The following is a 137154-nucleotide window of genomic DNA, read 5'->3' as shown; positions in this document are numbered from 1 at the left end:
CCTGCGGAGGGAAAAAAACGGCAGACCTCTCCACCCACCTACCCCCACCAGGCAGGCCGCAGGCAGACGCGGGGGGCCAAGGTCACACGACCCAGTCTAGACTAGCCAGGCCATGTTTGCTTTCCTCCTTTTACCTTGACCTTGGGACTCCGGAGGCAGAGAAGGCAGTTTCCTAGCCAAGAGCCGGCTCCCAGCAAGACCCACCTTCCCCTCCACTCCTCTCTCCTCCTTCCACCATCATCGCCCTCAACACACACTCAAGCTAGCCTGCTCATGTTCCAAGCTTCCTGATATATTTTTCCTCCTACTGCCAGCCCAGCCCAAAGCCTGCTTTCTGGAACTCTGAGGTGACCCTTCCGAATGAAGAGCACTCTGATAAAGATTGGGTCTCTTATCCTAAGTCACCCACGCCAGGGCGCTCTCCATCGTCCAACACCACTTTGCCCCTACCGGTAGAAGGGAGGCAGCCCGTGGGCCAGATCTCAGTACAGACCTGGCCATTTGCTCTCAAGTTGAAGGGATCCAGCGGGTTCGGCTTAGCCCGAGGCTATTTCCTGGTCGTGGTCTGGACAGGAGCACCCAGCATTTAAAATCTTAGGCAGAGGCAGGAAAGAGGGAGATGCTGTAGCCCCTCTCCCCTTTTTTCTCTCTCTCTTTATTACCTCTTCTCCTCAGGAAGGCCCTGTGCTGAATGGGAACTTGGCTCAATCCCACGGAGATGCTCTCTGGAAAGGGGTGCCTCTACTGAGGCACCAAACTGAGCACAGGAAGCCCGACAAGTCTGGAGACTGGGAAGAGAGAAGAGGGGGGCTTTTTTAGAAAATTAGTAAGTTGGTGTTAATTTTTTCTTTGAAAAGATTGGGTAGTTTCAAAGCATCGAAACACTTCACGTTAAAAGGAGGGGATGCTATGGGAGCTAAAGTTGGGGTTATCCAGCTGGGAACTGCGTTGATCCCGGCTCTGCCTTGCCCCTCAGCCTATGGCCGGCTCAACCCAGGCGGCCGAGGGCGGAGGCGGATCCGCCGGGCTCGGATCGGGCCTCCTGGGGTCTCCCAGAGTAGCGCCTGGGAAATGTCCCTCCAAAGGGGCAGCGCTGCCGACTCTCCCTCGTCCCACGTTTCCTTTTGTACATGGATCTGAGAGCGCGTGCTCTTCTTGTTCGCATGAAGAGCTTTTCAGCTTTCCTAGACCGAACCCCTGCTCCTCCTCCCCCTTTTCTTTGAAAAATCTCACTCCGAGTCTTTTAATTTCTATTGTATGTTGAAATACCCCTCTATTCTATTGCCCCCATTTCTCTTCTTTATTCTATCTCAATTTTTCGTTGAGAGCATCCCGCCCTTCGTGTGATGATGTTTGTGTTTGGGGGCTATTACATCCTCCTAGCCTTCTCTGCTCCGCTGGAGGAAGACCTGCGGGCAACGAGCCTAGAGAGGGTCCCTCTTAGACAACTGGGGCTTTGGGGAAAGTGGCTGAAAGTCGGAAATGGAAACACAATCCCGGCATCAAAGTCTTGCTGCTCGGTGTCGGGTTCTTTCCAGCCGGAGCTCCCAGGGAGTCAGCCAAGGCCAGACCCAGGGCTCCCCACGCCCTGCCGCTGCGCTTCCGCCTGCTTTCCAGTTTTTTTATTTATTAAGAAAAAAAAAATACGGTGTCTCCCTGACCCTTAGCTCCAAGCCCCAATCCAGTCAGCAATCTTTTGGGGTAGGAATCAGTCTCCCCCACACGTCTCCTAAGCCTAGTGGGAGGCTCCCAGGAAAAGTCCTGGTCTTGCCAGACCCCTTTGCGTCGGCCAAATTCAGCCTCCCCCTCCTCATTCTCCCTCCCCGAGGCCGGCCAGGGGGCGTTGCCCTGTCCCTTTAAATCTCCCAGCTCCCTCCTCTTTTCCCCTCCTGAGAGCCAATCAGCAGAGACCTCTTCCCTTTCGCCCCGCCCCACCTCTAGGGGTGGGAACCCCAGAAGACCCGGCCAAGGCATCACGTGCACGGGTGGCGTCACGTGGGCGCGGGAGGGTTGCAGAGTGGAGGCTGGCGGGAGCGGGTGATTTCTTAATGAAATGTCCCCGCATGCGTAGAGGACATGTAGGGAGGGAGGTGGAAGCCCCAGGACGAGGAGGGGAGGGGTAGAGAGAGAAGGGAGGAGGGATGGGGGAGGGGAAAAGGGAGCGAGGTGTCTCCCCAGCTCGCAGCCTCTGGCAAGTGGAGTTTTTAAAAAGCTCGAGCAGATCATGTCATGACGACTTCGCTGCTCCTGCATCCTCGCTGGCCGGAGAGCCTTATGTACGTCTATGAGGACAGCGCGGCGGAGAGCGGCAGCGGCGGCGGCGGCGGCGGGGGAGGCGGCGGCGCGGGCGGCGCGGGGGGTGGCTGCAGCGGAGCGAGCCCCGGCAAAGCCCCGAGCATGGACGGGCTGGGCAGCAGCTGCCCGGCCAGCCACTGCCGCGACCTGCTTCCGCACCCCGTGCTGGGCCGCCCGCCGGCTCCCCTGGGCGCCCCTCAGGGCGCCGTCTACACGGACATCCCGGCCCCGGAGGCGGCGCGCCAATGCGCCCCGCCGCCGGCGCCCCCCACCTCGTCCAGCGCCACCCTGGGCTATGGCTATCCTTTCGGTGGCAGCTACTACGGCTGCCGCCTGTCGCACAACGTGAACCTGCAGCAAAAGCCTTGCGCCTACCACCCGGGCGATAAGTACCCCGAGCCGTCGGGCGCCCTGCCGGGTGACGACCTGTCCTCCAGGGCCAAGGAGTTCGCCTTCTATCCCAGCTTCGCCAGCTCCTACCAGGCGATGCCCGGCTACCTGGACGTGTCTGTGGTGCCTGGGATCAGCGGGCACCCGGAGCCGCGTCACGACGCGCTCATCCCTGTCGAAGGCTACCAGCACTGGGCTCTCTCCAACGGCTGGGACAGTCAGGTGTACTGCTCCAAGGAGCAGTCTCAGTCCGCCCACCTCTGGAAGTCTCCCTTTCCAGGTAAGGAAGGGGCCCGAATGCCGCCGCCGCCGCCGCCAGGGACCCGTCCCAGCCCCTCCTGCCCCGGGGCTCCGCGCCCCAGCCACCCCCGCCGTCTGGCCCCGGCGCGCCGGCTCTGCTGGGCTGCCGATGGAGCCGGCCGGGCGAGCTGCGCTGAGGAATGCGCCAGGGAAGAAATCTGCTCCGACACGTTCCCCGGAGCTGCCGGGCGGAGAGTGAAGCAATCACAGGCGCCCGAGCGCCCGGCCGCCGGCTCCGCTCCAGTCGGGAGCTTGTCTCCTCCTCCCCCAGCGGGCTCCAGTCTCACGCGCGGCTCTTGGCCTCCTAAGCCCGCTTCCGGCCAGGAATGAGGGGTGGGGTGGGCCTTGGGTGCCTTGGAATCCAAAACCACTAGGACAAAACGCTCAACCCACCGATTAATTGGGGAAAAAAATTAGAACCCCCAAACATTTTGTTTGCCTGAATGTCCAAGATCATTCAGGCACTGCAGGCACTGGACAGTTTTTGTTGTTGTTTTTAAACAGGGGTCTAATTTGCCGGGATCTACAGAAATGTAGGATGTTTTCTTTTTTCTTTTCTTGATTTATTTTAAGAATTTGGCCACGAATTTCCTGATTGTTAAAGGAACAAGAGAGCTAAAATCTCTGGAGAGGGTGTGGAGAAAAGGGAATTCACATCCCTCTCCTGGATTATAAAATTCTTTGCCTCTCTGGTGTACTGAGCTCAAATCCTGTGGGTGTTCGCACTACCAACTCCCCCAAATGCGGGGGAGAAAGAGAGTTACCCATGCCTTAGACACAGGGGAGTGTCTCTTTCTCTTAGAGGGGAGTGAGGATGAGGGTGGGGGGGAGACCTGCTTTGGAAGGATCTGAGGTCCAGGCCCAGGCGGGGGACCCCTCTGTATTGTCTGGCTCCATATGCGGTGGGGGATTGGAATTTACTGGTGTTCTGTTCCCTTTCCAATTGAGGCTATCTCTGAACAGGAAGGGATCCTGCAAACCACCCCCCCCCCCCCCGCCCCATACTCCACAGGGGAAAAGACCAGTTCCAGGTTTCTCAAAACCACATCAGGAGCTTCGTATTCAGCTTTGTGCTGAGAAATCAGGATTCAGGGTCTAGTGAATCCAGAGCTTGAGTCTGCTCTTGCTATATATGAGCAGAGCTCAGTGGGAGAGGGCTGACTGGCTCCGTTCTGATGCCTACAGGGGTCCTGGGGGCCCCGAACAGCCATATATGGCTCCCCACACTGCCCAGAGCCCCCCCCTCCCCAACTCTACATGTGGACCCAGGGACATTTTCATTGGGAAGTGTAGACCTGAAGACCTCCTAAGGGTGGGCCTGAAATTCCTCTGCATCCGGGATTGGGGCAAGGACAGATGGTTTAAAAAAAATTACTGAATGATATTAAAAAGTGTAGCAAATAACATTCTTATAAATATTATAAGATGACTTAGTATAACACAACTGACCAAGGTGGGACCCACACTAGACACCCAATTTCTGGCTGCCAGAAGATTTAGGTTGATAGAATTTTAGTACATGGTGTCATGCGTTACCTACTCTGCATTGACTATATTTTTATATAATATGATTTCTGTTATTAACCACCTAATATGAAACACATAATAACACTTTTCTAGAAGATAGGCAACTCACATGTAGGTGTACAATAATGTGTTGTGGAGATATGGCCCTTTAATTTCCCATCCCACCCAGATTGGAAGCTGCTTAGGAGATGGGGGTTTAGCAGGAATTCCTGGAGCATCAGTAGCCAACAGGCCATGCTAAGGGGCTGAAGAGCAGAGGGGCAGATGCCCACCAAGCCCGCTGTGGGCAGAGGCACAAGTCTAGAGCAGTGGGCGGTGGGTTTAGTGTGAAGAGGGGATGAGAGGGAGCTGCTCTGGCATTGCTGTGTATGCATGTGGAGCAAGGTGGGAGTGAGAGATTGGAGAGATGCTCAGAAATATCTTTGAGCAAAATAAACATCTTAAAGATTCCCAGAAAAAAAAAAAACTAAAAGTAAGCACTTTTTTATCACAGCCTCCTAGAGAAAAATATCTTTGACATAAAAAAATATATAGCCCAACTGAGATTTAATACACTTGCAAATTATGGCGTGGAAGTGGATATAAAAACCCAGTGTATCTCAACAGCTATGTGCTCACACACTCCCGGTGTGGAAATAGAATCGGGCTGGTGTGTCTCAGTGAGTGCAGAGGTCCAGGCAAAAGGCAGATAGATGAATAAGAAATTATGCTCAGACACCCTCCATCTTTCTACCCACACAGAGCTCCTTTAAAGTAGTGAGATTTCCAGATAACTCTGTCTATGCAATTATGGTTTGTTCGCCAGCATCTAGGTATAAACACTACTGTCTCTTTTCAGTGCCTCTGGCTCTGAGAGACCACATCTATGGCAGTCTGGGCTGGTGTGGGAGATGAAGGCAATTGTTCAGAAAGATCCAGATAATTAGGGCCCAGATGAGTTGTGGCTTCTTCCTTCACCCAATTATCTAGACCCTTGCTTCTTTGCTTTTTTTTTTTTTCTTCCTATAGTGCGTGTAGACAGTTTTTAATTTTGACAGAGAGAGGCAGAAATTCCAAGAGAGAATCAGCAGGAATTCCAAGAGAGAAGCAGAGAGGAGGGGGGCGGGGTGGGGGAGACAGGGAGAGACAGAGACAGATAGGATAGGAGGAGACAGTAAGAGAGAGAAGGAGATAATGGGCTCTTTGGGCCATACTGGAAGTCTCTACTGACAAGTCTTTGGAATTTGCTTGAGGAGAGTGGCTAGGATTTCTAGCTGAACAAGGTCCTCTTCGGAGGACCAGAGCCCTGTTTTGGGAGTGGGTGGGTCAAGAGCCAGTGGGCAGTAGGAACATGTACACAGGACCCCAAGAGAGAGCTATGGCTGAGCATTGATCTGATTTTTATCTGCTCCTCAAAAGTGTCTATTAGGTTCCCAGGTATGAAGTGCTGTGTGTGTGTGTGTGTGTGTGTGTGTGTGTGTGTGTGTGTGTGCACGCCCACACGCTCTGAAGGGAGATTAGGGAAAGGTTCATTGTAAAATTAATCACCAAGTCCTCTACTTACTTTAGGCAACATAGACACAACTCGAGGCCTAAGCTTCCAGATGTTTCCACATCTGCAGATCCCACTTCCTTTCCAGACAAGACAGCAGACAATGAAAGGGGGCTTCTTTCAGAAGGCAAGACTGAAGGTATTTCCCCAGTTGGCCAAAACAACCAGCCGTTAGGTCTGATCCATGAAAAACTTGGCCAAATCAACTCTTGGCATTCTGTAGAGAAAAATAACCAATTTAGACCAGTTATCTGCTTTTTTTAAACTGCTTTTTTAGGGTTTGTTGATTCAGCCCCATTGGAAATTTATAGTTGGGGTTTAGGAGACCCAAAATTGGGTAGATAATTGTGAGCGTTTCCAGAAAGTGAAGTTTAAAAAAATCAGGGACAATTATCTGGTTAATTCAGGAACCCAAACCCACTTTTATCCCATTTGCTCTCCAGGAAAAATGAGGTATTTTAAAGCTAAATTGTACCAAGTGGTCTGTTTCCATTTTAGAACTTACTGTGTCATATGTTGAGTCCTAAAATCTGGCTCTTTTACCTACTCTGAGCCTCAGATTCCTTATCTTGTAAAATAGGTTTAATAAAATAAGGCTGGAAAAAATGTTCCGAGGATTAAAAAAAAAAAGCCTCACGGTATCATTACTGACCCTCTCTGTTTTACTCCTATTCCAGAATCATCAGTTTCTCAAATCATAGTTACATCTGTAAGAGTAAGACACATTTAAGAGCTGTGAGACTTTTAAAATTTATCTTGTGCAAAAAAAAAAAATCCTTTTTAACATAAAGGATCTGCTCTGCTAAAGTGAAGTTGTTTTGTTTTGCAGATTAAAAAAAAAAAACTTGGCCTATTCCTATATAGGCAGAGAAAAGTGACAAGTCCAACAATTTTCCTGAAAAATTGTCATCGTGAAGACAGCCAAACCAGGCCATTGGAACCCCCTCTCTCCCATATTCTTTCTGCGTACTTTATTCCCCCCCTGCATTTGATGGTGACCTCTTCTCTCCCCATCCTGTGTAGACAAGGGTCCCTGAGAGAGAGCAGACCCAATGAGAATGGGTATAAGGAAGGTGTTTCATGAGGGCGGGGTGGGGGGGCAGTGAGAACAAGCATTTCAGAAAGAGCTTTGTGTCCTTATTCTAGACTGTGTCTACACTTCCAAAGGGCAGTAAGAATGAAGGGGAAATCTCAAATATTCAGTCCTACTCATTAAATCCTGCATGAAGAAGTCTGCCAATTACGTTTTTAAAAATTGAAGGGTGAGTTACTCAGATAATTTCCCTAGTTCCCCACTTCCCCTTGAAAGTGTTGCTACGATCTTTTTATTGACAGAGGTGAGGGTGGGGTGGAAGGGGGGATATAAGTGACACGTAGTGCCTGTGACATTCTCAGAGCATGAAGAAATTGAACTAGTGGTGGGATGACAAGGTATTTAGGATTAGGGTTCCCGCATGGGGTGGGGACAGTCTCCTTCAGCCTCAGAGGAATGACAGGGATAGCACATGGGAGCAGGATTTGCTGTTTTGCTGAGTGGACATTTATGGGAGGGCACTGATTTCTTTTTATAGAAGACTTACGTGAACAGCCGGTTTCAACCGAAGAAGGGCTCTCTTGGTGTCTCCTCTGGTGGGCACACACCTGGGTGTGAACCCTCCACTTCTAGGGACCTGATTCCCTACATCTCAGTGCTAGGACTTCCCACCTTGGATGTTACTAAGTGGCTCACAACACCGGACACCTAGAGATTGGCTCCCAGGCAGTCTGGCTTCACCTGGCCACTTTTCTTCTCTCTAGCTGTCGGTGCTGGCCTCAGATTCCTAGTGCAGAGCCAGTGACCAAAGGCAAGAGGCCCCACTTGGGGGTCTGTGCCCACTGAAACTGTCTCCCTGCCCACCATGCCCTCCCTCAAACATACAAAAGAACACCTTCCTCTGATAATGGGGCAGAGTATAAACTGACCCACGCCCAAATGACCTACCTGCAGGAAAGAGGGATTTTCCTGAATACGTGCGATCCTGCAGGCTAGCAGACCAGGGTGCAATTTGGAGGGACCCCTCTAAGGGAACAAGGATTCTAATAAGGAGTGCTGTGTAGAGCCATACTGGAAGCTGAGGCAAAAGGAAAAATCAGTAATACTGGTCCCGTATTTATTTAAAATTTTCATATTTTGTTCATCATGGATTCCTGGGCATTCATTTATATATTTTAAAACATTGCATTAAAATATCATTCATCTTGGTTACTGAGTTTTGGGCGCCCCCTCCTTTAAAGTTTGCGCCAGAGGCAATACCCCAGGGTCTCACCTAAGTCGAGGCCTTGCTAATAACAGAGGTGCAAAAGATTTGGGGACAATCCGTCAGCTCCCTTCGAGTCCCTGCCGGAACCTGCGCCTCCGCAGCCGCGCGGACTTGAGGCCCCTCGCAGGGTCCTGGGTCCAACCGTGCGACTCACTTCCTGCCGCCCGCCTTCTCTCTCCCCCCCAGACGTGGTCCCCCTACAGCCCGAGGTCAACAGCTACCGCCGCGGGCGCAAGAAACGCGTGCCCTACACCAAGGTGCAGCTGAAGGAGCTAGAGAAGGAGTACGCAGCCAGCAAGTTCATCACCAAAGAGAAGCGCCGGCGCATCTCGGCTACCACGAACCTCTCGGAGCGCCAGGTCACCATCTGGTTCCAGAACCGGCGGGTCAAAGAGAAGAAGGTGGTCAGCAAATCAAAAGCGCCTCATCTTCACTCTACCTGACCGCCCACCCAGCTGCCCGCCCCGTCTATTTATGTCGCGATTTGTACCATATCCGAACACACCGAAGGACGCTTTTCGGGTACAGACAAATATTTAATGTTAGCCAGAAAGAGGAACCACTCCGCTGGGAGGCAGAGGGTATCAAAGGGTGTGCTCTGCCACCCTCTACTCCCCACCCCATCCTCAACCCTCACCCCTATGCAGATGGCACCTACCCCGCCTCAGTGGCTTTGGAGGTGGGTCCGGGCGGGCGTGGGAGGAAGGCAGCCTGCCTCCACTCCCTCTGGCCGTTGCCCCTCGCCTTGCCAGAGCGCCGAGTGGCAGCCAAGAGCCCAATCATTCCAGCCAAAGCAGAGTTGGGGAACCCCGAATGACCCCATTTTTGCCTCATCCTTTGCCCGGGCAGGTAGATGACCCCCCCTGACAGTGCGACCCCGAGCAGGACCTGGCGAGCTCCTACTTTCCGTCCAGTCCTTCCTCCCGTTCCCTGTCCCTCTGGCACTCTTCAGTTAGGCAAGGTTTCCCAGTTAAGATTTTTCTGTGCATATTTCAAAAGTCACATTAATATTAATGATAAGTGTTAGGGACCTGGCATCGTGATTGGAGTACAGACAGCGCTTAGGTTTTTTCTTTCCTGTTTCAACAAAAGCTGGAATTGGATGAGGAGACACCTACCCTTCTCCCCCACCTGGACCAAGGAACTGAGTTTCTGAGGAGCCACCTTTGCCCCCATGGCCTCCTCTGTTCTGCTTCTCAACCAACATGCAGAAATCCAGGGAAGACAGAAACTCCCACCATGCTGCTAAATCTGTCTTCTCTCCTTCTCTCTCTGTGGCGAGACTGAGGGTCAGACCATTAACAGAAGCAGAACTTTTTTCTAGGGAACGGACAAGCTTCTCTTCCAAGGGGATGGAGAGCGGGTCCCCCAGCAGATTCCCTCTCCAGTTGCTTCTCCATCAAGGCAGTAGCTGAGAAGGCCTCACATTTTCACTTTTACTCATTGTCCTGAGGACAGCAGTTTTTCTTCCAGGAGGCCAAGATAGCTGGCTCCCAATTAGCCAGCTAACGTAGACGCTGCCTGACATTTCCCTCCTCAAAGGCCAACTTGGTGCTGGGGGATGGGGGCTCACCTTCTCCCTTCCCACTGGTGCATTACAAAAGCGTGTTCTTTTGAAGTGTTCATCCAAAACAGGCTTTTTAAAAATGTTGTGTATCTGTATATAGTATTGTGATGTCTGAATGACAGTGTACTGAATGCAAAAAGGAAAAAAATACCACAAACCTGTTTTTAAAATAAAATCTTTTTTTTTTTTTGCCTTGATTTTATCGCTCAGATTCCTTCTGAAACTCCTTCTATCCACTGGCTCTTGGGGTAGGCTCTGTTGCCCTGACTCAGCCAGAATGGGCAGGGGGAAGAGTAGAGAGAACACCCCCAGCTGGATAGATCCCAAATTTATATTCTGCTCCACGTAAGTTTTTTACGTGAGGTTTTCAGATTGTTGATACGATCTAGACAGAAGAAAACTCTTTCCCATCCTGATGCCCCAAATAGATGAGTACGCTTGGGAGAGAAGGATGTGATCAGCGACTGAAAAGTCCTGGGAGCAAGTGAGTGGGTTCACTTCCGTTAATAGTCAGAGCTCAGAGCTGGATCTCTGTGCTGAGAAAGCGGTGTCCCAGCTGGCGACTGGATGCCGTGGTGGTGGCAGCGTGGCGGCAGTGGGGCGCTAATCTTAGGCCCCTGAGGCTCTACTGCCCCCAGAGGGTCCCAAATCCCTCCAGACAGTTCAGAGCTGGAGCTGGGAAGGGGTCCCCTCAGTCTGCCCTGCTGGGAGGCCGCTGCAAGCTCCGCATTCCCAAGCTGCTCCCTTTTCCTCTCCACCAACCTATGCAAGAGGTCGGGCTGCTAGGACCCCATGGGCCCCCAGTCCTCTAAGCCAATCTCACTTGTATTCTCCAGCATTCTCGGGAACCCCAGTCTTCCAGGCAATCAGGAGCCCTGTAGACTCTGCCACTAATTTGTTTTCCCTGCCGCGTCCGTCTGTGCCTATCTCCCTATCTGGCTGAGTTAATGAGATCGTTAAGTTGTCAGGTTAAGAGACTTTTAAAAAGCGATATAGCCTAAAACAATGTTATCTCAGATTAAATCTTTACTGCAGCAATTTTTATTTATATATAATATTTTTTCCACTCCTGAGACACAGAAAGACTGGAGGCATCGGGTTGGAAATCAGAGTTCTCTGATCTCACTTTGCCTGATGGCTGAAGTTCTTAAAATTTTATTTAGGGCTTCCCTGGTGGCGCAGTGGTTGGGAGTCCGCCTGCCGATGCAGGGGACGCGGGTTCGTGCCCCAGTCCGGGAAGATCCCACGTGCCGCAGAGCGGCTGGGCCCGTGAACCATGGCTGCTGAGCCTGTGCTCCACAACGGGAGAGGCCACAACAGTGAGAGGCCCACGTACCACAAAAAAAAAAAAAAAAAATTTTATTTAAATAAATGTTTCAGGGGTGTGTGTGTGTGCCACACACACACACACACACACACACACACACACACACACACCCCGAATCTGAGAGACAAAGAGCCTGAGGAATTCACCCTCTGTGGAGGCTCCGCTACTGACGCTGCTGCCAGTCCTTTTCTACTCCATTTCAACTCTGGGTTAACCACCAAAGAATCCCACGCTGGGCAGTACAGATCTAGGAGGGAATAGATGACTCTCCCAGGAATAGTGTTCATTCTTAGTTCCATCTCTCCTTTCTCTCCCCACTCACCACCTTAACCTCTCTCCAAAACCCCTGAGTCTCTCCTGAGATGGGAAGAATTGAAAATTAAATGTGTGTGTTTGGTCAGAAAAAGGAACTGAGTAGACAAGAGACCTGGGGCTCCCTTGATACCCCCACCCCTCTTGACTTGGGGGTACATTGGGTAGTCCCATGACACAGCTGTAGAGCCAGTGGAAGCTGGAGACTCAGTGGGGAAAGAGAATTCTATAGTTCTCCGAGGCATCCTTCCACTTCTGCACACAAATCCACACGAGGGCAAATGAGCGAGTCTTCCCACATGGAGGGATACGCCCTAAGGCCCCAGAAGGGGGCGATGGAAAAGAGAAGAAAGCTTGCGCGGGCTCACTGGGGTTGCACTGGGACACCAGTGACCCAAGCAAGCACTGCGGTCCCTCTGAGTCCCTGTGAGCCCCAGTGTGCCACAGGGTGTTTAAGGTGCCTCCCGTGCACTGGATCAAATATTCCTGGGTCAGTTTTGGAGATGCCTCTTCCATAAAAGTAAGCCTGAGAATGGAAACTCCTAGGTGAGACAGGTATTGTGTGAGTATGTGTTCTGGGGAGACACACACTTCCCAGAGTTGGGAAAAAGTATGATTCTTTCCCTGATTGTGTTGGTTCCTTACCTTTCCTTCCTCCGAGAGTCGGCATTCTCATTGGGGAACTCTGTGAGCCATTCCTGTGAAGGTGTGTGTATACGTGTGTTTGTGTGTATGTGTGTGTGTAGAGCCTCTGACCAGTGCAGAATCTCCTCAGCCTTTTCTGCCTGTGTGTGTGCACGTGTAGCAACGTTGTCAGCCGGCACTGATCTCAGGGCGTAGAGTGTGTTTTCTTTTCTTTATGCAAATCTGTAGAAAGCCTTTCTTTCCAAGGCCAGTCCTCTAGTGTCTGTGTGAGAGTGAGGATGCAATAAATATACGGGCGCAAGGGGATAGAAAATGTCTGAAGGATTGTGGGTATAGAGGCATCCCCGGGAAATGGACAGCTCTTCTCTGGGACTGAGGTTCCTGCTATCTTTCTCACAATCCGATGACATCCCCGGCTCCTTGTGGCTCCCCGTGGCAAGGGCTGGGGGGACCCGGGTGAGCTGGAGCCTCACAGGACTCTCGGTCTGGAGGGCTCTATACCAGGCTGCCAGGGAGGGCTCAGTTAGATCTTTTCCTGAGCTTGGGGAGAAAACCCCTTCCCCACCCACATCTTAGTCCTCAGACCTAGGGCCAGCAGAATGGGCCTTTTGGCCGGTAGTCAGTCCCACAGCCAGGAACCCACCTGAGGGAGCAAGGCCAGCAGTTCTCGGGAGATCCCTCCAGGACTGTCTCCAGACCATCTGCTCCTGAGGCTTTTCGACAGGCGGCTCGGTCAGCAGGCCCCGTGTGGGTATAAGGCGGGGGCAGCCCCTGGGACACTCTCCATCTCTCAGAGGATTGAAGCTGGGGACCCTGCAGCAGCCCCCTCTGTTCAGAAGAGAACTCCCCACCCTGGGATCCACCTGGGTCTGACTTGGATGGTGTCAGGAGCCCACTCCTCAAAAAACTCCAAGTGCCGGATCAGGCAGATGTGTATATAGACCCGCGCTGGTGGAGGATTGAGGGGCCCTGGGGAGCCAGGGGCTTCTGGGAGGAGGAGGGGGCCAGAGCCTTTTCGCAACCAACCAGGCTCTTCCTCTTTTAGCCTTGACCGTGACTAGGTCTTTCTGACCTTGACATCACAGGGAGCACAGGGAAGGGGGGAGGGTGGAAAAGGCCTTGATCTTCCGGTGGCCAGAGAAGGGGAGGGCCACTCGCCCCCTTGACGCGCCATCCCCCTTCCCGCCAGAGCCCGCCGCCTCTGTTTACACACAGAGGTGTCGTCTCCAGTCTAGACAGGGGCGCTAATAACGCCCATAAAAGGCGGCCTCTCCAGAGATGCTCTGCAACTCGGCTCCCGCGCGCCTACCGCTGGCCGCAGCCTCCGCCTCCTCCGCCCCGCCCTCCTCAGATACCTCGGCTGGGCTTGCGGGCCGCCTTGGGAGGGGGCACCCAGAGGGTTTCTAGAGGCTGAGAACCCCCGCCCCGCACCCTTCCGAACCTCTTCCGTCTCCAAAGGTAAGTGGACCCCCGCTCTTCCAGCCCAGACAGCCTCGGGGATAGCGCATCCTCCCACCCCCACCAGCCTCCCGGGCCCGTTGCCCTTACCCCAATCCGCCCCTGCCCAGCGCCACACCCGTCCCCGCCCCGAACTGGAGGCTTGGATTTGGGTAGCAGTTGGGTAGCTGGGCAGATCAGACCCCAGGCAGAACTCAGCCACTCCCCAGAGCTAGGCCTGGTCAGAGGCCATGGTCACAGGGAGCAGCTGGCTGTGGGGCAGAGGGCACTCTGGGTAGTCCTCACCCCATACTGAGCTTCGAGGTCCACGGAGACCAGGCCCTGGGCTCCCCATACTTTGCTGGCGACTGTAGGTGTGGTGTTTGTGGAGAAGGTGCTTTTTTTTTTTTTTTTTTTTTTTATAACTTGGTCCCCACACCTTTCCTGATACTCAGTAATTCACTAGGTGGAAGAGATCCTCTGCTGGCGAGGGGGAAAATTTCAGAACCCCGAAATTATTTAACTATTAGTGCGCCGAAAGGACAGTGAAAACGGGGGAAGATGGCTCACTTAGGGATGCTCAGGTGAGGGGTGGAGGGATGGTCTCCCAGATGTTCCTGCCTAGGACCACCCCTATCCCTTCCCCATTTCCTGAGTAGCAACCGGGCTGGGATCTTGTGGTGGGAGGGGGACAAGTGGAGCCACTGAATGCTTGGAGGAGGTTAGGACGCTGCGGACCCCAGGCTGCTTGTGTGAGCCTGAGAGCCTGACTAGGCCCCCTCACCCAAGGTCCCTCTCACACCCCGCTCCTCCAGGCTGCAGAGCCCTGGAAGGTAGCACGGGGGAAGGGGCATCCTCATCTTCTCCTTAAGTCCTAGGCACCCGTAAGGAGGCCGGGGAGCCAGGTGAGCTCGGACCCCTGGATGAGCTGGTGAAGCGAAGAACGAGGAGTCTGAGCCCCCTACCTCCACCCGTCAGCCTTGGCTGAACCCGACAAAATCCTGCCCCAAGCCTAAGATGCCCTAAAGGGGCGACATAGAGAGAGCCGAGGGGTCGGGCTGGGGCCCAGACCTTCCCCACCCGCCGCTTTTCGTCTCGCCTCTCCCGCCCAGCCCAGCTCCTGCTCACCTCCCTTCAGAGACCCAGGCCCTGCCTCCTGTGCATAGGCGGCAGAACCGTTTTGTTCAAACTAGGCAGTGACCTTGAACTGGGCCGCCTTGGCCTCTCGACTGTTGCGGGAGAAGGCAGCACCGCGCGGTATAATTTCGACCTCGGTTTGCCTGGGGAGCCCGAACACTGCGGCTCACAGCCACCCCGCGGTGGCCTAAGCCTCCCGCAGCTGCTCTGCCCCTGCCACCAGAGCCGGCGTAGATTTTATAATAACTCCTTTCGCCTGGCTCGGCGGTGGTGGGGACTCGAGGACCAGCGCAGAGCCCGTGAAGATGCAGGAGGGACGGAGGCTTAGACAGAGTCGGTGCGGGAGAGGCGGCGGCGCATCCAGCTGGTGGATGAGAGGAAGCAAGAGGGCTGCCGCGGGTCTTCAAGGAAAGTCTTGGACCACATCCTGGCCTTCAGTTTTAGTTAACCCCTGAGTTAGTGAGCGGGCCATGGTTGAGCCAGGCCAGCTGCATCAGGAACCTGTGGTCCAGGGTCCAGCAGGCAGTCCATCTCTTCTAATCTCGTGATTTGATGAATGTGCGGAAGAGCGGGCGCAGAGATTGCTCCGCGGGTCCAGAGCCTTGCCAGGCCAGTACAGTTTTCCATGTGAGCTGCGAAGTGCCGGCGGATTAAACCCAACTAGAAGCCGCTGCCCAGCGCCTTCGGCTGCTGCGAGTCCTAAGCATTCTCCTCACCAAGTCCCCCGTCGGCTCCTGGAGAGCAGCTCTCGCCGAGGCTGGATTTAGATCTGAAGCTTTGCACCCGAGCCTCCCGCCGGTCCCGGGGACCCAGGCTGGGAGCGGAGCTCTGCAGCCAGTTAGTCCGAGTAGGGTTAAGAAAGGGGCGCCTGAGCTGCGTGTGCGGCGGCGGGGAGCCTTAAAGGCGCACAGAACCGCGGTGGTACACGAGGAGGCTGGGCGCCTAGATTGCCTGGGTCCTCGCCGGGGTCCTGATAACCCCCAGGTTCCTAGTGATCCTCGAGTGGCAGGGCACTGGGGATGTGAATTTTGCTGATGGGCCTCGGCAGCTCTTCCCTAGACGAATCAGGTCGGCTGCACGGAAGGAAGAGGGGGAAGGAAGAGGGGTTCGTGCGTGTGCCAGTGCCCAGGGTCCGAAACGTGGGGAAACTGGTCTTTTTTGTTGGGGCCAAATCGGACCGGGAGAAACTGCGTGTCTGGAAGAAGGAAGTCCTCACTCCATCCTCATTTCCCCGGCATTGCATCTGCCGCCCTGTGGCCGCCTCTCTGCGTGCTCAGCGGCCTGGCCGGGAGGGCAGCGAGCACAGCTCCGGGCCTGAGATTTTTGAGCTGGCGAGGGATGAGAAAAGGCTAAGACCTTCCTCCTGGCGTCTCCCTTCTAGGAGATTGGAGTCATCTGGGAGGGGAAAAAGAGAATGGGGAGAAACCTCCACCGCACAAGGACTAGCGATTATCTCGCTAAGCTCACCTCGGCCTCCCCCACACTAACAATAGCGGCTGAGCGCGAGGCCTGGAGGCCTGGAGACCTCGCCGCCGGTGCAACGTTCTGATTGAAAACAGCAACGATATTAAAGTCACACCCTGTTTAGCTTTATGACCAAAAATAACCCCCAAATAAATTTTTTAAATTAAATATTCAGTAACGCTCATTAATGCATCTTGAAAAGAGGCATAAATAAGATGTTGGAGATGCTGTGACGTGGATTTTGCAGCCGAGGGATGTTCTGTGCAGCCGCGCAGCCCCTTAATCAATTAGGCACGAAAAGGCCAATTCAGGCTCTCTCCTGCCCGCTCCTCGGCGCCCCGGCTCTCGTGGTTCTGACTGAAGGTGACTGCGCCGGGGCTGGCATCCCACCGCTTGGCTTCGGTTCTGGCAAGTGGGCCCGGCGCGGGGCGGGCTCCTGGGGGGGTGGGAGGGAACTTGGCCGGCCAGGGCAGGGAAGGGGAAGAGGGGCGAGGGGCGGGTGCCGAGCTGCGAGCTGTGCCGGGCAGGGCGAAGCTCGCGCGGACACATTTCTGTCCCAGCTATGGTTTGGGATATGAAATCGCCCAGGGAGCTGTGGAATTCGAAGAATCTGCGTTTCTCTCTGCCATGTCCTGCAGAAGAGAGAAAAAGAGGGAGATGAGAATCTTCTGCTTCGTTCTGCTTTTGTAGCTTCCGCTCGTTCTCAGATATTTAACTTTCACCCACATGGATTTCTTTCTCCCAGATTCTCTCAGACTCACATCTCTCTCATTTTCTCCAAATCTTCTGGTGTTCTGTCATATTTAGACTTTTGCTGAACTATTGATCTCACCTGGTATTACTTAAAGCCATGCTTTTGCTGGAGCCCGAAGTAATCGCATAGAAATCTGAGTATTGTGTCTACTGGACTCCAATAGAATACACCTAGTTTTGAGGGTTTGTTTCCTTTTTCATTTTAATCTGTTTGGCTGTGTCTGTGGACTTGGTTGAGACTGGATTGTGGTTTCCAGATGTCGATTAATTTCGCCTATGGCCAGCGTTGGGTTCTCAGCCTTCTGTGGAAGGAGCTACTGAGGTTAGCACTATAAAAATAATTTTAAACCCCTAACAAGATAATTCTCTGGCATTCTTTCCCTTACTCCCAGCACACCTATTGGGCTTGGCACAGTTATCTGATGGTCCCAGTGGTATGCTAGGCTGGTTCTGGGGTGTGAGTGTCTCCTCCACAGTGGGAATCAGGAGCCTCTTGGGCCAGCCAAGCCCTGCTGGGAGCCGAGAGCCTCTTGCTGCAAAGTCTCCAAGAGACGCCCCCAGAAGCCCCCCTGACCCACAGAAGTCATGGGGAAGAGTAGTTCAGCCCCCAGATTTTCAGGAGCAGGCAGGCAAGTCCTCATGGAGCTGGGCGCTTCCTTTTTCTGCTGCTTCTGCCTCTCTTCTGCATCCCTCCTCTGACGGTGAGTGAAAGTGTGAGGCTGGGTGGTTCCCAGCTGGAGAATGGGGAAGACCCAGCATTAGTAATCCTCCCTGAGCCCTTCCTGGAGGAGAGGACCCCAGGTGTCTCCCTAAATTCCTGGGGAGAAAGAGCTGAGGAAAAGGAGCACAGCAGCGGCAGGGCTGGGAGAGACAGTGGCAGGGAAACCTGTCTTTACCCCCACTTCTCCCCTACTGTAAATAAACCCCGAGCCAAAGGGCTCATCCATCTCCTTAAACAGCCAGTAAACTTTATATGACACAATATCTAATAGTAATTTATTGGGGAGATATTGTAAATTCCAACGGTTTTAGTTAATAAAGGAGCTAATTAAAGAGGGACGGGCTGGGCTCGGCCAGCTGTTGGTGAGAAGATAATACATCTGGGGGGGGGGTAGTGCAGGGTGCAGAAGCGTGTATGTGCGAGTATTTTTGGTGTGGCTTTTTTCCTCTTGGCCCGTGTCGGGCGATTGCCTCGATCTCTGCGTTAGGTTTTATATGATTTTTTAAAAACCAGAAGCCAGAGAATAAATCTGCCCCCGCGGTTCGTTCCCTCCCCCCCCCAATTGGGGAAGGGGGAAGTTGGAGTTGGTGCGGGGTGGGGGGATTCTCTGTCCCCACCCATCCCCCTGGCGGCAGCACCCACGTGAGCTGGACGGCCAATGGGTGGCCGGTGCAGGTTTAACTATGTTTAATGTCAGATAGCAATAAAGTAGAAGCTGCCGGTCAGGCCCCGCGGAAATGGGCGAGCATAATCTCCTGAATCCCGGGTTTGTGGGGCCGCTGGTGAACATCCACACGGGAGACACCTTCTACTTCCCCAACTTCCGTGCGTCCGGGGCGCAGCTGCCCGGACTGCCTTCGCTGTCCTACCCGCGCCGCGACAACGTGTGCTCGCTGCCCTGGCCGTCGGCGGAGCCGTGCAATGGCTATCCGCAGCCCTATCTCGGCAGCCCGGTGTCGCTCAACCCGCCCTTCGGCCGCACGTGCGAGCTGGCGCGCGTGGAGGACAGCAAGGGTTATTACCGCGAACCGTGCGCCGAGGGCGGCGGCGGGGGCCTGAAACGTGAGGAGCGCGGGCGCGACCCCGGCCCAGGAGTCGGGCCCGGGGCAGCGCTGCTGCAGCTGGAGCCGTCGGGGCCGCCTGCGCTCGGTTTCAAGTACGACTACGCGGCAGGCGGCGAGGGTGGCGCGGGACCCCCGCACGACCCGCCCTCGTGCCAGTCGCTGGAATCCGACTCCAGTTCGTCCCTGCTTAACGAGGGCAACAAGGGCGCCGGCGCGGGCGACCCCGGCAGCTTGGTATCGCCTTTAAACCCCGGCGGCGGCCTCGCGGCCAGCGGTAAGGACCCCGGCCCATTCGCGAGGCTACTCCGGACGGGACGTCTGACCCGGGGCGGGGCGGTGGGGGGGGGCAATGTGGGACTGAGCTAGGGCCTCCTGGGGTGACAGACTGTGTGGTGAGAAAGCGCTTCTTTTAAAAAAGGGAGTTGGGGGGGAAAGCCCTATAAACATGTAAATATCCCCGTAAAAGAACTAGATTCCCTTTTTCCTCGGCCTGCAGCTGGAGGGGGCAGGGAGCTCCGGAGAAAGGGGATTCTGACAGACTTCTCCAGGCCTTGGCGGGTGGGGACCCAGAGGCTGGTCCCTGCCCTCCCAGGGCCTCTCTTTCCACCTTCCCACAGGCCCCCATTACCTACTTTTTTTTTTTTTTTTTTTTAAAGAAAGACCAGTTGTCTCTTGTCACTCGCTCATGTCTGTTCTAACTAATCAGGACCCCATCCTGGAGGATGTGAGAGGAAGGGGCCAGGATATCCTGGAGAAGAAGAGGTTTGGGGAGAAGTGAGAGGATAGGAATTTGGAAGGTTCTGGGATACTGCAGTGAGAAGTAGGGGAGGCAAGGAGAAAGAGTGAAAGGGGAAAAAGAGATTGATGGAGGCAGAGGAATTGGTGGGGATGGGAGTCTTCCTAAGAGAGGAGAGGAAGAGCCTGGGGTCGGGTGTTAGGCCAAGGTGAAAGGGGCTGGGGAAGGACCGACGGTACTGGGCTTGTCACCTCTTGGTCCCCTGGCCAACCCTGCTGGTTCGTCTCCACCCAGGCGCACCCTGGTACCCGATCCACAGCCGCTCACGGAAGAAGCGCAAACCCTATTCGAAGTTGCAGCTGGCGGAGCTGGAGGGCGAGTTTCTGGTGAACGAGTTCATCACAAGGCAGCGCCGGAGGGAACTCTCAGACCGCTTGAATCTTAGTGACCAGCAGGTCAAGATCTGGTTTCAGAACCGCAGAATGAAAAAGAAAAGACTTCTGTTGAGGGAGCAAGCTCTCTCCTTCTTTTAGGGGGCAAGACACGGGCGCCAGCCCCAGACTGAGCCTGTCTCTGGCAGAGAGCAAAGAGGGGGCACTGCCTGGGACACAGTCCCCGCTTAGAACGCCAGGCGTCTCTGGCAGGTCCTCCTGGGACGTCCTCTTGTCTGTTTTGTTCGTGGTTCCCTCCCACACACCCCCAGCAGACCCTGCCAGGTCCCAGAGAGAAGGGAAGAACCCAGCCAGGGAGAGAGGAAGCCCACAGCTGCAGGCAGGGGGTAGGGGCAGGGAAGGCTGAGGCGCTGGGGAGGGGCTAGTTTGACGTGGGACCGGGGCGTTGGGCCTCCGTCTGAAGACCTGGAGGAGAGGTGACTCAGGCGTCCCCTCCCACCACTTTCCTTCCGTGGTCTTAGGTCTGTCTGCCTGCAGGAGTAGGCGAGGGTGGGGACAGTGGGACCAAGGCTCTCAGAACTTGCAGTTATTGGGGTTAGGAGAGGCTGCGAGGAGGGAGCAAGAGTGGAGGATGGGCAGAGAGCAGGGAAGGGGTCAGGGTAGCTCTGGGAGGGCAGAAGGAAGTGGGGGGACCTAGGAGGAAGTGTGGTTTGGGAGAACAGAATGAGCAGCAATGTCCAAGTCCGCTGGGGTCTGGGTCCTCCAGGCCTGGACACAGAGCAGGCCCAGGCATAAGCATTTGGCAGACCCGGCTGTGGACAAGGTGACGATCAGGCTTTCGTCCCCTCTAGGGCAGGCCACCCGAACCGTCTCCTGGTCCCCAGCCCTCTCCCGAGCCCCCTGCGCCCATTCGCTCACAGGTGTGCTGCCATCCACTCCTCCTGCCGCTCAGGCGGCTGCGGACCGGAAGCCGCAAGCGGGGAATTGCGAGCTGAGCGGACGCAGCCTCAGGTTCAGTAGCCACCCCAGGGACCCCCACCTGGCCCTCCGGGAAGCCCAGGAAGCTGTAAAAGGAGCTGCGAAGCGCGGCACTGATTGGCCGAGAGAGTTTCTGGCAGCCGCTGCAGATTCTCCCTTCGCCGCTGGCGTTCACGGTCACGGCCGGCCGGAGGCTGGACCGGCGTAATTTACGAGGCGGGAAAAGAATCCGCCCCTAAAAGGGGCTACCGGCCGCGGAGGCCCCCGCTCGGCCCGGGTTTCCCAGGCTGGTAACAATGAAGGAGGGGGCACTGCAGCCCCCCACCCAACTCCTTTCTCTCTTTTACCCACCCCTACTCCACCTGCTCCCCAACGGCGCCCTTTGTCTCAGGATCCGCTGTCTCCGCCCCCAGGCCAGGGAGCCGCAGATTAGGAGGACCAGAGCAGAGGGAAGGGCACATCCCCAAAACCCACTGGAGGCCAGAAAGTGGCTTCTCCAGCCGGGGGCCTGTTATTCATAGCCCCCTTCAGGCCCCAGCCCCAGCCCAGTAGATCCCAGGCTGGCTTCCGTAAGAGAAGCTGTGAAGGAGCCCCCCCCCCTTCTTGCACTCTGTTCTGATTCCCCTTGGTGAGAGTCCCCCAACCTCCCACCTGCTGACCCACCCTTGCCGGGATCAAGAGGGCGAGAAGCAGGGGAATGATGGGAGTTAAGCCCAGCCTGGCCCGCCAGCTTGGAGTTCTTCCCACCTGGGGAAAGGCTCTCCTTCCACACCCTGGAAAGGCAATCCACTCTCCCACCAGATTCAAGTCCCTGTGAAAGACTGTGCAGAGGCATGGGCAAACATAGGCACAGCTGCCCAGTGCAGCACTTGGCCCACACCACTCTCCTGACTGTACTTGCAAAGAGGCAGCCTCGTATCCCCAGATACAGCCCTGCAGAATAGCTGTACAATCACATACCCTCATCCCACACTGGGCACCTGACACACTTCCCCACCCACATTAACCTATGTACACGTTTGCAGAAACCACCACCGTTCCAGCTGTCTGCACACTCCCCTGTGGGCTGGCGCTGGGTATGAGGCACTCCCCTCTTTGCCTGGTCACCCATGTACCCCTTCATACAGCCCCTCCTGTGACCTCTTGGTCTCTGGGGTGCTGGATTTGAGTTTCACCACTCCAGCCTGACTCTCCCAGCTTAATAAAGGAGACCAAAACACTCCAAAAGGGGTGGGGGGACAAAGATATGCAATATTCTCTTCCTGTCGCTTTAAACTTGATTTCTGTGAGCTTCTCTGTCAATCTGTGTCCTGTTCTCTGTGTCTGTTGCTGGTACCCAGTGTGATCCCTGTGGGTAGATGCCCTCCTTTCCTCCCTCCCCGGTTCTCTGTAGTGTGCCCTCCTATGCAAACGTCTGTCTCTAGCACGTTTTCCCTTTATATAGTCCTTGTACAGAGTTGCTTCATCATATTAATATTAATATTAATAATAATAATTAAAACATGATGGTATGATGATGTGATTTTTTTGAGAGAAAAATTTTAAACTGGCTCCATACACATGGTCTCCTATGCCCAGAAAGAATGGGATCCCCAACCTCCTAGCTGTTCCCCCACTTTACTTTTTCCAGCCCAGGTGAATAATAAAAATAATAAATGTATAATAATAAAGGAAGAGTGGTTGCAGGGGCAACAAAAATATACAAGCAACCAAGATCTGTTGATGAGCTGCCATCTCCAGTCCCAAGCAATTACTAGCAGAGAGAAAATTGGGGGATGGTAGATTAGCGGGGAGGAGAGGGATATCTGAGGAGTCGTGGGGTTGTAAAAATAATGTGGACAGCCCAGAGGAGGCTGAAACTACCTTCAGGACCACAAAAAGGAAGTCTGAGCTGCAAGATCTCCAAGAAGTGAGGCCAGGGTAGGGGCAAGAGCTGGTTTGAGCTGGGATGGTGAGAGTGCCATGGGGTAGGGGCAGGGGTTGGTGGGTCCACACTTCACCCTGATGGTTCTAACCCTGTGGCTTCACTCTGAGAGCACATTTTGTGCACTGCAAGATGACTGGACAGGGTACTAAAGACCCCTTGAAGCTGGTGACATAGGCTCCGCCTCTGTCAGCTGCGGCCCCTCCAGGCCATGACAGAGAGAGGCCCAGGTCCAGGCCAGAGTCTAGTCTCAGCTGAGCCCATGAGTCCTCTGCACCTCCACTTCACTCCTTCCTTATGGATGGGATGCCCTCCCTCTGCCTCCACCCGTGAGCCTCTGATCCCCGAGTTTCCCTTTCTCACAGCCAGGCTCCAATCACGGAGTCTCCTCCAAATTCCCCCTCCACCCTCCTGGGCCTGCTCCAGAATAACAAGAGCCCCCCTCTGAGCCCAGCCTCCCGAGCCACGCCTCCTGCCCTGAAATCTTTCTTTCTCTTTCTCCCCTCCTTTCTTTACTCCTGCAACTAGGAAAAGTAGCAGATTTAGACCAAATCCCATCCTCCCTTTGCCCCAACCCCCTGCTGAGTGTGTATCTGAAGGATTCAGGCAGGAAGCAGATCCCAAGCTTTGGGGTACTCCTATAAAGGGCCCACAGAGTTCAGGGCAGGCTGGGGACTGGATAGCTTCTGGCAGCCTTGAGCTGGTGGTATAGGGGAGGGACTGAGTGGCTGCCCTTGAGTCTGAATAAAGGTGGGGGGAGGTCTGAATCCCAGTGAATCCAGGCAAGAGACTACCCTCTTCTTAAGCCACATCTATACAGGAAGAGTTAACAGTGAAGGCATTTCTGGCTAAATAGGAAAGAGGGAATTTAGAGAGGTCAGGAATAACTGGCCTTTAATTTATTCCCTTGATTTATTCCCAGAGACACTGCAGATCTGAGAGAGAAGGTTCCTTGTTGGGTTTTGTCTATGCAGGCCCTGAGACTCAATAACTGGGGAAGCTGTCAGAGAAGGAAAAACGCTATAACCTCCTCCCAACGGCTGAATAACAAGTCCTTGGGTCTCCTGGCCAAAGAGAAGGTCATGGCTGGAGCCACAACCCAAATACCCAGGACTTGGCTGAGCTCTGGATCTGGGCAAAGATTGCATCTATTTTGCAAGTATTTGTCTGGCTTAAGCCCTGAAACTACAATTTACTCCACTGATTTAAGACAAAGCACCCTGTGTCTCTAACTGGGTCTTGAGGAACAAGAAAAGGAGAGAGTTATCTGGATAATCCAGGTAGAAAAATAATTTCACTGTTGTGTATGTGTAAGCTTATGCCATTCAAATGAGTTTTGTATTTGGCCCTGGTTATCACCCAGTTCTACTCCACTCTGAGCTGCGTACACGCAGCTAGGGTATTTAAAGCCACTATCGAGCGGGCGGGAGATGGGCCCGGCAGCCCGGGCTCTGTGGATGCTAATGCAGCCGGAAACCCGGCGCGATCGATGGCTCAGACCCAGAGCGGTGCAGGGACCGCCGGCCCCGATCTTCGAAAAATCAAACCCCCGGGACCTTGGGTTCCGGACCGGCCGGAGCTCCCGCCCATCCTCCCCACCATTACCAGGAAAGTAGGAGCGGTTTTTAGGCCCCCGACCCGTGGGGGAAACGCAGCCCGGAGCCCCCAACCCTCTCTGCGCGGCGGGCACAGGGAGGCGCCGAAGGTCCCGGTGTAATTTAGCGCGAGGTGGGCTGCAGGCCTGGGATCCCGCAGCCGCGTATAAGCCGAGCGTTAGGCTCGAGCGGCCGCCCTTCGGTATCCGCCTCCGTCGAGACGGAGCTGCCGGTTTTCCGCGGAGAAGCGTGCGTCCCGGGCCCTCCGCCACCGGACGCGCAGCACCGCGGCAGCTGGGGTCCGAGCTCGCGATCGCCGCTCAGGGGAGGCCCCGAGACAAAGGCCCGCCGGCCGCTGGTGGCCGACGCGGGCGCCTGGCCGCTCGCTCCCCTCCCCGCGCCCGGAGCGCTCCGTGCCCCGGCCCGGCGGACAGGGTTCCGGGGCCTCAGCCCAGTTCCCCGCCCGCCTGGCCCGGCCCCGGCTCCGGTGTGCCCGAGGTCCCGGGGAGAGGAAACCCGGCGCGCCTCCCAGCCCCGGCCCCGCCGCCCGAACAGAGCCGGCAGCTCCGGTCGCCGCGCGAGGGCCGCCGGCTCCCGCGAAGGACCGGATGACCCCTGCTGGCCAGATCCGCGGAGACCGCGAAGACCCGGACCCGCCCAGCCGCTCGGCCCTGAGCCACAGCCCGGGGGCGGGGGGACGCTCCTTGGGTTTGTGGGTGACCTCAAAGAACAGCCCGAGTCCGAGGCGCTGCCGGGCTGCGGGAACCAGGCCTTTCTCCCAAGTGCCCTCCCTCTGCTGGGCACGCGGCGTCCCCACAGCGGCGGCCCGCCCTCCCGCCGGGTTCGTCACCGCCGGCGGCTCTGCCCCAGGCTCCGAAAGGCTGTGCCGCCCGAGGGAGCCTGGCACCGGAGCCGAGGAACTGGGCTTGGATGAGACCAAACGCAGCGGACCTTTAGCCATTGTGACCCAGCCGGTTGCCTGGGGGTGAGTTCTCCTCTCCGAGCCGGAGCCGCTTCCTGGGGACTCCGAGATAAGCCTTCCGTTTGTCAGTTTCCCTGAACCGGAGTGGAGAACTTCCTTCAACGACCGATCTGTGCGGAACTCACCGGCAGTTGTTGCTAGAAAAGCTCCCTGTGAAAGACGCATAGTCCACATTCGGAGCATGGAAAAGCTGTTCCACAAAATGCACGCTTGGCCATGCTGCCGACATAACCGATATACTGAAACAGTCTAAAATGCACAGCGATCTATATTACATGTACATTCTGGGCATGGAAAATATATTTCTCTAGAAAATATACATATGGAGGCACTCTTATCTATTGTATGGGAAAACAACCTCCTGGGAAAAGATTACATATAGCATGTATACCCATCACATGTAAAAATTCATTTACATAGATTAAACAGTACACTTGCACACATCCTGCGCAGGGAAGGTACAGTCCTACATCTATTTAGCTACATGGATGTATACACTCCAAAGGGCATATAAAATCAGTACATGGACAATGCATCCAGATATTAATATATCCACATTAAAAAACGGCATGAAAAATATACATCATGTTATTACATATACACAAAGTGCCTATCAACCCAGTGTATGAAAAATATATTCTGTGAATTATGTTTGTATACATGGTGTATGTGTACCAAATACATTGAAGTACATACTTTGACTTCACATATTACTGTATTTATAATACACATTTCTCTTAAAAACAGTAGCAGGAGGAGGCTCAGGCATTGGCAATGACATTCTCTATCAGCTGAACCTCTTTTCTGTCCTGTATTTCTATTATTTCTGTCTTTTACAAACCCCCTTCTGTGTCTACGTGGATTATTTATATGAGTGGTCTTCTATCTCTATTTAACTGTTGCTTCTCTTGTCTGAGGTCAGGGTCTATATTTAGAGCCCTAGGTCCTGTTTGCGGCAGGGTCTGACTGCATAACCACTCCTGTGTGGAATTAGCATTGTATAATTACGTTACCCCTTCTGTCTCAGGATGTGTTCTTCTAGATATAATATAAATATAGTTACTCTGAGCTGCCAGTTAGGAAAGGGGGAAAGAAGGAAGCGCAGCAACCAGGTGAGGTGTGTAACAGGTAGGTTCCGGCTGTGTGCTGGGCATGCAAGGGCTTCTTGAAAGCTAAGGTTTGTTTAACTTTTTAAAAATTTACTTTGAAAGCTCAAGTCCAGGGAAGTATGAAGTAAAGGCTGGACCTTGTCTTCTATGCTCCTCTCAAATCCGAGAGCAGCCCCACTCCATCCCAGACGACCAGGAAGAGGACTCCGGCCTGCTCAACTCCTCGACTCCAGTTCCCATCCTTAACCTTAACCAAGCAACTGGGAAAGGTTATCCAATAACCCAAGTTTTTCTCAACAAAACCCATTCCCAACGCTTTTTCAGAGGCAGTCATAAAGTATTTTCTGGAGCTGAGCTAACTCCGATCTGGCCCCCTAAAAATGAAACCCACTTGGGTCTTTCTTTAGCAGCTAAAAATCCTGGACTACATGACACACGCCTATGGAAAAATTCTTTGAGAGACAATACACTCACACCCAACAGAGATATTGTTTATGAGTCGATAGGTTCCATGTAGATGCGGCCATACTTTACTGTCCAAAGAAATCAATTAATTAGTGCCTCTCCAGTCCCCTCCCCACCCCGCCCCCGCCGGCCGCTGCTTGGCTGAGCTCGAGCGGCAGAGATAGATGTGCGTGGCCAGCTCGCTGGTCTTGTTAACAAGCCTCGTCATAAAGATGGAATGATAAGGAGAGCGAGGAAGCCCTGGTGGCCGCGAGGGGGGGCTTCGATAGCCCAGCCCAACGGGCTGTGGGACGGCGGCAAGTCGGAACCAGAGCGAGCGCAGTGCAGCTCCTGCTCCAGCACCAGCACCGGGGATCACCGAGGATCTGGTGTATCCAGTGTTCTCCCCTTCTGGGGTGGTCACGCTGTAACTCGAATAATTCCCTCTCCCCTCCCCTTTCCTGAGTTGTCCCTTCTCTTCACTGAGCCCCAAATTTAAAAAAAAATTAATAAAAATACGTAAACCTCTGTCCTTGAGTGCCTGTCTTGCCCTCTGCCACGTTTGTTCCGGGACCTGCCGCCTCCTTCTTTCCCTGCATTTCTCCGCGTGGTTCCTTTTCATCTCCATCTGGCGCTCTCTTCCCTCCTTTGGCTCTCTCTCTGGCTTCATGGTTGCTTTTTCTACCAGGTTGGTACTGGCTCAGGCCCCAATGAGCTTGTAAAAATAATACAAATACCCCCTGGTTATCTCTCGGCAGAGTAAGCACCCCCAGATAAGCCCAACGGAAAACAAAAAAACAAATAACAACGAAACACTCCCCCCCCAAAAAACCCTTGGATATAATTGCTGGTTTGGGTTGCAGCACTTAATTCTGTTTATTCTCACCAATGTGCGTACTTAACAGAGAGATACTGATATTAAAAGGCAGGGGGGAATTAATTTTACTTTTATAGTCATCTATTAAGAGCAGAGGATGATCTGGGTCTCCTTTAAAGGGACCGGAAAAAGGGAGGAGGGAGAGAGAGAGAAAGGGAGGGGGAAGGGAGAAATATGACTGAAAGCGAACAAAGATCTTTGCCTGAAGAAACAATGTAACACTAGACAGAACTATAAAGTATGGGAATGTAAGAACACAGGACTCTCTCAGCTTCCCCCATTTGGAATCCTGTCCCTTGCACTTCCTGCTGAAATCTCAACCCCTACTACACAGCAATATTCAAGGAAGAATTCATGCAATTATCTGGATAATTGTAGGGGGAGAGAGAAAGAATTTCCCTTTGATTGTCTGATCCTCTCTGGTGTCTGTGCAAAGGAGGAGGAGAAGTGGGATGTAGGGGGGGGGGAAAGGAAGTGGTAGGGTCTCCCAATATGACGCTATCCCCTACAGGATGGCTACTCCTAAATCAAGGAGGTCTTAGGCAGGCTTACAGATTCTGGAACATACTCAAGAATGGACACAGATTCACTTTCATTTTCCAGGATATTTGCTTGGCTTTACATTGTCTGCATAGATCTGCCTCATCCAGTATTTTAATTATCGCAAGTAAGTGAATAATAGATAATTATAGGGGTGTCCATAATATCATTTATTTTATAGCCACACAAGATATGATTAGAGTTAATGTCCGAGGCTTTGTTGGAGCCTGGGAGGCAACAAGAGGCAAAGCAGAGAGGCCTGGATAATCTATCTCTTTCCTATTTTCATGTGTGTGGGAATCTCCAGAAATCCCTAATTCTCTAAATTCCCTCCCCAAAGGTCTTAAGTGAAATCTCCAGGATTTTAGGGGCTGGAAGCTGAGAGAAGGGCAAACAACAATTTGGTCCTTAAGTCTCCCCCTTAGTCTCAAGAGCAGTGATCTCTGCTCTCCCCAAACTGCCACAAACAAGGGCTTCGTCCTCCATTCAAGACGACTAGGGTCACAGAGACTTGGCGGGTGAGGCCAGTGAGAGGAAGACAGAGTCTTACCAAAACCAAATTCACTGCCATCCTCAAGTGGGCACTGGGCCCAGAGTGAAGCCCCTATAATCCTAAATCGGCCTTCTTTCCTGGACCCTCTTCCCCAAGGATACCTGGATGGGGGCAGAGGCCAGGCTGGGGCTGTGGAAGTCAGCTGGGGTGGGGATGGGAGAGTACTGAAAATATTTATTCTTGTTTCCGGGATTCAAAAGATCAGGAAAGAGAGAGAGAGAGAGAGAGAGATTGCAATAGAGAGCTGGGCAAGAGAGAATCAAGGGAAACCATGAAACCAGTGGGCAAGAATAAAAGGAATGAGTGAAAGGAAAGGGGCAGGAAGAAGAAAAGCAGGGGAAAAAGAGAAGGAAGGGAATAGAAAAGAAAAGGTAGGAAAAAGTGAAGAAAAGGACAAAAGAGAAAAAGAGGAAGTGAAAAAAAAGGAAAGGAGAGATTTGACGGAGAAAAAGAAGCAGGGAGGCAGAGGCCAGGGTCGCCTGGGCTCTGCCTGGCCGCCTGCAGCGGTCTGGGTGGGCGGGGGGCGCCCTGACAAAGTGAAGGTCAAGTTAGCATCGTACCTTATAAGGAAGGCGTCAGTCCTCCATTTCAGCCTTTCTTTCTGCCAGGATGTGGCCGTGGCATTTCTGGTCTTGTAAACACTGGACTCTTTGGGGCCTTAAAAAAAAAAAATAAAGACACCCCCCCCTCCTTCCCTTATTGGAGGTGAGCACGGCCGGCTGGGGGAAGCAGTGGACAGAGAAGTCAACTAATGAAGACTCCGGGAAACTTTTCTCTCCTTTTCTCTCTCTCTGGCTCCGCTCCCGCCAGCTGGGGCCCCCTCCCTCCCGCCCTCCCTCCATCCATCCCTCCCTCTCCCTCCCTCCTCTCCCCACCCCAATGCCTCTTTTTCTCTCCGTATCTCTCCGTCTTCCGTATCTCTCGCCACCGCCTGTAACTCTGGGCTCCATCTCTCCACTCCCCCCCATCCCATACGCAGACTTCTAAATCCATTCCATTCCACCGCGAAGCGGAGCAAGACGTAAGAATTGGAGAGAAAATTAGCCGTCACAAAGAAAAAAAATGTTCATTTACAGCTTAGATGTCTGACTATTAAGATTTTCTTCGAAAACAAGGCGGTACACTCGGTAAGGAGGAGGGGGAGTGAGGCAGCAGGAGTGGGGAGGACTGATGCGGCATGAGCCGTGGATTTATTTATTTCTCATATCCAGAGGCGGAAAGAAAGGGGGAAGAAGAGGCAAAGCGAGAGAGAAGCTGTTGAACCCGGCAACTAGCAAAGTAGGAGGCTGCAGCTGAGGGACGGGGAGCGAAGCGCGCCGCGCTAGGACCCTGTAACGCGGCTGCGATCCCCGAGCGTTGAGCCGGCTCAGCCTAGACAAGTATATTAGATATCTGTTGGTCTGAGACGTGGGGGAAAGGCAGGGATGGAGGGAGGCAGGGAGAGAGGCGGAGTAAGGCGACGCCGCAGCCTGCCCGCTGGAGGGAAAGCGAGTTCCGGAGTGGAGGCGGCGGCGGGCTGGGCTGCGGGAAGCCGGCAGCGGGCAGCGGGCAGCGGGCAGCCGGCGGACTCGGGCGAAAGAAGGCGGCCGAAGAAAGGAGCCTGAAGTAGAATCATTGGCCCTCTCCCTCCAGGGTACCAGGGTAGCAGCACTAGGGCGGGGAGAGAGAGAGAGAGAGAGAGAGAGAGAGAGAGAGAGAGAGAGAGAGAGAGGGAGAGAGAGAGAGAGAGAGAGAGAGAGGGAGAGAGAGAGAGAGAGAGAGAAGAGAATGAATATGACATGGAGGTGTCTGTGAAGGGCTCACCTCTTTCCAGGACCTCACAGCTTGTTTTCGCCAGCTCTGCGCCCACTCAGCCCTTTTTAGGCTTAATCATTGCTTTTGAAATGGGAATTCTAATGGCAAGGGAAGGGAGGGATGCACTGATGGGGGGCTTCTGGTTAAATCTGATGCCCCACAAACCCCTGCTGGTTGTCACCTACACCCTTCTCCACTGGAAAACCGGACGGAGTCTGGGATCAGTCCCGTCCCACTTGACCTACCTGGTTGAGGGTGCCCAAGAACTACCTGGGACCTGAAGTGGGGTCTGGGGCCCAGGTGGGAGCTGCCAGGAACGGTGGGGGCAGGCGGGGAGCTCCCAGGCCTGTATGCCTGGAGCCCTGCCACCCTGTGTTCTGATCATGAGAAACAAAGGGGGAGGATTTGATTATCTCTGCTGGTGTTAAAGGAGCCTGGCTTTCAAAAACAGCCTCTGACCCTGAGATCTAAGGTGATAAGTGTCTCTCCCACTGACGTTTAATCTGGGCAAACGTCCTACTGCCTGGGCTCAAGGGGCGGAGGGGGTGGCCAGGGTGAGGACAGTTGCTGCCGGGAAGCACCAGGGAGGGAGTGGCAGGCCCTCTCTGTCATTATCTGGAGTTGTCTGGAGAGTATCTTTAAAGGTCAGAGTGGACTGGGGAAGCCCTTTCTGATGTCCCCCTCAGCCCAGAGAAGGGGAGCCCCAAGAAGGGAGGGAGTTTACTACGAGCTGCGACATTTCCCCCTAGTGTGGGAAAGGCAAAGATAGCCAGACCTCATCCTGCAAAAATGTATTTTGGGTCTGTGACAGAAAATTGGTAGTCACTTGGGAGAGGTAGGGACTTGCAGTGAGCGAAGCAAGGCAAGACATTGTGGTGAAGGCAGGGGCTGAGGTGTGATTTAGGCTGAGGTGGTGCAGGAAGCTGAGGGAGAGACTGGAAAGGTATCACCCAAACCCATTTTCTCAGAGAAGCCAAACACACACACACAATGGACCCAATACTGAAAAACACCAGATGATCTGCTTCCAAGGGACATAACAGGCCAAGTGGATACAGGTTAATAAAACCCACAAAAGCCCAGACAGGAACACTTAAAATGCCCGAGAAACAAAGCATACCGTGACAAATTCTGACCCAACACACAAGTACATGCACCAGAACGTTCCCAGGCACAGACAGACCTTCCCCATTTCGAGCCCTCACCCTTGGACACTCAGGTATACCTGCCCAGCTCCAAGGGCACACACACACTTGCGTCCCCTCCTAAACCTACCCACAGAAACCCCTGGGGGCGAGGGGGCAAGCACTCAGCTGCACGCACACCCCACAGAGCAAGGCCCGTGTCTCCTGAGCCTCAATAATGCACGATCCATACCCGGAGATAAAAGTCTAGACAATAGACGGTTGTTTATGACGAGGCTCTCCAAGTTTGGGGCCAGGCGATAAATCTCTGGCGAATCTTCTTGTAACTCAACTTCTGGCTGTAGTGACCGGAGGACCACGGAGACCTCAGAGAGGAGAGCAGCAAAATGGGAGAGACTTTTGAATCGTGAGCAGAAGGCAACTTCCCCGCTGGGGCAAGGGAGTGCAGGCGGCCACATTCTGCCCCACGTGGCAGGTCCACACTGTGGAAGCTTTCGTATCAGGCTTCAGAACCCAGGCGAGTCAGGTTTCCTGGCTCCCAAAACTGGGGAGAAATGGCAGGGCCTGGAGGCTGGGACTGACCCACAAACAGTTCTTGCTGCAGGCAAAGGGTCTTTTTTGTGGGTGACTGGAATCTTCTTGCTATGTGTCACCTGAATTTTTTCACCCCGTGCCTGTGCCTTCTCTCTCTCTCTCTCCTTTTCCTTTTTGGGTTGATGGGCTGTTCCCTTTTGCATTTTCAACCCAGGCATCTGATCACAAGTAAAGAGCCACCGAAGTTGATCTCATAAAAATGCCGCCAGCTCACTTTGATCTGCGAGGACTGGGTCCGAGCCTAAGCAGGCGCTGAAGCCGGGGAATGGCGGCTCCGGCCGACCCGGCCTGCACTGGGCCAAGAGTTCGGAGACCTGGGTGGCTCGGCACTGCAGTTCTGCCCAGAAAAGGCATCTTGTGTGTGTGTGAGCTGTTGCAGCTGAGTTTGGAGACCAAGGTCCAATGGTAGTGGCTCCATTTCCAGACTGCTTTTAAGACATTTCCTTGATTTTAGAGCATTTGGTGAGGAGCCAGTGAAACTGGCTCGTAAAATGGGACTTTTATTGGGAGAAAGGGGGTCGCGTTGCTAGCCTCCCAGGACAATCCCTCCTCCGAAGAGGAAAGGGGGTGGGGCTGTGGGGGCAGAGGGGCTGCCCTTCTCCCTCCTCCTTTCCTGTCCAGGGGCCGGAGGAACCTTGGAGCAGCGTCCTCTTAGGTGACCTGACTTGGGGCCTTGGGCTTGGGGCAATGGCCAGGGCTGAGGAGAGATGGGAGTCTGAGAACTGGCGGTCCCTTTCCCTTCTAGTTCCCTGGCTGGGGGTGGGAGGTGTCACGGGGTGCAGGATAAACCGCTGGCCTGAAAATCCCCAAGCACATTAAAGGGATTATTAAACTCAGTGGCATTGCAAGGGAGAGAGATTTGTGCAAAAGGATGCAATCCTTGCTGGCCCAGCCTCGGATCCACTGAGGGTGTCCATGCGCTGATTGCCTATCTCTTTATTGACCCCACACAAACTGAACTTACAGACCAGAGAGCTCTAAGGGCCCCCTTTCTCCAAACTGGGGTTTCCTCCCAGTTCTTGGTCTGTGGGGTGGGCCCCTTTCCCTACCACAGTCTGCTCTCTCCAGAGCAGCGCAGGAGGTGGGCAAGCTCTGAGGGGGCCCAGTACTGTGTGTGGGGTGCTGGGCTAGGACCTAGAGATACTGCCCCCTTCTGAAGCCACCTCTGGTGTCTGTGTGTGAAAGGGAAGAGTCTGTCGTGGCCCTGGCCAGAGTACCCAGGCGGCTGCCCAGACCGCAGCTGCCTGCTAGCCGCCTGAATGAGGCCACCCAGAGTCAGAGTCAGTGGGGCGGGCAGGATGGCCCTGCTAAGGAGGATTTCAGGTGAAAGCTGGGACTCCAGTAGGTGGAGAGGCCACAGGCACCCATGAGATGAGGGGGGAAAGCAACCTCCTCTCCACAGCGTGGGGCTTGCCAGGGCTCCTGGGAATCAATTTGGGGACCGATTTTTGATTTTGGGTCTCACGTCGGGGGAGGCATGGATGCTCAGGGATGCCGGCTGGGGCAGGCAGCTCAGCCTATGCTTCAGGGTGGCCTGGACCTAGGACTGGGCAGGGAGGCCACTCGCCCACACCGTGGGTACTTTTGCCAATCAATGTCTCCCCGACTTCAGCAGCCAAGGCCTTCTCTCCTTGACCCCAGCAGCAGCCTCCAGTTGTTGGGATTTTTTTAAGTTGTTAAAAAATTAAAAGTCAGATCGAAACTAGAAAAAAAAATTTTTTGAACTTTGTGCCTTAATTTTAGGGGGAAAAATATTGATGTTCACAAGCCTCTATTGGGAGACCCCAGGATTTCCTGAACATCCACTCCGTTGACATTCTTTCTTGCCTTTCTTTTTTGTTTCAAGGAAATAGAGCCGCCAGCAGCTCCTTGTAGCAGCCTGGCTCACTTTTATGGTGGCCCTGGAATAAACTTTGGTGGTCAAATTCAAGTGCTCAGGCCCACAGCTGTCTCCTCACAGGAAGCGAACCCCCTCCCCACTGTCGGCCCTGGCGGTGCAGAATTTGCCTTGGGGGCTTGGGCCCCACAAGGCCCAGGAGGCCAGGATTGAGGGGGAACCAGGGCCCTGGGGGGAAGTGGGGAAAGTCAGAGTGGAGACTTTGAATGCTCATCCACACCTCTGCAAGGGGTACCTCTCAGCTCCCTCTTACCAGTTCCCATCACTGTTTGGGGAGCATTTTGCCTCCAATAAACTCGAGTTTAATGAGGAGAGCACAAACCCCATAAAAGCCATAGTCCACAGTTCCCCATCATTATAATTAAAAATGCCAGCCCCAGTACACCCTATAAAAAGAGGTAGGGGAAAGAGGAAAAGCAACAGATTTTTTTTTTTCTTGCAGCCTTCTCGTTAGCAAAGTCCTAATCTAGTTCCTTTTTGCCCTTAGTTAAGTTCCGGCCCTTAGTTAAGATCCGGCCAGGACTAAAGGAGGGCTCAGGAAGCAGTGCCCAGCAATGAATGGGTAGAGGGATGCCAGAGACCTATCCGTGGGTATGCCAGAGCCTCCCTGAGAATGGGACCCATGGCCAAGGCTGTTCCAACCCAGGTGTTGCTCTGGAGCAAATATGAGGAGACAGGAGGGTTGGGAAAGAATGATTTGGGGAGGGGTTGTGTTTGGGCTCAAGGTACCATTTTTTGTGTCTTCCCCATCTACTATCGGGGCCTCAGTACCTTGTCAAGTTCAACAAGGAAAATCAAATACAAATAATATTTTTACAGTGGAAACCAATTTTAAACAAGAGTTAGGAGTTAAAAGAGGGTTTGGGCCATTTCTGGCTTTCCCTAAGGGTGCGGTAGACTGCGTCCCCGGGGGCTTCAGTTCCTCCTGCTGATCTGAACAGAACAGATCATGCCCTAGTGGCTCCTCCTTGGATGCAAGGTTGCTTTCTGCTTGTGGGCAGTTGCTCTGGTACCCAGTCTAGAACCTTTCAATAAACTGATTTTCAGCTGCTCAAACGCGTCCTGTGCGAAGAAAGGCAAGGGAGTTCAGAACCGCTGAGTCCACCTCTGGGGTCACAGCCACCCAGGAGGCTGGCAGGGAAGGGCAGGACTGAGAAACAGGAAAGTGGCACCCACCAGGGCCTGGCTGCAGCCCCCCGGGGAGCAGGGAGAGGGGCTGGGGTTTTCCACTAGAGAGTGACCCCTGGCCCTGCCCAGCCCACCCAGGGTCCTCAGTTCCCTTCCACTGCCCTGCTGGTCTATTCCAGAGACCTGTACCTGGCCCCACCATCCACCTCACAGCCCCCAAATCGTCCAAGGATAGGAGCCCCAAACCCAGTCCCTCCACCATATCCTTCCTAGAGCCGACACTGGGCTTCTTTTCAGTGAAGAAGCTGAGACTGAACCACCAACCCAAAGGGCCCCTGACAGAGAAGACACAGGACTCTCATTCCAACCTCTTTCTTGCGGGTTTGAGACTTAAAAATCCACAGTGGATGTAGCTTTCTGTGCATTGATTGACAATAAAGTCAGGCATGAAATATTCACCCAGGGCCACTCTCTCATACTAAATATTTAACACAACATTAGAGAAGGTTTTTCCCAGACTTCGCCAGGCACCGGCTGGGCGGCTGGCTCACTGCTTACCACTGTTTATGACTAATCTAAGTCCCTAGCCGCCAGCAGCACAGCAAGCCAGACAAAGTTGGGACACTGGCTTGCTGCTGGGCCGCCTCACCTTTGGGAAACTTCAGATACACTTCCAGGGAGTCTCTCCAAAGGGGAAAGGGAGCCTTGATAGCCAGCCCTGGCCAGGAAAAGAGTCGACTTCTTCAAACTCTTGTAAACAGGCGCTGTGACCCTCTTCAGGTTGGTGGGGTAAGAGTCCCTGAGAGTTGGGGGAAGAGATTCACATCTCTGGCAGAATCAGGCAGTGGGGAAAGAGGTCCTCATCCCTAGCCCTGTCTTGGGCTGATCACCGGGAGGAGGCAAGACCCCCCCCCCCATACGTGAGAACCCTCCTCCTTCTCCCAATCCTGGGGTGGGGGGGAAGAGCAGCAGCTAGAAAAAAATACAATTACCCCCTCCTAGCCCCCGCCCCCGCCCATCCCACCGCCCACCCCACCCCAACCCTCTCTCTCTCCTCCTTTGCTCGCTCTGTGGAATGGAGAGGAGGGGAGTGTCAAGAGAAAAACGAATACAAATCTGCAATTGATTTTCATAATGTTTCTGCGGTGTTTGCAAACCAATCGCCTGAACGTCCCCATCTTACCTAAGAGAGAACCCCTCCTACGACTGCGAAGTGCTCCGAACTGATATATGACAATATCTACTTTGGATCACGTGCTCGGGGAGAGAGACTAAGACGGATAACGCGTCATCTCGCCTTCCCAAATTTTCCCCCCTCGCTAGATCAGGTCCAAAACCTCCATCTGGAGCCGGCAGGAGAAGAGAACGATGTTTAACTCGGTCAACCTGGGCAACTTCTGCTCGCCGTCGCGCAAGGAGAGGGGCGCTGATTTCGGCGAGCGAGGGAGCTGCGCCTCCAACCTCTATCTGCCCAGTTGCACTTACTACGTGCCCGAGTTCTCCACGGTCTCCTCCTTCCTGCCCCAGGCCCCCTCTCGTCAGATCTCCTATCCCTACCCGGCCCAAGTGCCCCCGGTCCGGGAGGTCTCCTACGGCCTGGAGCCCTCCGGCAAGTGGCACCACCGGAACAGCTATTCCTCCTGCTATGCGGCGGCCGACGAGCTCATGCACCGGGAGTGCCTGCCTCCTTCCACCGTCACCGAGATCCTCATGAAAAACGAAGGCTCCTACGGCGGCCACCACCACCCCAGCGCCCCGCACGCCGCCCCCGCCGGCTTCTACTCCTCAGTCAACAAGAACAGCGTCCTGCCCCAAGCCTTCGACCGTTTCTTCGACAACGCCTACTGCGGTGGCGGCGACGCGCCCGCCGAGCCCCCCTGCCCGGGCAAGGGTGAGGCCAAGGGGGAGCCCGAGGCGTCCCCGGCCTCGGGACTGGCGTCCCGGGCTGAGGCGGGGCCCGAGGCGGCCGAGGCCGAGGAGGAAAACACGAATCCCAGCTCGTCCGGTTCAGCCCACTCGGCGGCCAAGGAGCCGGCCAAGGGAGCCGCCCCCAGTAGGTAGCAGCGGCCGTGAAACAGGCGGGCAGGAGGGAGGGAGCCAGAGAGGGAGGGCGAGAGTAGGGGGGAGGCTAGGGGAGCGGGGACGGCCTCGTGTTTTGGGTCAGTCCGATTTTATGTGGAGTTTTATAAGCATTCAAAGGATTTTATTATAACCTACAAAGCCCTCTCTCCCAACGACTCGACTTTTTACGATGGAGAAGGGGTGGGGACGGAGGGAAAAGGGCTCTTTGGAAAAGCTGGGTGAACCCCCTCCCCGTTATCTCCCTCGGTCTGTGAAATTTTTAAAAGCGCCACCATCGCGGGCTATATTAACTTTGATCGTGAACTTAGAGGAGCATTTAAGGAAGGATGGGGAGCCCGGCTGCCGGGGGGCGGGAGGGAGGGGAGGGGTGGAGGGGGAGAAAGGGGAGGGCAAGGGAAAGACAGGGAGAAACTCAGAGAGGGGGAGTGGTGGGGGAGAGAGGCAATGGAGCAGAACCTGAGGCCGGGGAGGCCAGCGAGGGCCGCTCTGCTTCTTTCAAAAACTATTTTCCAAATGTTCAAACTGTGTTCGCGTGTCCCTGAGCAGAACCCGGAGCAAGCCGGGGGTCAGCGGCGACAGGGGGTGGGGACGAGGCGGCTCAGGGCGCCACTCTGCTCCAGGCCTGGGGCTCAGCGTTTCTCTGCGGCCCGCGGCCGCTGCGCCGGCCTAGCCTGGCCGCGGGGAAGGCGCGGCCCGCCGGGCGTCCCGGGGCGCCAGGGCCCCCGGAAGCAGCTCTCGGGTGTCTTTGGTGCCTGCTCGCTCGCTTCCTCCCTGCCTCCCCACGACTCTCGCCCGGTCTCACTTCTTCGCGCCTGTTCTCCGCGGTTCCCCCAGATTTCTGGGCGGGGGGGGGCGGTGGGTTTTCAGAGTCACTAGGAGGGCAGCGCAGGAAGGGGCAGAGGAGCCCGGCTGAGCAGAAGTCGTGGGGGGGGGGGGGCGTTGTCCGCGGGGACGCACTTGGCCCCGGCTGGCTTCCTTCTCCCCCAGACTCCGCCAGCCCCGTCCCTCGTCCGAGGGGAGGGGGCGCGGGTCCCACGGTGGCCCGGGATGGGGGACGAGCTCGCCCTGCCAGGGGGTCGTGGCTCGGCCCAGCGCTGCGCCCGCGGGAGGGCTGCCCGGCAGTGGGGCTGGGGTCGCCGGGGTCTCACGTGTCTCTCTTCCCCTCTCCTCGCACTTGCCCCCTCCCTCCCCTCCCCTCCAGACGCCCCCCGCACCCGCAAGAAGCGCTGCCCTTATTCGAAATTCCAGATCCGGGAACTGGAGCGAGAGTTTTTCTTCAACGTGTATATCAACAAAGAAAAGCGGCTGCAGCTGTCGCGGATGCTGAACCTGACGGACCGACAAGTGAAAATTTGGTTTCAGAACAGAAGGATGAAAGAAAAAAAACTAAGCAGAGACCGGCTGCAGTATTTCTCGGGAAATCCTCTGCTGTAACCGCAGACCGGGCCCTTTGGGGGGAGGGGGGAAAGGGGGAGATTATTTTATTTTATTTTTATTTTTTATTTTCTAACTCGCCTTCTTTCCGCGGGTGGAAAACTGGACTGTGGCCAGGGCTGGCCCCCACTGCCGTTGCCCGCACTTCTTTCCGGAACCTCCTTCACCTTGGTCTGACTCAGTGTGGGACAGGGACCGGGCCTGGAAAGGGGGGTGAAGGAAAGTGTCTGATCCACGGCGAGTGGACACCGTTGGCGCCGAGGCCAAGAATCTTTATTTAAAAGAAAACACACCTCGCGACAATGTCTTGCTGCTCGGATTGGGTGGGGGGAGGGGCGTGAGTAGTGAGCGCCTGAGCCTTACAATCCTCGAACTGCAAGCCTTCCCTTGCCCATGTGAGAAGATCTGCTAGGACACCGTCTCTGCGAGGGGAGACTTCCCGGGCTCCCCATCCCTACCCCACCACTCCCCACTGCTGGGGAGCAGCTAAATGTGATCCCGTCTTGCTGTGAAATTTCTGTTCCTTTGACCTGGTGTTAGGTGTGCAAAGTCGTCTCCTACCTCTGTCTGTGCCCAGGCCCTGCCCAAGCCTAGTTGTTCTCCCCCTTGAACGTGTAGAGCCCTCCTTTGAAATTTCTTAACTGGTGCGTTGAGGTTTCCTAACCTTTTTCCAAGCTGTGCCCCACTCCGCGAATTTCTAGCTATAGTCTATGCATTTGTTACCTTCTTTTTTTAAAAAAAAAAGATTGGGGTGGAAGAGGCAGTAGGGAGATGGGATTGGACGCCTCCCCCATGCTGAGGCCTGAAGTTTTGTAAATAAATTTCACAAGCATTTCTTTCTACCCGGAGGGGATATGGGGAGGACTCGCCTGGAATGAGATTTGTATCACCCATCTCCTTGTGCGTGAGTGCGTGTGTACGTGTGCAATCCCCACCCGGCTCCTGTCCCAGAGGGATTGCTGTGAATTTTTTTTTTTTGGTGGCAAATAAAGATATTTCATTCTGTTCAATATTATATTATGATTTTATTTGACCCTTTTATTAGCCCCTCTCCTCTTAAAACCCTCAATGCTCCCAAGGCGGAGGAGGTGGAAGCAGGCAGGCAGAGCCCAACAGAGGAGGACAGGCGTGTGAAGGTGAGGTAGGCCGGAGCTGGCGGGCCTGCACCCGTCTCTCCACGGGCAGGGGCAAGAGTGTGGCGGTAGCTTCCTCCCGCTCTCAAGTTGAAGACTTTCCACTGCGACTCTTAAAGCTCTCATTTCTCACGTGCAGCTCGAGCTGCGTCCAAACGCCCAGCAACGCTTTCCGTTTAAGCACACGTTTGTTGTGGAGTTAATTGTAACCATCATCGAATTTAAATTTATAGGAATTTTCTTGGCTCCACCGCCCTCCCACCAGATGTCTCCGTCTGTGGCAGTTAAATGTGTAGGGTTGAGGGTAGGGCTTTCGTTTTTTCTTTTCTTCTTTTTCCCTCTATGAGAAGACTGTATTGGAATTTTTATATACAGTTTTGAGGGAGGGAAGGGAGAGGGGGAGAAACCAGCCCCCTCCCTTTCCTCACCGCGGCAGCCCCTGAGGGTGGGAGGGTAGGGCTGGGCCCCTTCCCCTCACGCACAAATGGCCGGGCTCCTCCAGACACAACAAGACCCTAGGCTGGGGCCACCCTGATGTTTGTACATTGGTCTCCCAGCGTGGAAAGCCCCAGAGATCTGTTTTGTAAGAGGTTGGCTTGGGGTGGGGCGCTGGGGAAGGAGGTGACCCGTGAGGATGGTCACCACACCCATACATATATTTGCTGCATGTTTCTTCCGGATGAAGATAACTATAGTCCTTTCAGCACATTCGTTGAGGGCACTCTGGCGATCTCTGTTCCAAATTCGTTATTTGGGGGCAGAGGTTTAGGACCAATTCTCTCATCTTTCCCTTTTCTTTGGAACTGTTCTTCTGTAATTCGAAGAAAATGTTTTCGTCAATATAATTCTGTTGAGTGAAAGAAAAAAGCACCACGACTATGGACTATTGCATCTAGGTTCCGTCGTTTTTGATGACGGGGTATCTGAATCTCTCATTTGTAAATGTAGGTCTTGAGACAAAATTTGCAAACTGGGGTGTATATACAACCCCACAATTGCCTCATGTGCCCACACACAAATATTTGTCGGATGCCTATGGGTGCACATGAAAAGGAATATTATGTGTACTCTTTTGCTTATAGTATGGAGTAAAACTGACCACATGCACATCTGGGGCTTGTGTCCTCTGAGGTGTGTAACCACTGTCAGTGTGGAGTGAGTGTCAGAAGGAATGCAGCTGAGGATCGTCTCTGTGTGCGCATGCACGTTTGCATGCGCGTGCACTTGTGCATGAGAGATATCTCTAGGTATGATGTTTATCCACTAGTCATAACAAGGGCTATTGGCCTGCCAGCCGTGCTTCCAATAAAATAGGATGGAGATAACTATATAGAACCTGTCTATAAAGCAAAATACTGATCTCTAAATGGCTCTTGATTTTGGAGAAGAATATTTAAAATCCAAAGCTACCACTTTCCCTGCAATGTGCAGCCCAGAAAAGATCCCCAGCTCTAGAAGGGATTTCTGAAGGAAGGCGGGGTGTCATGGTGAAAGAAAAACAAAAGCTTTCTATGATCCCAGCCCAGGAAGCTGCCAGTCTTCGGTGACCTTCTAAAAATTAGAAAAAAGAGGTCTCTGTCCCCCCAACAAACCCACCTTCGGGCCCCCGGGATGTCCGACCCCCCTTGGCGGTCAGGGGCACTCTGGGCTCAACCTCTTCGGGTAATCCCCTCCAGCCGTGGCGCTGCCCGGGAACAAAAGAGCCTCGTCTAGACGCCGCCATAAAGTGCCCCCACCCCACCCCGCGTCTCTAAACCCAGTTTCATTTCGCCCTTAACGACCCAATCTGGCCTGTGTTAGAAAACGCTTCCGCCTTAACTAGCAAACAAATCCGCAGTGGACAGTCTTGGCTCCCCCAACACACCCCATACCCCCACTCCATTACCCCCTTGCCCGCAACCTCCTTCCCCCCCTCTTCTACTCCAGCCTTTCTCAGCTCCCAGTCCCCCAATCCCACCCCCCACCAGTAAATAAACCCGAGGCCGAGTTCAAAGTTTCCCGGAGCTAAGGAGGAATGTTGGTTGTAAAAATCCAAGTTTATAGCGCACGTGGGAGTTTACAAGGGTATTAAGTGGTGTGGGCTGAGAGAGCACTCTGGGCCCCTCCCCCTCCCACTATGGGCTTTGGGGGTGCAGGGGGAACCTGGGGGACTTGAAAGGAGAAGTGGGTTTGATGTTTCTTTGTCACGCAGACCCCCAGGTTGCTGGGGGATGGTGATGCGAGGGCGCCTTGGAAGACGGTTCACAGATCCCAGCCAAGCGCCTCTGAGAGAAAGCCCGCGGGTTCTAGGTGTCCCAGATGGGGAAAAAGGGGAGCTCCGCTTTAGGCAAGGAAGAAAGTTACAGACTAGGTGTCTGAAAGGTGAATGGAGTTGGGGATACCTGGAGCCGTTTCTCAATCGGAGGAGGAGAAACTACCTGGGGAATAATTTCTCGAGTGGATTGAAGGCAGAGAGGGTTTTTCTCACCAGGACAAAGAACTTTGAACTTCAAGGGAGTCAAGGGCGCCACCCCTTCCCTCTCCCCGCCCCTCTCCGGAATCTGTAGGGCAATTCGTTTCTGGGCCAATATTCCCTCAAGGGGCCAGCCCCTGGGGTTTCCTGTTGCCCCAGGGCTGGGTAATGCTGTTTGTTGAACCCTCCCAGCTCGGAGCCCGCCAGAACTGTGTGCACGCGACCGCACTCTTTATTATTCATATAAACCTTCGGGAAAGGCAACGCCCGGGAAGTTTTTATAACTTTGTTTGGCATAAAAGTTTTACAAGATTCCTCCTCTCTTTTTCAAAAACTTAAAGTTTTGGTCTTGCCATGGAACCAAGTCTCAGGGTCTCTGGGAGGTTGGGGAGAGAGAGGTTCTGAGGTCCTTGTGGGGGGGGCGTGTCTGGAGCTGTATCTCTGACTAAGGCAAAACAAGGCTTAAAGGTTGGGATTAATCCTTCCTGAGGTCCACCTTGGATCCAGCTTTGGGGGCTGCTAGGAAAGTCCCAGCTGAGACACACCCTTACAGAACCGCAAAGTTTGGACAATGTCAATTAGACCAGATCTTCCCCATCACAACCTCTTGTTCTCCTGTAGGCATCTCTCTTTCTCTCTCTCTCTCTCTCTCTCTCTCTCACACACACACACACACACACACACACACACACACACACACACACAGCCCTGCACACACCCTCGACCCACTGCACAAAGTGGAGACCCATAACCTTGACTCAGACCGTTAAGTTGGGAAGAGTCTCTGCACACACAGCCCTGCAACCCTGCCTCCTGCAAAGTCCACAAAGGGTTTGATGAAAGACAAAATTCAAGACGACAAGAAATGCCTGCCCAGAGGTTGCAGTGATTGTAGGACCGAGAGAGAAGGAAGGCCAGCGGGCTGCAATCCAGGAGCTCGAAGAACAAAGGTGCCTGTATAGGGACGTGGCCTTGGACTGCTAAGCCTGCGAGTGACCCCTTGGATCTGCCCCTCACCTGGGACGGACAGAACCCCACTCCTTCATTTCCCCTAGCTCCAGCCTTGGGGTATCAAGTGGGCTCAAACAGGGACTATTTTAATGTTCATCTCTGGAAGTCAGGACAAAGATGGAGCAAATTCTCCAAAGACAGACCTGGTGGATGAGGCTTCTTCGGGGTGATGGACTTGAGGATACCTAAGCCCTGGACCTGGGCACTTCAGGGAGCCAGCGGAGTTGGTCAGGATGTGCCCCAGTGCCTGCTTTTCCTTCCCTCTGATAGTGACTGCTGAGCCCTGGCCACCAGCGGCTGACAGCCCTACACTTCGCCTTGTGAGGAGTGGAGTTAAGGCTGAAGGCGGGCGAAGGTCAACTCCAAGCTTGAGCAGTGGGGCTGGGAAGGGATGCTACTGAGCCTTGTGCTCTCCCCCTCAGGGTGCCCAGCACAACAGAGAAAAACAAGAAGAGCTAGGGGAGAAGGTCAAGGGGAAGGAAAGCATTTAGGAGGAAAGAAAAGAGTAGAGAATAAATTGTATAACAAAGAAAGAAAGAAGAGAGAACTAAGGAACACAAGAAAGAGAAAGAATCAGAAAAAGAGAAGGAAACAAATGAATTGCAGAGAAAAAGAGAAAGAAACAAATAAAGAGGAAGGAGGAAGATGGAAAAAGAAAGAAAGAGGGGGGAAACAAAGATGGAAAACAAAGATCTTCGAAAAGGAAGTTAGCCAGTAAAGGAGGAGTGGGATTTTCTCCGAAGTAAGCCGGCAGACCGCAGCCCTGACTCCGGCTGGAAACACGACCCACTGGGCAACTTGGGCGCAAACCATAATATGGGGAGCAAGGCTTCCCCCACCCCGTCCCGCCCGCCAAAGACATCATCCCACCCGTCCTCCTCCCAAAGCTTCTACTGGATGTGTTTACTGTCTGGTTTCAATTCAGGAGGCAAAGTTAAATAACTGGTTGGCTTCGGCAGGGCAAGAAAGCGGTTATGCTGGCTATCAGACTTCTTCGGGATGCGGGGATCCTAGGGAGTACATTTTTGGGTAAAAGTGAATATCTGTGGCCGTGTACATACAATCAAGCTCCAAGTCAGACACGGGTCTAGGCGGTAACCTCCATAGCATCTGGGTGCAAACGTGTACAACGTCCAGATGTGAGAGCGACTCTGATGGCCAGGCTGCCGCCAGGGTGGCAGTGAGATCCGGGGTAGACCAGAGGCCCCTCCAAGCGTCCTCAGCCTCCCACTTTCCTCTTGTACCTGTTTGAAAATCAGTTTGGGGGGCTTCGGTGCACTCTGTCTCTTGCCTGGGATTTTTCTGCTCCCAATTCAGCCGAAGCAGAGCCCGGTGTTAGCGAAGAAAAAGAAAGCAAATCTTTCCTTCAAGTTTTGAGAAGAGAATGATTTATTTGGGCCTCCAAAACAAGAGGGGAAAACCTTGCAATTTTAACCACTGGTGGTGTGATTTTGTTTTCCATTTCACTTGAGATTTCAAAACACACACACACACACACACACACACACACACACACACACAGTATAATTATTTTATTTTATCCCAAAGGGAAAGACACTCTTCCTTCTTTTCACCTCACCTTTAGAATTTCCTAGATGATGTCCTTAGCCTTGTGGGGAAGCTCCACTAATTTTCCTTAGAGAAATCAGGGTGCCTCTGGGGTGCTTTGAGGGCTAGAGCCTGGAAAGCAGCCGAGGTTCCTTTCTGTTCATTGAGCACTAGATTTTCCTTCTTCTGTTTTCACATGGGGACCCCTAGCGCCCCAGTCCTCAGCCTGCCGTCTGGAACCCGCTGACCACCCTGAAGTCTGTGAGGAACACCCTTCGCCTCTCCCTTGGTCACAGTCCCACGGGCGGCAGGAGGCCCAGCTGCTCATCCCTGCTGCACTTCCAGGGTGTAGGTACGGGGAAGAAGGGCACGGGGACCAGAGCTCTCGGGGTAGAGGGGTTGGTCAAAAGGTAGGTGCAGCCTGAGACGATCTGGCCTGAAGCCCCTGGATTTTCACATCCCCCAAGTTGAGGCAAGAAGAGGGAGCCCCAGGGAGCCAGGCATAGATGCAGCACTCCTGGAAAGTTGGGGAAATGGCTTAACAGGGTGATTTTAGCAACACAGACTTCTTCTGGACCCCAATCCGGTTCCCTTGGGGTGCAGGCCTGAGGGTCTTGGCCCGGTGGGGCTTAGCCGGTAGGCGCCCGGCAGTGGCGGCAGGCGGCAAGTGGGATGGCTGTGGCAGCCTGAGTGCCTTTGAACACCAGGCCCGGACAATAGGACAGAAACAGCCTTTGCTCGTGGCCTCGGGAAAGACGGAGCCCAAGGGGGCAGGGCTGGGACCCACACCTGACTGTACTTTCCCAAATCCGCATGAATGCTCCCCTCTCTCCGTCCTCACCCTCACGTCTTCCTTCCTTTCGTCTCCACTGGTGCAGAATCCCAAGTTTGCAAAAACCCAACAAGTTATTCAAGTCGGCGTCTTCCGGTTCTTGTTTAACAGCTCCGGGTTTGCGTTTTTCCTGCGTAATTAAAGGCAAACATTTGTCCCACCGGGGGTCCCACTTAGGCTGATGAATTTGATTTCTTTTTTCATTAATGGGCCATGTTTATCATACTTCTAATTATTTCAACTTTAAACACTATTCGTTCTTGTGAGGAGATGGGAGTAGAGGCGCGAGGCTCCTTCTCCCAGGGGGATTATTTCCATTAATAATGGCAAGGATTCTAAAAGCGACTCCATCCCCACCCAGGGCTGAGGTAAGGAGTGAGTTCGGGATGGGGGTCAGGCTGGTAGCGGAGACAGGTCTCAAAGCCGAGTGACTCTGCTTCTCTACCGCTGGTTCCCCAGGTTAAGCCGTGGGGCTTGACGTTTTTGAGAGGTTATCTGGAGTTTGTCTCCTTCACTCTGCCGCCTCCCTCACCCCCTCCCAGGCTGGGCCCAGACCCTTCCACTTCGAGGCTCTTGGAAACCTTCCGCAGCCCCACCCGATCCCAGCCTGGCCTGGGCAGAGAGGCTCAGGGAGTGCTGTCCCGGCCCCCCAGCTACTAACACAGAGAGAAAGACCAGGAGAAGCTGAGGTGGTCGAGCGGCACCTGGGTCTGGGGGAGAGGGCCCAGCAGACCCCAAGATGGGGGGCAAGGGCAGGAGACTGGGATGCCAAACTCCAGGGACAGGGACACCAGGCAGGAAAATAAAGGAGATGTGAAAGAGGGGGGAGGGAACACCCCCAAAGCCATATAATTCTCAATTGCTTTGGTCTTTAATTTCATCGCCCCGTAAATGAGGAAATATCAGTTCCCATACTAAATTTTTATCCTCGGCTGATAAATATGACGGGGAATTTTCGTTGGGTCCTCGTAAAAGCGAACAGTTTCGATCAAACTGGTGGGGAAAGACTTACGCAGATAATACAAACAGAGTGGCCATAAAGTGTCTGCGTTTCCCGCGGGGTGGGACAAATGGCTCCCTGGATTGACTGCCACCGGGGCCGTCCCAAGTCTCATCTGGGGCCTAAACGGGCTAACCTTGCCGGGGCCAACCCCTTGTGCCGAGCCCATGGCGACCTCTGTAAATGAAAACACGAAAGCATTTCAAATCTCCCCTGGCTGGCCTGCCAGCAAGTCACACATTAAACATTCTCTTCCAGTTTTCCCGGGGTTCGGGGACCCCTGCGCCTTTTCTCTCGCCCTCTGGATGACAGATTTCGGAGGATTTCTTTCCGAAGTCGTCTTCTAGCAGCCGCGGGCTTGGGCCTCCCTAGAAGCGATCCAGCCTTCTCACTCCTCCGCGCCAGGGCGTCTTGGAGCTCTGGTCTTTTCCCGGCCAGGCTCCAGCCCTTCGGAAAGTCGAAACCCATGGCTCGGTCCAGGGGAAAATGTGGGGCGACCGGAAAGACAAGTTATACTCCAGATTCCGTTTCCTGAGGAAAGGGTGGAGAGTTAAGCTCGCTTTGTGAGAAAGGCGATGAAGAAACGGAAAGAACTATTTGAAACATACCTTGTCCCTTATTTCTCGCTTCCCTTTCTTAAAAAAATCGCTCTGTTGAAGGACACTTCTCTGGGTCGCCTTTTGTCGCGTCCGTTGCCCTGGTTTCCCGGTTGATACGTGACTCCCCCAAACCGCCCGAGGCCCCGAGGGTTCCCTCTTTCTCTCTGGGAATGCTCCCTGTTTTCGTGGGGGCAAGGTCAACTGGAAAGCCAGGGCCGCCAGGGCCGCCAGGGCCGCCAGGGCCTGGAGCAAAGCAGCCGAACCGGCTCCAAGGCCAAAGCCTTCCTGCCCCTGAGTTGATAACCCAGGGGCCGCCCACCCAGCCAGGTCCAGGCCGCACTCCCTGGTCGGGGAGCCGGTGCCTTTGGTTGCCGGCTTCCTCCTCCCGCGACCCCTCAGTCCCCTCGGAATCCCCCTCTCCCAAGCAGCCCTGAAGTCATCTTGACCTCCTCCCTGGCCTGCCCCAGACACTGGAGATTCCCCGTCAATCCCCACGGGGAACTTGCAACTCAACCAACTTCCGTGACGGGAGGTCCCGAGCTGAGCTCCCAGCCCCAAGGGCCGAGACCGACGAAAGAGGACGCAGGAGAGGAGAAACTTTAGTTCCGTTTGGGATTCCTTAACTTTTTCCTCTCCCTTTCTCTGCCCGCAGGATCCCTCCCCTAAACCTCACCCCACTCCCATCCCAGGGGAAGAAGTGGGGGCGGGGGCCAAGGCGAGGAAAAGAGGAGGTGAGGAGGGGAAGAAGTACCTGAATCGTGTCTTGACCTTTTAGTTTGAATGTGACTGTTTTGAGCCCCGAGTTGCCTCGCTCTCTCACTCTGTCCCGCATTTTCCCCCCTCTCCGCTCCCCTCTCCCCAAGAGTTACAGGCTGCTTCCCGGGTAAACAAACCCCATCCTCCCTAGAACCCCCTCATCCCCCTCCACCCCGCTCCTGCCCCAGTCGCCGCGGGGGCCCTTCCTTTGTTCGCGGGGAAGGGCTCCGGCGCCCCTACCTCGAGGCGGCTGCTAGGTGGCGCTGTTACTCCACGCTGCGCGCTCCGCCTGCAGACAACTTGACCCCGCTGACGTCACGGCCGTCTGAATCATCAAGGCCATTTTCAAATCCCATTGGTCTAGCCGTCACATGGTGAGGGCCGAATGCGCGGATAATTATGGAGCTGATATTTCCCCCCCACCCCTTCTTTTCCCTCCCGCCCCTCCAACCGCCCCCCCTCCCGGATGGGGAAAAAAAAAGATGTCAGCTCCTCCGCAGTAGTATTGCTCCTTAAAAACCCCTCTCTCTGAAAATGACATGCCCTCGCAATGTAACTCCGAACTCGTACGCGGAGCCCTTGGTTGCGCCTGGCGGAGGAGAGCGCTATAGCCGGAGCGCAGGCATGTATATGCAATCTGGGAGTGACTTCAACTGCGGGGTGATGAGGGGCTGCGGGCTCGCGCCCTCGCTCTCCAAGAGGGACGAGGGCAGCAGCCCCAACCTCGCCCTCAACACCTACCCGTCCTACCTCTCGCAGCTGGACTCCTGGGGCGACCCCAAAGCCGCCTACCGCCTGGAACAACCTGTTGGCAGGCCGCTATCCTCCTGCTCCTACCCACCTAGTGTCAAGGAGGAGAATGTCTGCTGCATGTACAGCGCAGAGAAGCGGGCGAAAAGTGGCCCCGAGGCAGCTCTCTACTCCCACCCCCTGCAGGAGTCCTGCCTCGGGGAGCACGAGGTGCCGGTGCCCAGCTACTACCGCGCCAGCCCGAGCTACTCCGCGCTGGACAAGCCGCCCCACTGTGCCGGGGCCAACGACTTCGAAGCCCCTTTCGAGCAGCGGGCCAGTCTCAACCCGCGCGCCGAACATCTGGAGTCTCCCCAGCTCCGGGGTAAAGTGAGTTTCCCTGAGACACCCAAGTCCGACAGCCAGACCCCCAGCCCCAATGAGATCAAGACCGAGCAGAGCCTGGCGGGCCCAAAAGGCAGCCCCTTGGAGAGCGAAAAGGATCGGGCCAAAACCGCCGACTCCAGCCCAGACACCTCGGATAACGAAGCGAAAGGTAAGGCCTCCTGGGCCGTGGCCCGGGTGGGACGCTCGGGCACTTGGTCTTCGTGGCCGGGGCGGGGGCAGGGAGAGGGTTGGGCCGAGGAGGGCCTGGACGGTCTTGGGAATGCGACCCCGGCTTGGGACTCGTGCCTGCTGAGCGCCAGGCTGGTGGCGCCTCATTTGGCTGGGGAAGGTAAGCGGCGAAGTGGAGGTGCCGGCGGCAGCGGCTGTGGGCGCCGAGGCCGGGGTGGTGCGCACGACGGGCAGCCTGCAGCGTCTTGTGTTGCTCAGGGCGGGGGACCGATCCCGGGCGCGTGCTGGCTTTGGTTTGCTTGCTCTGCGTTTGTGTCCTGGGAAGCTGATGCCCCCCCCACACTCCCCCACCCCCCCACCCCCACCCCCGCTCAGGTCAGAAGCATGCAAAAAGCTTAAAATGGCGATCTTGGGCTAGGGACTAGGAAAGACTTGGGAGAAGGGGGATTTCGCTTTACTGCGTTTTCCCAGTTGAAAATTGTTTCCTGCGAGGCGCGATTTGTTGTTTGTGGGTCTGATTTGTGCGTGTGGCTTGGGCTCCTGCGGTTTTTGGCTCGGCCGGGGGCCTCTGGCAGCGGTGCTGGGGCCGGAAGAGGTGGAGGTGAAGGGCTGCCCTCCACGTCCCTCCCTCCCCCAGACGCCCGGGCTGCGTATGGCGTTGGAACAGGGCATTTGGAATGTTGTAAGTTTTTTGTCTCCCCTTTGAAATTTTGTTTCCTTTTTTTTATAGTTAACGTTTAAAATTTTTTTCCCGTTGGTTTCCAAAAGCAGCTTACAAATGAGTGGTTGGGAAATTTCTGTGTGCATGGTAAGCGGTTTTCTCCTGAAAGGGAGTGAGGCTTTAGTTGGATTTTATTGTAATTTTGGTGGCGAGGGAAAGCCTAGCCAGAGTTCAAGCTCGGGGTTCAAGATTCATTTCTGCTGCAGGTACTGGGGGCCCTCAGGACCCTTCTCTGACACCTGGAGAAAATGTGGAGGAAACGGGAGCAGTGGAGGGAGGCTGAGGGGACTTACCCTGAAAAGTTGGAGCAAAAAGCATCAGAAAAGGCCCAACTGGTGGGGCGGGGGGGACGGGCAGGGGATAAACCTGCTCCCCACAGCACTGGCTACTGGAGACTGTGCGTAAGAAGGGCTCTTTGGGTGCAGAGACAGATGAAACAGTGAAAACTGAGCAGACTGGGGGCGGCCTGGGTCTTATGGCGCTTTGTATATGGATGCGGTCCACACGTATGCCCGGAGGCGACCTGTGTCACACTCACACACACTCATGCATGCCCTCTCATACATGCACACGCACTCTTTTGGCGGGTGAGGACAGACCCTCGTCCTCTTGGGTTTCCTCTGCAAATCAAAGGTGGCCTTGGCAAATCAGCCCATGGAGACCCTAGCCAGAAGGTGGGCACGGGTGTGTTCATGAGGGGGAGGGGGAGAGAGGCACGCATACCCACGAAGCCTTGCTGGTGGCACGTGTGCAGCCCAAAAGTTTAATTTTATACCATCTCCCCATACCCCGAGCTCGGTTGGGGTGCAGATCTAGGGTAGGAAAAGCTGCGTTCTAGCCCCACCAAAAGCAAAGTCAAGTTTAACAAGCCTACCTCCTAGCTCAAACTGCCCCCATTCTCATAGGCTCCCCTTTCTCCCCTGCCATCCCCATACCATCTAAACCCTCCCACCCCAACTAATCCCTCTGACTCTGCCTGCTCCCTTCTTGCCTGCCCCCCTCATTTTGGTGCCTCCACCAGGCCAGAGGCAAGAGGGCTTTGGGCCAGACTCCCCATTTGTAATTTCTCCCCTTCCCCCAGACCCCAACAACCTCAATAAAAAATAAATGGCACAGAGTTAGATGTGGAGAGCCTTTAAACAATTTGGCAGAAGGCTGCAGGTGCAGAGGTGGGCACAGAATTAAGGACATTAAAGTGTTTTAAACTGCAGCCTCAAGTTTGCATTTTCTGATGCCTCCTGGTTCCCCTAGGGCCCCCACCCCACCCCCCATCAAGCTAAGATCCAGGAACCTGGCAGTTTCATTTGGCATAGAAGGGGAGATAGAGCACAGAGCCATCAGCAGAGTCCTTTGCTGGGTGTCCCTCTCGGGTCTCTGGACTCTGGGTTTTTCCCTAGAAAAGATGGCCAAGGTCTCTTCTGCTGCTTGAGGAGCAAGGCTGGTTCATTTCAGCAAGAATTTGTGCCGGGGGCGGCAGGGAGAAGCTGTAGATAAGGGAAAGGGAAATACACACCACACTTATAGCATCTCCTGATATAAATAGACACATGTGTACATATCCCTGTGTGTGTACATATGTGTAGGAGTGTGTATCTCTGCAGAAATACACGTGAACATACATGCATACATACCTACATAGACTAGGCAGGAGATTTCCAGGAGGCTGCATTTCCTCAGGATCTCTCTCCCTTGACCTTAGGTCTCTGGCCAGGGCAGTTGACTGAGGACTCCTCAGCATGCCCCATAGCTGTTGCCCCTGACCTCCGCTGCCTGCACAAGCTCCCTGCCTCGGTTACTCCTGGGGGAAATGGCCGGGATAGGAAGAGCTGGCAATGGGAGATCCAATGGGGTAGAGTCACTCCGTGACACTTCAGGTGGGAGCCAGGGCTGGGGATCTGGTGCAGAGACGGCTGCAATGGCCTCTGGCTGCAGAGTCTGGGGCGACATCCCTCCACTGCGTTGAATGGGGTCAAAGCTCTCTGGAAATTGCTCTGGGGTCTGAGGCCTGGAAAACACTTTTTCCTTCTGGTTGGATTTTTACAGAGCTGGAAAGGAACAGAGAGGAGGCGGGGTCTGGTGAGGCTTAGAGGGCACACCAGGGTCAGCTAGCTGAGGGAGAGCAGGAGTTCTCAGAACATGCTAGGTCAAGGTGGATTGGGTGATTAAATTTAATAGACGCGTTGGAGGCAAGTACTTTCTGTCTTTCTCCCCTGTAAGTCTAGACCCCAAAGAAATTCTAAGAGCCTTGAGGCCAGGAGGACCCCACCAGCCAGGCCTGTGGGGCGAGAACAGCTCCCCTGTGCTCCCTCAGCTGCCCCCACTGCAAGCTGGCCAAGGCCGCAGTGCTGCGAGGGTTGCCTCTTCGAGGGATACTTATGTAAATAATGTTATTTTTAACAGAGGAGATAAAGGCAGAAAACACCACAGGAAATTGGCTGACAGCAAAGAGCGGAAGGAAGAAGAGGTGTCCCTATACTAAACACCAGACGCTGGAATTGGAGAAAGAATTTCTGTTCAATATGTATTTGACACGAGAGCGCCGCCTGGAGATTAGCAAGACCATTAACCTTACAGACAGACAAGTCAAAATCTGGTTTCAAAATCGCAGAATGAAACTCAAGAAAATGAACCGAGAGAATCGAATCCGGGAACTGTCCTCCAATTTTAATTTCACCTGAGCGAGGGGCCTCCCCTCCCACTCACCCTCTTCCCCCCCGTTCCCTCCTTTCCCCGCCCCTCCTCCCTTTGTGCCTGGTGGTATATATTTTTTTTCCTCCCTGAGTATAAATGCAACACGCCTGCAAAAAAGGCAAAGACCTCAGACACTCCTTTCAAGGGACCTATGGTTCTTGCTGGGAAGATGTGTCCACCTAAAGCATGAGAAATGGGGTGCTGGGTTGTGGGGTGTGGTGTGCCCGCATAGACGAGGGTGGGAGTGTGGCTGGTGTGTGTGTCAACCCCTAACTCACCCACGCACTCACACATAGCATCCCGTTCTCCAGGCAAAGTTAAGGTCGAATCCACCCGATTATAGGGGGAAAAAAGAGGGAAAAAAATCAACCAGAGAAGGTCTGTAATCTTGAAGAGCACAGTCAGAATCGCTCCTTCCTTGCTGCATTTCCTCCTTAGAATAATAGACGTTTTTGGAAAGTTCGGCTAGTGTTTGTGTGTTTGTCGTAGCGTCCAGCGCCGGTACCAAACCCTCTCTGTGTCTTCACCTCCCAATCGTTCTGAGAATCTGCTTGAAGTCTCGTATTTGTACTGCGTTCTGCTTTTCTCCCATTCTCCCAGCACCCCCACATCCCCCATGCACTGCCATCTCAGAAAATCCATCCAGAGGAGCAAAAAAAATTTTTTTTAATTTAAAATAGAACATAGTGAAGCAAAGGCAGAGTGCCCCTCCCCCAAATATCACCCTGTCCCTGTCTGGGAGTTGTGTTATTTAAAGATATTCTGTACGTTGTATCTTTTGCATGTAGCTTCCTTAATGGAGAAAAAAATCCTAATAAATTTCCAGAATCATGATCCTCACATGGGTGGTTTTTTGTTTTTAGTGTTTTTTTTTTTTAGCGACACCCTCCCCCCAAAGAGGCTGAGTGTGTGGATGTGTGTGTTTTGTGTTTGACTCATCTCCTAGAGCCTTTCTAGAACGTCTCTTGGCGGGTTTAATGTAAGTGAGAGACCATAACGTTGATTTAAATATTATCCAGGTGACCACAATAAGTCAAGGTCATAAAACAGTAATGTCAGGACGGTCTTGGTGCGCGCGAGAGGTGGATTTTATGATCTGCAAATATAATGTGGTGCTGCAGTAAAAGATGCATTTAAAGGTGACTGGAGGAGGGAAAGAGGCAGAGAGCAAACTGCAATCTCGAGGAGCAGACGGATCTGATTGCCTGGGGTGCCGGGCCAGGCGCACCCCACCGCTGCTCGGGGGAACCCCAAGAGCCCCCCACCTATCCGAGGAAAGGAATAAACTTAACCGCCGGAGGGGGGCAAGGAGCTCAGCCACCCCCCCCCCCCTCGACAGCAGCAGCAGAAGCACGGGCAGCGGCAAGAGGAGGAGGACGACGACGAGGCAGCGACAAGGTAAGAGAAGCGGTTTCTTGTTCTTCTCTTGGCGCTGGAGTGGGGAACAGCGGCGTCCCCAGGTGCCCAGCGCGCAGTGGGCAGAGCAGGGTGGAAGGTGTTTCATGCATCCGCGCTTGCTGAGAGCCCAGGCTTGCCTTGTGGCGGCTCGCGGTGGAGGGCAGTGGCCGTGAGCTCCCCGTCCCCAGCCCTGTTGCCGTGGGGTTTGGCGGTCAAAGGAGTAAATTGGTGGTTTTGGGCTTCTTTCTTTACTCGGTCACTTAGGGTCTCCTTGAGTGCGACACATGGGTCTAGACGTCTCTCATTCTGGCCGTCTGCTGGGGGAAGCTGAGGGAGGATGGGCTAGAGAGTGTTGGAGCTTGAAGCTTAGGTCTTCCTGCTTTCTGCTGGTTTGGATGTGAGCCTTAGCCAGGCTCTCGGTCCCCACTCTGCCCGGCCGTGGGGCTTTGCCAGGCAAGTGGCCTGATCGGAAGAGGCTCTGGAGTGGTTCGGCCACACATAGACGAAGGGAAGCCGGAGTCCAGCTGAGAGACGGAGAAGATCAGAGGGAATCTAGGAGGAGAGCACAGGAGAGCCAGAAGGGCAAGACAGGGGACCCAGCTGGAGAGTGGAAGGACACTCCAGCTTCCCCCAGGGCCAGGGCCAGAGGCAGGGGGGTAGCTCCGCTGCGGTGCTAGGGGCGGGGCGGGGGTTTGGCAGCTGGAGGTCCCATTTCACCAGAGTCTCTCTGAGCGATTTGTTTAGACTAGCAGCTGATGGGGCAGGCAGGTCCCCTACCCACCCAGCCACCCAAAGTCTACTCTCTCGTCCTTAGGGAGGTCGTGAGGGCGGAAAGGGGGATGGGGCTGAATTTCTTCCTTCCCCAACCCCCTTCCCTTCTCCTGATAGATGCAAAGCTGAATCTCCCGCCCTGTTCGCTCAGCTGATCTGTGGCTTAGGTAGTTTCATGTTGTTGGGATTGAGTTTTGAACTCGGCAACAAGAAACTGTCTGAGTTACATCAGTCGGTTATCGTCGAGGGCCCCAACCCACCTACCCCGCTCCTACCCTCCCCGGTGGGACTGCCCCCAGCGCCCCTCCTAGATAAGGCAAAGTGGGTACAGGCTGAGGCGGGCTAGCTGTGAGTGGGGCTACACCACAAGTCTGGAGAACCCCGCTTTATCCTTTCCACTCCTCAGCCTGTCCCCATCCCCGTGATTGAGGGAGAGGAGTTTTTCCTGCAGCTATTGTTTCCTGGGCCCAGCTGATGGAGACAGACAAAGAAGGTCTAACCAATTCCAAGGAAATTCAGGAATTTGAGTAAGAGGTGGCCTGGCGGGCCAGCTCAGTTGGGTAGCAGGGTGGGGCAGGATGATTAAGAGAGAAAAGACCGCAGAAAGAGAAAGGGGTCTCTGGAAGAGTTAGCTTCTCCTACCTTCCACCTCCAAGGAAAAAAATCTGCCTCCAGTCGGCTGGGGCTGGAGCTTCTCCTTAGGAAAGTGGGGTGCCTGGGGTCCTGAGAGTTGGGGAACTCTGACCAGCAGCTCAGCCACCTCGCCTTCCCCTTCTGTATCTCCGTCGCCAGGAGAAGGGCACATTTAGGGTGTTAGTAGGCTGGAGGAAAGCCATCCAGTCCAAGTAGAACCCCCCCCCACACCTACCCTACTGGGAAACATCAGGGCAGGAATCTGGCTCTGGTCTCTTTCTAGCTGTCTGTTACCCGTAGGCCTTGGTGTGTTGTGTCTGTGCCTGTCTGGCAGCTGCTTGTCTTTGCGCTGTGTGGAAATGTCTGGGTGAAGGGAGGCTGCCAGCGCCCACCATTACCATATTGCTGGGGAGGTTGTCGGCTGATGCCAGGGGGAGGAGGGGAGGGTCTGGGTTAGGGAGAATCCAAGCAGTGTGCAACTTTGCAAAGCTTCTTCCCCTCCTTGGCCCCTCTGGTTGCTCAATTCTGGTCCTGGTTACTAGAGAGAGGGCTCTCCAGCAAGGTTTCGCTGACTGCAGAGAAAACTGGGGAGGACCAGGGAGAATGGGGAGATACACCCCCGTTCTCAGAGAGACTGGGAAAGAGAAAGCCAGGTTCTTGGTTCTCTTACTTTGGAATTATTATGATTATTAAAACATTATAGACTTTCAGACAAGGGAACAAAATCATGTCCCTGGAACACAATATATACATGGAGTTCTGTATTCACGCAGTTGTCTGCTGGGGGCTTATGTGTAACCTTGGATGAGTGTGGTTCTCTGGTTCTATACCTCTGTCTCCTCCAGGCTCTCTCAGATCCCCTGTATATATTTTTGTGCACACTCGTGTATCTTTCTCTCTCTCGTGTACGAAGAGACCCAATGGAGACTAGAGGAGAAAATGGGAATAGGGCCTTCCTTCTCCCCAGCTGAAATTGTCAGTCTGTCTTTCTGTCTGTCCCCCAGCCCTTGGTAGGGGAAAAAAATCTCTTCCCTTGGAAGGAAGTGCTCAAATCGCCCTATGGCTCCAGGGGAAATGGGGAGGTTTTCAGAGAGGAAGGCCACCTGGTACAAGGCAGGCAAGGGCTTCCCCAGTTTGGGAGCCCCTAGCAGTCTCTGAGTTTTCAGGCTGTCAGAAGCCCGGGGCCAGCTGGAGTGAAGGGAGTCCCAGGCAGGGGCTGGGTGCTCAGGAGTGCCTGGCTTGGAGACGGCATCCCTGATGGGCCGAAATTCACCAATGAACGACTTCTGTGCTTTGGGTCTCTCTGCCCCAATATCTGTTTCAGAGCTGGTGGGCTTATGGGGTGGGTGGCCCCCCATATCCTGGGGAATGGGGTACATTCTCACAGGGCCAAGGTGAGGGCCAGTCTGGTGGCCAGAGTCCACCAAGGGGCCCTGGGGCCGTGGATCATGGCTAAGGCAATGGTGATTATTTATTCTCTTCGCTGGAAGGGAGTCTTCAAAAGAAACAGCATGAAGAGGAGGGAAAAAATTATCTCTCGTCTGCGGATATTAAGATGGATTTTTATTTCTTAAAGGACCCTCCCCGCCGAGAGTGCGTGAGCGTAAACTTAATATATGCTCCGCAGCCCAACTCCAGAAATCGCAATAAAAGTTAAAACCTCCCCTACTGTTTTTTTTTAATTATGATATGGGAAAGAGGAGCAGGATTTATAGAGCTGAACTCTCGGCGTGTGAGTGTTTAAGACTTGCAGGAGAAGGAGGAAAAGGCAAGAGCTCGCCAAGGAGAGCCTTGGTCTCTGAGATCTCTCGCCTGTCTGCGGGGGCTCCGGCTTAGCCGGCCGAGCCTCTGTGGCCTCCCTGGGACCTCGGCTCCCCAGCACCCTCCGCCCGGGCCCACCGGCCTGCCTCGGCTCGCTCGGAGATGCAGCCCTTCTCGGGAACAGGTGAAGGGCAGCGGGGCCAGGGACAGGGGGCTGCAGGTGGGAGCGTCAGGACACTGGGCTTTGTGTGGGTCCCGTGCAGGGGAGGAGGTTTGCAGCCCCGGGCAAGGCCGCGGCCCGAGGGTGGCCAGTGGGCGCCTTGGCTAGGAAGGGTGTCCGGCCGGGCGCGAGAGCACGAACAGGGTGGATTGTGTCTGGACTTTGGCCGCAGACGGAGCGGAGCGGGCTCCTGGGCAGAGGCCAGCGGCGAGGCGGGCAACCGGAGATTGAGTCTGTAGTAAGGACCTTGAGGTCTGTTTGGTGTTTGGGCTGCGGGGGCGGCGGCCCAGAGTGTGCAGCGCACAGCGCGCGGGGCGCGGCGGCCAGCGTGGGCGAGGCGGCAGGCCCCGCACACCTCTGCAGCTGCAGGGCCGGGCCCAGGACGTCTGAACTGAGGCCCACCAAGGGTCAGAGCGTGAAAAATAAATGCAGTTAAAGGTCTTTCTTTCTTTCTTTTCCACGTAAGAGGTCCTTTCTTTCTTGTCTCTTTCGGAGCTACCTGGATTTGGTCCAGAACAGGTTGCCCGCGGGAGGGCCCCGCGAGCGGCAGAGCGCGAGGGAGGGAGAGAGGGAGGGAGGGCGAGGAAGAGGGAGGGAGGGAAGAAGGGCGGGCAGCGGCGGCTGCGGTGGCCGGGGCTTCCCTCCCCCGGCGGAGGCTGCTTCCCTGCATCTGTGGCCGTGGGGAGCCGAGGAGCAGGTAACGAAGGCGCTTCCCGAGGCGGGATTGGACCAAGCCAGAGGGACCGAGGCTTCCGGGTCTCTGCCCAACGCCCTGGAGGGGAGAGAAGGTAGGGAGATCGGCGCTCACCCGGCCTGGCACAGAGGCCTGGGGAATGTTGAACCTGTATTCGATTTCAGGCTCACACTCATGTTGTGAGTCTGTCTGCCTCCGGAGATGCGGTTTGCCTGGCTGCCTGTCTGTCCGTCTGTCTGAGACGTCCCAAACCCTAGGCTGTCCTTCCAAAGGCTGGAAAAAATCGGGCAAATTCGTCGGAATGTACACTTTCATTCACTGGATTCTCTGCAACTCAGCGGAGCTGCTTGGTGCGCGCCCAAGTTGGAGGGAGCGTTCCTCCTGCTTTCTGGCTGCCGGATCCTCTGGTTCCCTCCACCATGGGCTGAGTTTCCGGCTCCAGGTTCGCGGCTTGCCCTGAGGTTTGAGGCCAGACAGCTCCTAGCCTGGCAGGGAAGGCGGGGGAGAGACTAGCGGCTCTGGCCCCTTAATTGTACTTCGGACCCTTATTGTCTCTCCTTTCGCCACCTCGGCTTCCTCAGTCTGGGCTCCAAAGTCACTGCAAATTTCCTTGCGACACACACATCCCACAAAGATCGGGTAACCAGGCGCCCAAGGCCACGGGGGCTCCAAGCGCAGAGCACCCCTAGCTCTGGGGCCGCTGCCCCTCCAGCCACTCCCCAGGCGGGGAAACCGGACCGGGCTGGGGGAGGTGGAAATAGCCCCGTTTGCTGTGGGGCGGCTGGGCAGGGGGCTGGTGGGAATGTAGGCCGTGGCGTTGAGAGGGCCACGTTCACAGCCCCTGGGGGTTTCACTCCTGCTGGGTTTAGCGGCTGGACTCCTAGTGTGTAGGGATCCCGGGTACCCACCTGGGGTGGGTGCAGGACGCTGGTCTCCTCGCCGCAGGCCAGGAGAATTCAGTTTCTGCTTCCAGCGCAGGCCTGAGCTAGGAGGAGTTGTGTGTGTGGGTGTGTTTTTCCCAACAAAGAGGGATCAGGAGAGAAAAGGGGGGAAAGTAGAGGGGAACCAAGGAGGGGGCGGGGAGGAGGAGAGGGCAGCGGAGAGGTGAACTGAGCCCATTTCAGGGGAAGAAGGAAAATGAAAGCAAATGGAGTACACACAGCCTCCTCCGCGCTGACGAGCCGGGAGCGGGCGCCCTGCCTTCGGGCTCGGGGATGACCCACTGGGGGACCGGGGAAAGCCTGTTTTAAATTTAATCCGAACTTGGCGGTGTGGATTGAACCGGAGGGAATTTAAATCACTAAAAGGGAGGTGCAGGGCAAGGGGAGGGGATGAGGCTAACCTGCCTGTCTTTCTGTCTGTCTGTCCTTCCCACGGTGGTGCTAGCTTGATTGTGGTCCCAGCTGTCCAGGTCTGAGGTGATGCAGTAAGGGTGCTCCGCCCCCTGAGGGGCCTCTCCTGTGCCCAGTGCCGTCTTTTGGGGTCAGAAGAGAGCTCTAAGAACTAGAGTGGATGCACAGCTGCTAGCTAAAGTTGGGGTCCCCCCGCCCATCCCCAACAGGGACTCCCAGTGGCCTCCAGTCCCTTGGGTTCCCAATCGGTGATGAGGAAAATTGAAGGGAGTGGTGTGGGTGAGAGGGAGGCTGGGAACCAGGCAGGAGATTCAGCAGGCGTAACTGAACCTGGGAAGACAAACCCCTCCTGCTTGGTGATCCCACATCCTTTGTGCCCTGACACATCCAAGCGTGGATTTGGGGGGAGCCTGAAGGTCTGCTTCGGAGCCCTGACCTGCCACCCCATCTCCAAATGCAGAGAAGGGGGGCATTACCCACATGCAGTTGTGGAAGCCGAGGGACCTCGGCCTGGTGGCCCGGTGAACTCAGGGACTCCCAGGCTCTTCCAGCCCCCCTCCTCCTGGCTGCCTCTCTCAGCAAGGCCTAGGCAAAATGGGGCATTGGTGGGGAGGGGGCTGTGGGCGAGGCCTGCTTCCTGATCCACAGCTGTGTCTGTGCCTGAGTGAGGAGGGTCTGAGTTCACGCTCCGAAATGAAGGCGACAATCTCCCCTCGGTTTGACAGGGAATTTGACGGCTGCAGAGTACGTGGGCCTGCTGATCCAGGCTGCCCCACTGCTGCTGCCTCTGCTGGGTGGGCAGGCTGCTCAGGAGGTGAAAAGAAGGCGGTGACCGAAGTGGGCAGCAGAGAAAGGGGCGTCTGTTTACAGCCAGTACGTCTGGGGTCTCTCCCAAATAGTAGAGGCCCACAGGAGAGGGGCTGTAGGGGCATCTTTCTTCTAAGAAGACTGAGGTTGGGACAGATGGGCTCTGTTCCCTGGCGAAGACGCAGAGAAGGAGCGGGTGTGAAACCTTCTCCTTCCTCATGTCTTCTTTGCTCCTTGACGAGTCCGTGGCTCAGCTCCCAGCTGCCTGGGCGGCTGCCTAGGCCGAGATAGGGTTCTATATCCCAGAGGCCTGGTGTACCCACCTCAGCAGGTCGCCGGGAGAGGCAGGAGAGAAGGCCTCTTCCTCCTTTGTGTCCAGACAGAAGTGGCCGCCGCGCCCGGAGCCGGTCCCGCGGCAAAGGCCCGGCCAGCCAGCGGGCTGCACAATGCCATGGCTGCTCGGCCAGCCCGCGCCCTACCCCGTCCTGCCTTCCTGTCACTGCCCTTCCTCCGGCTCGCTCTCTACACGCCTTCCTTTCCCTGCTCTCCCCCTCTTTTCATCCTGCCTCCCCTCTTTTCTGTAATTCTCCCCTCTTTCTTTCTTTTATCCTAATCCGTTTTCTTTTTTCCTTCCCTCCTTCCTTCCTCCCTTCCTCTCTATGGGCCTGGCGCCGGGCTTCAATCTTGTTGTCTCAGGCTGTCTCGGGCTCTGTCCTCTGATGTCCCCTTGGTCGCAGTCTGGCCCCAGGCCCTCTGACGGCTACACAGCTCTGCTCAGCATTGCCAGCAGTCACCCCAGAGACAGGCAGGGTCCCCAGCCGCCTGGGCTGGGGGAGGTGCTGATGGCGCTGGGGATCTGGAGGAAGCCTCGGCAGGGGAACAGGAATCTCCTGTCTTTTCCTCGAAATAGTGAGGGAGAATTTTTGATTGACAGCTAACCCGACTCCATCAAGGCCAAAGAGGTATGCTGTTTCTTGGTGTAATTTGGATTTCCCAGACCAGTCCAGGCCGGGGCAGGAGAACATAATCAGAGCCGAGGGTAAAGAGGCTGAGGTCCCGGGTCGTCTCTCCCCAGCCGGGTACTTCTCACGTCACGCGCCCCCCCCATGCGTCGAAATCCCAGCCCTGCTAGACCGAAAAGGACATAACCGGGGTGGTGGTGGTGGGATAAGTAGGGACTGGGGAGGGGGCCTGGCAGGCTGGGGTCAGTGCTTCGAGCTGCAGATCTATCCTTCCCCCTCAACTTCCCCCCACCCCAAACACACATATTACACTCTCTGGGACACCTCTCTCTAGCCCTTCTCCTCCCCAGAGGAGACAGGTCGACAGAGATGTGCGGTGGGGGGGAAGCAGCCTCTGCCCCCCACCCCTGGCATTTGGTCCCTTCCTGGGGACAAGAGGGGAAAGAAGGGCAGGCGTCTCGGATCTGGGAAAACTCATCCTTCACTGCTGCCTCAGAGCCTGTGTCTTAGCCTCAGCTCCTGCCTATTTCCCCTAGCGCAAACTGGACTCTTCCCTGCTGACCCTGAAATTGTACCCCTCCTTCAAACTCACTCTGCCCTGCCTAGGGTACATCTGTCTCTGGGGACATCACCTGCTCTTCTCCCCCGCCCCCAGCCAACTTCCCTGCCCCCTCTCTTGCACCCACACTGAGAATTTCCTGCTTGCCTAAAGCGCACTTTTGCTAAATCACCATGGGACAGTGTGATGGAAAGCAGAGGGCTGGGCAATGAACCCCAGATTCAAGGAGGAGGGTAGCGACCAACTTATTGGAGGGAGGAATCCAAGTTGTGTGATCTTCCCTACAATCACACTACCCCTCCAGAATTCCTGTGTCTGACTCCAAAGAAATTGCTTTCTCCCATTCCTCTGTAGCTTTTTTCCCGTTCCAAAAACAGCCTACAATTTTATTTAATGAAAGACACATTTATGAACAATCAAATGATCCTCATAAAATTTTTATTGAAGGACGTAAAAACAAGCTACTTGCCCACGACCGAGGTCGCTCTCTCGCCTTGCCCGCTCTCACCCTGGCTCTCTGCAGACAGAGCCCTGGAGTGACTTCTTTTTGGGGGGCGGGGGAGGGCAGGAGGTCTCAGAGGTGGAGTTGGGGGCAAAGGAGGGCGAGCAGGAAGACGGGATGGGGACACCCCACTGAAGTTGTGTAGGTCTCTCCTCCACTTCTTCAGGCTGGCAAAGAAAGATAAATAGATACAGACAATAAATTTAAAATAAAGGCGTTTGCATATCTGTGCCAAAGCCATGCGAGGACTTCTGGTGACAAAGGTGTACGAGGTCCCGAGGTCCTACCCCTCCCACCCGCGGACCACCTTCCCCAAGCTTCCTCTGCCCCAAATTTGGGGGGCTGAGTTGGCCAGTGGCAGAAGGACGCTCCCCTTCCCCTCCTTCCCTCCCTCCACCCCAGCTTCCCCAGTCCCCTCCCACTCTCCCTCCCTCGCTGCTGCTGCTCCTGAAAGAAATACATACATACACACGGTTTAAAAACGTATTTTTAAAAGCCACGTTCGGAACTGACAATCGCTGATCTCGGCTTGCGCAGAGACTGCGGGAGCGTCGGAGCCGACAGAGACGGATTACGTCAAGAAATAGTTCCTCCACCTACCTCGGCCGGCCTCTCCGCCCCTGCGGGGCTCCCGCACCCAGCTCGGCCCCGGGGGTCCGGAAACCCTGGCTTCGGGGAGTGGCACTTGCACCCCATCAAGAAATCCTCCCGGGGGTGGGGGCGGAGGCCATCTGCTTAGGGGTGGACACGAGCCAGGGGCTTCTCTGCTGACATGCGAGTTGTCCTGAGGGGGTGGCCGGGTCCTTGGGTCCAGAGTTGCGAACCCCCAGGAAAACGCAGGTCGCGGGGATCAGCAGAGAGAAGAGGGTGGGAGAAGGTTAAAAAAAAAAAAAAAAAAGCCAGGAAAAAAAGCCCCTGCGCATTGATCCGCGCCGTATTTTTGGGTAAATACGATCACGTGGGGGCCGGGGAGCCAATGAGCTGCGGGGAAAAGGCTGGAAAAATAATTACCTGCCTTGATTGTTCTGTGAGCAGATAAAAAGTACATATACAGTTCATACAATAATCTTATGTATGTAAAACCCTGTTACGATGTCGGCGACGGGGCCCATCAGTAACTATTACGTGGACTCGCTCATCTCTCACGACAATGAAGACCTCCTAGCGTCCAGGTTTCCGGCCACGGGGGCTCACCCCGCCGCCGCCAGACCCAGCGGTTTGGTGCCGGACTGTAGCGATTTTCCGTCCTGTAGCTTCGCGCCCAAGCCGGCCGTGTTCAGCACGTCGTGGGCGCCCGTGCCCTCGCAGTCGTCCGTGGTCTACCACCCGTACGGCCCCCAGCCCCACCTCGGCGCCGACACGCGCTACATGCGGACTTGGCTCGAGCCGCTGTCCGGCGCCGTCTCCTTCCCCAGCTTCCCGGCCGGGGGTCGTCACTACGCCCTCAAGCCGGACGCCTACCCCGGGCGCCGCGCCGACTGCGGCCCGGGCGACGGCCGCAGCTACCCGGACTACATGTACGGCTCGCCCGGGGAACTGCGCGACCGCGCCCCGCAGACCCTGCCCTCGCCCGAGGCGGACGCCCTCGCCGGCAGCAAGCACAAAGAGGAGAAGGCCGACCTGGACCCCAGTAAGTTGGGAGCAATTTTCCTTTACAACCCGCGCGGGAGGGGAGGGGAGGCCGGGCGGGGGGGATCCGGATTACAGCCCCTCCGAGCGGCGCAGGGAGCGCGGGAGAGGGGCGAAGGCGAGGGGGTGAGGACTCAATAAAAGCGAATTACCTTGGGGAGCTTTCAGGGGCAGGAAGGTCTGAGAAGGGCGCCCAGGGAGCCAGGTTGGGAGAAGGCTGAAGGGGGCTCCTCTCCCAGGAGCTGGCTTTGATGAGACCCCCGCCCACACACCCCCGGCCCAGGCTTTTTGGCTCAGTCGCAACTTTCGAAGAAATGCAGACAGGGCCAGGGGATGGGGTGGGGGCAAGGTTCATTTTATGGTTTGGGGTGGGATGGGAGAGAGATGGGGAGGACACTGGGGGCAGAGAGGAAATAACCCCAAGGAGAAAAGCCACCCCCTACCTCCCAGGCAGTGTAGGGGTCCTCACTCCACTAGAGATTCATAAAACAGAGGGTGTTCTCCCCCAGGAAGCCTGGGTGAGGGGTCTGGGGGCTTTCCCAGCCTAGGAACTTGGAGAGATCAGGACTTCCAGAGTTGGGGGAGAGAAGTGGGGTCCCAGTCTCCTTAAACTTGAGAGCCCTCTTCTGAGTGTCTGCAGGAGAGAGGGGTGGGAATGGGGGTCAGAGAGGAGGAGTGGGGAGCGGGAAGCGGTATCTCCCCAGATTAGAGAATTGTACACACACACACCACACACACACACACACACACACACACACACACACACACACACACGCCAATCAGGGAAACAGGAGCCTTCTGAGTATTGCAAAGAAAGGCAGGGGTAGGTGAGGTGAGGTGGGGTGGGGGGACAGGTGAGAGCTGCAGGTCCAGAGAAAGAGGAAAGAAAGGGAAACAGCAGGGGAAGGGGTGCAGCCCCTGGGTGTGAGGAAGTGTCTGGGGGAGTCCCAGGAGGGGGTTGCAGGAAATCCTTTCCTGCAGCCCCATCAGGGGCCAGGGCCTAATTATACCCCTCTGAAGGCTTCCCTCCTTGCCCTCAGCTACTCCCATAAACCTGAAATTGGAGGCTTGGCTCCTGCAGAGCCTGTCCTGGGGCTGGCAGGAGGAGGGGGCACTGGAAGCCAAACAGGGAAGCTAAGATACAGGGGAGCCTGTCCCCAAGGCCAGCAGCTCCCTGGGGAGAGGAGAAAGGCTTTTCCCATCCCAGCATCACTCTGAGAATTCGCCTCAGCAGGGTTGAATTCTGAGAGAGCGGAGATGGGGCGCTGGAGAGGGTAGTGAGGGGCTTGGGGACTCTCAGGGTCAGGAAGCAGAACTGCTGAAATTTCAGGACTTGGTCGTGGGCTGGGAAGATGGGAGGGGGCAGAGGAGGAGGGAAGTGGGGAGGAGAGAGACCTCGCTATAAAAATAAAAAACAAGAGAGAGAAGCGTTTATGGGCCTATGAAACGGTTGGGAATTTGGACTTTTTATAGGGATATTCTCGAATTACTACTCTTGAAGCTGAGGACCAGACTGTAGAGGCTTTGATAGCTTCGATTTCCTATCGTTTTAGGTGCTGGAAACCGAGGAGGGGGAAGATGAGGAGGGGGGAGAACGCAAAGGAGTAAGGGGGGAAATTCCTCAAGCAAAACGTGCCCAAATTCAGGTTCAATTATTGGGTTTGGGGAGCCTGGCTGAGGCTGGGGGGGTGGTGCCAGGCGTCCTGGACTGGAAAGGGGCTCCACTGACCCCTGCCTGTGTTTGGCCCTCCAGGCAACCCCGTGGCCAACTGGATTCACGCCCGCTCCACAAGGAAGAAGCGCTGCCCCTATACCAAGTATCAGACGCTGGAACTGGAGAAGGAGTTTCTCTTCAATATGTATTTAACCAGGGACCGTCGGTACGAGGTGGCCCGGGTTCTCAACCTCACCGAGCGGCAGGTCAAAATCTGGTTTCAGAACCGGAGGATGAAGATGAAAAAGATGAATAAAGAAAAAACCGACAAGGAGCAATCCTAAACCCTGCCGCAGCCTGCTGCCTCTGCACAGCCAAGGGAAAAACAAAAAACCCACAAAAATACCCCGACGCAGGCGGGAGACAGCACGAAAAAGAAAAGGAATGAGCAAGATAGAGAAAAGCCAATCGGCTTAAAAAGGAAAAAAAGGGAAAGGGAGAAGGAAAACTCTTGCGAGATTTGGGAGGGTTCAGTGTTGAGAAATTGGTGTTTTAGTTAGTTCTACCCAGCAAGGAGGAGGAGGCCGGGAGAGAAACAGCGTTCTCTTCTCCCAGCGCAATTGAAATAAATGACACACACAAATGTGATTTTTTCCCTCCTTTCTTCAGAGAAGCCAGTACTTGAATCGCTATATTTCTATTTTTTTTTCTCCTGTGTTGTATTTGGTCCGGGCCATCCTTCCCCAGGCCTGGGGTGCTCTGCGTGCAGATTTTGTACAAAAAAAAAAGACACACACGTATACACAAGAACGCTTCCCAGCCCAGGAGCTGAGGGGCGAGGGCCGGGGACCATGCCGCAGGCTGGGTCCGGCGGCTCAGGCCAGCGCCTCTGGCGTGTACATAGCAGTGTCAACTCATCCCCAGAGTCCGTCCTGTAACGTGCTTCTGTTTGTTGTGGTAGAACAGCTCTGTGTTAATATATCGAAGTCACTTAAAAAACCAGAAACCCAACCGTATCCAGTTCTCGTTATTTCTCCTCCCTGTGGCTCTCAGGCTTCTGGCGTGGAGGAAGCAAGTGCTTAGATCCTTTCGGGGAGGCGGGAGCCAGGCAAGGGGCTCCCTCTGCTTTGGAAGGGCAAGTCCCCAGCCGCTTCTCCAGGCAGGGTGCGATGGGGCTGAGGGCTCCCAGGGTGCAGTGGAGGCTGCCGAGGCCCGGGTCCAGTTGTGCCTGCCCAGGCTGGCTGCCTGTGAGTCTCCTGGTAGCTCGATGGAGTCCCTGGGGGTGGGGGCACAGCATGAATGGTTTTCCCAGGCTGTAATTAATTGTAATAATTTATGAGTACATGAGATTGGAGAGAAGAGATAGGTAAAGATGAAAGTTGGGTGCTGGGTGAGGGCCCGGGCTGGATTCTTGCCCGGCTGCATCGGTGCTTCGAGGGATGGCTTGTGGGGTGGGGGGGGGCAGTGCTAGGGAGGGTGTGTGGTGAATGGTGAGGAGGAAGAAGGCCCAGCAGGCCTCAGGGAGCCGGACAGGCACTGGGCATTGAGAGTGAAAGAAGGAAGATGCAGAGAGAGAGTAGGGAGGGAAGAAAAGGAGGAAGGAAGGAAAGAAGGAAGAGGGGCAAGGGAGGGAGGAAGGGAGGGAGGAAAGAGAAAGAAAAAGGGAAAGAAAGAAAAGGAAGGAAGAGAGGGAGGAAGGAGAAAGATGGCAAAACCAGAATCAGAATGAGATTTAGTTTCTACTTCTCAATGTATTCTCAGCTCTCTCTCTCTCTCTCTCTCTCTCTCTCTCTCTCTCTCTCCACCTCCTGGTTCTCTCTTTTCTAATCAATCTCTCTCTCTGGTGCTTAGTTTGAATGTTGATCTGGGGGTGACGGGGTTATGCTGAGCGGCTGCAGCATTTCTGGGAGATGGCACAGCTAGGGCCCAAGGAAGCTGGTCAGGGATTAGCCAGGAGTGGGGTGTTCTCTGGTGGCTGTGGGACCCAAGGGGCAAGGATGTGGGGATGTGTGTGTAACAGCCCAATGGGCTGGCTGGCTGCATAGCACCCCAGAGCGCCTTCCCCAGAACCGGCAGTTTTCATCTGCTAATCGGAAGCAGACTCAAGCTGCCGGGTATGACTCGGCCCAGCGCCCCCATTCTCGGAAATCCCCCAATCTGGAAACTATTAAACTCAGACTGCTTGAAATATAGCCCTTTAATATCTCGGGCTGCCCATTCTGGCGAGGGTGCAGGGTGTTGCTCTGAATACTTGGGGAATACCACCGTAGAAGAAAATAATTGGGGACCCCAGTCCCTGTGCAGCTCCCTCCATGGCATCACCTTACAGGACTGGCGAGGCACTTGTAGGGACCAGCCCCTTCCCCATCATTTGAATCTCCTACCCCCTCCTTCTACTAAATACTCCAATTTCGGGGCTGGAGGAAGGTGGGAAGAGGTGAACATTTTGTTTTGATAATATTTCCTCTCGTCTTCCCCGCTTAAGAAGAGACCTCCCCAATTCCAGAAGCGATTGTTTTCTCGGTCCTTTTGGAAGGTGCTTTGCCTGTAGTTTTCTCTCTTTTCTTGCTTCCTCGCTCCTCCCCTGGGCCGTTTTACTGTTCTGGGACCCTGGCCGCAGTTCCGCACCGGGCGGAGGACGAGGCACTCGTCTCCCTCGGTCCTGACCGCCGGGACTCAGGCTTCTCTCCGGCCCGAGCTCGGCGGCGTTTCCGGGCCTCCACCCGGCCCCTGTTCCAAGGCCCTGTCGCCTCCCCTCGTCGGTCCGTCAGCGCGGCCTGCTTCCTGCGGCCCGCCTGAGCCGGCCTTGCTCCGGGCAGGAAGGAGGGCCCTGAGCGGAGCGTGGGATCCAGAGCAGGCCCACCCGGTCCAGCCCACTGTTCGGTACCAGCTCGGCCTCCAGCCTGCAGGTCAGGATTGGATTCTAGTTTTATTTATTGTCATTTGTGAACTCAAAGCACAACAACACAACACACATCTGGGGAAAGAAACGAAAGCTGGGGAGGAAAGAGGGGCTTGCAAACGCCCCCTGCCCTAACCTTCTCCTCCCACCTCTCCTCTGCTCCTTTGTCAGAATCACAAAACCCTAAAGGTTGTTCCACTTGGGAAGGCAGAGGATAGGTACATTTCCGCGGCCCCGAAATGCCTCTTTTATGGCGCTGTTTGTCTCCCTGCGCTGGATTCTGAATGGGGCCGAACAAAACAGCAGCGCGGAGCTGGCTAGACGTCTGGGCTTAATTGTTTTATGGTTTAAATAAGGTGGACACTCTTTCCTTTGAAATCGGATTATAGGAATGTTTTGTCTATGGTCCACGGAGAACAGGACCTCACTGGCTGGGAGGCAGAGGTGGAGAGAGCGCGCGCATGAGAGAGAGGGATGGGCTACAAACCAGGGAGCAAAGAGCCAGGAGAAGTCAGAATCCCACCCCAAAGTCCTGCAGGCGGCAGCGGAATAGGCGGTGCGGAGCCAGCGGCAGGGTAAGAGGAGCGAGGAGTTTAGGGTGCGCGCCGCGGGCAGGCGGTCGCGGGAGCTTCGGGGCGTGCATCTGCGTGCGCGGAGGTGTTCCGAGGCCAGAAATGCGCCTGAACGCGGGGGAAATCGCGGCAGTTCCTTTGCACAGTGTCTCTTAATGCGGGAAGGGAGGGTGACAGAAAGAGAAAATAGTGTGAAACCTCTGACAAGGTTTATTTCGAGAATTTAGAAAACAAAAGAGCAGCGGTCCAGAGGGAAATCCCTTCCGGGGACCCCTCTCACGCGCACCCATTTGGAAACTCCTTCCTCCCACCTCCCACCTTTGGGTCAAGCCTGGGGACCTGCTTGCTCTAAGCAGTTGGCTTTTTCCCGGCCGGACTGCATTGGAGTAAGTGGACGCGAGGTGGCGCTGTTGCTCAATGTTAGAGGCGGCGGCGGTGCCCCCGGCCGGCCTGGCCGCACTGACGTTTGAGGCCCGGCCCCGAGGAGCAGCGACGAGAAGGCCCGGCGCCCCGGCCCAGCCCGGCCCCTCTGGCTCTGAGCAAATCAATCCTCTCACCTGCGAGGTGTAAATAAATCGAGAGTGGCGGCGGGAGGTGGGCCCTCGCTCTGGCAGCAGACTCGGGAATCTCAGGAGGGCGGGCGCCGAAAATAATCGCTTTGCGGAGGAGATAAGCACGAAGCAGGCAGCGCGTAATTAACACGAAAAGGCAGAATGACCCGGACAAACGAACATAAATCCGTGGTACCTAGGAGGGCGGTGCAGGCCTCGGGGCGAGGGACAGAGACGCCCCAGCAAGGATGGGGGTCGAGGGACAGAGACGCCCCAGCAAGGATGGCTGCTTGCGGTTCCTTTATTTCCAGGCTCCCGGAGCGAAATCAACCAGATACGTGTAAAAGAAAAAAAACAATCAAATGAACGAAAGAAAGAAAAGGCGAGGGACGCCCCCCGCTCCATCCCGAAAGGGGAAACCAAGTCCAACCAGGGATTTCGGGACTGGTGGGCTCTCGGAGCAGACGGTGCTGGCAGCACACTCGGGACAGTCGCATTCCAGGACACAAAGGCCCGGAAGACTAGCTCTGTGGCAGGGTTTCCGCTGGACCATAAAGTGTGGAGATATCCCCCCAGCCCCTAAAAGATAAGGCGCAGGCCCCAGAGCGGATCCGGCCTGCCCAGCCTCCTCTTTCCAGGAGGGGAGGAGAAAGTATTTATGAGAGTCCCCAGTGACCTAGAAGCTGGGAGCCCAGAGTCTGTCTCGTTCAGCTCAATAGCCACAGAACAGGCTCAGAAAAGGCAGGGCCAGAACCAAGGCTGCGGCGTGCTCTGGTAGTGGAGGAGACCTCTGCCATGCCCTCTACTGCCCTGGACCCTGGGGAGGCCTGCAGCCCTGGCACGGCCCTCCGCTGACCCTCCCCTCCTGCTGCTCCAGGGCCAGAGTTCTGGGTGTCACAGAGTTTGGGCGGTCCCTAAGTCAGACGGGGGGTAGGTTCTTCCAAATTCAGGGGATCCTGGAAGCGTCTCTTGCTGGGCCACCAGTGACTGTCCTTTGGGAATTTGGCCGAGAGTGGCCATTTCCTCAGCAATTATTTAGATACAAAAGGGGGAAGCTCATTCTCTCTACACCATCCTCCCCTGCACTTTCATTTCTTCCTCCATCCCCAGAGCTGGGCTCTGGATGGGGAAGAAAAAGATCTGGTTTTCTAACCGCCTCCTACCTCATCCAACCCTGAAACCCCAGGATGTGGAAGGAAAATAGGTAGCAATTTTTTTTTTCATGATGCAAAAGGCTAAAGATGCATGTGTGTTTATCAGGTCTTATTTTCATATGTGCCCGGATGTGCGTGTGTGTGCACAGTGCCTGTGAGGTGACGGGGCGCTTCCCGGCATGTGTGATAGCTGATTGAGCATGCATTTGATGAAGGTAGCACATACAGTACGTGTGGATCCCGAGTATGGCCCCGCATTGCCCTGTGTACGACAACCTCACACACTGTGGAGGGGGGAGGACCGGAAAAATCATTCTTGTTGCTCTTCTTCCTTCACCTGCACACAGCACACATATCCACAGCTCTCAGACTTTCTCCCTTTTCTCTCTGTCTGGGTGAAGTCCACATAATTGTACATGTTTATGGCCAGGAAAGGGTGCTGATGGAATAAGGTTCCTTTATCCATTAGAATTAACTTGAATTTACCCAGTCTTGGGGATGGGGGAAGCCCCCCAGAGAAAGTGTGGGTAAATAAAGAGTGTCTGTTGACAGTTCCCATCCACATCCTGGCCTGGGCAGCCTGCCTGGGGAAGTGTAGGGGTGTGTGTGTGGTGAAGCCAGGGAGCCCCTCCTAGCCGAACTGGCATTTCCTATGGGGTTAGGGTATGTGGGGACAGCTAAGAGGCCTGCTCTAGTCTCCTCCAACCCAGATACAAGGGGTCTCCTAAGAAGAAACCTCCTGGATCAGCCCAGCCAGAAGCCAGGGACCCACCAGCTGCCCTCTCCTTCTCTGTCCCCACCAGCAGCTTTGCTCTCCAGCAAGCTCATGGCTATTGCCTGGGCTTCCTGCCTCAGGCAGGAGCTGGTGTCTGAAGGGTCAGTGCAGCCCTGACTGGGTATATGGAGTGCCCCCTGCCTCTGGCCCTCTCCACTACCCACAGCACGCAGGCAGGCAAGAGAAAAGGATCTAGGGAAGACAGGGCAGCTTCCCACGCTGGGGAGGAGCAAGAGTCATGGAGGGTTCTGATGCCTGAAGTGTTTGGGGATATGATGTGCTTGTTCTTCCTCAGAGTCCCCAGACTTAAGGACACCCCTGGGGAGCCCATCTCTGGGGGTTAGGGGAGCAACTTTCTTGTTGGCATTCAACCCCTCGGGGGGGGGGTCTTATACCTGTTGAGGTAACCTGAGTTGGCCTGCTGGCTCAGGTATCTCTCTCTCTCTGAGAGGAAGGAAAAGAGAAGGGGGGAGAGGCACCTTCAAATCTGAATGCGCGCACCTTGGAAAAGCTGGCCCTAGTCATTAGCTAGAGCTGGCTCACCACCCCCCGACATACCACACCCCCATCCCTCCCCCTTCCTCCCCTGCCCTTCTTCCAGGTCCCCCCCAGCCCTGAACCCCTCTACCACCCGCCCGCCATCCCTCCCTTTCTTCTCTCTCTCTCTCTCTCTCTCTCCCTCTCCCTCTCCCTCTCTCTCCCTCTCCCTCTCTCTCTCTCTCTCTCTCTCTCTCTCCCTCTCTCCTCTCTCTCCCTCTCTCCCTCTCTCCCTCTCTCCCTCTCTCCCTCTCTCCCTCTCTCCCTCTCTCCCTCTCGCCTGTCTTCATGTCGTGGATTGATGAACGCGAATCGCGTGTAAGCGCCGCCACCGCCGGGAGTCTGAGGAATTGAGGAATTCGCCCGGGCTGTTAAAGGAAAGAGCTAAGTGCGAGAGCGCGAGCTCTACCTACCGACAGTGAAGAGAGCCGCCGCCGCTGCTGCCGCCGCCACCGCCGCCGCCGCCGCCGCCCGCGCCCAGCCCGGGAGCTGCGCCGCCCCGCCGGCACCCAGGCGCCCCCCACCTGCCCAGCCCGGCCCGCCGCCCCGGGGAGCCGGCCGGCCTAGGGATCGCTCCCGGGGGGAGGGCAGTTTCGGGGTCCCGGGCGGGGGAGTCGGGAGCCAGAGGGGAGAGGGCGGCGGGTTTTCATGTGCCCAGCATGAGCTCCTACTTCGTCAACCCCCTGTTCTCCAAGTACAAAGGCGGCGAGTCCCTGGAGCCGGCCTATTACGACTGCCGCTTCCCGCAGAGCGTGGGCCGGAGCCATGCGCTGGTGTACGGGCCCGGCGGCTCGGCGCCCGGCTTCCAGCACGCCTCGCACCACGTCCAAGACTTCTTCCACCACGGCACCTCGGGCATCTCCAACTCGGGCTACCAGCAGAACCCGTGCTCGCTGAGCTGCCACGGAGACGCCTCCAAATTCTATGGCTACGAGGCGCTCCCCAGACAGTCCCTTTATGGGGCTCAGCAAGAGGCGAGCGTGGTGCAATATCCCGACTGTAAATCCTCCGCCAACACTAACAGTAGCGAAGGACAAGGCCACTTAAATCAAAACTCGTCTCCCAGCCTCATGTTTCCATGGATGAGACCCCACGGTGAGAAGCCTTTTCTCTTTCCCCCTTGGTCTCCCGCGCTCCGGGGTCTCCCCCCGCCCTTGCCTCCTTTTTGTCTGCCCTCGCTTTACCTCCTGGCTTGGGGCTCTCTCGGGCCCCACCCCCGGGCGTGAGTGGGTTTCTGGAGGTTGGGAGGTTCAGCTGGGGGTGGGGCACGGAGTTCGCCTGGGGGATTGGGGTGAAGGTGGGGGAAAAGGTGGTGTCTGGGTGCAAAGGGCTAAAAAAAACGTTTTCTCCACTTCTGTCAGTCTGTCTGTCTGTCTCTCTCTCCCCTCCACCCCTCTTTCTCTCCCTCTCATCATCTTTAGTCAAAGTTGGGGAGGTGGCTGGGAAGGGCCCAGAGACCCTGAGCAAGTGTTTGGAGCAAGCCAGTTTCTCCATAAGGCAGACAGCCTCAGTCCAGGACAGTGGCCAGGCTGTCTTGGGGTGAAGGGAGACCCCTGCTTCTCTCCCCTAGCTGGGTCAGAGGGTGGCGGGACCCCAAGGACAGGTGCTCTGCCTGTCTGGGGCACCCACCACCTTCTCTCAGAGACCTAGCCTTAGGGCCACTACCCCAACTTTGCTTTACTTCCCTCAGTTGGAGAGAAGAGAGAGAGAGTCAAGGAGAAGAAAAAAGAGTCCCAGAAAGGATGGAGGCCATGCAGATTAGAGAGCTCTGTGGTCTGGGGGACCCTCGCCAAGCTGTCCCCAGTCAAAGGCTTGCAGGGTCTCCCTGAGACCCTCAGGGCAGCTCAGGTCATGAGCCCCTCCAAGGGTGGCCCCTCAGAGCCCAGTTTCGAAGTAAAAGGGGACGCGAGAAGGTGACAAGTTCCAGTGGGGATGGCCCGTGATTTATTTGCTGGTCTCCAGTTAGCAGTCAGGCCAAGCAGTGATACATTCCAGAAGATCAATTATTTTTCTTCTGGAAAAGCATTAGGCAGAGAGATCCGAGGAAGGGCAGTGAACACAGCCCCACTTCTTCACCCCCAGCCCTTATGCCTTCCTTTTAGAAACAGACTCTGTCCCCAGCCTTGCTCACCCAATGCCCCTCTGCACTTGTGAACAAAGCTGCAAGGGCCAGTTTTCTGGGACTGCAGGCCTGGGGAGACTCTACAGTGCCCCCCTGGCCTCTGCCAGCCCCTCCTTTCCAGACAGACCCCAGTCCCTGCCCCCCCACCTCCCAAGGTGAAGCCAAGCCAAAACAAACCCCCAACTTTCCTGCCCTTGCCTGATTTCCACTCTTGCCTTTTCTGCAGGAGGGAGGGGAACTGGGCAGACCACAGGGGGGACTTCAGGGGAGGAAGAGTGACAGGGGAAAGCCAGGCCCCCACCCAAACATAACCAGACTGGGCTTCTGTTCTGTCCAGCTCCGGGGCGGCGCAGCGGAAGGCAAACTTACAGCCGGTATCAGACCTTGGAACTAGAAAAGGAGTTTCTCTTTAATCCTTATTTGACACGAAAGCGCCGAATTGAAGTCTCTCACGCCCTGGGACTGACTGAGAGACAAGTGAAGATCTGGTTCCAGAACCGAAGGATGAAGTGGAAAAAGGAGAACAACAAGGATAAACTGCCGGGAGCCCGAGACGAGGAGAAGGTGGAGGAAGAAGGAAATGAGGAAGAGGAGAAAGAAGAGGAGGAAAAGGAAGAAAACAAGGACTGAGCAAAAAAGAGAGGACCCCCCCCCTTTAGCAACTCCCTTGAAGTTTCGTTTTATGGTAGCGGATAAATTGAGAAGTTTACGACTGTCATTTGCTTTTATAGAGAATAGAATGACACTCAAAACACCAACTACCTGTCAGATACTTGCAGCTCGGGTTTTATTACCTTTGGACTTCCCTGGATCTTTATTTGTTTGGAGACTGGAGGGGGGAGACCGAGACACAGTGAAAAGTTCCGAGTCTCTGTCTCAGTCGTTGCCCCAACACACACACTTGTCCGTCCCCCCACCCTTCTTAGTCCTGGCTGGATTTTAAGGTCTGAGACCTGGCGTCTTTGCCCCTTCTCCCGGCCCCCGTCTTGCCACCCTGCCACCTCCCTGCTTCTCTGGTATTTATTTTAGAGGGGAACCCCCTCAAACTGCAGAAGACTCGTGGCGGCTTTGTTTTCAAGCTAGGATTAGTGTATTAGATTGACTTTTTTTTCCCCCAAAGGACAGAAAATTGAAGGAAGGAAGGAAAAGAAAGGGAAGATGTTCAAAGACATTTTTTAAAGGATAGCGAGGAATATCCCCTCTCCCTCCCTGGGGCTCCCCGCTCAGAAAGACTCCCTTGACTTTCTCTAGGAACCTGATGGAAACCTGAAGCAGATGGGGGTCTCCCCCTCCCCCCTCCCTTTCCACGGGGTAGATAGGAGCCTGCAGTCACCCGCTAAGATCCTACCTAGCCATCCCATGGTCACTCGGGCCCATGCCTCCCTCCCCTTTCCTGTCTAATTTCTGTTGTTGGGCCCAGCTTCCTCTGAGCTGCATTGGTGAGCGCTCAGAAATCACCATAGTCATGAAAATAATAATAATACTGATAATACTGATAATAATAATGAATCTTTAACATACTACCTAAAGGGAACCTGCAATAATCTTGAAAAAAATAAAAAAGAGAGAAATTTAAAAACATCCTAATATGGGAGAAAAAAAGAGAAAAAATTTAAAATAAAAAAAAGTAAGAAACCTCCAACGTATTTTATCACTACCTATAGGAAGAAATCCCGCTTTGAGAGTATTTGTAATGCAGTTTTGCTGTCGTTTGTTGCTGCTTATTTCAATAAGAAAAACCCAACAACTGAGACTGCCTAGCCCGCCGGTCCTGTGAGCTTTTATTGTGCTTCTAACCCCAGTAGAGTAGAACTAAGTTGCACTGAATGTATAGTTAACTCTGTCTTGAATTCTCTGTTTATGCAATGTGCTCGAAAGGAAAAAAACGTTAAAAATATATCTATAATAATAATTTTTCGTCATTTGTCTTTATGTCCAGCTATGAATGTAGATTTTGTGTCCCAGCAGCCCTGTTTCTGGTCCAAGTACTTTGTATTGTATACGTGAGTCATAATTAAAAAAAAGAGGAGAAAAATAGTTGAAGCTGCAATGACTGACTTGTTTTTTCCCCAGCACACCCCCCCCATTCTCTACCGCCCTCCCCTCCTTTTGCTTCTTTTTCAACACTCTGGTAAAGGTTTCCTCCACTGATTTGACTTGGGATTGGGGGCACTCACGTGGAGAGGAGCAGGCTGGACTGGGAGGGCAGGTGAAAGGGGGGAGGTGAAGAAGAGGGGGAGGGGGAGGAGGAGGAAGATGCTCTTGGGAGAACCTTGGCTCCAAACAAAGTGGGTTTCTAGATGCCAGGATCCCAATGGGAAGAAAGCATCTTCTCCCCACTTATCCCTCTTCTTCCTCCTCGTCCTGGGCTGGGCCCAGACCAAAACTCTGCCCCTGTGCCCCTCCGGCAACTAGGCCTTTTTCTTCCAGGGGCTGGGGCTGAGGATGAGGATGAGGCAATGGTGTGCTTTCTCATCTCCACATGCCCCTCATGGCCAACCCTTGGTACTTAGCACCCAGCACTAGACCATGAACAGGGTGGGAAGGATGTGAGGCTCAAGGCAGTCTGGAGGGCTTGGCTGGAAGAAGCCTGAGTGTTGGGGGGCTAGGAAGCTTACGCCCAGGGGAGAGGAGGGAAGGAGAAGGTGAGTGGACTGGCATGCCAACAGCATGGGCCCACAGTCTGAACTCCGAATGTGGCCAGCACAGAGCCGTCGCTGTCACCTAGCCCGCTTGCACTTACCCCAGCCTCTGTTCTGGCTGTTTCAAGCCCGCTCCTGGCTTCACCTTGGCAGTTGGGCAGCCTGCCCTGCCCTTATAACGTGGCTCAGTTGGCCTGGGTTGGGGGCTGCTGCTGAATGTACAGTCCCCCACCCCAGCCACAGCGGGGTAAGGACAGTCTTCACTGGACTCCTCATTCCCCAAAATAAAGGGTCGAAGGCTAAGGGACTCAGGGGGGCAAGGTGGCTCTCGCTCCTCCCTGGAGGGTCCTAGACAGAGAAATCTGTTTATGCCAGTAAGATCCTGGTCAAATAATACCAAATTCCAGAGATACAAGTCATCTGATTCAGTCATGAGAGGGGGAGAGGGGAGGGGAAGGGATCTTCTGGTCTTAAAAACCAGACCCCCAAAGACTGAAATATTTTTGAGGTCAGATCCTTCTCTCTGTCTCTCTCTGTCTCTGTTCCCTGGTCAATGATTTTCCCAGACTTAGGCCCAGGTCGACTCTAGTTTTGTGTAATTTCACCCGCATCTGGGTGCCTGGCTCCCACTCAAAGTGGTTCTGAACACAGGATTGGATCTGGCGTCATTAACGGAGGACTCCTGCGGCCCCAGCGAGGCTGCCGATTGGAAGCGCAGGCTGCAGGCAGCCGGGAACAGCTTTGAGCAGCTCTGGAGGAAATGTTTCGGAACCTGGGGTCCCTGCTGCCAGCCGCGGGGCATCCAGGTAACCCCGTCTGCTGCGGGAAACACCGGCAACCCTCCGGGGAGGCCTGAAAAGAGAGCATTTCGCTCCGACCTCAGGCCTTCCCACAGGCGTCCACACTCCAAGGGCCGGCGAGGGCCGTTTCATTTTTAAATGTGGACTTCTGATTGCTATTAATACAAATCGCTGGCCCGGTAGCCGAGTGGGTTGACCCTACACTAAGTGGCTTCGAAGAACCTCGCCGAATTTTCGCCACACCCGATGTCCCATTCAACCCCGGCCGTGCAGTGCTGGTGGCCCCAAGCCCGGCGTCGGAGGGCTGGGTGCGTCTGGCACCCGGCATCGCTTGACATGCGAAGCTTCGGGTGGGCCAGACCAAGAGAGCTCCAGCCGCCCCCTCTTGCAGCACCTGACCCCCCACCCCTGGTGCCCACCGCCTCTGTTTTCTCGTTTGGAGAGAAAAGGAGGCAAAACCCATTTTATGGGGGGACTTAATTGCGAGCGGGTTGCACTCTCTTTAGAAACGCGTCCTCCCAAATGCTCCCGCCGTCCCATTACCGGAATGAGGACCATACGGCTGCAGCAGATAGGACATTCTCCCATTCTTTACTTGTTTATTAGCCAATCAAAGTGGCTTCCGAAAGCTACTTGTGATTTGTGAAAAATAGTATCTTTCAAACTGCTGAGTTGAAGCATCTCGCTCATTTCGCCCCACATTTATTATTCTAACCCCAACCGTAGAGAAGGGATAATGCAGCTATTAAGTTGGGGGGCAAATTCGTTTCTCTGGCATTTTTGAAAATTCTCGGCATTTTTTCTCCTCCCCACTTCTCTGCAGAGGCCAAGGGAGTAGCGGGCCCGCAGGGGATCTGGGGGGTGAGGGAGGTAGTGAGTGCCCTAAAGGGTTCCTTGGGAGAGATGGGAGAGTGGATTGGCCTCCCCAGCCTCAGCTTCCCTAAGTGAGATGCCCCAGTGGCTGCGTGTTGGCTAGAGAGAGTCACCCCGCCCCAGTTAAAGTGAACTCAGGACAGGTTATGCCACAGACTAGAAGTAAAATTTCCGGTGAACTGCCCGCAGTGCTGTCCCATTCTCCCCTCGGCCCATTGTGAAAAGCTGGGCCAGCGCTTCCTTGTCGTAATTTTTAACTACCTGTTATAAAATTTATGGGTGCGTTTGTAAAAGGAACGAGGTCTCTGCATCCGGCTGAGGGAACTGCTTCTCTTACTGTGGAGGAAGTTTGGGGAGGGGATGAGGGACCCCCTGTTGGTTGGGGTGGGGGCACCCAGCCACGGAAGTTCCCATGCCAGCTTAATTTGGGACCAAGGGAAGAACTTTACGCCTTCAGATCTCCAGCTGGTGGGGAAAGTGGCTGGGCTGCGAATGGTTGGCAAATAGTCTCGATGGGGGAATTTATTCTGGGCTCCCCCACGCTGGATTCATCGCCAAAATCAGGGGTCTGGAGTCTCGGGTGCTCGGTGTTTAGCATGGAAGGTGGAATTTAGAGAAGAATTGGTTTTTTTTTCAGAGCCTCCAAGGTGTGTCCCAGCTGCCCAGATACCAGAATTTTTCTGAAAAAGGCAGGCGGGTGTGGGCCACCTGATAAGACAGAAAAGGCTTCACATGACCACGCACCCAAAGGAAAAAGAAGTGGGAGCCAAGATCGTGGTCCTTTATTTTATTTTTAATTCTAGAAAGATTAGGAGGAAGCTGCCGTCTGAACCTAGGAACTGAGGAGACCTGACACTAGGGATGGTCTTGGGGAAAAAATGTCATTCGTTTTCTCTGAGAAAGGAACCTGGGGATGATGGGCGCTTTGGGGGTTCTATAGGCTGCCCCCGCTTCCCATCCCTCCTGCTGCCTCCGCAGGACTGCCCAGGACCGGTCTCAACCCTCTCTGCTCTTCAGACCGTGGCCAGGTCAGGCTTGGTTATGAGGCCTCCAGCCGCCTGCCCCTCCCGTTCCCAGCTGGGGTGGAGTGGTGGGGGGGGCTTCCCGGACGCCCCATTGGGAAGGATGTTGTTCTCTTCCTAGAAAAAACAGGGGTGGGGAGGGAGCAGGGGTAGGGAGTGAATCCCTTCTCAGTCCCTTCACGCCGCCGCCGGCACTGCCCCAATGCCACAAACCTTTGCAAAGCTTTGGTTCTGCCAGAGCCAGCCTTAATACCCCATTTATTAAGGAAAATATGTAAAATTCGGTATGGCAAAGGGAGGCAGCCGACTCAGCGGCCAGAATCCTTCCTTCTCTCCTGTCAAGTTCCCCCGTTGCCCTTTCCGCGCTAGCCAGGAGCAGCCCGGCCCGTGGGGAGTGGACGGTGGGTGGGGTGGGGTGGGGGTCTGGGGATGCTCCCTCTGAGAGAGAATTGGGTAAACATGGCGACCGTGGCGCCCATTTGCACACGCTACACAAATGCATCGCATTCCCGGTTGTTTGCAGAAAATTTACAGCTGAGTAATAAAAGTTTACGATCGACTCACAAGTTGGATTGGCCACAAGAAGTCATGTGGATTCCATCCATGAACGTGAACTTTTTATTGTGGTTTGTCCGTTCGGAGCGCTCCGCAGAACAGTCCTCCCTGTAAGAGCCTAACCATTGCCAGGGAAACCTGCGCTAGGCGCTCCCTTCATTACCAGTATTTTTTTTAAATTAATCTGATTAATAATTATTTTCTCCCCTCATTTAATTTCTTTCCTCCCAGATGGAGTTGCTGGAAGCTGGAAGCACCTGGGGAGGGGGGTGGGGGGAGAGGCAGGAGTAGAGGACACCCCTCTCTCCCTTCCCGACCCTCTAGCCCCCCAAGGGGCAGGAGGAATGCGGGAGCAGTTGAGATAGGGAGCTGCAGCTGCCTCCGCCCCTCCCCTCTCCCAGGCTCTCACTCCTGCCTCCTTCTCGCAACTCTGCTTCAAATTTATTTGGCTTTTTGATTATTGGGACTACTCTTTTTTATTTTTAAATTTATATAAAGTATATATATGTATGTGGAGCTGAAGCAGTCTCGGCAGCGGCACAGAATGAGGGAAGACGAGAAAGAGAGAGAGTGGGAGAGAGAGGCAGAGAGAGAGAGAGGGAGAGGGAGAGTGACAGCAGCGCCCGGTAAGTGTTTCCTTATTGGTTCAAATATGTAACTAATGGTCCGTAACTGGGTGGCGGTTTCAAGATAAGGACAGCAGCGGCTTGTCTTGGTTAGAGAGGAGAGGGGGCTGGCGAGAGGGTTAGAGGGTGGGCGCGTGGGCAATTATGGGGGGGGAAGGGGAGGGAGGGGAAGAAATTGGGTTAAATTGGAATATGGTAGTGGGGGAAGTGTGTTGTCCTTATGTCACTATACGCTGAAATTGGGGGTCGGGGGGGCACAGGACTGCACCGGTGGGGCTCAAGGCCTGGGTCTAGTGCGCGGACCATGTCCCTACGTTTTATAGATCTGCGGCCTCTTGGCTAATGGGACTGGGACAGAGGGGGCCCGGAGCTCAAACTCCAGGGCAGGAGAGAGAACCTGTAGGCTGTAGCCATTGCTCCCTGGGCAGAGTCTGGCCCCCAACCCCCAAACAAACTTTCCACCGCCCCCTCCCTGCTCCGCAGCCTCCTCCCTGTCTCCGGGAGAGCGCGACCGCTAGAGCTCACACATGCGCAGTGCGGGCCCAGGACCGAGCAGATGAGCAGGAAGAGAGCGCAGCTAGGCGGGCGGCTGGGCCTGTTAATTGGCAATTACGGGGGAGGCTGGTGGCTGGTGCGCGTCGGCGGAGGGGACAGCGTCTGCCCACCCCTGCTCCCACCCCCATTCGAGCGGATGGAAAGATGGGAGGTGCTCTGCACTGCGGGTGGACGGGTGGGTGTGGGGCTGGAGGACTCGGTACTCGGTACTCAAAAGCCATCTTGTGCTTGGAGAAAGGGGGCCAATCTGCCTTCTCTCCCCGCGGCCCGGAGTCCCCCACCCCCAGCCGCCGCCACCCCACCCAGGATATCCATTGGGCTGCTTCATCCGCGTCGCCTGGCTGCTCTGGGCTGGAATCTGCCCTGTCTGGGGCGGAGGTGGGAATTGGGGACGCCCAAGGATGGGTGGGGACAGGACCAGGCCTCGCTGGCGGGGCGTCCTGGGTGAGCGGAGACAGTGAGGACTCAAGGCACGGCTGGCTCATGGGATAGGGACGTCAGAATTGGGCGGCCTGGAGGGTCCCGGGCGCTCGGGAGCTTCTTAGTAATTGGTGCTAATGGCGTGTTGTATACTCTTAACCCAACACACATGGTTTCATAACACAGTGGCTTAATTTCTTCCAAATGTACGTAGCCCTGAATGTGTTGCAGCTTGATATACGACCCCGCCCTGCTCCCTGGCCTGGGTCCGAGGTGGCACCTATATGTGTGAGCTTCTGTTTGTAAAGGGCGGTGATGCACACACAATCGCTTACACACCCAGGCAGACACACCTCAGAGCTGGGGGAGGGGGGTGCATATTCCTGGAGAGATCCGAGAGTCTGGGGGCCAGAGTCCCCTCCAGTCCGAGCCAAGAGCACCCACCCCCATCCTCTTCCAACCGCGCGACTGGGCTGCTCCGCCAAGCCCGAGTGGGGGAGGGGATCACTCCTCGATTTCCTGTTTAAACCCCGACCGGTCGCCTGGTGGGGGGGAGGGGGGTGGATAACCTTTTTTTATCAAATTCTTAAAAATATAATTCGACTGCATTCAAATCAAACCCCTTGGGCCCGAGTTGACGGTGAATCTTCCCTCCCCTACCCCCACAGTCCCCTTCCCTTCCTCTCCTGCCCCCCCAAAATTCCCCTTTCGCAGCCGACATAAAGGCCTAGGAGGTATTCTCCCGGGGTAAGAAATGGCATTTTCTCTCCCCCTTCCACCCCCCCACCCCCAGTAGGACTTGTGTGTGTCGGCAGAGGCGTCTGCCGAGGGGCTAATTTCGCGTTCCTTGTTTACGATCGAGAAAAGCGCTTTGGCTCTTCCCAAATGGGCCCAGCCCGCCGCCTGCTGCGGCGGCCGCGCGCTCTCCCGCCGCTCGGCGCGGCCCAGGGGCTGACGCCCCGGAGAGACAGGCTGCGGCCGCCGAGGCCCCGAGTCCGTGCGACCTGCAAAGGGCAAGGGGAGTACAGTGGGCCAATGGAGGGGCCCCGGAAGCCTGAAAATGGGAGCCTTTCTCCTGGCGTACTGTGGGAACCGCCGATCGGTGAGGCCTCTATTTCTCTTTCGCTGTATTTTGTCTACCCCCACCCCTGCAGATGGCCGCACTGATTTGCTGGGGGACGGGGGGGGGGGAGTACGGACAAGTCTCCTTTGTTCACCCCTGAGGACAACAGTTTCTGGAGAAGGCCTCTCAGGCCAGTAGGGGTTCACCTGGAATACTAGAGGGCCCCCCTTCCTTTGGAGGGGTGGGCCTGGGCAAGGCTGGGGTATTCCCCTCGGCCTACAGGGATCTAACCGAACGTGGCTGGTGAGACTTCAGCGTGCTAGGGTTCGTGGTTGTCAGGTTAACAGCACCGTCCTGAAATGTCCTTATATAATATTTTTATCAGTTGATTTTCTGTCCCTTCCTGGCTAGGGTCCTGCAGGCCCTCACTCCCTTCACCCCTAGACTCCTCCTCAGGACACAGAGAGATGCAGAGACAGCATAGCAACAGTGACTGGCCCTGGTTTTCTGTGTTCTAGTCTGGCCAGGGAAAAAACCCAGCCCCAGATGCCAGCCCCTTCCTTCCCTCCTTACTTTCGATTTTCTTTACCTGCTCCCCTTCCTTCCCTCCTTACTTTCGATTTTCTTTACCTGCTCTCTTTCCCTCGATGGTGCTCAAACTGAAACACAACAGGGGCCACCCTTGGCAGCCCTCAGCCTCCTTGCAGGCCAGATTCCCTGTAGACAAGGTCCTTAGAGAGGGAGAGCACTGCTGTGATTGTCTAATAATAGCCCAGGCAGCTGAGAATAGCATCAGGCCCAAGGACTCTGCACACCCAGAACTAAGGCTGGACGGAAGCCCTGAGTCCGTGGGTCAGGGTCTGGTGACACTCCCTGGAGCCCAGGGCCCCCAGCAGCCTGCTCTGAGCCCACTCTTTTGGGCACTTCAGGCCTGCCCCTTACGGGGCTTTGTCAGTCCTGCCACGGGCTGTATTTCATGCACCAGCTCCTAGCTAAGGAGAAATGGGCAAAGCAAACCCTTTCTCTCCCTGGTCTGACAGTTGTGATCCCCACGAAGAATGAGACCTTGTTTGGAGAAGGCGGCCTTGTTGGGTTGGCTGTTGTGTTCCGAAACCAGACTTGGTAGCTTTATACATTTATTAGATAGAGGCTGAAATGTACAGGCGCAGACTTACGCATGAATATGTACAGACTCATATTTTCTCAATGGTTAATTGTATATAGCCATACCTGTATTCACTCAAACACCGTTTTATGTGCCTGTGAAATTTTGTTAGCCCTCACTAGGTGGGCATGGGCTCAAGGAGGCACTGGGTGCCCTCTGTGCGTGCTCTGCTGAAAATGTGTTCGTGCTGGAATCGGAGTATGTGGGTGTCAGTAACCAAGGGATGCCACAAAGGCTTTCTCAGACCTTATTGCCTTCGCTGTTCAAGTAGCTGGGCTGGGGAAAGACTGACTCCCTTCTGCTTTCTCTCCACACCTCCCTGCAATCTTCCCCAGCTCAGGACCGTTTTAGCAGGGGAACCCGGTTGTGTTGAAAGTGGGTTCGGTGGGAACCTTTCATGGGTGAGGTAGGCCTGTGAGCAGTTCTGAGCAGTCGCTGGGCCCTGGTGCTTGAAGCCTTGCTGAGGTGGCGGAGGGCATTGGAGTGCTTAATAAAGTGGCCTCTGGGCGATGGTCTGGGGCGGCTGCCAGCTAGGGTGCCTGGAGAGGCCGCGGGGAAAGCCAGCCAGACGGGTAGGGGTGTGGTGAGCATCTCTCCCCCGCCCCTGCTTGCCTTGGCCGCTCACGGGGCCCCAGCTTTGCCTGTGTCATCTGTGGGGCAAATTAGGGGCTCTCTAAGTTCCCCAAATACCCAGATCTGGTTACCGGTGGGACTTTATTTTAATCCTCTCTGCTACCTAAACCGGGGAGATGGCTGATGGGGCAGAAGAAGCTGGGTCTGACCGCCTGCAGGCTTAAAGCACTGAGTGTGGGCCAGGGCTGGGAATTAACCAGCCTTCTTTCTCTCTTCTGGGCCCAGGGAAAGACAGAGCGGGGTGGGGGGGAGTATAAATGTCCATTAAAATGCCCAGGAAAGAAAGTAAGGATGGGAGAGGGGCTGGTGGGTGTTTTTCCTCCACTCCCTAGGTGATCAGGTTTCTCCCCAGAATCTCCTGTCCAGACTTGCTGCGGGTCCCGAGGCGTGCAGCTCTCTCCCACCTTCTCTCCATCGGCACCAAAGCCTTGAGCTTTTAGGCCTGGGTGGCCCCCGGGTGCCAGGGTGACATTACCCCCAAAGTGTGCTCCTCACCCGGCCTCTGCCACGGCGCCGCAGCCGCCCCTGTTTATTGTGTCTGTGAGTTGTTTACTTGTTTTGTCTGCTGCCACCCTGCGTCAGAAACCCGCCAAACCAGCAAACTCACCCAGGAGAACAAAGTACAGCGCTATCCTGAACTCCCTCCCCTTTCCGGCACCCCGCTCCCGCCATTACCACCTCCCTCACTCTCCCTTTCCGAGGGGAGGAAGCAGAAATCGTCCTAAAATAGGGCAACTGTTTATAGGGTGGGGGGAATTATGGGGACACCATAAACCTCCGGGTGTCCCGGTGGTGGAGAGACAGAACAGCCTCCAGCTTTTCTTCCTTCCCCCTGGCAACTGCTTGGTTAAGGGGGCCACACTCATTGAGAAAGCTGAGTCCCCCTCACCTCACTCCTTTCTGCAGTTTTCCCTGAGACATAGGTTGTTGGGTTTTTAAATCAGGGTAACGTTGACGGATTCATAAAGCTAGATAAAGCATGTCGCTCTCCCCTCACCCTCCCTTCTCCTCAGTCCCCCAAAATAGCAGTGAATTTAAGCAAATCCTACAAAATTAAATTGCCCCTTCACTAAAGATCCTATAAATCTCCAATCCCACCAGGTGTAGAGTCGGAGAGGCCGCTGTTCGCCTCTAATTTTGCTCCTGGCTATCAAATCTGAAAGAGTATCATTGAAGTAAGTAATATTCTAGTTTCTGAAATTAATCTCTCCCCTCCCCATCTCTCTCCCTCTTTTCGCCAGCGCAGATTAAATGGTTCTTTTAGGTCTGCAAACAATAAAGGATAAAATTATTTATAGGGAAATGAGGATGATGTTTCATTGTTGGCTTATTGTTCTAGAACATAATAACATTTTATTTTCAAGTGGGAAAACTTAGACCAGGGGAAGAAGGGGAAAGCGAGAGACAAAGTGAGGGGAGGCGGGGAACCACACACAGAACCTAGCCGTACATAACTTTTATGACATTTACAATTTCCTCATGACAACTCGCTGTGACGTCATAAATGCCTTGTTCTTGAACTTTACAATTTTCATAAACCTCCAAAAGGGGTCCAAACAGTGCTCGGTGTGGAGGGGTATAAGAGAAGCCAGGAAGTTGGGGATCCTTTGCCCTTATTCTGGGGGCCAAAAATATTCTGAATTTTCCTTTTCCCTCCTGGGCCAAGCACGGCTACTTGCTTTCCCTCCCTGAAATGTCACTCAGGGTCTGAGTTCCCTCCCCATTCCCGGTGGGGATGAGATACTATGTCCAAAGTCTCTCTGTATGCCCCCGCCTCAGCTGCTTGGGATAGAGGTGGGAGGCTTGGGGGCCAGGCGCCCAAAGCCAAAAATGATTTCTTCCAGAGGGAGCCGAAAGGGGCTCAGGGCTGAGTGTTATGGGACAGAGATGCTGAGGACGTGTTTTACTTTTGAACCTTCAGCCAGAGAAGTGAATTGAGAAGCCGAACAAATGCCGGTGTGGGAGTTTGTGTCTGCTAATGGTAGCAGCATTGAGTGGAGTGGTGATAAGGAAAGGTCAGGCAGAAATCTGGACAGAGAGAGGGAAAAGAGAAAATATGATGTGAGTTAGCAGCGTCCCTCCAGGTACCTTTCTCCTCTGTTTAATTGTAAATAAAGCAAAAGCAGCTTGGGCAGCCTCTCAACGGCTCAGCTCAAAAGCCCAGGCCTCTGAGGTGTTTGGGGCAGTTCTCAGGCACTTGACATGCCCCCATCTGGCCTTTTCCTCCTTCCCCCCTCCCTGCTGACCCCCAACTCCATTCAGCTAGCCAGCCTGGGCCCTGTCCCCAGAATATCAGCACCCCCAAATGGGATCCATTTCCGGGTTGGGTGTGTCAAATTTCACTTTTCTCCAAGAGTTTCCATGCCTGAACTTTGAAAGACGAAAGAGCATTCTTTTTTGCAATGCAATGTGTGTATGGGGAGGTATGAGCTCAGACAATTTCCCCACTGGATCTTTGAGAAGCTGGGGGCTCCTTGCGTCAGCTCTGTTTTGGTATCCCCAAGCAGACACAGTTCCCCGTGTTCAGGCTATCTGGCAGACTAGGAAACTCTCTCTGCAATCCTTTTACTCTGGATTCTGTGGAGATCAAAGGAGCTCATACACAAAACACTAGGCATTTGGAGTAGGATTTATTTTTTTTAATTTTTAAATTAAAAAAAATCCAATCATAAGTCAGTCGGGCCAACTGAGCAGTCACTCTAGAACAGCAAAGCCTTAACCAAACAGTGCTATTGTGAGGTGAGCTGAACAATTATTGAAACTCAGCTTTCTCTGCAAGAGGGATTTCAGCCTTCGCCCAGTGGCACAAAAGGGACCAGTGGGGCAACGGCTCCTCTCCCGCCCTGGAAGTCGAGGATTGAAGGGGTGGGTCGGCAGCTATAGTGGCTTCCAGGCAGACAGGCGCTCAGGCTTAGTGCTGAGTCCTGCGGCTCCAGTGCCCACGTCCCTGAGCAGCCTCCAGAGGCGCCGAGCTGTAGTTGGTGGCGCCGGCAGCCAGGAATGGAGTGTGTGTATCTGTGTGCGAGGCTGGGTGAGTCACAGACATCGGTGCAGAGTTGGGGGATCTGGGGAGAGAGAGAAGACTGGCAGAATACGAACTAAGCATGACCTCTGGAGAAGACTGTCCCCAAATAAAAATTCCAGATCTCATCCCTCTCACTTCAGATACCCTTACCCAAGAAATTAATATATTTCCCAGAGCAGAGTGGAAAGCAAAGGCAGGCAAGATGAGGCCTGCCCATGAACCCCTCCAGGGCCAGCGTCCAGTCCCAGCCACCCTCTCCCCAGTTCAGAGCTACACAGGCCCGCAGCCCCCAGCCTGGAGCGGGGTAGGGCTGGAGTAGGAGCCCTGTACTTGCCCTAGGAAACCCTCAAGTGCCCAGCCTCCAATGCAACTTTGGGGACTCCAGACCAATGACTGCCCCCGACTCAGGCCCAGGGCACCTACTGTAAGTTCTCTCCTATAACTAGCACTCATGAAAAGCATGTGTTTTGGATGGGGGCGGGTGGCTGAAACAGGGAGCAGGGAGCGGGCAACTTTCCACCTTTATTCCTTTTCTGTGTTTTTGGAATTCTGTTTTTGAATCCACTAATTCCAACTCTGAAAGCGAACCGCTCTTTCTGCCAAACCCCCTCCGATGCCTGATTCCGGAGGCCGAAGGGGGCAGACCAAGTCGGAGACCTATGGGCCTGATGGGGGGTGTTCTCTGATTTCTCTAGGCTTGTTTTATAGAAACAAAGAACAAGTTCTCGCCCCTCCTTCCCAGGACTTGTGCATATTTACAGAGCTCAGCTGCAGTTTTAATAAAACATCTGTTCTCGCTTCTGCTGATGAGTTTCTATAATTGTTTTCAGACAAATTTAACAGGAAAATATAAATATATTTAGAAAAACCCAAGTCCCAGCTTTCCCCCCATAGACAGTTGTTCTTTCGCCAAAAAATTAAAATTATCATGAAATGAAAAAAGGAAAATATAATCCAATGGAGGGAAGACCCGGCTCATCTGACCTGCTCTCCCCCCTTGGAGCGAATCCTTCCAGCAAATTTCAGCTGCATAATTAAAGATCCAACTGAAAGAAAAAGGCTTCATTCCTCAGGAATGAAAGGTGATGGGGGAAGAGTGTGTTGGAAATTAATTTTGCCGAAAGTCTTTAAGCAGTAGGGGAACTTATTTGTATTTCTGCTTCCCCTTCTCCCCCCCCCACCCCCCATCCAGCATTTCTGCCTCTTTCCCCCAGCAGCTGGTTCCTGTTCATTATAAATCGGTGAGACCTTTCAGTCTCTGCCCTCTGTTTAGGGACGTAATAAAACACTTAACTTTCCAGGGCTGAGACTTACATTCTGTTCCTCAGGTCGCCCACCCCCACGCCCACCGCTTTTAGGCCCTAAAGGAGACTCTCCCCAACTTTGGGGCCCCTTTCCCCTCCAGACTTGGTTTAGGAGGGGCTCAAGGAAACCCAGGCATCCTTGCTGGGGAGCTGCAGCACATTTCCCCAGAAGCCCCTTCTTTCTTTCAAGGTCCTTCCTTCCCCCACCCACCCATGAAAGAGATTTTAAAATATGTAGAAAATCAACATTCATTGAAAGCGAAACCTCATTAAGACATCCTATCTTCCATCATTCAATTTGTTGTAAATTGCAACAATTTAATATCTTGAAGGAAATATCACTGACATGATTTATCCCTCTAGCAATCTCTCTCTGAAAAGGAGGTGGGGGTGGGGAGGGAATTTACTCTCTCTTCCGGCCTCTTTTACGTGTTACACTGCTACCCTTAGGGCAGAATTGAGGATGGGAACTCTGAGAGCGGCTACTTGTATCCAGGGGTGCACTGACTTGCTCCTTAGTTCAGCCCCCTCGGTCTTCCACCCCTTCCCTAGTTCTTTCTCCCTCTCCCTCTCCCTCTTGCCCTCCAGGGGGCCTGGAGCCCCAGCCAGCTGTTGGAAACCACTGCCCAGGCATGCCACGAATTCAATTCGAGGACAGCTGGATTCTAGAGCGAAAAGCAGCTCACGCTGGTGTCTGTTTGTGTACCTGCCATGGCACCCCAAAATGAGACAACTCATCTAAAATTTTCTTCCTTAATTTAAGAATCCTCCTCTATGCTTCCCTTGCATCTCCTTGGGGAGAGGAAAGTATGGTCCAAGAGGGGGAACCTTAATAACTATAGGGGCCTTCCCCCTGCCCTTCTAAATACCAACACATTTCCCTCCTTTCTGAAGGACTGGGGCTGTATTTTTAAAAGCCAACACAAATTGTCTCGCAGGAAGACTCTTCCATCCCGTAACAAGGTTCATGTATTAACTAACATGTTGTCTCCATCAGCTCCTACACAGTCTGCTTTTGGGTTCGAAACTTTATTTTTCCCCCCTAGAGACACTCCAGGGAAACCTTAACGTTACAGCAGATGAATAAACGAGTTTTTTTCCCAGCGTAGTCCCGTTTATGGCTTTATTGCTACCCATTGATTACTCTGCTTTGTTACACAGAAGGAAAAGATCATAAAATCCGGAGACATCCGGGTTCTTGTTATAGCCAGTTTCCCCCACCACCACCAAAAAATGGTGAGGCGAAAATATGAGCTTCCACTGCTCCCCTCGCTTGCCCCACTGACCCCCTCTTTCTCAACTCAAAGCATTTTCAGCCTGTGTTACGATATCAACGTAAGTTTGGATTAATCAGGGGGAAAAAAAAAAGAACATCTGCACACCTTCCGCTGTTTCTGTTTGCCCACTGCGGCTCCCTCAGAAGCCTCGGACGCAGCCGCCTTTTCCTAACCTTCTCTTCCTTATTCTCAGCCCCCAGGTGGGAAGAAAATGGAGGTAGGGGGCTGCTGAGAGGCCCGGCCCCACTAGGTGTGGCCGGCCCTTGGGTGAGAGCACCCCGGGAAACCTTGGCTAGAATCTCCAAGCCCCAGAGCTCAGGTCCAGGGGCACCTCCCTTGGCAGGACAGAGAGTCCGAGGGGGCAGGGGCTTCTGACCTGGGCAGGGGCTTTGAGCCTGCAAGACACTCACTATCCATCAGAACCCCGCCGGCCTTCTCTTTCTGGCTGGATCCTATGTGAATTACCCCAACGGCCCTGGCTGGCTCTAAATCATAAATTCTCACCAACATAAACAGGAGTTGATGTGTCTAGAAAGACTCTCAGAGTTCTTTCTTCTTCCTTTCTTCCTTTTTTTCTCTCTCTCCCACCTTTTACTTTTTCTCTTCCTTTCCTATTTATTTTTAAAATAAATCTTCCCTTTTAGGCAAAAATGCTTTATGAGTTTCCCCCAAAAGGGGTCCTGAGGAGGAGGTAGACGGGGGGGCTAGGAGGAAGAGGAAGCAGATGCATGGCTACTTTGCACACCTCAGCTCTGCCACTGCACCCTGATGTCTCACTCTTCCCTCTTTAGACTTAGAGACTCCCCACATGCGCCCTCCACCCCAGACTCTCCTCCCTCTGAGCACCATGTTTTATGCAATTTCTTTCCACTTTTGATTTTTTAAAAGAAATTATTCGGAAAAGTATACTGGTTTAATGATGTGGACTCACTCCATGGAGTATCAAACCAGGATTTCCTGTAGGATTTCTGGGGATCTCCCTGAGCTGGGAGGGAGTTCCTCCCATGGAGAAATCAAGATGTAATTTTAGAAGGGGGCAGATATAAAAGATGAAATTAGATTGAAAATACAGGGATTTCTCCAGCCCTGGCTGTGGCTACAGCACAGCAAAGTTAGCTGGAGCTGAGAGATTTCCTGGGAGTGTAGCTCTCCTTTTCTGGGCCCCAAGGCCCTGCTCGGGGACATTCACCCTTCCTTCACCCTCAAATCAGTTCCCTTACTTATATATTTTTAAAAGAAATCCAAGTCTTACTTTCAAAGCACACACTTAGTCTCAACTAGGGAATCAACAGAAGCAGAAGCGATTTTTTTCCCCCTTCTTGACATCTGGCTTGCGATTGGCTGGGAGGGGGTCAGCTGACTTTGTCATTTTGTCTGTCCTGGATTGGAGCCGTCCCTATAACCATCTAGTTCCGAGTACAAACTGGAGACAGAAATAAATATTAAAGAAATCATAGCCCGACCAGGTAAAGGCAAAGGGATGAATTCCTACTTCACTAACCCTTCCTTATCCTGCCACCTCGCCGGGGGCCAGGACGTCCTCCCCAACGTCGCCCTCAATTCCACCGCCTATGATCCAGTGAGGCATTTCTCGACCTATGGAGCGGCCGTTGCCCAGAACCGGATCTACTCGACTCCCTTTTATTCGCCACAGGAGAATGTCGTGTTCAGTTCCAGCCGAGGGCCGTATGACTATGGATCTAATTCCTTTTACCAGGAGAAAGACATGCTCTCAAACTGCAGACAAAACACCTTAGGACATAACACACAGACCTCAATCGCTCAGGATTTTAGTTCTGAGCAGGGCAGGACTGCGCCCCAGGACCAGAAAGCCAGTATCCAGATTTACCCCTGGATGCAGCGAATGAATTCGCACAGTGGTGAGTTTTACAGCTCCGAGATATAAATTAAATAAACTGAACTGGCTTTATGACCGGCTTCCCTAGAAGAACGGGCGGAGAGAGTTTTTTATGGCCCCATAAAAACAATCACGCTCGTCTCCTCGCCGACGCCGAGACAGGGCCCCCTCTTCTGCCCCCTCTGCTCGCCTCCCGCTTGCTCGCAGGGGCCTGGCCCCCTCGGCCCCTGACGGATTGGAGGGCTCCAAGGCGAGCTGAGGGGGCAGGAACAGGGCAGGGGATGAGGGGAGGGGGTGGGGGAGCCCCCCAAAGTCGAGTCAGGCTGAGGAGAAGGGAGGGGGAGAGGAGGGGACAGAGAAGTGGGGAGAAGTTTCCAAGGAGCTAGGACGCTTGGGGAGATGGGGGAACCCAGTCGTTCAGAAATGGGGCCCCATCCCCCATGTTTGGGATTTTTCAAAAATCAGCTTTTAGACTTGCAGCTTTCTGCCTCGTTCTGTCCCCCACCCTAACCCCACCTTTCTTTGGGACCCACCTACCAACCTGGCGGGGGTGGCGCTGAATGAAGTTGGGATCCTGACTGTAGTACCCCCAGTGGGGGTGGAGACAGGGCAGAGAGAAGGCTGGAGCCCGAGGGGGCCCGTGAGTTGCTGGCCAAGTTGGGAGGGTCAGGGCTGTGCTAGGCTAAATCGTCTGCGGAGGGTGCCTTGCTGACTGTTTTTAGTGTGTTTTGTGCCCGGATCTCTAGGGGTCGGCTATGGAGCGGACCGGAGGCGCGGTCGCCAGATCTACTCGCGGTACCAGACCCTGGAACTGGAGAAGGAATTTCACTTCAACCGCTACCTAACGCGGCGCCGGCGCATCGAGATCGCCAACGCGCTCTGCCTGACCGAGCGACAGATCAAAATCTGGTTCCAGAACCGACGGATGAAGTGGAAAAAAGAGTCTAATCTCACGTCCACGCTCTCAGGGGGCGGCGGAGGGGCCGCGGTCGACAGCCTGGGCGGAAAAGAGGAAAAGCGGGAAGAGACAGAAGAGGAGAAGCAGAAAGAGTGACCAGGACTGTCCCTGCCACCCCTCTCTCTCCTGCTGCCTCGCTCCCCCCAACTCCCTCCTAATCACACACTCTGTATTTATCACTGGCACAAATTGATGTTTGGACTTCCTGAGACAAAATTAGGGAGTCAAATATGGACCTGAAAAGTCAGCTCTGGACCCCCTCCCTCACCGCACAGACTCTCTCACAAGGCGCCTCCTCCTCTCCTGCTCCCTCGCTAGCTCGTTCTCGGCTCGTCTGCAGGCCCCTTCCCTCGCCCAGGCCTTGGGGCTCGTGCCTGAACCTCGCTTCAGACTCCACAGATCTCCCTCCAAACGAGGACTTGGCCTCCAACCCTCTCGGCGCCCCCCACCCCCGCCCCCGCGCAGAGAGCCGGCTCCCGGGCCCGGGGGCCTCCGCTCCCAGGCCTCAGGGCCCGGCGTGGCAGCCGGGGAGGGCGGGAGGCCCAAGTAGGGCGCGTGGTGATCCCACAGCAACCCCCAGGGTCTGCCCGCAGCCCCCGCCCGGCCCCTCTGCCCCAGCAAATGCCCAGCCCAGGCGAATTGTATTTAAAGAATCCTGGGGATCATTATGGCATATTACAAACTGTGACCATTTCTGTGTGAATATTTTTAGCTGTATTTGTGGTCTCTGTATTTATATTTATGTTTAGCACCGTCCGTGTTCCAATCCCATCTTAAAAAGGAAAAAAAAAAAAAGAGGGAAAAGTACAAAAAGAGAGAAAAAATAGTGGATGACGTTTGTTTAGCCGGTAGGAGAAAAATAATAAATTTTTAAAATCCCGTCGTGTTACTCTCCTGTATAAATCCGACCTCTGGATCCGTTCTCGAATATTTAATAAAACATATTATTTTTTAAAGTTTATATCGGGATTTCTGTTACTTCGCTCGCCCTCCGGCCTCGGGGTGAAACTTGGAGCAGGCTCCGAGCGCTCTCGCGTCCGCCCGCCGCCTGCGAGCCCCCGGCCCCCTGCACGCGCCTCGCCCGGCCCGGCGCTGAGCCCTGCCTCCCGGTTCTCCCGGGGATCGCGCTGGTGGCTGGGAGGCCTCTCCGGGTTCCCCACATAGAGCAACGCCCTCGCCCCGCAAAAAGGGCCGCACGGGGTTTCGCTGGGGGTAGAGTGGGAGCCCGGGTTGGTCGGAGTGGTCTCCGGCCCCACACAGGCCTTTCTTCCTGCCTTTGGTAGTCTGGGGTCCTCGGCTTCTGAACCCCGGGCCCCAAAGGCCAGAAAGGACGCATTATCCAGGCCCCAGGTCACCCCCGCCCACTCCCCGGAGCGAGGAGGGAGGCGCCGCCGGAAGCCAGCAGGGCAGCCCCCGGCCCGCGCCAGGCCGACTCTTGCGAAACGTGGCGGAGGCGGAGAACCGAGGGAAAGAGGAGACCGCGGGACCCGAGCCCTTCGGCAGAGATTGAGCGATTCAAGGACATCTCGGAAAAGAAAGCCTGGAAACTGAGCTCTCGCCTGCTCTGGGACTCCTGACGTGGCCGGGACCAAATTCCTTCCTCCTTCCAGCGCCAGCCCCAGTCTGGTTCCTTACTCTTTCTTCTCCCCTCAAACTAGGCCGGTGAGGAGCGCAGCCAGACCCTAGCCCTTCCCCAGCTCAGGCCTTCTCTCCTAAGCCCAGCCAGAGAAACCTGAGTGGACCTAGGGGGTGAGGTAGTGAGGGGGTCTCCCAGAGGGAAAAAATCCGCCAGTTTTCCAGACCTTCCAGATCCCCCGCCAGCGCCCCTTCCAGCGCCTCTGCCAGCGGGGGCGGGAGGGGGGCTTCTCCTGGCCGGGGCGGATATTTCCTGGGGAGAGACAGGCAGGAAAGAATAAGACTTGGGGCTAGGGGAGGGGGGGGATGTAAAGGGGCCGAATGGCTGCGGAGCCCCTGGTCACAGGCTGTGAAGGTGGCCCAGGCGCCTGCCCTGCCTACCCCCATCCCCCCACCCCCAGCTAGATCCTTTTGGACACCTCCAGATAGCTCAGAAATTGCTCTCCTGTGGACCTTCTGAACCCAGGTCCCTGGAAAGCCTGGTCCAGAGGCCTTTCCTCCAAAGGGCACAAAACAGGTCTTTTCCTCTGCCCTGCTCATATAATATTTGTGGAAGCTTGAATCTTGCTTCTCCATGCCCTCAATTAACATCTATTTTCCATCCAAGATACCTGGCATGGGTACCACACCAGGGTCATACCCAGGGATGCAGAGCAGTCCTCCAGTTCATTGTGTCTGGTTCTTTACCCACCCAGCTAGCCATCCACCCAGTCACACAATTGAAAATTGCCTTGTTGCTACTCTGGAGTCCCTGGCATGGTGAGGAGGCCTACTCATCTTCCCCTGGCTCCTCACCTCCAGGCTCATCCCAGAGTCCCCAGCACTCTCAGTCCCCTGAGCCCCCTATCTAGTTCTGCCCACTCAGGACCCCTACTCCTGGGCATCCTGCCTACCTCTGCAGAGGCTGGGTTCACTTTCTCAGGCTGACAGGCACCTCCTCAGCAGTATCAGGGCTCTGGGGCCTCAGAGGAAAGGGACATCGACCCTTGGTTTAGAGAACCTGAGATAAGCCCCCTCCGGCCTGGGTAGGGGCTCTCCTACCTCAATCCCCTTCCCTCAGCCATTTTTGAACATTGAAAGGCCCCGGGGTTGGGGAGGATGGGGCCATCCGCTACCCAAGAAAACCCCGAAAAAACAGAAAACCAAAAAACAGAACAAACCCTCTGTGCATCCTAGTGAAGCCTCATCTCCCCTTAAAATTAAATACAATTTAAAAGGCCATTTCAGTGGTTTGTTGCAGCAACACCCAGCTTCTCCTCTACAGCGTGGAAAATCCAGAGTCCTGAAGGCCAGCCGGCGAGCCAGGCTGCAATTCCTCCAAGGAGGCACCAGGTGTCGCTGTGGGCTCGTTGTCCCGCCTACCCCCCAATTCCAAGAACCTTTTTTTTTTCTCCCCCTTCTCTCTCTTTCTCTCTCTCCCTCACTCCCTCTCCCCCTTGGTTGGGCTTTGCCAACATATCAAGATGCGTTTCGCCGGCTTCCATCACTAACCTCCCGGAGGTCATCAAGCCAAATTTATGAGTGGCCGCTCGAGTCACGTGACTCTATTTAAGGCTCCCTTATTTGGGAAGAGCGCATAGGATAAAGAAAGAGATATCTCCACCTATAAATTGTGCACTTTGGAGAACAAAAAACCCCTCAACTTCAAAGAGTCACAAATCACCCTTAATCAAAAAGGGTGCAGAAAATTTTTTTGGGCCCTCCCCGCCATGAGCTCCTACGTAGCCAATTCATTCTATAAGCAGAGCCCCAATATCCCTGCCTATAACATGCAAACTTGTGGGAACTATGGATCGGCCTCAGAGGTGCAGGCATCCAGGTACTGCTACGGCGGATTGGACTTAAGCATCACTTTCCCACCGCCTGCGCCTTCCAACTCTCTCCACGGGGTAGACATGGCTGCCAACCCCCGGGCTCACCCCGACCGCCCCGCCTGCAGCGCCGCGGCCGCTCCGGGACACGCTCTGGGCAGAGATGAAGCGGCTCCTCTGAACCCCGGGATGTACAGTCAGAAGGCGGCTCGCCCAGCGCTGGAGGAGCGAGCTAAGAGCAGTGGGGAGATCAAAGAGGAGCAGGCGCAGACAGGGCAGCCCGCCGGACTGAGCCAGCCACCGGCCCCGCCACAGATTTACCCGTGGATGACCAAACTGCACATGAGCCACGGTAAACTTTAGGACTTCATTTTGCGCGCTCGGGTCCGCCTGGGTTTTATAGGCCATGCGGGGCAAATAAAGAAAAAAAACCTGCGGCCATAAATTTTACGATCCAGGCATCAATGGCTCGTAAAACTGTCCACTAAAAGGCTTAGAGGCTGTGTGCGCCCAAATTTACGACGACATAATTGGATCATAGGAACAAAACGTGTATAAAAGGCAATATTCAATTTTGGGGGGAGAGGGAGGGAGTTAAAAAAATAGAGGGATCTGAAGGGTGAGGAGCGCGGGGCTCCAGAGCGGGGATCCCCCCGCGGTCCCTCCTCCCTCCCCTGCGGAGCCGGCTCGGCCGCCGCTTGCCGCTCCGGAAGATTCCAGCGACTTGGGAGGGGCGGGAGGGGGGTCCCCGGTGCTCGGATCTCGAGGGTGCTTATTGTTCGGTCCGAGCCTGGGTCTCCCTCTCCCCCCCACCCCCTCAGCCCCTCCGGCTGCTAAGTGAAGGCTACGGCGGAAAGTTTCCTGCCTGGGCGGAGGCGCCTCTCCCGGGGCCAGGCTGGGCTGGGCCGGGCCCGCCTGCGGCCCGCCGGGCCTGTCCTGCCCTGCTCGCGTCTTCTCCCTCCGGCCGCTGGTGGGGGCCTGGGGCTGGGATGGGGAAGCTGGGGCGCTGCACGCTATTCACCCCTTCCTGGCTTGGGGGGTTTATATTCCAGAGACTGACGGCAAGCGGTCCCGAACCAGTTACACGCGCTACCAGACTCTGGAACTGGAAAAAGAATTCCACTTTAACCGCTACCTCACTCGCCGCAGGCGCATAGAGATCGCCAACAACTTGTGTCTCAACGAGAGACAGATCAAGATCTGGTTCCAGAACCGCAGGATGAAGTGGAAGAAAGATTCCAAAATGAAAAGCAAAGAGGCTCTCTAGAGGCAGCGGAGAGGCCCGCCGAGAGCACCCCCGAGCCCGCTTCGGTCCCTGCGCCTTTCCTTTTCGGTTTTCCTCTCTCGGTATAGGGCGGGGGCTTGGAGCATCGGCTCCCCGGCCTCACAGACAAAAGCTCTTTCCCTTGGCATTCCGCATCCCCACCGACCCCAGGTTCCCGCGTGGCTGCCCGCGCTGCCCGGACTCCCCTCAGTTCTGCTCAGCACCGAGGTCCCAGGGCAGGCTATCCGCAGGATCCCCAGAGGGCTGTGGCATAGGGGCTGGTGCTGAGCGAACCCGGCCTGGGCTGCCTCTCAGGATTCCTGCCCCAGCGTGGCCGCCGGGGTGCAGGTGGGTCCTGCGGGCGCCTCAGGCCCCGCACCGGGACCCTCCGGCCTCGCCCTCTCCTTTGTTCCCGGCTGCGGGCTCGGTAAGAGGATGGTTGTGCCTGGCGGAGTCCGGCACCAGACTCGGGGTGCTTCCTTGTAGCCACTAAACTCAATGTTCATTTTTTAAAATGATTTGCATATGAAAGGGGGAAGATGACTGTCTGCTTAGGGCCCCCTTGGTTGCCCTATGTTCTCCCAACCTGCGCCCCCCACCCCAAAGCCCGGGAACTTGTCCAGCCTGCGCTCTCTGCATGCCCTCTCAGGCCCCCAGCCTCAGACTGCTAGCTAGCTCAGCTATTGGGGTTCCCTGCTACTGGACCCCAGCAAAGGTCCTAGAGGCTCCTGACTGCCCCAGTAGTCCCTGCCACGACGTTCGGTGTCCTTTTTCTCATCGCTGTTGTCCAACTATTTATTGACTCCAGGTCTTTCCTGAAACTATATTTTGTCATATCAAATAAAGACAAAGAGAGAACAGGACTAAAGATGCAGCGGCTCCTCTCTGTTTGGGGGGCATGTATTGGGGAAAATTGTCTAAATGGGCTACGGGGTGTTGGGGGAGGCCCACAGCCTTTAAGCGTCTCCTTTAAAAGAATTTTTAGGAGCCTCTAGGAGTATTGAGAAGAGGAAGGTCGAACTGAGCCTTTTTCCCAATCCCTGGCTCCAAGAAGGACCTCTCGGGGAAGGGGAGGGCACCCAAGCCGTCTGTACTGGCTTTTCCCATGCTGTGACTGTCCCAGGCATTCAGGCCTCCGCACCCACTCCCACTTTGGCTGGGTGGATATGAGGCCTCTAGACTGGCAGCGGCCCCACAGCATGCCAGAGCTAATCTGCAGGGACCAGGGACCCATGGCTCCACGGTGCTCAGACTCAGGCCCTTCTGGGCCTGTGCAGAGGTCTCTCAGGGCTACGTGGTGGTCCCCGGGCCTCGCTGGACATAGAGGAAGGACTGAGCCCTCAGCCTAGGGGCCTATTTGGTCCCAAAAGGATGCTCAGAAAGAGTTGGTACTGCTCAGTAGAGGGGTGCCGTGGGAGGAGGTGTGTGAGCTTTCTCAGGTGGTGGGGAAGCAGTGGGGCAACCTGCAGTTTGTATCTCCCAGGCAGGAAATGTTCAGAGCGTCTTCCCCACCTCCTAGGGCCTAGGGCTATGCAGGACAATCAGCTGGGAAAGGAGCTGCATAGACGAGTGCCTGAGTTGGGTCTGTTTGTCATCATTTATCTCAGTCTCTGGGATTTTGTGTGGAGGGGGAGGGGGAGCTAAAGGGAAGGGGAAAAGGAGATAATTCAGGTGGTGCCTGAGGCTGGCCTAGGCCAAAGATCTGCTCCGCCCCAGGCTCCTGGGATGGGATGGGGGAGGAAGTACTTTATAGGAGAAACAAATGCGGGAAGGGTTCATAAAACTTTAGTGCATTTCCTCTCCCGCCTCCCACGACGGGGTGATTTCCTGGAGCCAAGCCTAGGCCCCCCACACTGGGGGTGGGGGCCAGTTCAGGATCTGGGCTAGAAGTCTATTCCAGCAGCCAAGAGGGAAAGGGAGCAGAGAGGCTTTGGGGAGGGGCAAGGATAATATTTATGATTATTAATGTTGATGTTCCTTGGATTTATTATAAGGACTGACTCCTCTGCATCCCACTGCCTAAGCTGCCAGTCTGTCATTTTTTTTTTTTTCTGAAAGACCCAAGAGCCTTGCCTCATCCTATGCTTAGCATGTAGGAGGTCTCCACACATGTTTCTTGAACTGCACCCATGGCTACACCCTTCCCCTTCTCACTGCACTCAGGCCAGGTTAGGGAGCTTGTAATGTCTCTCTTCCACTAGCGCTCAGCAGTCAGCCCAGCCCTACACCAGCTCATCTGTTTCCTTTCTCTCAAATAAAATGTGTAATTTTCTTCAGGGAGTTATTTTAATTTTTTCTCCAGTGAAGCGTGGAGAAGCATTGGTGTCTCCAGTGGGTAACAGTTAACTAATAAAGAGGTCATGGTGCCCACCATCACCCACCCCAGCCTCCCTGACTGCCGAGGCCCTGCGCTTCTTCCCAGGGGTTGAAGTGGGGTGGGGTGAGGGGATGCATCGCCCCTGGCCAGGGGTGGGGACAGTGTGGCTCAGACCCGCTGGGCAGGTTACACCAGCCCCACTGTGCACTGACGCCTCCTCCCCACAGGGTTTGGGTCTCCTCTTTCCCTGGAGGAGCTGAAGTAGTGACTCCGGTCGGCCAGACTTGGGTAGACACAGCCGTGCCTGCCAGTTTTCCACCCTGTGTCATGGTCCGCAGACCTGTGCTCAGGGCCCAGCCTCTGCTTCGGCGGCATCAGCGCCCACAACCTAGACAGAGGCCTCGGACACGCTCCCTTGCACTGCGAGTGGGTGCTTGCTTTCTCCCTGAACAGAGGCTTCTGCTTCACCAGCCGGCCTCCTGGAACAATCTTCAAGTACCAGGGTTTGGCATTGCTCTTGGGGAGTTAGTGGAGGGGCTTCTGGGTCCCAAACAGAGACCATGGAGCCTGCTTCTCCACTTTGCCCTGGAACCCACCCCCTCTGGCAGTGAGGAAGAAGGGGAAGAAGCATGACTTACCTTCCCCGGGGGAGTGGGAAGAGGGGGACACGGCCCACTCTGAGCAATTAGAGGAGAGAGGAGAAAAAAAAATAGGAGGAAAAAAAAATATCAACACGACCTCGAAGGCGACAGGTCCTTATGGAAGGAAGTAAGTAAGTAAATAAATAAAGATCCACCCTCTGCCCTCTCCCCACCCTGCAAGGGGGGTATGGGGTGAAGCCAGGGAGCAGCACGAGGGCTTTTTAGTGTAACTGAGCATTAGAGAAACACGCACTGCTTCTATGTGAATTTAGGAGTTTGAAACTTTTGGAGGTTATTTATGTGAATGGCCCAAAGGCAAGCCCATGAGTGGCTCTTGGGGGACCACGTGATGTCATTAAACCAAGTTTTATGGTGTAGGGAGAGCTGACAAACCCACAATATATTTACATCATATATAATCTTAACTGTCCAGCCACGCAGCTGCTGGTGAGGTTTAATGCTGGGACAGAGGGCCTGGCAGTTAGAGGGGATTACGGCGCTGGGGATGATGGTGAGAGAGGTTACATCTTCGCAAATGAATCCCAGACGAACGCTGTAAGTTAATTTTCTCTCTCTCTGACCCTTTCTCCCATTTACCTAATTCCCCCCACCCCCGCCAAAGAGGAGGCAGTTCCCACTCATGAAGGGAGGGGAAGAAGGCCTCCCCAGGCCTCCCCAGGCCGGGGTGGGAGAAGAAGAGAAGCCGCTGGGAGGTAGGAGGATGGGGGAGCTTGTCTGCCCAGACCAGCCCTCCCCACCCCCAGCCCCTCAGTCCCTCCAGCTGCAAGTCGACTGGGGTAAAGAGAGACCTGGGTCCTTTAGAGCTTTGCCAGGTCCCCCTGACCCCCTCTCCCTTCTCAGTTGAGAAGAAAGACAGCGGCAGACACAGGGATGTTTGGTGTTTGTTAGGAGTGTGTAAACTCTAGGCGCAAGTGCAAAGGGCCTCTGGGGCCCTTGTTCTGGGGAGGGGCCAGTTCAGCCCTTGGCCAGTGGCCCAGAGTCCAGGCAGGGCAGGCAGCTGGGGAGGGAGACAGGGAAGGAGGCCTTTGGGACTATTGAGCCCACAGGCTGTGAACTGAAATGGCAGAAGCATCTTAAAGTTGGCGGGTGGAGCCCAGGGAGTCCCGAAACATTCTATCTCTTCATCACCAGGCCTGGGTGGGCAGCTGTCCGGGTCTCCACAGTCTGGGGTCTTAGTCTGTCTGGGGCCAGTGTGGTTTCATGCCTCCCCCTCCCTCTAACTGTCGGGGTCTTTCCTGGCATCCCTAGCGCTGGCCTAAGGTAAAACTAGGCCCTGGAGGCCTAGAGGCTCCTGCTATGAATGGAGTATAAATGGGCATGGGAGTGGAGGCAATGTCTTTACTAGGCTGGCCAGGAAAGTCCCCTGGCCCCGAGGAGAGAGTGGCCTCTGGGCGATGGAGCCCTCAGGACCCAATGGGCATGGTGCCCTGGGGCCAATCTCAGGCTGAGACTCCCTTCAGGTTTCTAGGAAGGAACAGCAGAGGCGTTGGACACAGAGGCAGGACGTGTCCTCCACACGCAGGTGTGGAGGACACGTAGTGTTCACCTCCCCGTGCTTCATTCACTGGGGGCTAAACCAAGAAAATGACAACGTAGGAACGCAGGTTCTCTGAAGAGGCCAGGGATTCCAAAGCAGGGTGGAAAGCGGGTCCTTAGAGGGCAAGGCATCTAGGCCAGGGGAAAGGGGGAGGGAGCGAGGGGGTGAGCCAGAGCAGAGGGGGAGGGAATGTTTTGGGGGCAAGGGGCTCTGGGCGCCCACTGGATGGAGAGGTGCAGTTGGGGACAGGAGGAGGACGCTGTTACCGTGCCCCTGTCGCCCAAAAGACTGAGAAAGAAACAGGAATCAGGCAGAGGCAGGGGGCCCAGGCAGACTCTGGCAGGGTGATGGGGAACAGAGACCCAAGGACACCGGCCGTCAGAGCTGGAGCCCCATCCCTTGCTCGAGGGGACTGTCGCATGCTAGAGGAGCTGAAGAGCCGGGGCGCCCAGGTGGAGAACTCTCCAAAGCCTTCCCTCCCGGGCCTCAGTCCCTCAACTTCGGCCTCCCCCTCCAGCCTCCCACCCCTTTATTTTCTGGAGAGGCGTTAGGATCCCAGCGGACTCTTCCCAGTAACCCATTGGAGAATTAACTCTCCTGTTCTCCCTTTCTCGTTAGGGGCCCTCCCCGACTCTACCCCTCCCTCCCAGTCTGATTCTGAGGATTTTTGGAAACTTTCCATCCAAGCAGCAGGGAGATGGGAGTTTCCCTTGGTCTATAACTTGACGCCCCCCTCCTCCCTCCAGCCTCCCTTGGGTCTTGGGGAGCGAATCTAATGGTCTTCAATCAAGAATTTAATCAGGGCCCAAGTCCCACACCCAGGCAAGACTCGCTGCCTTCCCCAGCTCCTGGCCAGATCTCAGTCCCGATCCCTTCAGCTCTGTGTAGCAGGGTGAGTGAGTGTGTTTCTGTTTTACAGACTTACACAGCGTCTCTTGGAGGGTTTCTATGACTCCCTCGCCCCCTTTTCCTGTTTCTTAGGCTCAAAAGTTCCATGTAAATATCACCCCTTCTTCCCACCCCAGTAATTGCAGATTGTCTTTCCTCTGAGATAATTTGCCACGGCGTTGATGTTTGTTTTTCTGTTGTGGTGGGGTTTTCTTTACATGTATTTATTTATTTTGCTGTTTTGTAGGACTAATACAAATGGAAGTAGTACAAACACAAACGGGCCTTGACATTCTTGGCTTTCCCACCCCTCCCCCATTCTGGAATTTGAGGTTTCTCTGGAGTATAGGGGGATGGGCGGTCCATCAAGGTGCCAAGGTGCCCCACCTAACCCGGAAAGCTTTTAATTTTGTTCCTAGGTCTTTAACCCTAGAAGAGGTCAAGCAACCAATCAGAAATGCGCTAAGCAGGGTCACATGGCCTTTAGCAACCAATCAGCCAAAAAGTACTGGGGTCTCAGTCTCGGCCTTCCCCGACTCCTCTTCCTCCCTCCCCACCACCCTCTTTAGTTCTTGGGTCCTCCATGTCTCTGAAGGGAAGGGGATAAGTGATGCTGAGAATATTCTAGCCCTCTTCCTCTGTCCCTGACCCAGCTCTGGGGAGTCTTTGGCTTTTGTCCTCCAGTTGTAACAAAGTTATACTTCGAGATCAGTCTCAACTGCACTGGGATCTGAGGTTGTGTGGGCATCCTCTGCATTATTCTCATGTCCTCCCGTGTGATCTTACCCCATTCCCTGGACTTTATAGATAATACACTCTAGATTAGGCTGTACAGTGGATGTGGATACGAACTCCAGCCCTGAATTCAAATTCTGACTATGATTATTCCCTATACACTTACCTTGCACCTTTTCGCTTTCATTCTCTTATCCTCCTGGGGACAGGTGGAGTGATAAGAAGAGACCTCCTTTGATTTATCTTTCTGGAAATGCTCCAGAAGCCATTAGCTTTATCGAAGTGTCTCTGGCATGGTTGGGGAAGGGAGCAAAAGTGGAGACTTTTTGAAAGTTGTGTTTGGTACCTTTAGTTTGTTGAATAACAAGTCAGTTGAAAGAAGCATTCTGGAAAAGGAAATCAGCACGGAAAACCGGGACCCTTCCCCCTCCCTTCCCCCATACTAAACAGGTGATGGATTTAAGTCCCCTTCCTTTCCATTCTTTTAACGAGATATGATGATGGTGATGATGATGACCCTTTGTCCAGGCCAATGGTTATCAAAGGACACAGCCACTGAAGGTGTGGATTTTGGTTTGTGTTTACACATGGGTTAGGTCAGAACAAGCAATGGCTGATAAACTATTTCTGAGCAAGTCCATCTGATGGCACAGAGAATGTGCACGTGTGGCAGGAGTACTTTTCCTCATGTCTCCTGAACACTTGACTTTCAGGTCCAGACCCAGGCATTTCTCCCCCCCACCCCCATCCCCCAGTCTCCAAGGCTTTGTTCCAGGGTTACTTTTCTGGTTGAGTTCCCCTCCCCTCCCCTCCCCTTCTCCTCCTCCTGAACTCCTGCCCTCCTTGAACTGACTGAGGAGCAAGATGGGCTGTGCCACCCAGACCTCTAAGCCCTCCTCTGGGGGTGTCAAGGGATAGCCCAGATTGAGCTGGGCTTTGTCAACACCCCCCTGTCAGTTTGCCTTCTGGGTGGGGCTGACTTGGGGCCAATGCCACAGGTCAGGTGGGAAGGATTAGAATGAGAAGCCAGAGGGAGGGCAGCTCTTCTCAGAAACCACTGAGCCCCCACTTGCCAAGTCACCTTCAATCCCACCACTCCACTGACCTCTATCATGAATTAGAATTAGAGCACACAAACTTATTTTTCTCTGGTAGATGGTGTTAGTCTTGTCCGAGACCAATCCTCACCTCTATGTGGATATCTCATGCTGGAGTTTCCAGACTCCAGGAAAGTAAGGAAAGAAAGGGCAGGAGTGTTGGCTTGTTCTAAGCAGGCACTGGGAAGAGAGATTTTATTGCCTCAGCCCCTCTTAATATCCAGGTCAGCTTTATCTGTGTCTTTGACTCTCCCTCTCTTTGTGTAATTGCTTTGGGCTGAGTTCCTGAGCTGAAACATCATTGTCCTGGGCTTTAATTCTGTGCTTTCCTTTCCTGGAGAGACAGGCACTGCTCTGAGCTTCCTCCTCAGTGGGATTGGAGACCCTGGAGCCCTTAGAGGTGGAGAAGGGACAGAATCTGGATTCAGGACCCCAAGCTAGAGCTTTCTGGCTTTTTGAAATTCAATTTAAAGAAGAGGCTAGCTGTTAGAGGGCCAAGAAAATCACGTCCGTTTTGCCGGGTCTTTGTAACCCAGAATGGTGTGTCTGTTGTGATACCTCCCTTCACTGCTTTGATGGGGCCCTAGGAGCCCAAGGAGTCTGGACTGAGGAACTGAGGTGATAGAGATCTCTTTGTCCTTGAGTCCTACAGAAGAACCCTGGGATACATTTTCTTCTCCCACTCCTGGGAAGATTCATCGTGTGTGGGTGGGGGTGGGAGGGAGATGAAATTTGGGACTTAGGGAAGTTGGGCTAGGTTATCCAGGACCTTGTTCAGCCTCTGATGACCAGGCCTTAGAAGCTAGAATGAGAGGTTGACCAGAAGGCTCTGGGCATGCTGGGGAGCCTTTGCAGGACAGAGGCTACTTCTCTACACCTGACACAAGTGCACAGAAAGTGCCATGATCTGCAGCCCCATATTGGGGTGTGTGTGGAATGTGTGGGCTCAGTTCCCTGGGATCCCTTCAGATCTGCATGTGACACAGCTCTCAGAGAGGTAGAGGAGGCTGGGTTCTGCCCTTGAAAGATCCCCAGTTCTCTCAGCCCCCAGCCCAGAACACCACACCTGAATAGACAAAGTATATGTATGTGTCCAAGTGTGTATGAAAGAGGTCTGAAGGCCAGGCTGGACACAGCAAACCAGCCTTAAACTAACTTCCCAGTAGCCCATGATTCTTCCCATCAGCCCATCCTGAAGACCATTTGTCCTCCCCTCCCCATTCATGCCCTCGAGCCCTAGGCATCTGTTAAGTTTCTTCCCTTCTGCCTCCCCGGAAAACCAACCCCCTGGAGCAGCCCCTACAGATGGGGCAGCCAGGCTCTTGGTGACCTTTAGTGTCCTGTTGGCCTGTTGAGTTGTAGGGGGTTGGAAGGCAATGTAGGACTAGGAGGCCAGATCCTTATCTGATCAAATCTGCTCTCCAGGCTCCATTCCAAATATCTTAGGGCTGCTTCTCTGCTCAGATAGTGGAGAAAATTCTTGTGTAGTAAATACTTCTTTTAAAAGTCAACTTTCTGGCTGGAAAACCCAGTGTGTGTGTGAGTGTGTGAGTGTGTGAGTGTGTGTGTGTGTGTGTGTGTGTGTGTCTTTGTGTGTGTGTGTATGAAGCGAGTAAGGGTCAGGTCCCTCATTTTACACTGTGTCTCTCCCCCTCCCCTGGGTGGAGGATGGGGGCATGGGCTGAGGTTTTATTGAAGGTGCTTTTCCTGTTGGGAGTAGAGATGGGGTCATAAAGCCTAGAGGAGGCTGTTTTGATCTGGTGACTTCTCAGGAAGTAGCATTTGAGCTTTTGCTTTGTAAATCACTCTCCCCCAAGCTGGCCAACTAGATTGGATTGCACTTCTCCAGGCCCACCTGGGGCCCTCCTTACCTCCCTTTCCCCAGTAAACCAAAGCAGAAAAATCAAAGGAAGTCCAGGGCTCCCCAAATCCTCTGCCTCCAATAAGAAAAGGGCTCATTGGTGATTTTTCCCCCTCAAAACTCCAGATTTAAAAATCATGCCGTCTTTTATTTTCTTTTGCCCGTACAGACCTTGGCTCCCCCAACCCCTTAGTTAAAAAGGAACTAATGTGGAAAGCAATCAGCTTCTGAGCCTGGTGGTAGATACCATGACTCCTGGGGGCTCTACTCTCTTCTGAGGCCGCTGTCTCCCTGTGATGTCTTTCTTGAGCCCCAAACCCCTTCTTGACAGGGTGGGAATTCAGGTCTGTAAGAGAGAGCTCATGAAGAGAGGGGATGGGAGGGGGGCATATAGATGACCCCATCTAGCATTATATGAATGGAGGAAACTCTCTGCAGTCAGTGACTGGGTTTTATGTAATTAAGATGGGTGCAGGGTTGTGTGTGAAAGCCCACAGGCTTCTCACATTTCTCTCTAACCAAGCTGCTGCTGCAAAAAAAGTTTTACCCAAATGGCTCCATTTCGTAATGTTAACGAGCCTTCCCCTCCTAAAGACACCCCAGCTTCCCATGGATCCGTCCCCCAGCTTTGGGTTAGGGAGCTAAAGGGAAAAGAAGTAAAGAGTCCTCTACCTCTGTCTCAGTTCGGGCTACATCAAGTCAGGATGCTTTCAGGCCCAGTTGTCAGGGCTCCTATCCATTGCCAGAGAGATGCCCCATATGCTGGAAATAAGGCCATAGATTATATGAGTCCCTGGGCCCTCTTAGCACTTACTTGCACAGGCTTCAGTTTACTCTCATTTATTTCCCAGAGAAGTCTGGGCTGGGGCATCTCAAACCCACAAGCATCAGAGAATCTCCATCATTCCTAAGATTCGATGCAAATACACGTGTCTTTATAGAGAGCTGAGCAATCCCATAGCTGTATACATGAAAATATATTTATAGATTGCTCTGTGTATAACAGGATGTGTTTTACATCCCTCTCTACTCCACATTTAAATGCAGATTTATAGATATTTAGATTTATAGATACACAGTGAACGTAACAGTCCTCCGTCAAACTCCTGTGTGCGCATTACCAATCTCTCTATAGTGTTGGATGCATAAGCTGGGATGTCTGTCCCTAAATATCTGGATGAATAATTGGTGAGTTTTTTCCCTCGGTTGGAAAGAACTCTGCGTGTGTTGCTCAATCTCTATTTTGAAAATTTTATCTAGATTTATGCAAAAGTTCCAACTCATAAAATAGCTACATATTGAAGCTACATATTTGGAGATCTTTATAGTCTTTGCAGTTTTGCTGCAAACTTAAATATTTGAAAGTATGTTTAGAGATGGTTCCATAATGCATGTATCTATATGTAGGGGCATAGATCTCCCTCTAGAAGGACTGAAACTTACTGCATCTCTCTGTCTCTCTATCTCTGTGTCAATAAAGACATCAGGTGAGTGGGGATAGGGAACAAATATCTCTGGGCTGTTTTGCTTATTAAAGGGAGTGATTCTGTTGCTATCTCCAAGGCTGAGTCCAAATGAGTTATTTGCCCCTGAAAACCTGCTCTAGGGACCACAGTCCTCTCCAGGCTGTCCCTGTGACCTGAAATCCCAGCCCAGGCTCCCCAACCTGCAGTACCTCCCAAGACAGTCACTAAGACGGGAGAGAGAAGGGACGAGTCCTCTAGCTCCGCTCCTCTTGGCTCCCAGGGTGGAGAGGCTGACAGAGGCGTTGTCCCCCCACGCCAACTGGGCCTTTGAAATTTGGGGAAAAGAGCGTTCAAGTCCCCCACTATTTTTGTAGGGTGCCCAAATGGTGCCACAGTCACTGCCCGACCCATAGATGCCTCCTCCCCAATTGTTCTTGGTGCCCAGGGCCCAATTAAGCGGCCGCCTCACTCCCGGCAGCCGAGCTCTTATCGGCCGGGATTGATGCCTCCGCGGCTCCTGTATATCATTTCCAAGATTTTTTCTGTCCAACTCCTCGGCTCCTTTGGCTTGCGCGGCTTTGACTAATGATTGCTACAGATGCCAACGTCTCCAGAATCCTAATAGCCAGACAGGCGGACTCTTATTTACCCGGCAACATTTCTGCGGGAAGGGGTGGGGGGAGAGGGGCTGAGGGAGCTGGGGCTCGGCTGTTGCAGGTGGGGGGCGGGACAGGGAGAAGGTTGTGACCAACTCACGTTTCACTGAACTTCTTCCCCAGTGAGAAAGACATTCCCAACTCCCTCCTCTCCCTGAGGGAAAAGCAGGATCATAAAATAGTGCTAATACTAACTCAGAGCTCGCCTCATTGAAAAGGATCAAAGAACGAACAGGACATGGGGAAATAATCAGAGAAGTGTTTATTAGTTGTAAATAGATGAGAGATTAAGCAGGAGACCTGCGGTTTAGGGAGAAAAAAGAGGGGTATTTTTTTTTTCTTCCGGAGGAGAGAAAGGGGAGGTCAGCCACGGTGGGAGAAGGGGCTCCTTTTTAAAATTTCACGTCTTCCCTGTCCTCTCCGCACCCCGCATCTAGTCTTCCCGTCCGTGGAAATGCCTCCCGTCCTTCCCTTACTTCGCCTCACCTTCGGTCCCTCCGGTGTGGGACCGCGGCCACTTCCCAGAGGCTGCTCCGATGCCCGCTGGGGCTGCCCGGGTGATGGGACCTCTATCTGGGGCTGGGGAGCAAAATGAGACCCAACGGCCAACTGCGGGCTGGGGGCCGCCGGCCCTGCGGTCCCACTCGCGCAGAAGCGGTGGAAAGTTGCGGCCGAATTCGCTTCTCCCGGCGCTTCTGCGCCGCCGGCGGGGCCGGGTCTTTGGGGGAAGCGGCTGGAGCTCCCCGCCGAGCCTGGAGCCGGGCGTCGCGCTTCCCGGGGTCTCGATCCAGACCTTCCCAGACATATACCCCTCATTCGGGTGAAGAGTAAACAAAAACGCTGAGCGGCCCGGCTCCGAGCCCAGGCATGGAGTGCTAACTCCAACGCGGAACATTTTTCTATCAGAGAATAACGGAGCACGAAATAATTCAGCAAGGCGGATGGGCAGGAGCACGGTGTGAGATCCCCGCGCGGTGAAGCGGCTGCAGAGCGGACCGCGCCGCACAGCCCGGGAGGACCATTTCGTTGGAGTGTAGGGCGAGGCCGCAGCCCGGACCCGGACCCAGACGCCCGAGGGCCAGTCTCTAAATTACAGCCCATCAGGAGGACTCGGAAATGCAAAACAGGGAGCCGAAAGATTTAAACAGTCGGAGGCGGAGGCGTCCCGACGCGGCCAAAGCGAAAATCAATCACGTAATTAAAACGGGGAGAGGGCGAGGCCCGAGCTTGGGGGTCCGGGGTTCGGAGGAGGCAGCCAAGGTGCGGGCCGAGGTGGGCGAGCGGCCTGAGGACGGGGCTCTCCCGCCGCGGCCGGAGCGCGGAGGGGCTGCGGGGAAGTTTGTAACAGATCGCTATTGATTCCCGCTTGGCTGGAAAGAGCAGGCTGTGTGTCCTCTTCTAGGCCGGACCCCGAAGCCGCCCGATGGGCCCTTCCCGGGCTCCCCCATTTTCATGGGGTTGTGGCGTGTGGTGATCCCTGGGGTGCCCCGATCTGTCCAGGCAGGTTTGTCTGAGAGCGCAGGTAGCACCAAGACGTTGCCTCTGGGTTTAAGGGGATAGAGGGAAGTGGCACCCTAGTTTCAGGCACTTACATGTTGCCTTTGGACTGGATCCCCGCCTCCCCGCCCCCCCCCCCCCCGGGGAATCAAGGCTTGCCTTTGGAATGACTCCCATCTAGGCATCCAGGTTTGGAAGGGAGGTGAGTGGGCTTATTAAGGGGAAACTTGGGCCTGAGCTAACTGGACTCCTTTGGGCAGGGAACGAGAAGGAACAGTTCCTGGAGGAAAAAAATAAGGCACACAAGGAGCTCTGTTTGTGAGGGAATGATGTTCTTGTTATTACTGAGGTTAATGATGGTAATGATCAGGTATGGCTGGGTCAGCCTGGAGAGAACAAGCTCTCCACAGCCCTTTCCCACAGAGGCTTCTCTGGAGAAGTCACCAGCTCCCCAACTTGGGTGTGATTGGGGCGAATAAAATGAAGACCTTTCCTCCCTTTCCCTGCCCTTTCCTCTCCCATTCCTTAAGAACTCCAGAAAAAAAGGGGAAACCTTATAAAATCTTCAACTCCCCCCCATCATTTTCCTCTGCTGTCTCCAGTTCAGTAAAATGCATCATCTTTGGGCACTGGGCTTTTGCCGGGCGCCCTTCTTAGGAAGTTCAGCAAGCAGTTACCGGGCCAAGTCCCTATGAATTCTGTTTCTGACCCTGGAGGAGACCCAGGATTCTCTTGCCTGCTATATTGGAATTCTCCCTCTATCCTTAGCCTTTCCCAGTCTCTACCTTCCTTGGTCCTGGGTGTCTAATCCCATGGGCAGCTCAGAGGCCAAGAGCATGATGAGATGCCCTCATCAGCTCCCCAAAGGAATCCCACCTTCCTATCGGCTTCTTAATTCTGGGAGCACTAGGTCAGGGAGCTCTTTGTAAGCTCCCCTAAGCCAGCCTAATTCCTAGATCTTTCAAAACCACATTTAGAGAGCTTTAAAAGTAAAAGTCCTTTCCCCCTCTAACAGGAAAGTTCAGGTTACAAATCTTCAGCAGTGCAAGCTTCCTGCAGCCATAAGTCAGAATTTTCAACAACAAGAAAAAAGAAGAGTTAAAGCTTGCATCAAAGGGAGAAAGGGACACCCCAGCCCCAATTTTAAAGGGGATGTAATCCAGCAGCCTTGGACAAGAGTGGGGGCCTCACTTGACAAGAGTCAGTGAGGCCACGATGGGCAAGGAAGGGGGTGGGGAACCCAACCTCTAACTAACAATTTCTCCAGCATAAAAATGAAACATCAAATTCGTTAGCCCAGGGCCTTCATTTTTCCCCTTCCACATTATAACTAGTTATTGAACTCGTTGGAAGATCTAAAGGCCATTTGCGAAGAGACAAATTTCAATGGAGTTTCCCCATCAATAACCCCATGGCAGTGACCTATTGGAACAAGTCAAACACCCGAGGTGAAATGCAGGTCACTCTGTCTAACCAATATTAAAATGCAGCCACTTTTTAAAAAGCCACTTTAAACGAGATTTGAGGAAAATTGAATTCCAAGAAAGGCAAAGCAAGGAGGGGGAAATCCATGAGAGGACCTTGCCTATGGTCTCCGAACAAACAAGAGAGATTCATCTTTAATATTTAAAGGGGGGCAAATTAACATTCCATGATTGCTTTTTTTTTTTTTTTGAGACTATAAGCGATTCTAGGAGAAAAAAAAAGGTTGAGTATTTTCTGGTGACACTTCTGGGTTATTAAAATCATTTTAGACCAATTCATTACTTTTACTGACAAGAGATTTAAGAAAAAATCAATTAAGCATTTGCATATTCTTTTGCATACATTAGCCCTGCCTGCTGGCATTAGAAAGGGACAAAACACATACACATATACATATACACACACAGGGGGAAAAATGGGAGCCTTGCTTTAGTTTAGGATTTTCAAGTTGCTCGGAGAAAAAATAAAAATGAAATGAATTACTTGATCGTATACCATCTAAAAGTCAATTTACTTGAGGAAGAAGAAAGAGACATGTTGCAATTTTTAATCTCTAAAACAACAACAAAAACCACCTACACACACGGGTGCGCGTGCCCGCACACACCCACATCCTGCACTTCTGAGAGTGGGAAATGGAATGACCCTCATTTTCCTTCTCTTTGCCCTCCAAGTCCTGAGTTGGTTCTCCCACTTATTTTTCTCCCTAGGAAAATCCAGGGATTCTGAGAGGTGAGATTTTAAGGCATCGCAGAATCAGTGGAGCCGCTGAGGTCTCTCAGCCGGCAGCTTGTTACCGGGGAGGGGAGGAATATGGGTTATCCAACGGTCAGTATGGTAATCCGGGCACAATAAGGCCTCGCACACAATGGACACATATTTTTCTTCAGCGGTGTCAGAAGGGAAGCGCTTTGTACTGAAACATGTTTCCGAAAGAGAAACCAGATCAAGACTTAGAAAGGATATGGGGTGAGGGGGGCATTCAGACAGTGATTGCTTAGAGGCTGGCAAAAGGTGATCAGAAAAAATAAAAAAAAAAATTGGGGCAGAGAGAGGTGGAGGGCAGAGCAGGGGTTGGAGATCCCTGGGCTGAGGAGGCAGGAGGGCGAAGCACAAAAGGAGATACAGGATTCATCACGGGCAAGAACGGCTTTATTGCCCCCCTTCCCAACCCGTTAAGCCAGGGCTAAGTACAGAAGCCCTCCGAAGGGATCTTATTTCTGTGCTTGCAATAATATCCTGGTGAAAATGTTCTTGTGTGTGTGTGTGGTAGAGTCTGGCTTGTTATTTTCCCCATAGGCAACTTTCTTGCTATTATAGGAGCCCAAAGAGAGGGTTTTGGTAAGTGATGTAGATAAGTGTGGGCATACTTGGGGGAATCTCCCAGATTTCACTTTCCGGATGTGCATATCGAATTAGCTGTGAAAACCTGGAACGAAAACTCCACAGATTTATGGCTGCATAAGGAGGCATTTAATACATTAATAAATGTTAATAGTATGAATGCATATATATTTGTTAGCAGTAATAACCAAAGATGGATTGGACACGTGGTTGGAGGCAACTGAACTCTCTGGATCTACTTACACGTACTGGCCTGAAGTGGGTTTCCTGCTCCCGTTCCCTCGACCCACCTGCAGGAGCTCAGAATCCTAGGGAGTGGTGGTGTGAGATGTGCAATGCCTTGGGAATGACTCCCTAATAAGCCCGAGAGGGTGAAGAGATGGAAGAAAAGCGAGCTGAGGCGGGGGCAGGGCTGCTAGAAGGTGAATGTGAGGACTGCGAGGAGGGGAGCCAGGTGGAGCAGAGATTATTCCCTGCCTGGGTGAGGTGGGGCTACCTGATCCAGGTGCAGGCCTAGAAGGGAGGATGGGGGTGGGGCTGGAAGGCTTTCTCCCTCAGCAGCCTTCCTCCCACCCTACCTGAGCTCTCAGGGGCTTTGCCTCTCCCCAGGCAGCAGTCTGGGGCTGGGTTCAGAATTTTTATGTAGATCAGCAGTCAGCATTGGTTTCCCTCGCCACTTCCAACAACTTATAATTAACCTATCCCCCTCCCACCAATAATAAAACCCTCACGCACTCCAAATCACTGTCAACCAAGCAGCAGCCTTCCCCTTCTCACAGTCTCAAGTTCCTCTTCCAACCAAACCAGCCAGTCCTCACACACAGAGGGTCCCGGACAGGAGTGGGCAGGAGTTCTCAACCAACTTTGGAAATCTGAGAACCTCTTCTAAGAGATGGTCAACCTCCAGGGAATTCCGGTTCTCTCACCCATCTGGTGGTAGGGGTCGGGCACAGACCTCTTGGGGAGAGGGTATCCAGGGACCCCCAAGCACTGGCTCTTGGTGAGCCTGGGGTGAGTGTGGGGGGCTTAAGCGTTGCAGAAGGGAAGGCAGCCAGGGGCCCAGGCAGGGTGACTCAGTCCCTTTGGGCATCGGCTGTGGCCCAGCTCTCGCTCCAGCCCTCAGGGTGAGCCCTAATTTGGAAGTGGGGACCCTCTCTGACACCCCAAAGGTGGTGAGAGACAGATTGGGAATCTCCCGCCTTCAGCCTCCCTCGCACAAGGGTTTTATTTTTTTTCACTTTCCCCTCCTCATTCCCTTAATTGCAGATGTTCTAATTAAACCCTCAAATAGTTGTCACGCCATTTTAAAAGGTACTTATTCAAGTGTCAACCAGGCTGGGCAGGGAGGAGGCAGCGTAGGGCGGCGAATTAAAGGTAGATTGACTAATCACAGCGGCGATCATAATAATAAAATCAGAGGGAAAAAAAATCACATTACGACTTTTCGTGGAAAGGAGGGAGCAGGCAGCCAGCGGCCGCCAGCCCTGCGCTGCCGCCGACACAAAGAGTGCGGGCGATTCCACGAGACTGATTTATGACGTTTTACAGCCCTATAAAAGCTGTAGCGACGAGGCAAGCGCTTCTACCACCGCTGGCAGATTTAGTCTAATAAATAAAACATAAACAGTTAACTTTATGTGTCACTTTTATTGTTATCAAGTAAAATATAGCCGAGCCCCGGCAAGCTATGATTTTAAACTATAATTGTTATCAAGTGCAACAAGGGGACCCGGCTCCCTCCCTGGGCTCTCCCTTCTGCCACCCCCCTCAACTCTGAGTTACGGGATCAGTTAATTGGAATTGGTGCAAGACGTGGCCACCCCTAGCTGAGGGGGAGTGTGTCAGAAAGCAGCTCTTCCTTGCCCCCTCCCTCCTCCATGGCCCTGCCACCCCACCATCAGGGTATTCCTGTGGGTGGGTAGCAGAGAGAGGGGAGAGTGCAGGAACGGGCTGGAGACTCCCAAGGCCCGCTCAGCATCCCCAGCTTCGTGAGCTCACCCTTCAGCTTTTGGAAGGCAGCCTGGAGCTGGCCCTTGGGGATGTGTGTTTACATGTAAACACATGTGTTACATGGATACAATCCCTGGCCGGAAGCAGGCTCTACAGACGAAGGCCTCCCCCTTAGCTAGGTCTGCCCTCTGTGGGGATGGAGAAAGAAGAGCTCCCTGGGCCTTGGCTGGGCACCATCCCAGGGCACTGGCCCCTGGCAGAGTGCTCTCCTCCCTGCTCCAGGTCCTTGGGAACCAGGCTTGGAGGCAGTTGTCGGAAAGCAGCAGGCCAGACGGAATGGGGAGTGGGAACAGCGGCCAGCAGGAGAGATCCTCTGCTCTGGGCTGGGAAGGGAGGGTTAGTGGGTACTCGGGGAGGGCAAGGCTTCTGAACTCTGCTTTTGCCAACCACTTCCTGTCTCTCTTCAGCGGGGGCTCAACCCCCAGACCTCCAGAAATGACGTCAGAATCATTTGCATCCCGCTGCCTCTACCTGCCCGGTCCAGCTGGGTCCCTGCCTCGCCGGCCCCATGGCCAGAGGGTTGGGTGAGTGTGTATGGGGAAGGGGGCTGGACTCTGGTCTCCTTGGATGGGGGGCATCCCAGGCTCACCAGCTTCCTGGGCTCAGCCTGGGCCTCTCCCCATCCAACCTCCACTCCAGTCCTCATTCAACTTCCTCTTCCTGCGAAAGAGGGGCGCTGCCACGGTGCCCTACACAGACTGAGACAGGATCGCCATGAATGGGGACCTCTAGAAAAGCTCGGGAGCCTAAGCCCGAGGGGCCCACCGGAGGCCCAAGGGGAGACCCTGGGAGGGGGCTGAATCACAGCCTCCCGACAGCCCCCCAATGCCCAGGCTTTAGAAAGGAGCTGGGGCTTCCCATCTCCTTTTGCAGGGGAGGGTTGTCAGTCGGCGGGGTGTGCACTGGGGGCACCGCGGCCCCTGCCAGCTGACCCCGCATCACCGCCACCACCCCCCCAGCACCACCACCACCACACACACAAAAAAAATTGGATACATTTTGAATAAAGCGATTCGGTTCCTTATCCGGGGACTGGGTTGCTCCGTGTGATTGGCCGGCGGAGTCACATGGTGAAAGTAACTTTACAGGGTCGCTAGCTAGTAGGAGGGCTTTATGGAGCAGAAAAACGACAAAGCGAGAAAAATTATTTTCCACTCCAGAAATTAATGATCATGAGCTCGTATTTGATGGACTCTAACTACATCGATCCGAAATTTCCTCCATGCGAAGAATATTCGCAAAATAGCTACATCCCTGAACACAGTCCGGAATATTACGGCCGGACCAGGGAATCGGGATTCCAGCATCACCACCAGGAGCTGTACCCACCACCGCCTCCGCGCCCTAGCTACCCTGAGCGCCAGTATAGCTGCACCAGTCTCCAGGGGCCAGGCAATTCGCGAGGCCACGGCCCGGCCCAGGCGGGCCACCACCACCCCGAGAAATCACAGCCGCTCTGCGAGCCGGCGCCTCTCTCAGGCGCCTCCGCCTCCCCGTCCCCAGCCCCGCCAGCCTGCAGCCAGCCAGCCCCTGACCATCCCTCCAGCGCCGCCAGCAAGCAACCCATAGTCTACCCATGGATGAAAAAAATCCACGTTAGCACGGGTAGGCAACTTTGCTTTTTGCTCTCCCCCTCCCTCCCCTCTTCCCCAGCGCTCCCCACCCTCCTCGGCCCCCTCTGGGCCCCCGTCCTCCTTTCTCTCCTTCCCCCTCTCTCTCCAGGAGCGACTCTGGGTTAGCACAATTGAACTGGATTTACGAGCGAGAATGGGTAATTACATCCCCCATAAATTTTATGGCTTAGCTACTCTGGGCAGTCCGAGCCATGTGCTACGATCTGTTCTGTATGTGTGAAAACTATGCTCGCTTTCTAAGGGCGCATAAATAATTCAGTGTCGTTGCAATGAGGATTCCCCTCTTATTACACTACAAAGTCTCCAGCTCCCTTCAACTTCTTTATAACCCGTTTAGCTTGACGACTTTATTTCCACCACCCCCTCCTCCTGTTACAACAGAGCTGAGGATGGGGTGAGGGTGGGGGGCGGGGAGCCTGCTGCCTTTGAACCCCACTATTTGCTTTTCCCCTCCCCCTCCCCCAGTGAACCCCAATTATAACGGAGGGGAACCCAAGCGCTCGAGGACAGCCTACACCCGGCAGCAAGTCCTAGAATTAGAGAAAGAGTTTCATTACAATCGCTACCTGACCCGAAGGAGAAGGATCGAGATCGCCCACTCGCTGTGCCTCTCTGAGAGGCAGATCAAAATCTGGTTCCAAAACCGTCGCATGAAATGGAAGAAGGACCACCGACTCCCCAACACCAAAGTCAGGTCAGCGCCCCCGGCCGGGGCTGCACCCAGCACCCTCTCGGCAGCCGCCCAGGGCACTTCTGAAGACCACTCCCAGAGCGCCACGCCACCGGAGCAGCCACGGGCAGAGGACATTACCAGGTTATAAAACATAACTCACACCCTGCCCCCACCCCAGGCCCCCATCCTCCCCTCACACACAAATTGACTCTTATTTATAGAATTTAATATATATATATATTTTTTGGTTCTTTTCTCTCTTCCTCCCACCTTATCCCTTGTCATTTCCAAACAGACAAAACAGATAAACAAACAAGCCCCCTGCCCTTCTCTCCTTTCCACTGTTAAGGACCCTTTTAAGCATGTGATGTTGTCTTAGCATGGTACCTGCTGGGTTTTTTTTTTTAAGGCCATTTTGGGGGGTTATTTATTTTTTAAGGAAAAAAAGCTGCAAAAATTATATATTGCAAGGTACGATGGTCTGGTTTAGGTGCGTTTCAGGGGAAATGAGGAAAAGAAAAAAGGAAAGAGATTTTTAAGCCAATTCTCCTCCTTCTTCTTTCTCCTCCTCCTCCTTCCCCGCTCTTTCCTTAGGCCTTTTGCATTGAAAATGCACCAGGGGAGGTTAGTGAGGGGGAAGTCATTTTAGGGAGAACAAAGCTATGAAGTTCTTTTGTATTATTGTTGGGGGGAGCTGGGAGGAGAGGGGGGGAAGACAGCAGACAAAGCTAAATGCATCTGGAGAGCCTCTCAGAGCTGTTCAGTTTGAGGAGCCAAAAGAAAATAAAAATGAACTTTCAGTTCAGAGAGGCAGTCTATAGGTAGAATACCCCTCACCACCCCCATCGTGGTTATTGTGTTTTTGGACTGAATTTACTTGATTATTGTAAAAACTTGCAATAAAGAATTTTAGTGTCGATGTGAAATGCCCCGTGATCAATAATAAACCAGTGGATGTGAATTAGTTTTACGTCAATGTCTGATGGTTTCTTTTTATCCCCCTCCTCCTTCTGACCTGGTATAACATCCCACCTTCTCTATATAGTTGCCGAAGTTTACTCTAAGCAAACACACAAATCTTAACTCTCAACTCCAGTTTCCCAAGGTCCTTAGAAGAACCAGCAAAAGGTTTGGGGCAGAGGATCTCAGGGGAGGGGATGTGGAAGATTAGGGCCAATTTCTCCCTGAGTCTGCAGAGGCCAGACTCTCCTGGGGGTACTTAGAGTGGAGCTGGTGGGGGGGGGGGGTGTCTCACTTTTCTAGAGTTAAGCACAGTGCCTTCTTTTGTCTATTTCCTTCTCCTCTCTTCTCCTTTCTCTCTGATGAGTAGGCCTGCCTAATTTGCAGACTAGAAGGCAAGTTTAGGGAGTTGGGAGGAAGAAGAGTTTTCATCTTTGGGAAGCTCTTTGGGAATAAGGGATTAAGGAAGATGCCCACTCAGCATGCCTGTTCTCCTTAAAAGAAGAAACATTTTGAGCTGGTGACTCTGAAGCAGTAAAGTGACCTGTCAGGATGGCTTCTCTGTTTGTTTAGACTTGGAAAGAAGGGTGAAGTGGAGGCCAGAGGCCTGGGAGGCCCCCTTGCATGGGTAGGCCTCAAAGCCTGATTCCTAGAGATAATGAAGCACTTTTATTTTTTCCCCCTAACTTTTATCATGGACCTGCCAGGTGTTGAGAAAAGACACAGGGAGAGTCAGGGACCACCCCTCTTCCTACAGCTTCCCAGGTCCCCTCAGGGCTTGGGATAGGCAGAACAAGGCTGCCTGGTTGTAAAAAAAATTTTTTTTAATTGTTTCCTTGGGGGCTGAAACAAAGAAACAAACAACAACAACAAAAAACTGAGCTGGATTACCTGAATGATTAATTTAAGCCAAAGCCTCCAAAGAATTCTGGTCCTGGGGACCAGGCTCTGAGCAAGGCCTGCTCAAATTTTTGCTTGTTTGTTGGGAGAAGGTGAGGAGGTAGTTGGTGAGCTTCTCAGGCAGTTCAACCAAATTTCAGGATGGAGGGCTATCAGAGGTAGAAGAGAGAGGGAGAAGATATCTGGGGTAAGTAGGGGAGCCATGGATACCGCTGTCCTCTCTCCCCAAATTCTGGAGTGAAAGGCAACAGAAGAACCAAGTTATGAAAATCTGTTTGGTGTGCTTTGGATTTAATTCCTCTTGAAGGACTTGCTTGCTGGTACTTTGTGTGTGTGTGTGTATGTGTGTGTGTGTGTGTGTGTGTGTGTGTGTTGGGGGGAATCAGTCCTGTAGGTCTACTTTCTCCTCCCTCAGTGGTGCCCCAGGGACAGCAAAACAAGCTGCCTACAGTGTGAGGAAGCAGGGCCAACAATTATCTGGAGTGATTTTATGTAATCAAGTGAATTAGGGGCCAAATCGGACTGTGGCTCCCATCATCTTGAGGCAATTGACTTTAGGGCAGGAAGAGGGGGTCTAGTTGTGCTTGGGGGAAGGGAAGGAAGGTCTGAGGGGTGGACCTGGGTGTCTTTCCCATCCTGTAAGGAAGCTAAGATGGAAAGAGAGGGGAAAATGGAAATTAAGATCCATAGTCCTTTCCTAACTTTGCTCATTTGGTTTCAGGGGAATTTATTCCCTGTCCTCCCTAAAGTGGAAGAGGTGAAAGCAAGGAGGGGAAAATTCGCTCTCTTTTATGTCTTATGCTTTTTCCTGAACTTGCTGAAGGGGCATGCTCTAGCTCCGGAAAAGCAGTATAAAAGGATTGGGACAGTTCTTTTATTTTTCCTTCTTTAGGGGCTTCTGTTTTTAATTCCTCTTCTCACACATACACACATGGTCACTCTGTCCTTCCTCTCTCTGTCCTTCTCTGTCTGAAAAGGGGAAACATCAGACATCCCTAGTTTGTAACAAATAAAACAAAACTAAACCCTCTTACATTTGATTTTTGGAAAATTTTGGCCTCTGGCCTTCCCTCCAGTGAGCTCCATTCTCTCCTCTTTCCCTAAAACTCTCCTTTGCCTTGGACCTGGCCACCTAGAATGGGATCAGGCTGGCTGGGAGGAGTAGGATGTCGGGTGTGGGGACCGACCTGGGCCGGGGCTCCTAGCTCCAGCTGTCTTGGTCCACTGGCTGCTGCTACAGCCTCACTGGGAAGCTGAGGGCCAGAGCTTTTATTGAAGTTGGGTTGAGCAGTGGGAAAAGGCTGGGGGGGCGGGGGCGGGAGGGGGGTCAGGGGTGGGGGGAGCGGGGAGGACGCAGCCCAGGTTCACGGGGAGGACACAGCATTTTCTCTCCCATTGCCTTTATATTCGGCAGCGCCTCTGACCTCTCCCCCACCCCCATCTCCGACCCTCCCAAGCCAGCCCTTGCTCAGCCCCTGGTCTCCAGATAGGATGCCACTGCTTTTGTAGGGCTGGGGATTTCTTGCCCCGAGTAATGGGAGAGGCAAGACGCATGAATGCCTGCTAGCGTATTGTGTGTCTCTCCAATGGCTAAGTAAAAAGAAGACGGGGTGAAAACGGCGACACCAGTCTTCCAAGGTCCTTCTCTCCAAGCACCAGGAGATTCCCCACAGGTCAAAAATCCCCTTGACATGTAAGTAGTTAGCACTGATCTGCTCTGGGGGTGAGGAGCACAGCAGTTTCAACTCTATCTCTGTTTGCGATTCAATTTTTATCTCAACTCCCGGTCTTGGGGAGGGAAGGCGGGAAATCCAATCAGGAGCGGAGGGCTTCTGCTTGGGAAGAATGGAGTTTCTGTGCAGAGTCGTACCTGAGGAGTGAAGAAACTTGGCTCAAAAAGGAGAGAGAGAGTCGAAAAAGTGAGCCTGATGGGAAGGACTGGGGAACTTTCTCTAAGGGCCTCTCGCTGCCACTTGTGTGAAGTTTCCTACAAAGTTTTCTCTGCAATCTGTGTATCAGCTTTTTTTGAGCATGGACTGGGCGGATTGCAATCCAGAGACATCTTCCTGCTGTTAGATGTATGTATATGTGTGTGTTTGGGGGAGTGCTAGGGAAGATAAACAATTAAGGGGTTCTCTGGAGCTTGGGGCCAGGGTATGCTCTGCTAGGCACAGTTTGTCTGCTTTTCTAAGATTAAAGAGACTGACTCCGAAGGGTGTCCTTGAGATGGAGGGTGCTACAATGGGGAGGAGCAGCGTGCTGGGGCAATTTCACCATCTTTTTCTCAGCTTTTTGCCCAGTCCTGGGGGAGCGTGGTTCACAAAGCCACTTCTCATGGTTTTCCACAGCTTCTATCTGGCACCCCACTTTTGGAGAGCTCGTTCTTATGAAAGTGTTCCCCTTTCAAGAAATCCTTGTCTGACTTGGAAAAAGAGATGGAGGAACCCCCAACTCCAGCAGCCATCAGTTGCCGAGGGAATATTTATTACCTCTCTGGATATCATTACCTAAATACAATTTTATGAACTTCCTAATCTGTTAGCCTGATTTATCTGGATCGGTAGGGGCCCAAAATAAACATTTGGGAGATTTAGTAGAAAAAAAACGTCTTTGCCTGTAACCAGTCTTTCTGATGGAACTGACCACCCCGCTCAGCCTGCTTTTTCTGCATCCCATCTCGCTAGCCCCATTTCAACTGTTCTCCTGCGGTGTGTGGCTGCTCTGAGCGTCCGAGTTTTAGCTGCTTCTTGAGAATTAAAAATGGTAGGGTGAGCCGTTTGAACCGGAGACCTAAAGGGCTCCCTCAGCCATCTTAAAATCTGTGCAGCTCCAGGAGCTCAGATCCCCTTTGGACTTGGGGAGCAGAGAGAAACCAAGGTCTGCTCACTGCCCCCCACGTCCAGGAGCCTCTTCTCAGGCTTGGCTCTCCCTCTATGCGTCAGGATTTTCCTGCTCTTCTCTCTGGTGTCAGCTCTGTAGCTTCTTTGAACACAGGATCCACCCAGAGGCCAAGCCCACAACCGTGCCAGCAGGGGTAAGGTCCTCTGCAGCACTCACTGTCTTCCAGCCTGCCGCTTCCTGCAGGCCCAGCTAGCTGATGAACTAGGAGGCAAGGGAGACAAGAATGGGTAGGTATGGCCTCAGAGTATGTTGGAGTGTAAATAGGGTTACACAGTCTAATAAATGGAAAGGGACTATTTTAAATTTCCAGTCCCCATCAGCAATTGCTAGATTCCCTAAGATGTAGGGTCCTGTAGGATCCGCTCTGCCAGCTGCCAGTGGTGATGGGCTATGGATCCAGCCCAGAGAAGTGTCACCTCTACTCACTCTTTTCTGACCTTCTCTTCCAGCATCAGAGATTGGGAGTGGGAAGTATATTTGAACTTCTGGGCGCAGAAACCCTAGATCACAGCGTATCTGAGGCACGGCCAAACAGCCCAACCCTAGGTTCCCGCTCCCGGCCTCTGGCTTCCCAGGAAGCCGGGAGTAAGACAGCAGGGCACAGAGCAACTGCCTGCATTCGGGCCGGGGCCGGGGGCGGGGTGGGGGGGGAGTGGGGGTGGTCACAGCTCCCCTCTTCGCAGCGGCCAGGGTCTGGAAGATGGCGAAATGTGACCAGCCCGGGCAAAAGCGTGGTGCGAGGGCGAGATGCGAGAGGCCGCCGGCGGCCCGGCTCCTCCTCCGGTTTCCACGCCGCGTCCGCTCCGGGTGGGTGCGGTGTCGCCTTCAGCTGGGTCACGACCCCGGGCTCGCACGGAGGACAATAGGGCGCGGGGCGGGGGCCTAGGGCTGCGTGGCCGGCCGAGCGGGTTCACTGGGCGGTGAACTCCGCTCCACCTCCGGGGACTCGCCCTTTAGAGCCCAAGCTCCCTTTGCTTCCCCCTATTCCACCTTCCAGATTTTTGTGGAAAATGGAGCGGACTCTCGACTGCTCCTCTACCGACCAACTCCCCCCCCCCCCCCCCCCCCCGCCAAATAAGGAGATTTCATTTTCTGGAAATGAAAGGATAGTTTCCTCTGAGTTACAAGAGCAGGAAATGGGACCCTCTCAAGATTTCTGTGTGGAAGGACGGAGAGGAGAGATCTAGTTAGTAGTAAACATTCCCAAGCCGGGACTTGGTGACTCTGAAGAATCCCAGGTCATCGAACCAACAGTCTCCTCCATCAGAGGAATTCCAGGCAGACAGTGGGTCCTTCCCCCACCTCCACCCCAAATCCTAGGGAGAATTGCCTCCCTCTTCCCCTGGCCTTTGTCTCTGGATGTCAGGTTAGGATTAGGGCTCTTACGAAAGGGGGCGGCACCTTCTCCAATCTGATGGACGGGGACAGGGCTGGGTTATCCATGGGAGTGTGGGAATGAGTCACTTGGGAGATGTCCCCCAACCAGTTTGTTCTTGTTCTGAGGTGTTGCCCCCCTCCACTGATTGCCTGGCTCCTGTCTGTGACTCTGTCCCTTTGGGCGGTAACCCAGTGTTTGTAACTTTGTACATGTGGAGTCTTTCCACTCAGCTGGAACAGACCTTGGTAATTAAGGTTACAGAACAGGGGTTGAGTTCTAGCTGGAGGAAAGGAAAGCTGGGGAGAGGAGAAAATGGGCGAGGTACGGAATATTCTCCGTGTGCATTTGCTCTTCCCTTTAGCTGCCCTTCTCCAGCCCCCCACCTCACCCTTATCCTGCCTGATCGGACTCAGAGGTGAGATGGGGAGATGTGGGCCTCCCAGCTGGAAACCTCTCTTCTTGGACTCAGTCTCTCTGATGATTTTGAACCATTTTGGAATGTGACTGCCTCCAGCTCTGTCTGTCTGTCTGTCTTTGCTCGGCATTTTCAAGGAAGCCTCGCATTACTGCTGCTTTCTGTGCTCCGTATTTCCTCGAATTCTTGCTCCTCTGCCCTGTCATTTCCCAATAATCTGCGGGGACAATCCCCAGCCCCAGTGCCCCTCCTCAAACTCCCCTCCAACTGAGAAACAGGAGAGGAACCAAAAGGTAGGGGCAACAACCTGGGAGGCACAGCTGAGGTTCAAAGGTTTCTGGCTGAGCCTCCAGTCCAGGTCACTTTGGGGGCCCATCTGACGGCTCCAGAGTGGCCCCTCGGCCAGCAGCAAATAGAACAAGGTTTTATAGCCCGGGGCAGATGTTGGTTTAGTCTTCTCTCCCGAATTGCCCTTTATCTCTCCTCCACCAAAGAGGCTCCAATCTCCACCATACCTTTGTTCTCTTTCCTTTTCCCCCTCCTCCCCCTCGGCTTCCTCCGTTTGATCCTGCCTTTCCCCCTCAAATTATTTCTTTAGATCTGGAAGCATCTGTTCCTGACTGCCCCTCCCCCGCACCTCGCTCCTTCTTCCCCCCTCCCTCCCCCTCTAGCAGTCAAAGAAGCCCCCAAATGGAGGGCCTCTGGCCTCTCGTCTGTTCTGCTACCCCAGAGCCCAGAGACCTTTGAGGCCAAACCTTGAGACCCCTCCCCAACCCCCAGTCCCTTTCATTTCATTCTCCCAGCTAGACAGGGTCCTGGAATTGCACAATTTGAGTCTTGGCCCCCAGGGAACAGTCTCTCCTCTCACTGGGACAGTTACCCATTAAATTCAAGTAAAAGTGGGGAATCTGAGGTCGAAGGGTTTGGTGCTGAATTATTTAGATAATTGCCCCAGTTCTCTGCTGGGCTTTTTTGGGCTCCAGATTTTGAACATACCTTCATATTCTGACCATAGAAGGGAGATGGCCTTTTCTAACCTCTGTACCTGGTCATTCTTTATCACCCTCTCCTGCCCCTTCCCTTGGTTGCAAAGTTATTTTCTGAGAAATTAGAATTTCCCTCAATCCCCCCCAGAATTCTGTAACCTAACTGAGGAGGCCAAGGCAGTGTCCACTGTACACATTGGAGGGTCTCTTTTCTGTGTCTTCCAAAAAATAAAAAAGACACCAAAAAAAGACTCCCTCACATCCTCCTTCTGTCCACTCATATCCAGGAACATGTGGTCTGCAAAGCTTGATGGAGAAGGTGGTAAACTTAATCAGGGTGAACAAGAGCCTGCCTTATCCTCTTAGTCCAGTTGGGTCTCAGTCCAGATCATTCAGGCCCAAGACTCTTGGACTCTGTCTGGTAGACCTGTCTCTAGCAAGAACCCACCTTATATTCCAGAGCACCAGACTGGAATAATCCCGAGGTCCTTGCCCTCGTGCCCACAGTTGAAAACTGGTAGAAAAGAGTAAATCCTCCTCCCTCCCTTCCCTCCAGCTTTGTCCTGAGATTCAGCCCTGCCTGGGATCCTAACCCCTCTTCTCTCCTTGAAGATCAGTGGTTGGCCAGGAGCTCCAGAGTCATGCTCCCCCGTTGCTCTGCCACTTAGTTTCTATAACAATGAGCTGCAACTGAACTACCAACCCACCCCTGACTGGTTGGGTAGACCTAGACCAGCTAGGGTGTTCTCTGGGGGAACCTGATCTAAGAAAGTTACAGGAGACGGGAGCCCGTATTTTGTTATAGCAGCTTTGCTAATTAGTCAGGATGGAAGAGGGAAAACTGGGGAGAGAGTTCCTCCCTGCAATCTATAACTTCACACAGCCCTTTCTCTCTGCATACGTGTTTACCTAGAGGTACACCCTCAAAACACGCATGAGGCAAGGACCTTAACACATTCATTTCTCCTGTTCATATATGCATGGGAGGTGAAGTTGCTGAAAGCATGCCTGCGTGTGTGTGTGTGTGTGTGTGTGTGTGTGTGTGTTGGAGGCTATGAGTGACAGAGAATGACATCCCAAGTAGAGCACCTATGAAGTAGGTGTTTTGACTTACCACTCATATCACTGGTGATAGAGGCTTTTGCTGTCCCCTATTCCCCATACACTGCTTTAAAAGGCCTGCCCGTTTGCTGAAGGCCATGTGGCATGAGGGGTCACTCTTGATCCTACAACTTGGCTCCATAGGCCTGGGGTGGCTATATAAAGAAGGAGGCAGGAGTCAGAGGCGTCTGGAAGATCAGATTCCTCGCTTAATACTCTCACTTACATGTCAAAGTTAAATCCAATCCACAAACATTTATCTAACCCTCCAATCTTCACTATTCTGCCCATAGGCAGGACCTGGGAAACCACCACCGCTACCACATAGCAGCAGGAAATGCAGAGTAACTACCTCCTACCAGTGTTCTTAATTGCCTTGGGATTAAGTGGATTAATGTACAAAAAGCACTTAGATGAGTGCTTGGCATACAGTAAGCTTTCAGTAAAAGTGCTATCTATTATTATTATTAACGATAATAGGCATTTTCTTAAGTGTTTACTATGTACCAGGCACTGTGCTAAATTGATTTCCTTCGAGCCTTACAATAACACTGCAAGGAAGTTGTTATATCCCCATTTTACACAAGGGGAAGCTGAGTGAGGCCCAGGTAGCTACTGATATGCCCCACTGGCAGAACCAGGACTCCAATGAGACTTGCCTGACCCCAGAGTGGGCGCTCCGAGCCAGTTCTTTGCTCGTAATGGACTTGGCACTGGCTGTTAGTATGGGACTGAGTTTGGCAGGGAGCGCTGCTGAGGGTGTAGGGACGGCACCAGCCTGAGGGCGAGCAGAACCTAACCTGGGTTTTGCTAACTTGGCTTGGTCTTGCCTCGACAGGTTCTTGTCTTCATCAACAACAGACTCTGACCCAGTGGTTCACAACCTTTTTGGTCTTAGGACCCCTTTACACTCTTAAAAACTATTAGAATCTCCAAGAGCTCTTTTTCTATGGGTTATACCTATCAATATTTACCTTACTAGAAATGAAAACTGGAACTTTAAAAGTATTTTAAAACAATGATAAATCTATTATGCTATCATAACTAACTTTTTATGAAAAAATAGCATTTAGTGAGAAGAATGTCACTGTTTTACATTTAAGCATATCTTTTAAATGTCTAGCTTAGTAGAAGATGACTGGATTCTTATATCTGTTTCTGCATTCAATTTGTTGTGATATATTGTTTGTTTGAAGTATATGAAGTACATAGCCTCATGCAGATACGTATTGGGAGAGAAAGGACTTCACAGAGCTCCTGAAAGGGTCTTTGGAACCCCCAGGGATCCTTGGACAACACTTTAAGAACCACTGATCTAACCAACTGAGAAAACCAGCAGAACTCACTTCATGATAACTATATCCGACACCTTTTTAGCTCTTTGATGGTGCTTCTAACTCCAAGACTCGTCATCATTTCACTAGTCCATGCTGTATTTGAATTGTGTTTATCTTAGGCAAGTTACTCAATTTTTCTATCCCATAGATTAAATTAGAAAGATAGATGATAGATAGATATGCATACATACAAATATTTATATGCTATGTTGTCAGTGCATATTCATTATTTTATTGTGAATATGTAGAGTAAAATATAGATTTATAGATAAAATAGTTTTTATGTTTAGCATAGTCTGACATGGGCAGCTTAGCTACTCATGTCAATCTTGTTTTTCCAAAGGGGAAACTGAGCCAAAGAGGAGTGATGTGACTTGCTGAAGATGAAATGCTCAGCAAGTGGTGGACAGGAGACCAGAACTCCTGTCCTCTGACTCCAACACTTGTGCTCACCTACTCAGGATCCCTCCCTCTGAAGACGTGGCTGTGTAACATGCACATGAAGGTGGCTGGGTGCCATGCGCTGTTTATGGAAGTACATGTGGTGGTTTTATTTATCTGAACATATCTATGTATGAGAGGAAAAAAAAATATCTTGTATCCCCTGAGTGTGAAGTTGCAGCTTTATTGAGAGGTACAAGGCACCAGCTTACCAATGTTTTCCCTTCCTCACCAAGCTCTCTGTGTCTGTGGTCTTGGTCTTGATCTATCTAATTTCAGGGACATTTCTTCCTTCCAAGTCCCCTGTTTGTACATTCTCACCAGGGGTATGTAGATAGCCCAATTCTTCACATGAGCACACAGAACAGGCACACCTGGAAGTAACAATCTGATCCCCTTCTTCTTTTTTTTCCTGGGCATCACGTGCAACACACCTTTTCAAAATAAGTGCTCTACACGTGTACAACTAAGAGAAGGATAGCTGCGCGAACTGAGATGTGTATGCGTCTCTGCAGATGCAAACGTGGAACCCTTGGGCGTCCATATACTTGTCTAGGTAAGCACCATGCAAATGTATGAGCAACTGGAACCTCAGTAATTTCATTAATCTGATAGGAATTTATTCACAAATTCTATATTTTACGACTGCGTGAGGCTCATGTTTTATGCACGGTCCAATGAGAAGAACCCTGGGTGGGAAGCAGGCTGCTGGAATTCTAGTCAGAGGTTTCTGCTCCCAGTTACCTTAAACAAATCACTTACCCAGTGAAGGCCCTCCACTTCCTCATCCATTTAATGGGGGGAAATAATTAGAGTTTCAGCTACATCTCCAGATGGAGAGTGTAGTGGGGAAAGAATAAGAGATGTCTGCATGAATGTGATTCTTTTCTACTATGGAAAAATCTAAACAGAATGATGGAGAGAATAATATAGTCAAACACTCATGTACCCATCACCTCACTTTAACAATGATCGACCCACAGCCAATCTAGTTTCACCTAGATTGAACCTAACACCACCTCATATACTTTGAAGCAAATCCCAGACATCACATCATTTCTTCTGTGAACAATTCAATAAATATCTCTAAAAGGTAAAGAGATTTTCTACAACCTAACTACAATATGATTATCATACCAACCTAAAAAATTTCAGCAAAAATTTTTTTAGCTTTTAAAGCATGAAAAAGTTCTTAAAAAATGCACAACGGCTGACTTCCTTGTGCCTAATGCTCAGCGTTGATGAATGTCAGAAAGGGAAAATGAGGAGAATGGGAAGGAAAGGGTGAAGTTTCCTTTTGTATTTCCCTCTTAAAATCCCAGTGCACCTCCAGAAACTCCCCTCTACTCATTAGGTCCATTAAAAATGGACTGAGAGGGGACCCTGGAGGTCTAGATGTGCTAGAGGCAGCCAGAAGGGGCCCTTGGAAGGTGCTGCAGACTTCATCGTGGAAGAAAATAGTTGTTGAGCCAGAGGAATCTGAGCAGAGGGCCTGCCCAACCATTCTCCAGCATCAGATTTCACCTTTGGCTTGCCAGGCATTTGAGAGATGTCTGAAGTCTCATTGGAGTCATTGATCTCCAAAGACATGCAGATACATGTAATAGCATCCTCATACAGAAACCCAAAAAGATATGCACAGAGGCACAGGCAAATCCACCCATTCATATACAGGTCATGTACAAACACATGCAAACATTCAGAGACAGATGCAAATGTACAAGTAGATGCAAACTCAGGCATGTGGGAAAACACAGAGACACAAACCCAAACGCTCTGACATATGTGAATATATAGGGATACAAAAACATGCAAGTCCTGGAAGAAAAAAACACAAACACCAAAACCCAGAGGCATGCAAATGAATGTTGGGCCATTTTTATTCATGAGCAGCTAACATGGTCAAGCCCCATTCTAGCTGGCTCCTTCCCTCTCATCCTATCAACTGGGCCAAATATTGGCCAAAGCTACAATCTGAGTCACATTCATGCACATATGTGCCTAAGAGAAGTCATCCCAAGGTCTTCCCACTGCTCCTGCCAGCACAAGTTTTCTATCTCTCAGCCCTCTCTCTCCCAGAAAGACAAGACTAAGAGTAGAGTGGCATGGTATGTATGTGTGCATGTGTCCATACGAACACATGTTTCTTTGTCCTAAAAAGTCAGCTTGGTGAGAAGGGGAAGGATGCTGGTCATGTACAGACTGCAAGTCACCTCAGGCTGACAAGGGAACATTGCTTTGCCTAACTGTACCACAGCTGTAGGTTAGGCTGATTTTTCACTGAATTGATTGACCCAAGTGGGTGTTTTGGCATCTTATAGACATGACCTGGGAGTGCTTTCTCTGGGCCTGAGTGAGGCTGTCAGTTGTCTGGGTTTGATTTTTTTGAGTGAACTTACCAATCAATTCAAAGAATAACAGCGATGGAACTGAGTAGATCAGGTGGTTGACTAGGCCTCACATGGCCACAGAGTGATTCTAAGTCAAAAACGATCGGTGGGATCTGACAGTTTAAAAACAAGATCCATCAGTTAAGCAGAGATAAACCAGTGGGGCTGTGTGGCACTGTGTTCACCAAAACTAGTCAACTGACTAAAATGTTCTCGTTTCAACCAAGTTTTGCAAGATGCACCAGCAGCACCTGAGAGTCAGGGAACCCAAATGTTGTGTGCATTGAAAGTTGGATCTACACTGGCATTTAGGAGAAGAAAGGGCTGTGTTCGTGGCTGTACATTTGGAAGAATAAAGTTGTGATGCAAGGCTGCGTGTTTGATTTCATGAGTGCATCTATCTGGAGCTGTGTCTGCCTACAATTAACATCACTGGTAACATAGTAAAAGTTGTGTAGTGTAACCGGGGATTTCCTTTAGTATGGAATCACAGAATGTTAGGTATTGAAGAGACCTTGGAGACAGACCACCAAACACTGGGAAAAGGAAGTTTCTAACCAGAATCTTTGGCCTGGAAGGAACCCTGTGAGGTTAACTTGACCGTCTCAGGGGGATGAGAACTTACCTGGTGTGTTCAGAGAACACAGGTGTCTGACAGCTTTCATGACTGGCAAATTCTTTCTTATGTATACTCAGCATTCCTCATGCTAAGCTCAAGCCTCTTCCCTTGCCTCCAGTCCTCAGAACTGGACAATAAGAGAGGTTTCTTTTGTTTGTTTGTTTGTTTTCCTTTGGAGCTTGAGGAAGGCTTGACAACATATTAAGGAAAACTTTTTGTTCAAGACAACCTCTTTCCTTACCTGAGGCTGGAGGTAGGATGTGAGAGGCAAAAAAAGGTGTGCTTACCCCTTTGCTCTTTGCCCTGAGACCTTCAACCCTTCTCCAGGTCTTGACAAGCTCTAGGGAGTGGATTGAGGTGAGCTGACATGTAATGTGGCACAGAAACAGGGTCTTCTCCTGCTTATTAGAGAGGTCCTCTAATTTCACAGAAATCACAGATGGGCTTCAGTGGGATTGTGGAGCATAGTGTGGGTATAAAGCATGTGTCAAAAAAGTGGCCATAACCAGGCAAGAGAGTCCACATTAACATGATGGTTGGTGCCTGTGTTCTCTGCCATGGAAAGCAAGCTCAGATCCTGGGTTTTGGAGGTAGCAGTTCCAAAAGTATTTAGCTGAAATGCAAAGCGAGCCAGTTGCAGTATGACATTGGGAAGAATACTCGTTTGGGGAGCAGAATACCTCGGTTCTGTTCTCTGTCTGAGCCTCAGTTTCCCTTCCTTTACAATGAAGTGGTTCGATTAGGTTATCACAAAGATCCTTCCAGCTCTGAGACTCTAAGCAAAAACTAGAGGATGCTGTGGGGCGGGGAAGGAATACTCTTTGTAGCAAATCAAATGATGGACTATGTGTCTCTGTGAACCAAACCAGGCACAGAAAACTCTCCATCTTCATTCCAGAGGTGGTGGGGGTTGGAGGAGTGGGGTGTTAGCTATGGTGTCTCCTCATTTGACGACTCAACCTTTCCTACAGGGCCCCTGCAGACACACCATGGGGAGCTGTCTCCCTTAAGGACTCTGCCCCTGAGGGGAGGGAGGCAAAGACAAGATGGGGCAGGACCATGGGGAGGGTGTCTGCAGGATGCCAGCAGCCAGGTAAGAAGGGAGAAATCCGCCCACTCTCTGCTTAGTTTCAAATATCAGAATAAAGGGATCCAATTTTATAGCTTTCAACTGAAGTTAATGGATAATGAGATGCAGGATCAGTCTTATGCAGTGATGCAGTTTAAAGCCCCTGGGAAGGCTCTGTTTTCCCCCTCCCCAATTATCCTGCTGCTGAAATGCCTTAAGTTCCACCATTAGGGCACATGGTGTTAAGTGCAGTCCTCTGCACATCACATCCTTTAAAATACAAAAGCACCGCTGGGATACTTTATCAAACAAGGATAGAATCAGAAAAGTAGTGCTTGGGGGGGATGCTCAGGGAGACGAGGGGCTCTGAAGGAAGTGGGAACTCAAGGACTCCCCTAGAAACCTGGACTCTGGGTATATTTCCAGTCTTGGGAAAGGGCTGACTCTAAGTGGGGAGACTAGTCATCATGCTGAAAAAATCACAGAGGCTGCCAGGGAAGCTGAATTCAGTGAGATGAAAATTCTGAGTGTACATGCACTTGGATCGGCCAGCGTAGAAGTGCCTCGTGGAGCTGCCTCTGTGTGTCCAGAGGATGCAAAACTATTTCAGAAAAAAATTTTTTTTTCCTTTCCATGGTTATCTTCTGTTTATTTAACCCAGGAGGCATGATTTGGAACTGTTAAGACCTAGCAGATGGGGAAATACACAGCCAGGGTTCAAACCTGGCTCAGCGACCTTGGGCAGGTGACTTAACCTTTCTGAGATCACATTTCTTCATCAAATTCAGTATAAAGCACCTGGCATATAGTAATCCTCTATAAATGGCAGCTATTATAGTTATGAGTATTGAGAGGGCTTCGTGACCCTACCCATGAATTGGAACTGAGTCACGGAATGAATGATCACCGCATTCTGAACAAATCAGAGGCCCAGACACTGATAATTCATGCATAATATTCTCACCCGCATGGAATCCAGTCTTTTTCCAACTTAATTTGACCTCTCAAAAACTGGTGATAAAAGAGGAAGAAAGAGTTCGGGACCCCTCAAAGCAGCCTGGAAACCTTAGGTTTGGGGCAAAAATGGTCTTCCCCACAGACAGGATGGGTGGCTGCCTTCATGACATGGTTTAAGAAAAATCATATACCACCCTCACACACATCTGTACCATGCCGCTTGCCATGGATCTGAAGTTCCGTCATGATAGCTATTTCTTTCCACCTGGGCAATGGTCCCTGCAGATCCCTACCAAAAAGCACACAATTTCCTGGGAGAATGTACATGTGAACACATTAGTTAAGGTTTCCTAATCTGGCTTTTACCCAGTGGATACCGGGCTGGGACTCAGGACAAGTAAGTTTTGATAGAACTGGGGATATGGAAAGGCCAGAGGGATACAGTGGAAAGTGTGGGCAGCAGAAAGACGTGAGGACTAGAAAGAGAAGAAAAGACACCAAATGGGCTATGGGACCTGCTGAGAATGTCAACTCTGCCACCTATGGTTTAGACAGGCTAAGAAGTAGATGCAATTCTAACTTTTCCAGTTCACCTTGATATTGGCTCTACGTGGCTCTTGCACCCTCCAGCCCAGACTGGCTTCTTTCCAGGAGCAATTTTGTACTTGGGCAGAGAGGCGGAGGGCTGGCCTCAGCATCCTGGTGGTCTGAGCAGTAACACCCAGGATCTCAATGACTGGCCAAACAGCTCTGGCTCTGACCAAGCCTACTATGACAGCAGCTTCAGTTCCCCACCCTGGACTGGGGCTGAGGAATGGGTAACTAGGAGTGCACTCTGCAGATCACTGGGACTCCAGGGGGCCTTTTAGATGGTCCAAGCTTCTGGGTCTACCCAGAATCTGTCATCCAAAAACATGTCTGGTTTTCATTTTAATTATAATCTCTGAGAAGATAGGAATTTACATTTAAAAGTACAAAGAAATATTTTAAAAAGTATAACCACTGTCATGGTTATTTACTCAGGAAAAAATATGTGTATGAATATGTACGTACGGATAAATTTATATACATATGTGTATACAAACACACATATGTCTTCCTTCTTTCCCTCCTCCCTTCTCTCCTCCTTTTCTTTCCATTGCCAAAAGAGGCCAACAGACGTGTGGGGCCTGGAATCTCCGAGGTCTGGCCTGAACAGTCTGAAGGCCACTGACGTTGTTACATTTGTAGGACGGGTGACCCGTCTACACTTGATTCAGATGTTTTGGCATCGTGGCGTCAAGTACCCTCTCTAACCCGGTCTGCCGGGGAACCCTGTGCAGTCAGTTTCTGCCCCAAAAGAGCCATCAGAGAAGTTAAGAATTTGGTTCCTCCCACATTATCCTAGATACTTCTGTGATGTCAGGGAAACAATATTAATACCTACAACTCTCTGGGCCTCAGCTACTCCCCTCCCCGGCCTTTCCTCCTCCTAATTATGGGGAAACTTCCCTAACAGGGATGGAAAAATCTGGGAATGGGAGAGGAGAATTGGGACTGGGGAGACTGTTAAGCAGGTGTAAAACACCGGGAGGGGTTCTGTAAATGCCCAATCTCTGAGAGGGTGACTTTGTGGATGGGAGGAGAAGGAGCTGAAGGGTGGTAATTAGCTTATTATTGTCTCCCCTGGGTGTTGTGAGACTTCCTTAGGAGACACGTGAAAAAGCCGAGGGAAGACAATAAATACACACCTAATGATATGCTAAATAAATTATTATTGTTATTATTATGACTATTATTATAGCAATTGCAACTTGCTCCTTGCATCCAAGTTTCCACTAGAGGTGGGAATCGGTCCCCTTATAGCCAAGGCTCCACTGCTGCCAAGATGCCCCCAGACTCCCCCACCCTCAGGAATTAGTGGAGTAATTGGGCAGGGGAGACCAGGCTTCAGTTAACGGCCACTTGCCCGGTTTCTGCAGGGGAGCAGATAAGGAGCTCAGCAGAAACGTGTAAGGCCTCTGCCTGGTACCTCTGCTCATGAAGGAAAGCAGGAAAAGCGCTTTGCCAAGAAAGGCAGGGCTTATACCTGGGGAGGACTCAGTGAGGGCAAAAACCAGACCACAGGGGATGGGTCACAAAACTAAAGGGTAAATAAATATATAAATTAGGGACACCCAACCCAGAGATCCCAGGCTTCCCAGCCCCATATAATCCCGGCAACTGTCCACACTGTGTACGTGCTTGGCTGGGGACAGAGCAGATTGTTTTTAACAGCCTCTCAAAGGGGTCTGGTACCCAGAAACAGCTAAGAGCTATTCCAGCCCAGGTAAAGGGACCCAACCTCTCCAGGCTCAACAGCATATGGCCAGCATCTCTTCATTTCCTGCCTTTTGGCCAAAGACAATTGTTATTTGAACCCTGCAGGTTCTGCGGGTTACAGCAAACCACCTCCACCTCCTGGCCCGAGCCCAGATACCTGCCCAGAGTCCAGCTACCTGCCCAGAGTCCAGCTTAAGCAAACATACGCAAATGCAGGCCCGTCAGTTCTCTGTCTGCATTTCCATGGGGAAAGCATCCACCAACCGGGTGGGCATTAGGTGTTGCAGGGTGGCGGGGGTGGGGGGTGGGGGTGGGCGGGGGTGGTGGGGACCGGTTATCTGCAGAGGAAACTGTCAAAGGCTGGGGGACTAGAAATGAGATTCCAGGTTTAACTTGGCCCCCTCTCCGGACCTCAGTCCCTCACCCAGACACCGGGCAGATGGCCTCTAAGGGTCCTTAGGAGAAAAAGGAACCAAATTTGGGAGGGTTCTCCCTGCTTCAAGCCTTGATGCGATCCCGCAGACCTGGATCCTCGCAAGATGGGGAAACTCTGAACTTGCCTATCTCACCCCATGCCAGTGACTGCCTGTCCCCAAACCCCCAGAAGGAACTATTCTGCAGGGACCAAAGCAAGGGGGAATTAGGACAATTAAGAAATAACTATATGAAACAACCTGAGCAGGGGGTATGACTGGATCAGAAAATTTGTGAGCCCTTTTACAGTTAAAAAAATTTTTTAAACATTAATTCTGATCAGTTTGGTAGCATCCCTGGGGCATGGCTGAGGCATAGAGGTGTTTCCTCAGCCTGGCTAACTGCCTCCACTGATTTATGTTTGTTTCATTTGTATATTTCTTAATGGATCAAGTCGGGGGTTCCTCTTTGGGCCCCTCAGGCCCACTGGCAGCTCCATCCTAGCCCAGGTCTCAACTCTGGTTTAGTTTTAATATATTTGGGGGTCTGGGAAACCAGGAGACTGAGGGTGGGGGGCAGAGCCTGCCTTGCCCCCTCCCCTATTTCCTGGCTCCAGATGCCTCACTCCACCCCCTAATCCCCATCTCAGGGCTCAAGCTACCATCTTGCCCTGGCACTAACCACTGGCCCCACCAGAGCCCACTGCAGCCAGTGACCACGTGATCCCCCAGCCTGGCTCCAGCTTTGACACCGGGATGCCCTAGCCTGTGGTGGCCAGTGGTCAGGGAGGGTGAGACTCCCTCTGCCAAAAGCTTTTGAATTGATTGCCATTCAGTTTACTGCAACAAGTAGTCATATGTATTGGACGACCCCTCTGTGGCAGGCAGCAGAGAGAGTCCCTGCTCTGGAGCTCCATTCTAGTGGGCAGGGGTGGGAGGCTGGCTCTTGGCTTTTAACCCCAGCAAGGGGTCTCCACTCCCTTCCCAGCATACTAGAGATCTTGGAAGCCCTGCTGGCCACTAAAACTAAGCGGGGAAACGCCTTCACGCAAACCATTCAG

The 137154-nt window shown here is 53.5% G+C and overlaps 9 protein-coding genes and 2 long non-coding RNA genes across 16 annotated transcripts; 9 read left to right on the top strand and 2 right to left on the bottom strand.

Annotated features, from left to right (window-relative positions):
• The first annotated feature begins 2190 nt into the window (after positions 1–2190).
• Positions 2191–10105, top strand: HOXC13 (homeobox C13). The gene is made up of 2 exons (XM_032646053.1): positions 2191–2965; positions 8530–10105. Exons 1-2 carry the CDS (start codon positions 2230–2232, stop codon positions 8784–8786), a joined length of 993 nt encoding a protein of 330 aa, XP_032501944.1. The 5' UTR covers positions 2191–2229; the 3' UTR covers positions 8787–10105.
• An 8338-nt stretch (positions 10106–18443) lies between these two features.
• On the top strand, positions 18444–20039 carry HOXC12 (homeobox C12). The gene is made up of 2 exons (XM_032646892.1): positions 18444–19044; positions 19801–20039. Exons 1-2 carry the CDS (start codon positions 18444–18446, stop codon positions 20037–20039), a joined length of 840 nt encoding a protein of 279 aa, XP_032502783.1.
• Positions 20040–25627: 5588 nt separating this feature from the next.
• LOC116760694 lies at positions 25628–29663 on the bottom strand. Its single transcript, XR_004351804.1, has 2 exons — positions 29461–29663; positions 25628–27645 (listed from the first exon to the last, which is right to left on the bottom strand). It is a non-coding gene; the product is annotated as an uncharacterized LOC116760694 (long non-coding RNA).
• A 7049-nt stretch (positions 29664–36712) lies between these two features.
• Positions 36713–41219, top strand: HOXC11 (homeobox C11). Its single transcript, XM_032645918.1, has 2 exons — positions 36713–37511; positions 38742–41219. Exons 1-2 carry the CDS (start codon positions 36827–36829, stop codon positions 38972–38974), a joined length of 918 nt encoding a protein of 305 aa, XP_032501809.1. The 5' UTR covers positions 36713–36826; the 3' UTR covers positions 38975–41219.
• A 7508-nt stretch (positions 41220–48727) lies between these two features.
• On the top strand, positions 48728–53862 carry HOXC10 (homeobox C10). The gene is made up of 2 exons (XM_032645716.1): positions 48728–49590; positions 52732–53862. Exons 1-2 carry the CDS (start codon positions 48840–48842, stop codon positions 53007–53009), a joined length of 1029 nt encoding a protein of 342 aa, XP_032501607.1. The 5' UTR covers positions 48728–48839; the 3' UTR covers positions 53010–53862.
• Positions 53863–58516: 4654 nt separating this feature from the next.
• Positions 58517–118895, top strand: HOXC4 (homeobox C4). Its single transcript, XM_032645238.1, has 4 exons — positions 58517–58593; positions 116026–116142; positions 116779–117223; positions 117718–118895. The coding sequence occupies exons 3-4, from the start codon at positions 116785–116787 to the stop codon at positions 118071–118073; spliced, it is 795 nt and encodes a 264-aa protein (XP_032501129.1). The 5' UTR covers positions 58517–58593; positions 116026–116142; positions 116779–116784; the 3' UTR covers positions 118074–118895.
• LOC116760398 lies at positions 62601–63275 on the bottom strand. Its single transcript, XR_004351730.1, has 2 exons — positions 63146–63275; positions 62601–62848 (listed from the first exon to the last, which is right to left on the bottom strand). It is a non-coding gene; the product is annotated as an uncharacterized LOC116760398 (long non-coding RNA).
• Positions 63287–66975, top strand: HOXC9 (homeobox C9). The gene is made up of 2 exons (XM_032645229.1): positions 63287–64311; positions 66064–66975. The coding sequence occupies exons 1-2, from the start codon at positions 63774–63776 to the stop codon at positions 66306–66308; spliced, it is 783 nt and encodes a 260-aa protein (XP_032501120.1). The 5' UTR covers positions 63287–63773; the 3' UTR covers positions 66309–66975.
• On the top strand, positions 72745–76606 carry HOXC8 (homeobox C8). Its single transcript, XM_032645236.1, has 2 exons — positions 72745–73550; positions 74915–76606. The coding sequence occupies exons 1-2, from the start codon at positions 73115–73117 to the stop codon at positions 75205–75207; spliced, it is 729 nt and encodes a 242-aa protein (XP_032501127.1). The 5' UTR covers positions 72745–73114; the 3' UTR covers positions 75208–76606.
• On the top strand, positions 80527–94314 carry HOXC6 (homeobox C6). Of its 6 annotated transcripts, none has more exons than XM_032645235.1 (3): positions 80527–81095; positions 92072–92417; positions 93142–94314. In XM_032645235.1, exons 2-3 carry the CDS (start codon positions 92264–92266, stop codon positions 93447–93449), a joined length of 462 nt encoding a protein of 153 aa, XP_032501126.1. In that variant the 5' UTR covers positions 80527–81095; positions 92072–92263; the 3' UTR covers positions 93450–94314. The 6 variants fall into 6 exon arrangements, with proteins under 6 accessions (XP_032501126.1, XP_032501122.1, XP_032501124.1 ...); XM_032645231.1 differs by lacking the exon at positions 80527–81095 and adding an exon at positions 83055–83172 and having other exon boundaries at positions 93118–94314; XM_032645233.1 differs by lacking the exon at positions 80527–81095 and adding an exon at positions 83077–83172 and having other exon boundaries at positions 92192–92417; positions 93118–94314.
• HOXC5 (homeobox C5) lies at positions 96622–98931 on the top strand. Its single transcript, XM_032645237.1, has 2 exons — positions 96622–97151; positions 97852–98931. The coding sequence occupies exons 1-2, from the start codon at positions 96698–96700 to the stop codon at positions 98064–98066; spliced, it is 669 nt and encodes a 222-aa protein (XP_032501128.1). The 5' UTR covers positions 96622–96697; the 3' UTR covers positions 98067–98931.
• Positions 118896–137154: the final 18259 nt, after the last annotated feature.

This window comes from Phocoena sinus, chromosome 10, assembly GCF_008692025.1.
Source record: "Phocoena sinus isolate mPhoSin1 chromosome 10, mPhoSin1.pri, whole genome shotgun sequence".
Classification (NCBI taxonomy): Eukaryota; Metazoa; Chordata; class Mammalia; order Artiodactyla; family Phocoenidae; genus Phocoena; species Phocoena sinus.
The sequence above is the reverse complement of the archived record's forward strand: the minus strand, read 5'-3'. Positions and strand labels throughout refer to the sequence as shown.

Excerpts from the sequence above, each read along its gene's own strand:
- HOXC10 (XM_032645716.1), top strand. The coding sequence starts at position 48,840 with ATGACATGCCCTCGCAATGTAACTCCGAACTCGTACGCGGAGCCCTTG. Across the intron at positions 49,591-52,731 it reads CTCGGATAACGAAGCGAAAG|AGGAGATAAAGGCAGAAAAC; the intron begins GTAAGGCCTCCT and ends TATTTTTAACAG.
- HOXC8 (XM_032645236.1), top strand. The coding sequence starts at position 73,115 with ATGAGCTCCTACTTCGTCAACCCCCTGTTCTCCAAGTACAAAGGCGGC. Across the intron at positions 73,551-74,914 it reads TCCATGGATGAGACCCCACG|CTCCGGGGCGGCGCAGCGGA; the intron begins GTGAGAAGCCTT and ends TGTTCTGTCCAG.
- HOXC12 (XM_032646892.1), top strand. The coding sequence starts at position 18,444 with ATGGGCGAGCATAATCTCCTGAATCCCGGGTTTGTGGGGCCGCTGGTG. Across the intron at positions 19,045-19,800 it reads CGGCGGCCTCGCGGCCAGCG|GCGCACCCTGGTACCCGATC; the intron begins GTAAGGACCCCG and ends GTCTCCACCCAG.
- HOXC11 (XM_032645918.1), top strand. The coding sequence starts at position 36,827 with ATGTTTAACTCGGTCAACCTGGGCAACTTCTGCTCGCCGTCGCGCAAG. Across the intron at positions 37,512-38,741 it reads GGCCAAGGGAGCCGCCCCCA|ACGCCCCCCGCACCCGCAAG; the intron begins GTAGGTAGCAGC and ends CCTCCCCTCCAG.
- HOXC5 (XM_032645237.1), top strand. The coding sequence starts at position 96,698 with ATGAGCTCCTACGTAGCCAATTCATTCTATAAGCAGAGCCCCAATATC. Across the intron at positions 97,152-97,851 it reads CAAACTGCACATGAGCCACG|AGACTGACGGCAAGCGGTCC; the intron begins GTAAACTTTAGG and ends TTTATATTCCAG.
- HOXC4 (XM_032645238.1), top strand. The coding sequence starts at position 116,785 with ATGATCATGAGCTCGTATTTGATGGACTCTAACTACATCGATCCGAAA. Across the intron at positions 117,224-117,717 it reads AAAAATCCACGTTAGCACGG|TGAACCCCAATTATAACGGA; the intron begins GTAGGCAACTTT and ends CCCCTCCCCCAG.
- HOXC13 (XM_032646053.1), top strand. The coding sequence starts at position 2,230 with ATGACGACTTCGCTGCTCCTGCATCCTCGCTGGCCGGAGAGCCTTATG. Across the intron at positions 2,966-8,529 it reads CTGGAAGTCTCCCTTTCCAG|ACGTGGTCCCCCTACAGCCC; the intron begins GTAAGGAAGGGG and ends TCTCCCCCCCAG.
- HOXC6 (XM_032645230.1), top strand. The coding sequence starts at position 92,018 with ATGAATTCCTACTTCACTAACCCTTCCTTATCCTGCCACCTCGCCGGG. Across the intron at positions 92,418-93,117 it reads GCGAATGAATTCGCACAGTG|TGTGTTTTGTGCCCGGATCT; the intron begins GTGAGTTTTACA and ends GACTGTTTTTAG.
- HOXC9 (XM_032645229.1), top strand. The coding sequence starts at position 63,774 with ATGTCGGCGACGGGGCCCATCAGTAACTATTACGTGGACTCGCTCATC. Across the intron at positions 64,312-66,063 it reads GAAGGCCGACCTGGACCCCA|GCAACCCCGTGGCCAACTGG; the intron begins GTAAGTTGGGAG and ends TTGGCCCTCCAG.